This window comes from Megalobrama amblycephala, linkage group LG4 (assembly GCF_018812025.1).
Source record: "Megalobrama amblycephala isolate DHTTF-2021 linkage group LG4, ASM1881202v1, whole genome shotgun sequence".
Taxonomy (NCBI): Eukaryota; Metazoa; Chordata; class Actinopteri; order Cypriniformes; family Xenocyprididae; genus Megalobrama; species Megalobrama amblycephala.
In genome coordinates, this window is record NC_063047.1 from 12,706,066 (window position 1) to 12,836,597 (window position 130,532).

The 130,532-nt window shown below is 38.3% G+C and overlaps 1 protein-coding gene across 1 annotated transcript; it reads left to right on the forward strand.

The window, feature by feature from the left end:
- The first annotated feature begins 11,606 nt into the window (after nt 1–11,606).
- On the forward strand, nt 11,607–96,085 carry LOC125266702 (DIS3-like exonuclease 2). The gene is made up of 16 exons (XM_048187617.1): nt 11,607–13,240; nt 14,792–14,880; nt 15,329–15,558; nt 15,658–15,831; nt 15,995–16,074; nt 16,184–16,296; nt 30,891–30,998; nt 31,159–31,392; nt 45,211–45,290; nt 45,550–45,733; nt 49,823–49,909; nt 50,607–50,754; nt 77,282–77,412; nt 77,650–77,754; nt 93,335–93,439; nt 94,570–96,085. The coding sequence occupies exons 1-16, from the start codon at nt 13,213–13,215 to the stop codon at nt 94,666–94,668; spliced, it is 1,995 nt and encodes a 664-aa protein (XP_048043574.1). The 5' UTR covers nt 11,607–13,212; the 3' UTR covers nt 94,669–96,085.
- Nucleotides 96,086–130,532: the final 34,447 nt, after the last annotated feature.

Below are 130,532 nucleotides of genomic sequence, written 5' to 3' on the forward strand. Positions count from 1 at the left end.
TAAATATAGCTGCAAGCAGCAATTACGGGGCCAAGCAAAAAAGGCACAACAAGACAGCCAAGATGGCAGGGAGCATCAGACCAGCCGAAACAGTAAGCAATTAAAGACCTATTAGGATCATTTTAGGCAAAAGAGCTGAAAAATGATATATTCAGTCAATAATAAAGATTTAATGGTTTATCACTTTGACTAATAGGTGGCGCTGTGACAAAATTAACGTGGTATGGTCAGAGTGAGGTAACAATGACACTCGCTAAGGATATGACTCTGTGAAAATAAGTCAACCAGATCAAAAGTTATAAGCATATGAAAAAAACACTAGGTGGCGCTGGTTTGAAACTTCTCAGGCTCCTTCGGGACCTTGTGCTGATGACTCATACCGAGTTTCGTAACAATACGCTAATGCTTTCATAAAATACAGCATTTTTGCACAAAATTCAAAATGGCCGACAGCCAAATGGCTAATATGGGAAAATTGGATATCATTCGACTCGGCATGATGCCCCTAATCTAACAAGACCAAATTTATGATTTTTGGACAAACATATTTTAAGCTATAAGCAAAAATAATGGCTATTTTGGCTTTTCTGAATCTCCAGACCAGTAGGTGGTGTTGCGACGAAACTCAGCATGTAGCCTCTGGTCTTGCTTGGGATGATTTGTACGAAGTTTGGTGTAAATATGATAAATCATTGCAGAGATACAGCCATGAGTCCAAACTGGGTGCTCTGCGTTAAATTAATTTGCGTGTTTTTTGAGAATGGTTGAGTTTATCAAAAAGCTTTTGATAACTTTTTGCCAGAATGGTCTAAAGATGATCTGGTTCAATTTTCATGATAATCAGACCAACAGCCTAGGACGAGTTCGAAAAAGTAGGTTTTTCGCAAAATTCAAAATGGCGGACAAACCATAAGTCGAAACCTAGCGTGTTAGGTATCGTTAGACTCAGCAGGGATTCAGGAGTGTAAAGTCACGACTCTTTTGAAAATAAGTTGACCACACCCATATTGATAAGCATTTGAATATTTGATTTTACCACTAGGTGGCGCTGGTGCAAAACTTCTTAGGCTCGTTCAGGGCATCGTGCTGAAGACCCATACCGAGTTTTGTGACGATATGCTAATGCGTTCATAAAATACAGCATTTTAGCACAAAATTCAAAAATGGCCGACGGCCAAAATGGCTGATATGGTAATAATGGATATCATTCAACTCAGAATGATGCCCTGAATCTGACGTAACCACATTTATGATTTATGGACAAATCATTCAGAAGTTATTAGCATAAATATCCATTTTTCATATCTCTGGACCAGTAGGTGGCACTGTGCCGAAACACTGCATGTTGCCTCAAGTCATGCTTGTGATGACATGTACAAAGTTTGGTCAGAATACGATAAATTGTTTGAAGATATAGCCTTAAGTGTGATTTTGCGAGCTTTCGGTCGAATTCTTTTGTGCCCTATTCGAGAACGGATGGATCTATCGAAAAGCTTTTGATAACTTTTTGCAGACATGGTCTGAAGATGATCTGGTCCAATTTTTGTGAAAATCAGAATAACGCCCTAGGAGGAGTTCGAAAAAGTAGGTTTTTCGGAAAATTCAAAATGGCGGGAAAATTTTCATGAAGGAAAATGACGTCATATAGTGCAATCGATTCGTCTTGACCCAAGGAATCAGAGGAAAAAAGAATTTTGTTTCTAGCCCATATGGTTCAAAAGTTATTAGCATAAACAGAAGTGCAACTTTGGACAGCTGGTGGCGCTAGAGGGATTGAGTTAGAGACTCCAAATTGGCTATGGACACAGTTCCGACTGTCCTCTAACTGTGTGCCAAATTTCACAACTTTTTACCATACGGTTCTATGGGCTGCCATAGACTCCAAGAGCGGAAGAATAATAATAATAAGAAAACTAACAATAACAATAGGTGCCTAAGCACCTTCGGTGCTTGGCCCCTAATAATAATAAAAATCCTAACAATTACAATAGGGTTTCAGCACTACGTGCTTGAACCCCTAATAATAATAATAATAATTAAAGCTGCAAGCAGCATTTACCGGGGTTCAAGCATTTAAGGCCTTTAAGCACATACAAAGGTATTATATTTTATTTAGCAAGCATGTAAACATTTAGATTATAAACAGAAAAGACAATTTAGAGCAAATTCAGGCAATTTAGCAAGGAAAAACATGGTTTATAAAGGTTTCTTGACAGTTACAGCGCCATCTATTGCCTGATTCCCACCATTTTTGCGGGGTGTCCTCAGAATGTGTCCATACATATGTGTGTCAAATTTGGTGAAAATATCTCATTTCATTTTGAAGTTATAGACACTTATATATCAGAGAGCATAAAAAATGACCCATGAAAGACTTTGATTGGATTTTTTTGCCACTTCCTATCAAAATTTTGACATTTGGGCTTTAACATTTAGTAAACCAACTTAGGTTTCGTGTTTTCTACGCTGGTTTTGTCTCGGTCAGACTAACGGTTTCGAAGATATTCGCAAACGTTTTTTAAGCGCTAAATCACAATGTGGCACAAACCATAAGCCGAAACCTACCATATTTGGTATCGTTAGACTCGGCAAGGATTCAGGATTCTAAAGAAGTGACTCCCGTGAAAATAAGTCAGACACATCCAAAGTTATATATATTTTCACCTAAAACCATTAAAACCACATGTTTTTTAAAGTTTTTTCACAATTATAGCGCCACCTATTGTCCGATTTACACGAAAATTGACATGCTTCTTTAGAGTCATATGTAGCATGTGCTCACCTATATTGGTGAAGATCTGACTATTTGTTTAAGTTTTATAGGCTTTTGGGTATATTTAGCCACGCCCATTTTCTAAATGACCCAGTTATAGTGATCCAAAGGGTAAAGTTCAACTTTTTTTTAATAATTATTAATCTAGAGAGACCATAGAATTGTCCTACACTGGTTTCATTCCGATCGGGCAAAAAACCTAGGACTAGTTCGCAAAAGTAGGTTTTTCACATATTTGTGGATAATTAATGAACGATTTGATTGACAGCATTGGTTCTTGAGGCAAATTTGTTCATCATGAGGAGATCTATCAAATGATATGCATGTTGTGTGGTTTTGTGACAGACCACGTGATTACTGAGGCGTAAAACTCGTTAGCGCCAACTTGTGGCCGATTTCTTTCAAAATTCTTACAGACCTTTAGGACCATGAGTCGAACATGCCCATCGAGTTTCGTTCCGATCGACCTCCGTTAACCTTGTCTAATAGGTGCTCAAACTTCATTGGCTGATGGCGGCCATGTTTTTTGAGATACGCCAATGTCCTCATAGACACTCATGCCCCCTTGGACCAAGACACTGCATGCCAAATTTCAAGTCAATCGTACTAACGGTTGCATAGTTACAGCCGTTTTTATGTTTTTTTCAAGTTATAGCGCCACTTAGTGTTCAATTGTCACGATTTTTTTATAATGACCAAAAATTGTGCCCATACATATGTTTACCAAGTTTGGCGCAAATATCTCATTGCGTTCTGGAGTTATAGCCATTTAAGTAAAAGTGGCTCCACCCTAAACGTACCTTTTGGCGCCCCTTAGCAACCGTGAATCAAAATTTCAACTTTTTTTTGATAATTATTGATATTGAGACTCCTGAGAACATTCCTGCACTGGTTTGGTTCCGATCGGGCGAAAAACCTAGGACTAGTTCGCAAAAGTAGGTTTTTGACAAAATTCAAAATGGCGGAAAAATTTGCATACCGGAAATGAAATCGGAGATATACGTTTTGTTCGTCAAGGTCTCAGCTTTCCAATGATATAAGACACTTGACACGGTATAAGACACGGTTTAGGAGTTATGAGCCATTTGGCACATTTGATCGCTGTAGCGCCACCTATTGGCCGATTTGGGTCATACTTTGTCAACCTCTCCTCGATTTTTGTACTATCATTTGACAAAGTTTCAAGTCTCTAGGCCTTACGGTTTGGGCTGCACAATGCGTTTTACGGCAGAAGAAAAATAATAATAATTAAAGCTGCAAGCAGCATTTACCGGGGTTCAAGCATTTAAGGCCTTTAAGCACATACAAAGGTATTATATTTTATTTAGCAAGCATGTAAACATTTAGATTATAAACAGAAAAGACAATTTAGAGCAAATTCAGGCAATTTAGCAAGGAAAAACATGGTTTATAAAGGTTTCTTGACAGTTACAGCGCCATCTATTGCCCGATTCCCACCATTTTTGCGGGGTGTCCTCAGAATCTGTCCATACATATGTGTGCCAAATTTGGTGAAAATATCTCATTCCGTTTTGAAGTTATAGACACTTATATATAAGAGAGCGTAAAAAATGACCCATGAAAGACTTTGATTGGATTTTTTTGCCACTTCCCATCAAAATTTTGACATTTGGGCTTTGACATATAGTAAACCAACTTAGGTTTCGTGTTTCCTACGCTGGTTTCGTCTCGATCGGACTAACGGTTTCGAAGATATTCGCAAAAGTTTTTTAAGCGCTAAATCACAACGTGGCACAAACCATAAGGCGAAACCTAACATGTTCAGTATCGTTGGACTCGGCAAGGATTCAGGAGTCTAAAGACATGACTCCCGTGAAAATATGTCAAACACATCCAAAGTTATATATATTTACATCTAAAACCATTAAAAACGTATGTTTTTTAAAGTTTTTTCACAATTATAGTGCCACCTATTGTCCGATTTACACAAAAATTGGCATGCTTCTTTAGAGTCATATACTGCATGTGCTCACCTATTTTGGTGAAGTTCTGAGTTTTTGTTTAGGTTTTATAGGCTTTTGGGTATATTTAGCCACGCCCATTTTCTAAATGACCCAGTTATATCGAACCAAAGGGCAAAGTTCAACTTTTTTTTGATAATTATTGATCTAGAGAGTCCATAGAATTGTCCTATACTAGTTTCGTTCCAATCGGGCAAAAAACCTAGGACTAGTTCGCAAAAGTTGGTTTTTCACATATTTGCGAATAATTAATAAACGGTTTGATTGACAGCAATGGTTCTTGAGGCAAAGTGATTCAGCATTAGGAGATCTATCAAATGATATGCATATTGTGTGGTTTTATGAAACACCACGTGATTGCCGAGGCGTAAAATTCGTTAGCGCCAACTTGTGGCCGATTTCTTTCAAAATTCTTACAGACCTTTAGGACCATGAGTCGAACATGTCCATCGAGTTTCGTTCCGATCGACCTCCGTTAACCTTGTCTAATAGGTGCTCAAACTTCATTGGCCGATGGCGGCCATGTTTTTTGAGATACGCCAATGTCCTCATAGAATATCATGCCCCCTTGGACCAAGACACTGCATGCCAAATTTCAAGTCAATCGGACTAACGGTTGCATAGTTACAATCGTTTTTATGTTTTTTTCAAGTTATAGCGCCACCTAGTGTCCAATCGACGCAGTTTTTTTATCGTTACCAAAGATTAAGCCCCTAAACATGTGTACCAAGTTTGGTGCAAATATCTCATTTCGTTCTTGAGTTATAGCCATTTTAGTAAAAGTGGCTCCGCCCTTAGCATACGTTTTGGCGCCCCTTAGCAACCGTTAATCAAAATTTCAAAATTCTCTCGATAATTATTGATCTATAGTCTCCAGAGAACATTTCTGCACTGGTTTGGTTCCGATCGGACGAAAAACCTAGGACTAGTTCGCAAAAGTAGGTTTTGGACAAAATTCAAAATAGCGGAAAAATTTCCATACCGGAAATGAAATCGGAGATATACGTTTTGTTCGTCAAGGTCTCAGCTTTCCAATGATATAAGACACTTGATTCTGTGAGACATGGTTTAGGAGTTAGGAGCCATTTTGCGTATTTGATCGCTGTAGCGCCACCTATTGGCCGATTTGGGTCATACTTTGTCAACCTCTCCTCGATTTTTGTACTATCATTTGACAAAGTTTCAAGTCTCTAGCACTTACGGTTTAGGCTGCACGATGCGTTTTACGGCGGAAGAAAAATAATAATAATAATTAAAGCTGCAAGCAGCATTTACCGGGGTTCAAGCATTTAAGGCCTTTAAGCACATACAAAGGTATTATATTTTATTTAGCAAGCATGTAAACATTTAGATCATAAACAGAAAAGACAATTTAGAGCAAATTCAGGAAATTTAGCAAGGAAAAACATGGTTTATAAAGGTTTTTTGACAGTTACAGCGCCATCTATTGCCTGATTCCCACCATTTTTGCAGGGTGTCCTCAGAATGTGTCCATACATATGTGTGCCAAATTTGGTGAAAATGTCTCATTTCATTTTGAAGTTATAGACACTTATATATCAGAGAGCATAAAAATGACCCATAAAAGACTTTGATTGGATTTTTTTGCTACTTCCTATCAAAATTTTGACATTTGGGCTACAACATTTAGTAGAACAACTTAGGTTCCGTGTTTTCTACGCTCGTTTCGTCTCGATCGGACTAACGGTTTCGAAGATATTCGCAAAAGTTTTTTAAGCGCTAAATCACAACGTAGCACAAACCATAAGGCGAAACCTAACATGTTTGATATCGTTGGACTCGGCAAGGATTCAGGAGTAAAAAGACGTGACTCCCATGAAAATAAGTCAGACACATCCAAAGTTATATATATTTTCATCTAAAACCATTAGAAACATATGTTTTTTAAAGTTTTTTCACAATTACAGCGCCACCTATTGTCCGATTTACACGAAAATTGGCATGCTTCTTTAGAGTCATATACTTCATGTGCTCACCTATTTTCGTGAAGTTCTGAGCTTTTGTTTAGGTTTTATAGGCTTTTGGGTATATTTAGCCACGCCCATTTTCTAAATGACCCAGTTATAGCGATCCAAAGGGCAAAGTTCAACTTTTTTTTGATAATTATTGATCTAGAGAGTCCATAGAATTGTCCTACACTGGTTTCGTTCCGATCGGGCGAAAAACCTAGGACTAGTTCGCAAAAGTAGGTTTTTCACATATTTGCGAATAATTAATGAACAATTTGATTGACAGCATTTGTTCTAGAGGCAAAGTTGTTCAGCATGAGGAGATCTATCAACTGATATGCATATTATGTGGTTTTGTGAAACACCACATGATTACCGAGGCGTAAAACTCGTTAGCGCCAACTTGTGGCCGATTTCTTTCAAAATTCTTACAGACCTTTAGGACTATGAGTCGAACATGCCCATCGAATTTTGTTTCGATCGGCCTCCGTTAACCTGGTCTAATAGGTGATCAAATTTCATTGGCTGATGGCGGCCATGTTTTTTGAGATACGCCAATGTCCTCATAGACCATCATGCCCCCTTGAACCAAGACACTGCATGCCAAATTTCAAGTCAATCGGACTAACGGTTGCATAGTTACAGCCGTTTTTATGTTTTTGTCAAGTTATAGCGCCACCTAGTGTCCAATCGACGCGATTTTTTTGTCGTGACCATAAATTGAGCCGATACATATCTATACCAAGTTTGGGGCAAATAAGTTATTTTGTTCTGGAGTTATAGCCATTTTAGTAAAAGTGGCTCCGCCCTTAACGTACGTTTTGGCGCCCCTTAGCGACCGTGAATCAAAATTTCAACTTTTTTTTGATAATTATTGATATTCGGTCTCCAGAGAACATTTCTGCACTGGTTTGGTTCCGATCGGGCGAAAAACCTAGGACTAGTTCGCAAAAGTAGGTTTTTGACAAATTTCAAAATGGCCGAAAAATTTGCATACCGGAAATGAAATCGGAGATATACGTTTTGTTCGTTAAGGTCTCAGGTTTCCAATGATATAAGACACTCGAGTCTGTGACACACGGTTTAGGAGTTATGAACCATTTCGCGCATTTGATCGCTGTAGCGCCACCTATTGACCGATTTGGGTCATACTTTGTCAACCTCTCCTCGATTTTTGTACTATCATTTGACAAAGTTTCAAGTCTCTAGGCCTTACGGTTTGGGCTGCACGATGCGTTTTACGGCAGAAGAAAAATAATAATAATAATCCTAACAATTACAATAGGGTTTCAGCACTTCGTGCTTGAACCCCTAATAATAATCCTAACAATTACAATAGGGTTTCAGCACTTCGTGCTTGAACCCCTAATAATCCTAACAATTACAATAGGGTTTCAGCACTACGTGCTTGAACCCCTAATAATCCTAACAATTACAATAGGGTTTCAGCACTTCGTGCTTGAACCCCTAATCAGGACAATTACAATAGGGTTTCAGCACTACGTGCTTGAACCCCTAACAATAGGTGCCTAAGCACCTTCGTGCTTGGCCCCTAATAATAAAAAGAACGCCAACGGATACAATAGGTGCCTCCGCACCTTCGGTGCTTGGCCCCTAATAAGCGTACGGAACGCCAACAATAACAATAGGTGCCTAAGCACCTTCGGTGCTTGGCCCCTAAATATAGCTGTGAGCAGCGATGACAGGCCAAAGCCCGGTGGCACCGCCACCCCTGTGGCTTTAGGGCAACTGTGCGTGGCGGGCAAAAAGATATCACAATTCTTTTCAAAGGTCTACATCTGACATGTTTTGACATTATTTAAATGAAGTTTGAAGCAAATAGGGTAAGCATAAGATGGTGATCTCAAAGCATGCTGAAAGTAACACATTTCCTGCTGCCAGTTGGTAGCCAATTTAAAAAATTTAACTTACAGGGCTTTGGCCCTAATAATAATAATCCTAAAGAAAACAATAGGGCCTTCAGCCCCTTTGGCTTTGGCCCTAATAATCCTAAAGAAAACAATAGGGCCTTCAGCCCCTTGGGCTTTGGCCCTAATAATAATCCTAAAGAAAACAATAGGGCCTTCAGCCCCTTGGGCTTTGGCCCTAATAATCCTAAAGAAAACAATAGGGCCTTCAGCCCCTTACAGGGCTTTGGCCCTAATAATCCTAAAGAAAACAATAGGGCCTTCAGCCCCTTGGGCTTTGGCCCTAATAATCCTTAGAAGAACAAGAGGGCCCTTCGCCATTTCATTGGCTTGGGCCCTAATAATAATCCTTAGAAGAACAAGAGGGCCCTTCGCCATTTCATTGGCTTGGGCCCTAATAATAATTATAATCCTAAAGAAAACAATAGGGCCTTCAGCCGTTGTCTTTGGCCCTAATAATAAACGGAGCAATTCCAATAGGGTCCTCACACCATCGGTGCTCGGGCCCTAATAATAAACGGAGCAATTCCAATAGGGTCCTCACACCATCGGTGCTCGGGCCCTAATAATAATCCTTAAGGGGATCAAGAGGGCCCTGCGCGAATTTTCGCTTGGGCCCTAATAATAATCCTTAGAAGAACAAGAGGGCCCTTCGCCATTTCATTGGCTTGGGCCCTAATAATAATAATAATCCTTAGAAGATCAAGAGGGCCCTTCGCCATTTCATTGGCTTGGGCCCTAATAATAATAATAAAAGGAGCAATTCCAATAGGGTCCTCACACCATCGGTGCTCGAGCCCTAATAATAATAATAATAATAATAATAAACGGAGCAATTCCAATAGGGTCCTCACACCATCGGTGCTTGTGCCCTAATAAATGGAGCAATTCCAATAGGGTCCTCACACCATCGGTGCTCGGGCCCTAATAAATGGAGCAATTTTAATAGGGTCCTCACACCATCGGTGCTTGGGCCCTAAATAATGATAATAATAATAATAATAATAAACGGAGCAATTCCAATAGGGTCCTCACACCATCGGTGCTCGGGCCCTAATAATAATAATAATAAACTGAGCAATTCCAATAGGGTCCTCACACCATCGGTGCTCGGGCCCTAATAACAGTGCATATTCTTTACTGTATAAATTACATACATATTAATCCTTCTTTATTGTAACAGACTTTATTTTGATTAATCTTCTAATTTGTTTTTGTATACATTTTAATATTTTTGTAAGTTTAAATATGTATGAGATCTTCACTACCCTAGGAAGGACTCTTTTTTTGACGGGTGTTCTCGTTTACAGTCTGAGTATGCAGTTCTGCAGAGTTATTTTGCAGATTTCAAGTTTGTCCGTTTATTAAGCATCCCCCAAAAAGGCATAAGATCCGTATGTATTTGTTTACTGTTTGTTGTAATAAGTGTTTTAAATAATTCGCTGTATGTGGATGATAATGCAATGGAGAGAGAGAGAGTTTAATGCGCACTTCTTGTGCTCTGTATTGTTTAGCTTTTGTGGTGATTTGTTTGGCATGAAAACGAACGCAATAAACTTAATAAAACATTAGTAAAGTCTTGGTCATCATTCGGATAGGTCCCGCTACATGAAAGATACAAAAGTTATTTAGTCAAGAATAGTGTGCGATCTTTTGTTATTTGATCAGCATTAAAGCGCAGACAGCAGCGTTAGGATTATGTAACAGTCATAATACAGCTCAGTGCCTTCACGCAGTTAATTAATAAACCATCGGTTTGTTATATCATCCTTTCTCCTGCTACAGCCGATATGCCGATGGTTGTAAATTGAGCAAAAATCGGCCAATAAATATCGGCAGCCGATACATCAGTGCATCCCTAAGTAAAACCAAAGAATACAGTTTTGATGTGCAGCAAAAGATTGTTCACAAAATAGAAAGTGGCTGTAAGAAAATAGCTAAAGCCTTGAAAATCCCCATTTCCACTATCTAGAACTTTTTAATTATTGCCCTATCAACTAAAGATGTTACAAGTCTGCCTGGAAGAGGACGTGTGTTTAAATCGTCCTAATGCACGGTGAGGAGGAAAATTTGAGTGGCCAAAGACTCTCCAAGGATCACAGCTGGAGAATTGCAGAGATTAGTTGAGTCTTGAGTCTCAGAAAGCCTAAAAAAATATCAAACAGCACCTACATCCCCACAAGTTGTTCGTGAGGGTTTCAAGAAAAATCCTCTGCTCTCATCCAGAAACAATCTCCAGCATGTTCAGTTGTTAGACAGGACCGGGCTTCTATGGTCAGATGAAACTAAAAAAAGAGCTTTTTGGCAGCAAACCCACCAGATGGGTTTGGTGTGCACATGGATAAAAAGTACCCCATGCCCACAGTTAAATATACTGCTGGATCTTTTATGTTGTGGGTTTATTTTTCTGCTAGAGGTTCTGGACATCTTGTTCAGATACATGGTATCATGGATTCTATCAAATACCAACAGATAAAAAATCTAAACCTGACCGCTTCTGATAGAAATCCAATAATGGGCCATGGTTGGATCTTCCATCAGAACAGTGATCCAAAACCAACACAAAAATGTGTCACTGAGCACAAAATGAAGCTTCTGCCATGGCCATTCCAGTCCTCTGAGATTCTACATGAAGGAATGGTCTCTGATCTCTTGTCAGGTGTTCTCCAAACTCATCAGGCATTATAGGTGAATACTCTGTTATCTTGGCAAAAACATTTGTTTCATAATGTGATCATTTAATGATCACAAACTTTTATTTTGGATGCGATTAATCGTTTGACATCACTAACACACACACACACACACACACACACACACACACTCACACTCTCTCTGTTTGTAGCCATTGTAGCCACCCTGTTACTGTTTACTGGGGTTTTTTTTTAAGTGCTTTCACTAGTTAATCTTATAAAAGTATTTTTGAAAAGTAAAAATATTCAGTGTAGTCTAAAATAATATGAGGTTCAATAAGCTGCAGGCATGATAAATATAAAAGATATAGCAAAGGCTTTTTAAAAAGGTATTAGGTGGCATAATGCGTGTCATGCTGCATGTCAACTTCTGTCTGCTTATGTTATTTATATGTCTGCTCTATGACTTTAGTATTTTTAGTACAGCAGAGCAAGTAGGTGTTTGCTTTTTGAATTCTTCAGTTATATAAACATTCTTTATATCAGAATTGGCAACAAAGCTAAAGCTTTAATGAGGGTAGATATGTGCATGTGTGGGCAGTTGTGTGTCAGGAAATCTAAACTGCTGCCAGGCAAGTTTTGTCAAGATGAAAATAATCAGCTTTGTAAATAATCAGCAGCATAGGAAAGCAATTAAAAATGAGAAAATGTACACCCTGAAGGCAGAAATATATTTCTTTTAGATTTGCAGAGTCGTGTAAGGTTAGCCATTATCATCGAAATCCAAAGAGAAGGCATCAAAACCAAAAGTGGGCCTTACTGGCTTTTCAAAGTCTGAGGGTTTTGTAAACAAAAAGAATCTTAATGGCTGATATTTAATGTCCAATATTTGAAGGATCAAAGTTGTGTTATTAAAGCCATAAGGAGCAAGCACAGTTTGTTGAAAATGAATGGGAAACAGAAATCCTATGTCAGTTCACTGCTGCCAACAAATGAACACGGTATGATTATGATTCAGGCAGCATTACAGGTCAGAAGTCAGATTGGGATTGGAACATTCAAAATATTTAATCCAGTTCCATCTGGTTGAAGATCGGATTCATCACTCTGGTATGGAGACAGGTTTGTAGAGGATCTGTGCCACTGGCTGTCAGAGTTTATCTCCAACCTTAACTGAACGCATAACTGAACCAGCTAATCAAGCTCTTTAGGATTGCTTGATATGACAGGCAGGTTTGCAGAAGCAAGTTTGAAATAAACTTTGCAGGACAGTGGGTCCCCAGGAGCAGGGTTGAAGACCTCTGCTAGAATGTCCCTCATTTTCCTCTTCTGAAATGGCACCCATACCTGCATGAAATCTGAGCTTGCAGAAATCCTCCACAGATTTTCGCAGAGTAATTAAATTCTATAGATCCCCTGCTCCTTTTGTGTTTGTTAATTCTTTTTGTCAAATTAGCCAATGATTTCTGCTTCCAGTAGTTTAATATTCTCATCTCCATTTCACATATTTTAGCATATTTAAGTCCAATCAGCAAAATTACAGATTTCCTCTACAATTGGCACTACACAATGTGGAAAAGAGTGCACAATCGAGCCTATCGATCGCAGTGATGTTTTTATACTACAGTACTTCAATACAAGTAGTGCAAAACTTTTTGTATTAAAATTGATGTATATGAATGCATGTAGAATGTATTACTAGTAGTTTTGTATAGTATGTGATTGTGTAGAATCATAATGAAAAGTGAGAGGCAGTGATAATGACAGTCTAACATCAATACATGTCAATGCATAATATATATCATATTGTGTACACAGGCACTCAGTGGAGATATAAATGAGAGAACTCTAGCCAGTCAGAATGCGCCAAAGGCTGGTGTCGTAGTGGAGGCCCATTACAATGAAGATGATGAGGTGATCAGTAAAATGAAGAGTGCCAGTCTCCATGATAAAGGTAATGAGCTTTTCCTGCAGGCACAATGTTCTGTTCACCTCTTAGTCAAGGTTTTGCTGATAAACAAGCATTAGTTTAGTTGTATTTATTATTTTTTACACTAAGCTTAAGTCTTCACCATAATTTTATATCTATATATCTAGTTTTAATTAATATTTATAATTGAAGTAGTTTATTATTTATTTATTCAAATATTCTATTATGTTGCATTTTGAAATGGAAACTAGACAAATTTGTCACTATATAATCAAAATTTACCTTGTAAGCATTTCATTGGTTTGGTCAGTTCTGTGCCAGTTTCCTTTTAGTTGTTAAATTAAACTCACACCACCGCAGATTAGACACATTGCCCCAGGAATTGCTTCTTTATAAATGTAAAGGATTCTCTGATGTAGGGAATCTTTAACATGTATATCTCTCTAGACACATGTGCTTTCTCTTATAAGGCAGAAAAAAGTTGAGTCACTCATTGATGATTGAACAGCCAAGAGCTGTGATCATTTTTTTCTAATTATCAAGCCCAGATATCTTTGTTTGCACATGCCTCCCAAAGACGTCTACATATTAAATCATTAAGCATTCATTTCTCAAAACATGGCAACAGATTCCAGAGTGTCAAGTTTGATACAGGGCATGTGGTGACTGAAGTGAACAAGAAATGAAAGACATGATTGTGTTTGCAGAATGAATGAGCTATTTTACCTCTTTCCAAAAACCAAGATCTTCATGACTCATTGTTAAGTCCTTAAATGACCCTTGTGTTGTGGTGTTGTTTACAATTGATGTTAAAGTTGTTAAATTTTGCTTAATCATTCCAATGCCTTAAATGTAATTCACTGATTTAGCAAATGAGGAATAATGCAAACAAATTATTCCTTTAACCTAATGCATACTGGTAGCCACCTAAAATGTTGATTTGGTGTGCTAGCTGGGGTAACAATGAGCGTGGCTTTGTTTACTTTAAATTTAAATCTGTCATCCAGACCCAAAAGGCAAACTTAGATTTGTTCAGCCACTTTGTGGTTGTTAGCAGGCAGAGCTTCATGTCATTTGTGTAGCAATAGTAGGAAAGCTTTGTTCCAGAATGATTTGTCCCGGTGATGTTGTGCATATTTAGAAGAAGAGGGGACCAAATACTGAACACTGAGGCACACTGATGGTTACCTAATGTGACTTAGACAGTGAAGTGCAGTTCTTGCAAAAGCCAGTGTGGAGAGGTTAGGCAGGAGAATCTAGTTTAATCAAGATGAGAGATTCACTGTTTAATCTCCTCAAAATGTTAAATAATTAGATGTATTGTTTTTTTTTAAAAAAACTGTGCATGTCCATCACCTTAATGTTTTTGACAGAGGCTTAAACTAAATGTTTTTTTCTTTAATTACTAAAACGAAAATCTGTAGAGAACTTCTACGTTTTATAAAAAAATGCATTAAATTACATTCAGTTTAAAGAAGTGTAAGAAAATAAAAGAAAAATTTGCAATCAAATTTGATCTTGTTTTAATGGTTTTTTGTTGTTGTTGTTTGTTTTGTTTTGTTTTTTCTGATTTAGCCCCTATCACAACACATTCTGTCAAACATGCTAATGTATGCTACACTTCTGGATCAAGTTCAGAGAGAGCTATGCAAAGGACTGGAAAGGTAAGCCATTTGTTTGAAAGGATATGCAATTTGCTTACTTTTAAGACAATACAATCCTGAGTTCTTAGCATTATTCATTGTTCATGACAGTTATAAATAAAAATGCATTCAAACAAGATTCAGAAGTTTAGATAATTTCTAAGATGATCAGTATTTTCAGTTAGTAAACCTAGCTTTTGAAATAGATTAAATCAATTTTGCAAAATTTGTTCTGGTTTAACTAAATTCTTACAATGTTATGTCTTTGTCATTTTTTTTTTATCTTTTTTTGGATTAATGTGCATCACTGATGGATCATGCTCAAAAACATCAGAAACATTTATTAAGAAAGTAAATGGGCTAATTTTTTAACTTCATTGTCGATAATACAACTTTGAAGATCATCCAAAATTAACACGCCTTTCTTTATTCTTTTGTGAATAATTATACATGGACGTTGTAATTTCAGGTTGTATTCATTGTTGAAAAGAAGCACTCAAGAGCAGCATCAGGCTTCCTAAAATTTCTCCCCAACAAGAATTTTGCTATGTTCTCTCCTGTGGACCATCGGGTCCCGAGAGTTAATGTGCCTCTAGCAGACTGTCCTGCAGACTTTACCTCCAGACCTGGAGACTATGAAAACACACTCTTCATCTGCCGAATAACACAGTGGCCAGCAGACAACAACTTTGCTGAAGGGTGAGATTTTTGTAACCTGTATACCCTCCAAATGATGAGTTTTGCATTTGCAATTGTGCTTTATAACGGTGTTTCTCAATTATGTTTTTCTGTTTTAAGGCGGCTTGCAAAAACATTAGGGCAAGCTGGTGAAATAAAGGCAGAAACAGAAGGCATCCTGACTGAATATGATGTTGACTTCTCAGAGTTTTCAGAGGATGTCTTTAATTGTCTTCCCCAAAATCTGCCCTGGATCATTCCTGATCATGAGCTCTCTAAAAGAAGAGATCTCAGGTAACCTCCTACCTTGTCCCCGCTCTGCAAGGCTCCATATTTGATCTATTCATTTTTCATGTATCATCTGTTATTTGTAGGCAAGTCCATCTGAAATTTAATTTTAATTAAAATTTTAATTATTTGGTTCTGATTTTCAGTTTAATTTTAATTTATCTTTAAGAAAAGAATGCATATTTACCATCGACCCAGCTACAGCCAGAGATCTGGATGATGCACTGTCCTGCAAACAACTCTCTGATGGTATGTATGCTGCCTTTGACATTGAATCTCATTTAAAAAGTTTATTACACTTATAAAAATTAAACTATTTATGATACAAATACAAGTTTTCTTTCCTCTCCTCATGTAGGCAGTTTTGAAGTTGGTGTTCATATAGCTGATGTGAGTTACTTCGTGGAAGAAGGAAATGCCTTGGATCAAACTGCTGGCCAAAGAGCCACGAGTGTTTATCTAGTCCAAAAGGTACAGGTCTAAGTTTGATTTTTCAAACAATTTTCTTAAAATTCTTGCAGCAATGTTGCAGTGTAGAAGCAATGGTAATTTTTAGGGGTGTAACTATTCACTCGTTTTCTTGATGCATCGATTACAAATACAGACAATACATATTCATTGATCTTGAAACTTGGTTTTTTGAATCGTGAATCAATTGTGAATCAAAAATGATTTTCGATAGCGATTCAGTGCTTTAAAATATATACAGTAAGCCTTACTTTTTTTTTAATGCGGAAATTAATGGAGACGTTGTGTGATGTTGTTCACGTCCTCACAGCTTTCCCTCACAGATACAGGCTGCACTGTCAACTGCCTTTCACTGGATTGCGCTTGCCTTCTGTCTTTCTCTCGTTGACAGTTTTTTAGCAGCCCATGTTTAATCTCTCCTCAGTATGGCCATACCATTTACATTAATTGAGCAGTTGAAGTAAAACCCCACTGTAATAAGTTCAATGTTTTAGGAAGGAAGAGGACGGGGTCGGCTTAGCTGAGACTCGTGCTTTATTTGAATTCTCTTAATAAACAAAGTCATGCTACCAGCGCTCAGCATCAGTGCAACAAACACAACAAAGTTGTGGCTCTCCAGAGCAAAGGTTCCCACACACACACGCGCACAAGTCATCAGTCTGTCCCTCTCCACCAGCGTCTCACTTCCAGATGGCTTTATGTGGTCTCTCCACGCCAATTACTGAAACAAGACACAGGTGTTCGTCACTTGAACTTGACCCACTTACTCACCGCTCATCTCTCAACTCTCTCTCCCGCTGCAGACCTTGTCACAGGATGTGCATTTATTGCGACGGAGCAAAAACATAAATGTGACTAAAAAATGCATGTGCACAGTTCCATTGAATGATTAATGAAATTTAACTTGATGCCGTTTAACTGAATGTACGAAGCAAACTGTTTGCTGAAATAACCCAACATTAACAACAACACTGAAATAAGTGCATTTTCCTTTTTAGAATCATCATTGGCCAGTAAAAAGGAAAAGTCAAAAAATGTAGCATTTTATTTTAAACGAAAATAAGATAAAGAACCTCACATCATCTGGGGGAGTGTTATAAAAATGATTGGTATAAACTGGTAATTGCAAGCTCAATTATAGGTCTTGTAATTGAGCTTGCAATTACCAGTGAAGACATGAGCCAGAGAAAGAGAACATAGAGGTCTATTGTTTACTATTCAGTGAAGAAAAGTTAGTTTAGGATTAGTTTTGAAAGTGCATGATATTTTAGGGTAGTCTGTCCATGGAAGCCTTGTATGTTTAATGTATATGTAATAAAGTTGTGTAGCCTATACATTAACACTATCCTACACAATATTTAATATGAACTAACAATAATTTTAAAGCCTTTTATATAAATTTCTACTTATACTAATTTTTATAGGCTATTAAAATAAAGTTATGTAGCATCATTAAGAACTAACATGAACTAACATTTAACAGTGGAGAAAAGCTTTTCTTTTTTTTCTTTTTCTTTTTTTGCCTCCGCTCTCTGATCCCATGAAAGTCGCGGTGCAATTCTCACCCTGACTAACATTTACATTTAATCGTTTAGCAGATGCTTTTCTCCAAAAAGCCTTACAAATGAGAACAATATAAGCAATCAAATCAACATGAGTGCAACAGTATGCAAGTGTTGTGTCAAGTCCAAGTTATTCCAGCAAAGTGCACGTAGCAATGATTCTTTTTTTTAAGTAAATTTAGGGATGCACGATTAATGAAAATTAAACCAATATCTGGATTTGGCAGAGGCTGAAAATTAATATATATATATATATTTTTTTTTAATGCTAGCTAGGGCTAGGCGATGTGGCAAAATAAAAATCTTTTTTTTTCTCACAACAATTGACCGATTCATGATTTCAATTTAGATTTTTTGCTTATTTGAAGTGATAAACAGTGTAAATGTAAAACAAATAACTTATTTGTTAAATATCTTTGCAGAAAATATGCATGAAATATGAGGTCAAATGTTGTACAAAATTATCTTCAACATATTTTATATACTCAGAAATAATATAAAATAAGAAAAATGCTAAATATTTCTTAGCCAAAAAGTAATAGCAATAAATACACCGGTAATAGGCTATTATTAAAAGCAAATGCTTTGTAAAAACAGAAAATAACAGCACCTTTCAGCCTCTCACCATCATGCAAACATGTAATATCAAATATACAGTAGTAGTTCTTTACAGTTTTTGCATTCCATTGCGCTATTTTTCCTATTGTTTTTATGTTTGGCGGATGTGTTTATCTGTTGCACTCGTGTCTTGCGTCTTTTGCAGCATCTCACCCATGAAACGGGATTCTAAAAAAATCAGTGGTCAAGTTAAAAAAAAATAATTTAACTCTCGTTTAATAACTGTTTTTGTTCCCCCATTCCACTTCCCGCATCTCGTTTTTTGTAACGCATTCTGAGTAAACAGCCGCTTGAGACTAGCAATGTGTTCTACATTCATAGAGCGTCACACGAGAGCAGTTAATCAGGCGCGCCATCATGTGGTCAGATCATTTTCTTCTCTTAACTGTTATCATTGTTGTGTCGTCAACATGTCTAATTGTAAGGTTTGCTAACATTTTTATTCAAAAACGTGATTTCTCAATTTAAAAATAATAAAATCGAGGCAAAACATTATATTTAAATTAATCAGAAAAATCGCCCAGCCCTATGCTCAGGCAGGGGTGGAGTCAGACATTGTAAACATTCGGGGCTTGGCCCAAATCGATTTTGTCCAGTGACGTTTTAATTTTCTGTTAACAGCTTTACTGACTTGAAAGGAGCTTTGTTGTAGTATGCTTGAGTAAAGTTCATAAAAAGTACAGTATTTCCCACTGGAATTTGTAAAACTATGTTGGGTATTCCTCCTCTAGGGAGGTCCGGGGCGATTGTGTTTTAGGATGCCAAACAATTATTACAATAATATAATAATGATTTAGGTCTATGTAATTAGTCATATGACAGTAATATCCATATATTGTAACAAATACACTGTAAATAAATAAAAAAATTAGAATTTTTATAAGTAGTTACTTTACACAAATTCTTGAGCTTTTATTTTGATCACCAGATCACCAGCTGATCGCGTGAGCAAAGTGCTTCTATTTAAAACACGCAGCACAAACAGACTGTATATATACTTAAAGGGTTAGCTCACCCAAAAATGAAAATTATGTCATTAATTACTCATCCTCATGTCATTCCAAACCCGTAAGACCTCTGTTCATCTTCGGGAACACAGTTTAAGATATTTTAGATTTAGTCCGAGAGCTTTCTGTCCCTCCATTGAAAATGTATGTACAGTATACTGTTCATGTCCAGAAAGGTAATAAAAACATCATCAAAGTACTCCATATGACATCAGTGGGTTAGGTAGAAGTTTTTGAAGCATCTAAAATACATTTTGGTCCAAAAATAACAAAAACTACGACTTTATTCAGCATTGTCTTCTCTTCCGGGTCTGTTGTATATCCGCGTTCACAACTCCGCAGTGACGCTGCTGCTGCTTCTTCTTTCCTGTTTTACGGCAGTTGGCATCCAGCTTATTGGTGCATTACCGCCCCCTTCTGCTCCGGACAGTGACGCTGATGACGTGTTATCTAGTGAGCCCAAGCTTCGTTTACAGTCTGAGGGAGACGCACGCTGTATTCAAGCTATTCTACATTGTTTGTATTTTGGTATTGCTATATTTATTAAAATGGTGCGTAGGTGTGCATGTCGCGGATGTCCTAATTGCGTCACTGTCCGGAGCAGAAGGGGGCGGTAATGCACCAATAAGCTGGATGCCAACCGCCGTAAAACAGGAAAGAAGAAGCAGCAGCGTCACTGTGGAGTGAAAGCGGATATACAACAGACCCTGAAGAGAAGACAATGCTGAATACAGTCATAGTTTTTGTTATTTTTGGACCAAAATGTATTTTAGATGCTTCAAAAACTTCTAACTAACCCACTGATGTCACATGGACTACTTTGATGATGTTTCATGGACAGTATACCGTACATACATTTTCAATGGAGGGACAGAAAGCTCTAGAACTAAATCTAAAATATCTTAAACTGTGTTCCGAAGATGAACGGAGGTCTTATGGATTTGGAACGACATGAGGGTAAGTCATTAATGACATAATTTTCATTTTTTGGTGAACTAACCCTTTAATCGCTGTATTTTGCTGTTTTATAAAGGCACAAAGCCAAATCACAGTTTTGATTTTAGTTCCTTGGCAAAACAACATTAGAGACCATTTAGGCTATGTTTTAAATTTTCGGTTCGTTATGAAACAGTGGCGGTGGCGGCACAGGGTCGTTAATGGGAAACACTGAATGAATGTTTAGCTGACAAATGTGCTAAATTTGTCATATCAGTTGTTATATCATAACAAAAACCCTTCAACCGGAACGAACGGGAGTCTTGAGGCCTGCCGCTGCGTGAGTGAGTGACGGGAGGTGTGGCTCTGTACAACTGCGGTGTGCGTGAACTCGCTGTCGGAGAGAAGAGAGAGAAAGCGCTGCAGATAACGCTGTATAGATACTGCAGAAAAGCGATATTGAACTGTTTAACATATTTTGATACAGAGATATCTTTAGAAAAATTATATTTTGACAGCACTGTTAAACCTCAAACCTGAAAGATTCGGGGCTTTTGGAAAAACATTCGGGGCTCCAGTCCCCTTAGCCCACCCCTAGCTCTGCCCCTGTGCTCAGCTTGTCAGTGAAGCATGGCTCTGTAAACAGTAGGAAATGCTGCTCTTTCTAAAAGCCAGAGGGCGCTTTCGTGCAGAAACTCCAAATATGCCCTGCAGATGTAAGATAACGCAAGTCATTCCAGGAAATTTCTGTGGGCATCATACTATAGCTGTAGCTGAATAAACAGAAGATTGAAACTCTTTGATTGATTAAACATGACTAATAAACACACAGCTATGACAATATATGGTTTACCTTAGTTCTTCAAGCCTTCTCGGGCATTTTCATGACAAAGTATATTTATAATGGAAAGCTAATCGACACGGCCTTAGAATACTATGAAATACGTTGTGTGCCATATTCTGTGTAAGAAGCCACATCATATCACAGAAGGATGTCATTTCAAATACTTAACTGACATTATGAAGTGAGATGGAGTAAAAACATGTTATTAAATGTTGTCTTTTGTTGGACAAGAGGTTCATAAACGGTTCTCATGTTTGGAAAGATGTTTGACGTGTGTTGCTTTTTCAAATGCATGTTATAAGCAACTCAAACTTGCAGTGCTTTCAGATGGAGCAGCATTTACTACTGATCACAAAAACGTGCTTCACTGACAAGCTGCACATAAAAAATTGCAGCCTTTGCAATTTCATAATCGATTAATCGTGCAGCCCTACTATGAATACACTTAAAAAATACAAAATCAAATCGTTAATTGAATCACATCCAATATCATTGATAATCAAATCGTTCAGAATTTGCAAAAAAAAATAAAAAATGTATTGAATCGAAAAAAAACAAAAAAAAAAAAACTATGAATTGTGAATGGATTTGCTATCTACCCAAAGATTCACAGCCCTAGTCATTTTAGATATTAAACTTTCCTGTAGGCACCATCATTTAAATATTTGATGGAATTACTTTTTTTTGGAAACCTTAAATTGTAATTTGAAGTACGAGAGCTGTGATGTGTCCAGTTATCACCATGTTTGGAGGAAAACATACAACAAATATTAATACTGTTAGTGCTATAATGTATAAACACTTCACAAATTAATTAGAATTAAAAAAAATATATACATTATGGTATTTTTGGATGGGAAAATGTGCTAAATTCTTATAAATAATTTCACAGTGCAATAAAATCTTAATTGTCCTAAATATAGGACTGATTTTATTTATCCATCCATTTAAACCTTTTGTCCAACTGTATGTAGGGTCGTGACTGCCTGTCAATTTACTAATGCATAAAATAAATTCGTTCTTTTTTTTATTTGGGGTGAAACATCCACGCAGACATACTGATAGGCTTTGTGAGATTTGCTCAGATGCTTTTATTCAAAGCAACATAGTTAACAACCTGAGGCTACATCTTACTGAGGAATTCAGTGATGATCTTGCGGGGCTCAAATCCACACCCTTTTACCACTAGGCCACAGCACTTTCACATGTTTTGCTCTGTCTGCATGACACATTGTTCTCAATGTTCGATTAAATGTTTTGTCTCTGCATGTAAATTTTGGTTCATTTTTTCTGCTTCTTGATATGTAAACACATTCCACCTTGTGTTTTGCAACCTCGTTGGTCTGCTGCCTCATCTCCAGGAGTATATAAATCTTTTGTTCTAGTCTACAAATGATGGCTACACTTTGATTTATTGTTGACTATTTTAAGCTAGTGTTGTTTACAAAATAAAGGGATTCCTGAATGAGATCATGACAGCAATAATTCTTCAGACAAGTTAAATATTAGAAGTTTACAAAGGTGATTCCACACTGAAAACAAAGCTTAGGGCAAGTTGGTGTAATTGATCTCAGTTAAAATGTGCTTTTGTTTGATGTAAAATGCGGTTTAATTATGGTGTTCATGCCACTGTAACTATCACAGTTTAGGTTGGGACATTAGGTAGATTCACCCTACATGGTGAAATTTCATTTTGTGTACATGTGACATGTGACATGTATTTTGTACATGTGTGATCATTACTAAGAGGTGTAAAGCATTCATTTCAGAAGTCTGTTTCACAATATATATATATATATATATATATATATATATATATATATATATATATATATATATATATATATATATATATATATATATATACCATTATGGGTTTTCCTTAGTTTTACAAATGAACCAAATGTATAGCTGCCAACCTATAATTTCAGTCATTTTTCTAGTAGTTGCTTAAATTGTTTTCATGCCCTTTGTTTCAACTTGTTCTGCAAATTAGCAAAATATTTACAACGTTTCATCAAACTTGGTACATGTGTAAAATTTTTGGTCACGATAAAAAAAATCGTGATGATTGGCCACTAGATGGCACCATAACACGAAAAAAAAACATGAAAACGGCTATAACTATGCAACCGTTAGTATTATATATATTGTGCTATAATTCATATTTAGACTTAATAAAATCATTATTTTAACATTTACTAACACTTTTTTTCTTAAAATGATTCTACATTTCAATTAGAGTATTACTTTTAACAGTTGTGCCACATTAACTAAAAGGAAACCTGAAATGATGTGTTACGTCCCCGGATGTATTATTTTGGTTGTAATTTATTATTATTTGTTTCACAGTGGTTTACAAAGTTGTGGGCATGGTTGAATGCCCTGTGCCTGTGTTTTTTTGCATGTTCTCTGTGTGTGTGTGTGTGTGTGTGTGTGTGTGTGTGTGTGTGTGTGCGTGCGTGCGTGCGTGCGTGCGTGCGTGTGTGTCTGTCTCTCTCTTTACTCCTCCTCAGGCCAAATTACCACCACCTGTAGCTCGTTTGTGAGACCGTGCCTGAGACTGGGAGTATATTGGGGCAGTACAGAGCTTGTTGGAGGAGACAAACCTCTCCCCTGCTCCAGACTGAATGTTGTTGGGTTATGTGTTTGCTTGTGACATTGTGCAACATTAGTTGTGTGATAGCAGTGGCTAACTGTGCCTAGTGTTTTTGCATGCTCTCTCTCTCTCTCTCTCTCTCTCTCTCTGTGTGTGTCTGTTTGTCTCTCTCTTTACTCCTCCTCAGGCCAAATCACCACCACCTTTAGCTTGTTTGTGAGAGTGTACCTGAGACTGGAAGTATATTGGGGCAGTACAGAGCTTGTTGGAGGAGACAAACTTCTCCCCTGCTCCAAATTGAATGTTGTTGGGTTATGTGTTTGCTTGTGACATTGTGCAGCATTAGTTGTTTGATAGTAGTGGCTAACAGAGTTTAGCAGTGGCTAACTGTGCCTAGCATTGACCTATGCTCAAAGAAAGTGATGAAAGGTCTAACTTCACACTGAAAGTAGAGAAAGGTATTGTGTGCTTTTTCTTTATCTTGTTTGTGACTATTGTAAGTGGGTGTGTGTAAGCATGCTTTGTGTGTATCAAGTATTATTGTTTAAACCTTTTCTTTCTGTGTGTTTTAGCATATCATAGCTGTTCCTCTATGAATTAAGTGGTTACATGCTTAATAAATAAGACAAACGGCCTTAAATGCTTGAACCCCGATAAATGCTGCTAGCAGCTTTAATTAGGGCCCGAGCACCAAAGTACGAGGACCCTATTGGATTTCCTCCGTTTATTATGGCCCAAGCCAATGAAATGGCGACAGGCCCTCTTGATCCCCTAAGGATTATTAGGGCCAAAGCCCTGTAAAGGGCTGAAGGCCCTATTGTTTTCTTTAGGATTATTGGGGCCAAAGCCCTGTAAAGGGCTGAAGGCCCTATTGTTGCTCTTGGAATTGCTCTTGATCTTCTAAGGATTATTATTATTAGGGCCCGAGCACCGATGGTGTGAGGACCCTATTGGAATTGCTCCGTTTATTATTATTAGGGCCCGAGCACCGATGGTGTGAGGACCCTATTGGAATTGCTCCGTTTATTAGGGCCCGAGCACCGATGGTGTGAGGACCCTATTGGAATTGCTCCGTTTGCCACGCCTGGGTACCAACTTCTACCCGGCCCTAATGGCCGCGGATTCTGACCCGTGTGCAAAATTTGGAATTCAAGTCGATTCCTCAAACTGTTTTCGTTTTTTTTATGAACGCATTAGCGTATCGTTACGAAACTCTGTATGGGTCATCAGGACAATGCCCTGAAGGAGCCTGAGAAGTTTTGGACGAGCGCCACCTTGTGGTCAAAAGTTATAACAAAATTTACAAAAATGTTAATAACTTTTGACAATATTAACCGATTGTAATGAAACTGGTCTCAGTAGATTCCTTGCATCATGCTGAGAACATATATATCAAATTTGCCATAGTCGGCCGAACTTCCTGTCCGCCATATTGTTTTTCTTTAAAAAACGACTTTTTCGAACTCCTCCCAGACCGTTGCTCCGATTTTCACCAAATTTGAAATGTATCCTTTTCAGACCATGCCGACAAAAAGTTATGGATTTCAAGTCAATACGTCAAACCGTTTTTGTATACCGGAGCAACGAATTTGAGGCATGATGCAAAACCCACTCTTGAAGCTGTATCTCTGCAATGCTTTGACATATTGACACCAAACTTTGCAAGTGTCATTGTCACCTCACTCTGACCATATCACATTAATTTGGTCACAGCGCCATCTATTGTTTGAAAGTAATGAACCAGTAAATCCTAATTTTTGATCATTTTTCAGCTCTTTTGCCTAAAATGATCTTAATAGGTCTTTAATTGCTCACAGTTGTAGTTGGTCTGATGCTCCCAGCCGTGTTGGCTGGCTTATTGTGCTTGTCCCCGTAATTGCTGCTTGCAGCTATATTTAGGGGCCAAGCACCGAAGGTGCGAAGGCACCTATTGTATCCGTTGACGTTCTTCTTCTTCTTCTTCTTCTTCTTCTTCTTCTTCTTCTTCTTCTTCTTCTTCTTCTTCTTCTTCTTCTTCTTCTTCTTCTTCTTCTTCTTCTTCTTCTTCTTCTTCTTCTTCTTCTTCTTCTTCTTCTTCTTCTTCTTCTTCTTCTTCTTCTTCTTCTTCTTCTTCTTCTTCTTCTTCTTCTTCTTCTTCTTCACAGCCCTGGCTCACTCCACGACACTTAAGGAGGAATTCTGTGCGTTTGTTACTGATTTTAACAGCAAATTTGTTGTTTGTGTACATTGATTTGATGATGTCATATGTTTTTCCTCAGATGCCACACTGGATTAATTGAAGAAAAAGACCTTCATGCCAAATGCTTTTTTGAAGTAAACAAAGCATAAGAAAATTTATTTTTGTTTTGGTTGATTTGCTTGTCGATTAAGATATGGAGAGTGTATATATGGTCTGATGTGCGATATTTTGGTTGGAAGCCAATTTGACACTTGCTTAGTGCATTTCTGTCTCTGAGAAAATGAGCTAGTGTGCTGTTTAGGATGTTGCTGAAAAGTTTACCTAGGTTGCTGTTTACACATATACCACGGTTAGTTATTAGGGTCAAATCTGTCTCCGTTTTTATGGATTGGGGTAATTAAGCCTTTGTTCCAAATGTTGGGGATTATACCTGAATTAAGGATGATATTGAAGAGCTTGAGAATGGCCAATTTGAATTTGTGGTCTGTATATTTTATCATTTAATTTAGGATGCCATCGACACCACAGGCTTTTTGGGTTTTCAGGGTTTGTATTTTGTCTAATAGTTCAGCTGGTGTAATTGGAGAGTCTAAGGGGTTCTGGTAGTCTTTGATGGTCTTCTCTAAAACCCTTAGTTTTTCGTACATTGCATTTTGTTCCCGATTGTTGTCTATATTACTAATATTTTTAGTGGGCATTTATGTGATTCTATGTGCGCTGCCGCCGGAGTGGCAGCCTTTCCAGCAGCTCCGTGTTTTCTTTACCTTTGTAGTGTTTTAGTGTTTGTTTTTGTGTCTCATTGTGTTTTATAAGGATTTTATAAAGACTATCTCTCCTATCGATATGGATTTGCACACGATGAAACTCGTTTATTTGAGAAATCAGTTACTTGCTCTGAAAACAAAATCCCACGCCGGTATGATTCCCCACTTACGTGACGAGGTGAGGAGGCCCTATCGCGGCTGCAGAGCCGGCGCTAAGCTAAAGGCTAAGCGGCTAGTGAAGAAGTGGAGATATAAGCCGTCGGTACCTTCTGTGATCATGGGAAATGTGAACTCCCTACCGAATAAGATCGATGAACTGGCTGCACTGGTAAAAAATTTGAAGATCTATAGAGAGTGCAGTTTGTTGTGCTTCTGTGAAACGTGGCTCATGATTAACATCCCGGATGTTAACTTGGAGCTACCTGGCTTCAGAACAGTCAGGGCGGATAGAGACACTAAAGCCAGCGGGAAGCAGAAAGGAGGTGGACTCGCCTTATACATGAACACAAGATGGTGTAATCCTGTCCATGTGAGCATTAAAATCTCCAGCTGCTACAGGGACATTGAACTTCTGAACTTCAGTTTGTGTCCCTATTACTTGCCCAGGGAGTTTGGATGCGTAATCGTGGTCATTGTTTACATCCCCCGCGCGCTGACGCGGAGGTAGCGTGTAACGTCATCCATTCCGCTGTTGCTAAGTTACAGACACGGCACCCCGAAGCACTTGTGTTAATCTCTGGGGATTTTAATCATGTGACTATGGACACAATATTACCTGCTTTCACTTGCTTTCAGTATGTGGACTGTTACACAAGGGGAAAAAGGATTATTGACCTACTGTATGCAAACGTAAAGGGTGCATACAGTGCCACTCCATTGCCCGCACTGGGGAAAGCAGATCACAACCTTATTCTGCTTCAGCCTCACTACAAACCAAGAGTGAGGAGGTTACCCACAACCACACGCTCTTTTAGGAAATGGTCTCCAGAAGCAGAGCAAGCTCTGAGAGACTGCTTCGAAACCACAGACTGGAATGTACTACAGGGGTCGCACAGTGGGGACATTGAAGAGGTTGTTGACTGCACTACTGATTACATCAACTTCTGTATGGATGCTGTTGTTCCAGTTAGAACTGTACGGTGCTATGCTAACAATAAGCCTTGGATTACGAGTAACATCAAGGGTCTTCTGAACCAGAAGAGGGCCTTTAGAGACAATGATCAGCAGGGGTGCAAATGTGTGCAGAGAGATCTCAGAGTCCAGATCAGGGAAGCAAAGGAGCAGTACAGAAGGTATCTGGAGTGGAAACTGAAGAACAACAGCATGAAGGAGGTATGGGACGGTATGAAAATAATCACTGGATGCAGCTCAAAGAGGGGTGATAACATTGAAGGAGATGTGGAGAGAGCGAATCAGCTGAACAGCTTCTTCAATGGGTTTGACCATTCCAACTCATTCACACCTCATAATGCTGCACCCATGCCCCCCCTTTCTGCTCTTTCTGTCCCCCCAGACACCAACCTTAGCATAGAGGAGAATAATCACCTTCCTATAATTACAGCAGCTCAGGTGTGCAGAGAGCTGAGGCGGCTTTGTCCCAGTAAAGCAGTGGGTCCAGATGGAGTATCTCCAAGACTGCTGAAGGCCTGCGCATTGGAGCTGGGAGACCCACTACAGCATATCTTCAACATGAGCCTGGAACAGGAGAGGGTCCCTCAGCTATGGAAAACATCCTGTATCATCCCGGTCACAAAGAAATCACACCCTGGGGTACTGAATGATTTCAGGCCAGTAGCCCTGACGTCACATGTAATGAAAACTATGGAGCGTGTACTGTTACACCACTTGAGGCCACAGGTCCGCCACGCCCTCGACCCTCTGCAGTTTGCATATCAGGATAAGGTGGGAGTGGAAGACGCTATTGTCTACATGCTACACCGATCCCTCACCCGTCTGGACAGGGGCAGCGGGGCTGTGAGAATTACTTTCTTGGATTTCTCCAGTGCCTTCAACACCATTCAACCGCTGCTCCTCAGAGATAAACTGACAGAGATGGGAGTAGATTTACAGCTGGTGGCGTGGATTACGGATTACCTGACAGGCAGACCTCAGTACGTGCGACTGGGGGACTACAGGTCTGATACGGTGGTGAGCAGCACGGGAGCGCCACAAGGAACTGTGCTCTCTCCGGTCCTCTTCACCCTGTACACATCAGGCTTTCAATATAACTCTGAGTTCTGCCACGTGCAGAAGTTCACAGATGACACTGCTATCGTGGGCTGTATCAGGAGTGGACAGGAGGAGGAGTACAGGAGACTGATTCAGGATTTTGTTATGTGGTGCGACTTAAATCACCTGCACCTTAACACCACCAAGACCAGGGAGATGGTGGCGGACTTTAGAAGACCTAGGCCTCAAACGGAGCCTGTGATCATCAACGGCGGTTGTGTGGAGCTGGTAAAGACATACAAATACTTGGGGATGCAGTTAGATGAGAAACTGGACTGGACTGCTAACACGGATGCTCTGTGCAGGAAAGGACAGAGGCGCATGTACTTCCCCAGAAGGCTGGCGTCCTTCAACATCTGTAAAAAGCTGCTGCAGATGTTCTAGCAGTCTGTGGTGGCGAGTGTCCTTTTCTATTCAGTGGTGTGCTGGGGAGGCAACATCAAGAAAAAGGATGCATAACATTTGGATAAGCTGGTGAGGAAGGTGGGCTCTGTCATGTGCACAGAGCTGGATAGCCTAACAACTGTGGCAGAGCGAAGGGCACTGAGTAAATTGCTGTCAATTATGGACAATCCATTGCATCCATTGCACATTATCATCTCAAGGCAGAGCAGGTTTAGTGACAGGTTACTGTCATTACCCTGCTCCACAGACCCTGTAGGTTGTTTCTTCCTCATGCCATGCGGCTTTTTAACTCCACTCAAGGCGGACATTTGTCATTGATTTGAACTGAACTGGATTATACATTGTACATGTGGTAGCATAAAATTTGATTTGCACAGGACTTTATTTTAAATTATATTTATTATTTTTATATTCTAGTATTACTGTATGTTATATCAGTTTTGTATACTGCTGTCAACTGTGAATTTCACGCCGGGATAAATAAAGTATCTATCTAAATATATTTATATTATATTTCTCTGTGTGTGCGTGTGTGTGTGTTTTACAATCTTGATTAGTGATCTTTAACCCTTTTACTGATTACCCATTTATTGATGAACTGCAAATGATAACTTCACACTCATTTGAAATAGAACCATGACACTATATCACTATTCGGACATGACTAGTTTTCGTTTGAGTCGTTTGAGTTACAATTATTATTACCTGACACCTGTGATTTCATGTACTGATTCATACAAGACTAACATCTCTGTTTTTTTTTTACAGAGGAAAGTGTGTTTTCTAGACATGGGCGTTACAGAAGGTCATGTGTTGTGTTTGTTAACATCATGTACGACACATATGTCTTTTAAATTAATTATTTGATATAATTCAAATGTATTAAAAACCCCTATTTAAGTAAAAGTGGCTGTTTATATTCTTGCATAAGTGAGCAGAAAAATCTAAACATGTACCTTACTCTTACCTGAGACTGATATTAAAATCATCTTTGCAGGTTCTGTTGAATTTGCGCAAATAACAGTATGTAATTTGCTCTGGAATTTTTATAGTGGTTGTCTGACAAAAACACACACATGTCAGATTAGGATGATATTCTGCACTCATTTGAAATCGATCTATGACATGAAATTCATCTGAATTTAAACGATCTCATGGATCATATGGGCACCAACTGCTGCAGTATTTGTGGTGTATTCAAATGACTCTGACATAGTCCTTTTATGTTTACCCATTTTAAATGCCTATTTCCCACCGTGCACTGTTGCCCTGAAGCCTCCGGTTGGCGGTGCCACTGGGCTTGGGCCTGTTATCGCTGCTTGCAGCTACATTTATTACTATTATAATTGTTATTATTGTATCTCATTTTTCATTGTTTGATAGAATAGCAGGTGATTTGTATTATCCACATCAAATTAAAAACCCATCTGATTTTTTTTTTTTTTTAAATGCAGGTGATCCCCATGTTGCCTCGTCTTCTGTGTGAGGAGCTATGCAGCTTGAATTCTCTGACCGATAGACTGACATTCTCTGTCATTTGGAAGCTTTCTCCAGAGGGAAAGGTACTTTTTGTCATATACCTCTTATACGGTCATTGAGAACAAATCACTAAAATTCAGATCCTGTGCCTCTCTTTTCAGGCCTGAGACAGCCCTGTCTCAGAATAATCACTTTTTTTGAGTAAGGTTTTTTCGATAGTATTATTTTATCTGTACTCTCCAGATCTTGAGTGAGTGGTTTGGCCGAACTGTCATCTGTTCCTGCATTCAGTTGAGTTATGATCATGCTCAGAGTATGATTGAAGCTCCTGACAAGCACTTTAGTGCTGAAGAACTGCCATCCTGCTCCCCAGACCACAGCATCCAAGAGATACAAGAGGCTGTCCTCAACTTGCACAACATTGCCAAACAACTCCGAGCCCAGCGCTTTGAGTGTGGAGCTCTCCGGCTTGACCAGGTCAGGCAGATGCAAGTCAATTTCAAGTAGATGCATTTGTAATAACAGGCACTTACTTATAGTGTCCGTATATGGTAACTAACAGACACATTACTGTACTTACTAATGGTATGTACATGGCAACTATGTTGTACTAATGGACAAGTGTGGGTAATAACAGGCACTTGTTTATGGTAACTTTTAAGACACATTACTGTACTTACTAGTGGTTATATACATGGTAACTATGTTGTACTCACGGACAAGCGTAGACACATAACAGACACTTACTTAACTACTGTGAAACAGAAGTGCTTACCAAAATGGTACACTGCAGTAACTATACAGCACTTCATAGTGTTAATACTTATCAGGTAGTCCTTTTAAGCAAGGCTTTTGACACATGACAACTGAGTATAACTAGTACAGTTGTAATGTTACTGATCTGTATGTATGTCATCAAAATACCCCTATTGGACCAATCGGTTAAGTGAATCATTGTCCAGTAAAGATGCAAGTTGAACCGCAATAGTATATCGTCCAGTACTCAAGAAGTATCTTGTACCATGCTTATATCCCCACCAACCTAAGTAATGTATAACTTATGCATTAACTGACTGGTATATTCACTAATATGTTCATAGTAAGTACATGGAATTAGGACTATAAAATAAAGTGCATCCTTATACATAAACATTACATAGTAATTACCAGCTCTTACCAGGTGTAACTTACACATTTACTAACTGGTATATTCACTAGTACATTTACAGTAAGTACATGGAAATAGGACTGTAAAATAATGTGCATCCTTGTACATAAACATTACATAGGAATTACCAGCTTTTACCAGTGACCAGTTGCATAAACTGCTTAGACTAGTCTTAAAACTGAAGTCATCTATTTTTTTTCTTCAAGACTGGTACTAACTTTGTAAAGTCAGTTACATAAAAATGTAGATCAGTGTCATTTGAATCAGGAAAGTAAGACTGATATGCCCTAACTAACTGCTAGTTGGTCAAACTAGATCTTAAGTCACACTCTTAACATAGAGGCTAAGTTTATGCAACCAGCCAGGTCTGGGTATCCGCGGGTCCTTAAAAAGTCTTAAATATATTTTTCCTAATAAAAGGCCTTAAAAAGTCTTAAAATGTCTTAAATTCAGATTCGATAGGTTCATTGCTTTACCACAAAAATGTTTTATGTATGTTATGTTTTATGTTTTCTAATACATCACCGACGGAATGGTCAGGACAAAGCTCAGTAAAGATGTAAGAATATTTGATCAGAGCTGTACACGGATACACATTTTTAAATAAATCTGCTGTAGCAGAGCTATTGCAAGTGATTTTCGGTGCTGGAAATCCATATATCCTTTGCTGAAACAAACTTGTCATGAAAAGCGCAGCTCATGGTTGCAGACGCCACCGCAGCGCCCGAGTGCTTTGGAAAGGAGAAAGCGGCACCCATGCGTTTTTAGACGCGACATATGAATGGTCCCTAAAATAGTTCAAATGGGTCAACGCACCAAATGCGAGTAGAATCAGCGCTGAAATGTGTTCGGTAACTTTTTTTATGAATGGTGGTGGGAATTTAATATATAATTCGCAACGGCTGTGATGTAATAATAGTCTGACGCGCTGCATGCTTGCTGTAGCAGTGGTGTTTTCATTTTCGATTAACTGTAAATGCTACTTTGTTTGTGACGTTTAAATTTGCATTTGGGAACGCAATATTAGTCATTAGAATCATAGACATATAATAAACACTAGACACCCTATTGGCCGCTTTGGACTGTTGCTGCGATACGTCATTGAGTCCGCCATATTTGTGCGGGGCAAGACTGCGCTGTTAACAAACACAAGTAAACGGACAAGCTGTGGTTTTTCTGGATAAAAACAAAAATAACGTTTACATTTATCAACCAATTTCAGTGGTTTATAATGTAGGTGGTGTACAAAAAGTTCTAGTTACTTAAAATCTCTATAGTTATACAAATAAAATATTTATTTTAATTAAGAAATAGTCAAAGCTCAGGCTTGTAATTAAATTTTCACGTTAAATTAAATAAAGTTTTCTTATGTAAAAAAGGGATTTTCTGTCTTTAACGCAATTTAAGCTTTTCTTGAGCTTAGTATCGACCACCATTAATAAAATTAAACAAATCATTAAATACAAATCACACAGGCTGCTTTCTGTATTTTTACAGCACTAAAATGATACAGATAGATACTCCAAAAACATACAACAACAAAGATAACCGATGGATCCTTTATGGTAATACATATGATATGGTACAACTACAGTGCATTGCAAATAAAGAAATTGAGAATAGTAAATAGTTTGTTATACACTATAAGAAATAGTTTGTGTAGTATATAATATAATAATATAGTCAATAATAAAGTATATAATATTGTCAATAAACAAACAGTATACAGCAAATAAAATAGTAATGAATAGAACATTTATAAAATAGTATAAGTACAACAATATAATATAATAATATATTGATAATAGCATATAGTATAATAATACTATAATAATAGCAATAGAATATGTAGTATCATTTACAGAATATAGACAATAATATAACATCATAACTATGATAATAATAGTAATGGTATAATAATAATAATAATAATAATAATCGCAAATACAATGTAATATCAATTGCAGAATAATATAGACAATAATAAAAATAGTAAATTAAATAGTGACTAGTACAATAATAATATAGTATTGGTATAATAATAATAACAACAAAAGGCTATATATTTTCCATCAGTCTCTTGGAAATGATGAGAACAGTGCACTGACGGGCTCTCCTCAGCTTTCATTGAGGCTTGTGTAGCCGTGGTTGCAATGGGCTGAAAAAGAAATAAAGGTCCCACTTTATATTAAGTGGCCTTAACTACTATGTACTTACATCAAAAAATAAGTACAATGTACTTATTGGGTTCATTTTGAATTGCAAAACAAATTTGCAGCTATTGAGGTGGGGTATGGGTAAGGTTAGGGAAAGCTTTGGTGGTATGGGTAGGTTTAAGGGTAGGGGTAAGGTGTAAGGGATGGGTCAACAGTGTAATTATAAATGTAAATACAGAAATTAATTACAGATGTAATTACATGCAGATGTTTTTAAAATATAAGTACAATGTAAAAACATGTATGTACACAATAAGTGCATTGTATTAAATGAGTAATTTAAATGTAAGTACATAGTAGTTAAGGCCACTTAATATAAAGTGGGTCCTAGCTACTTGGCATGCGATTGCAGCGTGCCCCACTCGACCTCCTCGACCCATGGTGAGTGCCATCATTCCTTCTACTCCAAAGATGAAACCACTCACCACTGTCGTCAATCTTACTGCCGCTGATATCTCCCTTACAGTGGTTGTTGTGCTCCTCGACTCAGGTTCAGCCGGCAACTTCGTCTCCGGCGCCCTCTGCCGGCAGCTACGTCTCAAGACCTCTCCGTCTCCGACGATCTACCAGATCAACTCCATAACTGGCAAGCCTCTCAGCCGTAAGCATGTCCGCACTGTAGCAGGACCCCTCAAGCTTCAAGTCGGTCTACTCCATCAAGAGGAATTACATCTGCTGGTTCTGGAGGATTCCACTGCTGACGTGGTTCTAGGGCGCCCCTGGTTGGAGCAGCACAACCCGACCATCTCTTGGAAGAGGGGCGAAATCCTGAAGTGGGGCGACACCTGTTTCTCTCGCTGTCTAACTGAACTTCCTGTGCCATCTTCTCCATCTTCTGATCTCTCCCTCTGTGCTACATCCATCGAGAGTCCAGTTGAACAACGCTCCATCGACATCCCCAAGTGTTACACCCCCTTCAGCGATGTCTTCTGCCCACAGAGGGCTTCCAAGCTGCCTCCACATCGGCCATGGGACTGTGCTATCGACCTGCTTCCGGGTGAACCAGTGCCGAAGGGTAAGATCTACCCACTATCCATCCCGGAGGAGAAGGCCATGGAGGATTACATCAAGGAGGCCCTAGCCCAAGGATACATCAGGCCGTCTACTTCCCCTGCTGCTTCCAGTTTCTTCTTTGTGGCTAAAAAGGACGGAGGCTTGCGGCCATGCATTGACTATCGCTCTCTCAACAAAATCACCATCAAATTCAGGTATCCCCTTCATCTTGTCCCAGCGGCCCTGGAACATCTCCGTGGTGCCACTGTGTTCACGAAGCTGGACCTCCGCAGCGCGTACAACCTCATCCGGATACGTGAGGGGGACGAGTGGAAGACCGCCTTCATCACCCCTACTGGTCACTATGAGTACCTTGTCATGCCATATGGCCTGGTCAACGCCCCCTCCGTATTCCAGGACTTCATACACGAGGTGCTCCGGGAGTTCCTCAACCGCTTCGTCCTAGTCTACATCGATATACTCATCTACTCCCGGAGCCAGGCCGAACATCGCCGACACGTTGCGGAGGTCCTCACCCGTCTACGCCAGTTCCATCTATTCCTCAAAGCAGAAAAGTGTTCATTCCATCAACCCACCGTCTCATTCCTCGGATACATCATTGACCACAGTGGCATCCAGATGGACGAGAGGAAGGTGGAGTCCATCACCAACTGGCCAGAACCCACTACCATCAAAGAGTTACAGCGCTTCCTTGGATTCTCAAACTTCTACCGTCGATTCATCAAAGACTACAGCTCCATCACCCATCCACTTACCAGCCTTCTCCGAAACAAGCCCAAGTCTCTGTCCTGGAACCCAGCAGCCACCAACGCCTTTAACCGCCTCAAGGAAGCCTTCACCACCGCTCCCTCGTTCACCCCGATCCAGAACAACCCTTCATCGTAGAGGTGGATGCCTCTACCACCAGAGTGGGAGCGGTGTTGTCGCAGCAGCAGGGGACGCCAAGTAGACTCCATCCATGCGCCTTCTTCTCCCACAAGCTCAGCCCGGCGGAAGTCAACTACTCCATCGGTGACAGGGAACTCCTAGCTGTTAATCTTGCCTTGGAAGAGTGGAGACATTGGCTGGAGGGAGCCAAACATGCGTTCCTGGTGCTAACAGACCACAAAAACCTGGAGTATCTTCGTTCTGCCAAAAGTATCAGATAGAGGACCCCAGTTCATCTCCAGAGTGTGGAAGGCATTCCATTCCCTCCTAGGTGTGGCCGTCAGCCTAACTTCGGGATACCATCCGCAGTCGAACGGGCAGACGGAAAGGAAGGTCCAGGAGATCGTCCGCTTCCTCCGTACCTTCTGTCATGACCACCAGGACTCTTGGGACCAGTTCCTGGGTTGGGCCGAGTACGCTCAGAACTCTCTCCGGCAGTCGACTACAGGACTCACACCATTCCAGTGTGTACTCGACTACCAACCCCCACTGTTCCCCTGGACCGGGGAACCCTCTAACGTTCCGGCAGTGGATTACTGGTTCAGAGAGAGCGAGAGGGTCTGGAACTCAGTGCACCATCAGCTGCAACGAGCCCTGCGCAGACGCAGAATGACAGCTGACCTTCGATGTTCCGACACCCCTGTCTTCCAGCCCGGTCAGAAGGTTTGGCTGTCCACCCGGGACATCAGACTGCGTCTGCCCTGCAGAAAGCTGAGTCCCAGGTTCATTGGCCCATTTCCCATCATCAAGCAGGTCAACCCAGTCACTTACCAACTCCAGCTACCACAAGGGTACCGCATTCACTCCACTTTCCACGTCTCACTCCTCAAACCTTACCACCCTTCTGCTCTCTCCTGACGTGGCTCCCGCCGAACCCCCCCTTCCACTCATCCTGGAGGACGGCGCAGCATACGAGGTTCATGAGATTTTGGACTCCCGGTGTCGTGGTGGTCAGCTGGAATACTTAGTCGACTGGGAAGGATACGGCCCCGAGGAACGCTCATGGGTCCCAAGAAACGACATCCTTGATCCCAACTTACTCCAAACTTTCCACGACAACCACCCTGACAGACCGGCACCGCGGGGAAGAGGACGACCACCACGACGTCTGGGTCCTCGGCCCTCAGGAGCGGGCCGTAGAGGAGGGGGGGGTGCTGTCACAGACACGTCAGGTTCCAACATCAACCAATCCCAGCGCACACTATCCCCAGAGTACTGATCACCGCCACCTGCACCTCATCACCACACTCATCAGCAGCACCATAAAGAGCACACACACACAGCACTCCATGTCCGGTCTCGTTCGCATATACTTCTGTTAATGCTTACCTCAAGGACTCCTCATTCCATACCTACCTGTCTCCAGCGTGTCTCCTTCCCTCTGTGTGCCTCGTCTTCTGTGTGGGTGTGCTCCAGTCAGCTCCAGTCACCTCCAGCGATCTCCAAGCTCCAGCGTGTACATATCTGAAAGGAAAAGGACAGTAACTATCTCCATCATTATCATCAAATCTTCCATTGACTCTACTCTGCTTACCTGTTTCATGCTCTATGCTCTACTGGTGTCAATAAACGCAAGTTACCTGTTTACATCTGTGTCTGCCTCCTGTGTACCGTAACACCAGGATTTGGTTTTCCACTCAATTGTATTTTTAACATCAGTTACAAAATATATATCTGCAGTTTATTAGACATAACCTATGTGTTGGTAAAGAATTTCAAAATCTTGATAAACAAATTAAGAAAATATTTGTTTCTTTTAACATCACATCTATATATAATTACTAGTGATATATCATTCCTAAATTATATTTTTATATTTGTAAAGATGTGCATCAAAGGATAACAAAATATTAAATAACAACAATAAAATATTGTTAATAATTTAGGTTGTTTTATTGGTGTATAGAGTCGAATTGACACAGTGGTTTAAATTGTTTTATTAACAAAGTTTGTTTGTAACATTTAGAATGTTTATAAAGAAAACAAAATGAAGTGAAATGATCTACCCAATAATCTCGAAAGAAGGCCTATATTCAAAGCTGAATCACCTACGGTTTCTCAACAGTTTTTTGCATCTCTCCACCACCACATTTTACAGGTTTGGAAAAAACATATGATCATTTTGTGTGAATTATCCCTAGTATAAATATGTTTATACTTATATTTAACCTTAGAGCACTGATAGCTTCATCAATATTAACCATATAAACAACAAACAGCAAAGAAAAAAAATATTAGATTTTTTAAATAATCCTTTATTTATTTTTATTTTTTAAATTATTATTAGTGATGCACCTATTTTGATTTTTCGTGGCTAATAGAAGCAAATTGGCCGATTCTGATACTGGTTGCAAATTTATTTGTTGTTTATTTGTTCAAAAAATATGTGTAGCTCTTTGATATTAGAGGCAAACACTGGATTTTTATCACAGTCCCAACAAAGATGTTATGAACATGAGCATGAGCAGTTGTTTTTCATTTAAATTATTGTATAATTTCAAGATTAATAGCATGGTCTGACTTTAGCTTTGTGAAATTTTGCTACATAACAAAACACAATCAGCAGACAGACTGAATGAAATGCAAAGTCACTCTCTGACACTAGGTGGCACTTGTGGAACAGCAGTGATATAGCGTTTCCATGGTTACAGCTATACTGGAGATAAGAGGAAAAGCCATCAAAACTTTTCTGAAGACAGTTCCCTTCAGAGATACATTCATATCAACCCCAATTCAATATTTATATTATTCTTCCTATATTTGGCGAGCAGTGAGCTTGTGCATGGTGCAGTATATTCTCTGTGGGCGCGTCTGTTCTCCTCTTTATGTCCGTTTTCAGCGTGTGCCTGTGTTAACGTCCTGTTTACAGACTTAGTAAATATTTCCTGAAATTTTGGGAAATTATTACAAAGCAGTTTGTTTGCAAGCCCGGAATAAAGATAGACCAAAATAAAACTAAAACACCTTTGGATTTATGACCAGTGTGGGCTACTACATCTCTATTTTGATCATGAACTCGCGCACGCGCCATATACCTAAACATTTGGAAAGAATGATTAAGATTTAAAGTTTGTCTGTAAAGTACACCAAGAAATTGGCTTTATAAAACATTATCAGAAAGAGAAAGAAAGAGCTTTATTGCCAGGTATGTTGTTTACACATACTAGGAATTTGTTTTAGTGACAGTTTTAGTGACATGCGTTATTTAACGCATGTGGATGTTAATTCTATGAGGATTGTGTTATTTTTCAAAGACCTAATAAATTCTTAAATATTAAACGTAGGCTAATGATAACCATATAAAGCTCAACGTACGAGTAAATAGGAAAATAAGGAGTAAATAAGGAAAATAACATTTTTAAACACCAAGAACATCTTAGGCCTACCTCAAGATGCTTTTTCAGATTAGATGTTAAATCCTTTGAAGCCGATAGAAGTTTTGTTGCAGTAGCCATAGCTTGCATTGCACTATGATGTTACTGTACTTCCTTTTTCATGTTTATAAGTAAAACTGTCTTTGAATTTCCACTAGAGAAATGCGTTATGCCCTGTTTTCCCGTCCATTTTTCTGCGTGCGATTGCATGTCTGCACTCTGTAGGTTGCCAATATCTGAACAGGCTGCGCACGTTTTTTTTATGTTTGGTTTAAACAGACAGCGTCGGAGAATCATCAACATTGGCTCGTTGGTTAAAAATCCTCAAACAGCTTACGTTAATAGCCTATTAAATGAAATAAATGACATAAAAATTCAAAGTAATCACTTTGGTAATCTAAAATACTTTTTTAAAGTAACTGTAATTTGATTACCATCTATTTAAAATGTAATTGTAACGAAATACAGTTACTCAAATTTTGTATTTTAAATACGTAACGTCGTTACATGTATTTCGTTACTCCCCAACCCTGCGTTACAGTAAGGGTTAGATTAAGTTTAACAAAATATCAGTCACCTAGCCGTAATGAGCACTTGTCATAAAAGTCAGTTTTAATAAAATAGAGATGCATATTTAAACTTTAGTTTATAAAATAACATAAGCTAAAACTATATTAGAAATCATGTAAATCACGTCTCAACTTTCACAGCTAACTAGTGACATCGCTAGCTATTTTAGTCTGACTGACTCCGGTGGCCAACTACTATCAATTATATAATGACCAAATACAACCAGAAACAAATGTTCAGTCTTACCTGTGAAAGGTTATTCCCCGAGACCGGTTTTCAATTGTGCAGCAATTTGTACAGCCCCAAGCAGCACACGAAGCAGGCATTTTTCTCAATTCCAGTTATGAGAGTTATGGGAATGTTGCCCCGCAAAACATGGCGGCGCTGTTGACGTACGGTCCAGCGGCCAATGGGGCGTCTAGTGTTTATTATATGTCTATGATTAGAATCGTATATAATTCTGATTTTTATATAATATTATACTATACTATATTGTACTATTTATATTAACAATGTTAAAATGCAGTTTTTGCTGCTTTATTTTTGTGGAAATCCAATTTAAACATTTGTGGTAAGATTAAAAAAAAAAACAGAAAAATTAATACTTTAATTCATCATACTTTAAAGTGATAAAGTGAGTGAAGAGTGAAGACAATTAAAATGTTACAGAATATTTCTATTTAATAAATACTTTAATAAATAATATATTTAATAAATACATGTAATATAATTTCAAATAAATGCTGTTCATTGAACTTCCTATTTTTCAAAGAAAACTAACAAATATCACCATTTCCACAAAAATATGAAACATCACAGCTGTTTTCAACATTGATAATAATCATAAATGTTTCTTGAGCATCAAATTGTAATGATTTCTGAAGGATCATGTGGCACTAAAGACTGGAGTAATGATGCTGAAAATTATCACAGGAATAAATTACATTTTATAAAATATTTTTTATAAAATACAGAAAACTTTTTTTTATTTGTAAGAATATTTCACAATGTTGCTGTTTTTACTGTATTTTTGATCAAATAAATGCAGCCCTGGTGAGCAGAAGGGACTTATTTTAAAATCAATAATTGTTTCCAAACATTTTGCAGGTACTTTAATATTAACAATTCTATTAATACATTTAATATATTATATATTATATTATATATAATTATTATCATAATTATTAAATGCTGCTTTTTATTTTTACAGAACAATAGTATGTATTATTACAGTATATGACATGGCTTTTAATGTGATAAAATATATGTTTTTAAAAAAAAAGGTGCCGGGACGTGGCTTGGGTGCGGGGTCAGACTTTCCTGCTTTTTTTTTTATCTCTAGCTGATCACATGCCTGATATGTAAAAAAAAAAAAAAAAAAAAAAAAAATATATATATATATATATATATATATATATATATATATATATATATATATATAAATAATATACAGGTGCTGGTCATATAATTAGAATATCATCAAAAAGTTCTTTTTTTTTTATTGTAAATTATTTTTAAAAATGAAACTTTCATATATTATAGATTCCCTACATGTAAAGTAAAACATTTCACAAGTTTCTTTTTTTTTTTTAATTTTGATGATTAGCGCTTACATCTCATGAAAGTCCAAAATCCAGTATCTCAAAATATTAGAATATTTCCTAAGATCAATCAAAAAATGGATTTTCAAAACAGAAAAGTTCAAGTTCTTTAAAGTATGTTCATTTGTGCACTCAATACTTGGTCGGCAGCACATATTACAGCAAATGACTTGCTCCTAGCACAAATTACAGCATCAGTGAAGTGTGGCATGGAAGTGATCAGCCTGTGGCACTGCTGAGGCACTATTGAGCCTTCAGATCATCTGTATATTGTTGGAGCGACTGTTTCTCATCTTTCTCTTGAAAATATCCCATAGATTCAGGGGTCAGGCATGTTGGCTGGCCAATAAAACACAGTAATATCATGGTCAGCAAACCACTTGGAAGTGGTTTTTGCACTGTGGGCAGGTGCTAAAGTCCTGCTGGAAAAGAAAATCAGCATCTCCATAAAGCTTGTCAGCAGATGGAAGCATAAAGTGCTCCAAAATCTCCTGGAAAATGGCTGCATTGACTTTGCACTTGATAAAACACAATGGACCAACACCAGCAGATGTCACGCCCCCCCAAATCATTACTGACTTCAGAAACTTCACACTAGACTTCAAGCAGCTTGGATTCTGTCCTCTCCAGTCTTCCTTCAGACTCTGGGACCATGATTTCAACATGAAATGCAAAATTTACTTTTATCTGAAAAGAGGACTTTCGGCCACTGTTCACTGTCCAGTTCTTTTTCTCCTTAGCCCAGGTAAGATGCTTCTGACGTTGTTTCTGTTTCAGAAGTGGCTTGGTAGTCCTTTTCATGAAGATGTGTGGTGACTCTTGATGCGCTGACTCTGGCTTCATTCTACTCATTGTGAAGCTCTCCCAAGTGTTTGAATCGGCTTTACTTGACAGTATTCTCAAGCTTGTGGTCATCCCTGTTGCTTGTGCACCTTTGCCTACCCAGTTTCTTCTTTCTAGTCAACTTTGCATTTAATATGCTTTGATACATCACTCTATAAACTGCCACCCCATTCAGTATTGACCTTCTGTGACTTACTCTCTTTGTGGAGGGTGTCAATGATTGTCTCCTGGACCATTGCCAAGTCTGCAGTCTTCCCCATTATTGTGGTTTCAAAGAACAAGAGATACCCAGAATTTATACTGTAGGGATGGTCATTTAATGAAACTCAAATGTAAATATTCTAATATTTTGAGATACAGGATGTTGGACTATCATTAGCTGTACGCTCTAATCAACAAATCTTTTAAAAAAAAAACTTTTGAAATGTTTTACTTTACATGTAGGGAATCTAGAATATATGAAAGTTTAATTTTTTAAATAATTTACAATAAAAAAATGAACTTTTTCACAATATTCTAATTATATGACCAGCACCTGTATTTGTGTGTGTGTTTCCATCGCAGGTTTGGTCTTAAATTTCATGTAAGGTGGTATTAAAAAGGTCTTAAGTCTTAAATTTAACTTGTTCATATGTGCAGATACCCTGCTTTTACGATATGATTGGCAGTCTAATCTTATAGGTTGAGCTGCCGACGTGACCTACTCTGCAACAGCATCGCGTGTCCTTTCATCGCAGTTGCAGAAATCCGACAGAAGTCTGACGTCTGGGCTCCTCATAGTGCTGCTGTTGTTATTGACAATGCACGCAGTGGCAGTGAGAGAACCCAGGTTGTCACCCCATATTAAGGGTGTGTCTCAATCAGCTCCCCTAGTTCAGTAAGTGTTTCGCACACACATCGAATCTTGCAAGCAGGTTTAAACATTTCTCTTGTCACTCTCTTGCTTGGTTGTGTGAGTTAAGTCATGGCTTTCTTTCACCACAGTGCTACAAGCTGTGCTCACAGAAAAGCAAAAGATGCTTGCGTTCCTTTGCTTTAAGAAGTTCTGTCTTAGGGGCCTTTCACATATTGCGTCTTTTCCGTGTGCAAGTCAGTTAATGTAGCCGCGCGGCAGGCGCGCTCACAATGGAAGCAACGCGGTCGTGACGCGCATGCGGTGCGTTTTCCAGACGCATTGAGATGAAAAATTCTCAACTTTTCAGAATGCCGCAAGCGCACCGCAGATCATGTGACAAGAACCGACTGACCAGCTATGGTCTTTCCATAACAAAACATCAAAATCTCAGCCGAACAGCTGATCATAGCTGTACATGGTGGTTTTTTTATATCTTATCTCCATAAATATATATAGTAGTAAAACTAATGCAAGGGATAGAAATCAATTTATCCTTTGCTGAAACTTCCTACTCCTCGTGGAGAGCGCAGTTCATGGTTGCATAGCAACGACAGATGGCACGAGAGCGCAAACGCTTTGGAAAAAAGGAGAAGGGAGAAGCAGTGCGGCCGCGCCTTTCTACGAGTTTTTAGACGCGATATGTGAACGGTCCCTTAGGATTCTTAATTTGTAAGTTCATGTTAAATTTAACATTTTTTTCAGTGACAGACAGACTTATTCAGCTGTTAATTTGAATACAGAAGGTTTTTATTAAACCTTGAAATGTGATCTTGTGTGTACAACAAAGTTATTGAAATTTGTTAATATTTTTTAAATAAATCTGTTATTTGAATTTCAGTTTCATTTTGTTCAAAATATTGTGACACGTATCGTATCGTGAACCCAGTATCGAGATACGTACCGTATTGTGACCTGAGCATATCGTTACACCCCTAGTTATTTGTGTCCACTCTTGTCCGTGAGTACAACATTGTTGCCATGTATATACCACTAGTAAGTACAGTAATGTGTCTTACTAGTTACCATAAATAAGTGCCTGTTATTACCCACACTTGTCCATAAGTACAACATAGTTACCATGTACATACCATTAGTAAGTACAGTAATGTGTCTGTTAGTTACCATATATAGATATATAGACACTATAAGTAAGTGCCTGTTATTACCCAACACTTGTCTAGGTCAAAAGTAGTTACCATGTTTGTACCATTGGAAAGTACAGCAGTGTTTCTTATTAGTTTCCATGTACATACATGTCAGGTAAGTACCTTGTGTTAGCACTCTTTTACTTGTATGTACAACATAATTACTATATATGTACCAGGTACGTACACGTACTGTAAAATAAAGTGCTACCGATAAAGGATACAACTGATTGTTGTCAGATTAGCTCAGGTCACTTAAGTTACACACCTTTTGATGTTAGTAGTGTTATTAAACATTAACTAAGAAATTAAAATTAACTAAGATTAATAAATGCTTTATATGTATTTTTCATTGTCAGTTTGGTAATTGAACCAAAGTGTGCAATGGTGAGGGGTCCCCAGGACAGGATTGAAAAGCACTGTTCTAAATGATGGGAAAATCCTACAGGATGTAATTTGCATCTGGATGTTTTAATGATCTGTTTGAATTACAGTTACAGTTATTTTTGTCTAATTAATTTGTTGACATTTCCTGGTTACAGCTTAAGCTATCTTTCACCCTCGATAAGGAGTCCAGCATGCCTCAGGGCTGTTATATCTATCAGTATCGGGACAGCAACAAGTAAGAATGTACACAAAAGCAGTTGATATGACTCTGACTGTGGTTTATGTGATAAAATACTCACCAATAAGCAGTGTAAGTGGGCATGCATGCTTTGTCATCTAAAGCCAGCTTTGTTTCTGTTCTGTCCTTTTGCTGGTTGTAATTTCTTAGTGTTGTTAAACTGGTCACCTCCTGTTCTGGTATTGCACAACATGTGGCCCTAAACACCTTCATATTGAGCTTCTGAACAATGAATCACATGCCCTGTGTCATACAGACTGGTGGAGGAGTTCATGTTGCTGGCAAACATGGCGGTTGCCCATCAGATCTACCGCACATACCCAGAATTAGCCCTACTGCGGAGACATCCGCCACCCCAGAGCAAGATGGTGGATGACCTGCAGGAGTTTTGTGAACAGATGGGCCTTGACATTGACTTCTCCTCGTCTGGAGCACTCCATGTGGGTATCACAAACTATGTTAACAGCATACCAACATAATTGACTTCCAGATCCCAACCAGGAACAATGTGACAGATGTTCAATGTCAAGTAATTGTTTTGTCCTCACTGAAAGTGAAAGTATAATCTTTCATCATATGTCATGACTTGCACAACTTTTGAAACAACAGTGCTTTTTGCTGATGTCGCCTAGGCTGCATGGACCATTGGAAAATGTTAACCAATAGCCAAATAGCTATTTTGGTGTTATTTTAGGCTACTGTTATATGGCCTTTCTAATGCTATATAGTTATGTGGCCTTTCTGAATTCTTGCTAATAATTAAAGCAGTGATTTATTGCCAGTTAACAGGAATGTTTTAAAGGTTACCACAAATAACAAAGTGTTACCATTGGGATATGTCAAGATGCAGTTAAAGGTAACCTTGATATTCAATCTCCACTTCACGATCAAAAAGCCTACTTAAAAGTGGATGTCCAATTGTTAAATTGTTAATAGAAAAATTTTGATTTTTACTTCCAGAAACATATTGTGGCATTCTTGACCAAAAAAAACAAACTTTTAGGTTAGGATATGAGATTTATAATGTTAGAAAGTATGGCATTTTCTGGGCACTAAACTAAGGAATCCCACTGTTTTCATTGTGGAGTCACTATGTGTATATATATATATATATATATATATATATATATATATATATATATATATATATATATATATATATATATATATATATATATATATATATATATATATATATATATATATATATATATATATATATATATATATATATATATATATATATATATATATATATATGTATATATATATATATATATATATATATATATATATATATATATATATATATATATATATATATATATATATATATATATATATATATATATATATATATATATTTGTGAGTGCGTATATGTGTGGCATTCCCAATGTTGTGACCCCACAAGGATAGCAAAACCTGAATTTTTTTTACTATAACAAACTAAATTTATGGTGCCCTTGATGAAAGCAGCTTATAAATCATACTAAATAATGTTCCTTTTCATAGGTTAACTTGATGCTGCATCTGTAGCTGATGCTATGGGAAGAACTGTGGGTGGTGCTGATTGTCTGTATATAACATAGACTGTAACAAAAGATGGACAACACACCTTTGCTCTCTTTCATTGTAATAAGTGAAGCTGCCAGTGTGCCAATATGGTGCTGACATCTTGAGTCTCGAGTCTGTGCATAGTGAACTTGGAGCCCGAGTCTGCACAGTAGTGAGTGCGAAGTGGAGCCGTGATTTCAAGATCCTGCCCACACTTCTGCAGAATCGGTTAATACTGCAGAACAACTCATTATGTCGGTGTGAAATAAACAGTTCTGGAAATGTAGAAATTAAAGTTAAAGCTCCAATCTCCTCCCAATGATCTAGGAAAAAGTCATTTTGTGCTTCAGTGACTACTTTGCTCAGAGAAGCTGTCAATCTCAGCTGTCAATCATTACGTCAAAACATGCATTTTTATAGCATCAAATAACTAACTAAAAACAAACTATTTAAAGAACGAACACTTTAACTAACATCAGTGTGATGATAACTGCCTAAAATGACAGAAACCATCTTTGGAAAAAAATATTTGATGTGTAATTTGACTGTTTAGTTTGTCTCACGTCCCATTACATTACATGGAGAGGGCGGGGTTTATGAGCTATACTGCATCCAGCCACCTGGGTGCAATCGAGATTCTTTGGCTTCACTTTTCAGGACTCGTGTGGCACGCTTGGTATATAATCATGCCAGCTCAGTTGTGCATGGTGTCAGCTATTTTTTCTGCTTGTGAGTCGCAAGTACCAAAATGAGTGGCTTACTGTGCTTAAACAGTCCAATAGAAACAAAATTATGTCAAAATGCCCATCTTGGTGAGTATCCAGTTAAACACAGTCAGTTTTGGAACATAATTAGTTGAGAAAAATGTGTAACAGTATTTTGAATCCGTTCATAAACTCTTAGGCCATGTGTCCACCAAAGCGTTTTTTTCCAGCTGCTAGCGTACTTTTTCAATTGTTTTCAATGGGAACACCGCGTTTTTTTTAAACGCCAGGAGCGTAACGAGGCGCTGAGCGTCTTTTTCACGCTCAAGCGCTGAGAGCTCAGCATTTTTTACTAGTCACCTCGATTTGAAGAATGTTCAACTTTGAGTAAAACGCTGCGCTCATCACTGTCACTTTTTAGCCAGCCGTCCAATCAGAGTGGAAGAGGGGCGGGACAAATACAACACCGACCAACTGTCACAACATTATTGCTGTACAATGACATCAACAAGCAGAGAACGGAACAAAATGGATGAGAAATTAATATTGCTGGTCTCCGAACATATATAGCAAGTAATTCCACATTGTCTCGACATTTTTAGTCTGAAACAAATTACCTGCAAAATCAGTTATAAGTAACAGTGCCGTGAATATTCCGTATCATAGCAACAAAGCGTGTCAACTGAAAAAAAACCGCTGCGCAGCTGAAGCGCTCTCAAGCGCTCACAGGGGTGTTTTAAGCAGAGCGCTTAGCATTTTCAGCTGGCTAAAAACGCTTTGGTGGACACATGGCATTAAAGTGACAGCAGTCTAATATTCCTGCTGCTGTCTGTCATGCTAATAAAAGAACAAAAGACAAAGAAAATCAATCTCTGCTCTTAACTGAATAACTTTTGTAACTAATTGTGAGCATTAATCTGTATTTAATTTTTACAATGAAGACTAGCCAGTGTTATTTTACAATTTGATTACTTTAATTTCTTTAGTATATCTTGTAGTATTTAGAATATACTGTATACCCACTTTTTACTTTTTTATGAAAATAAAATTTTGCATTGAGGAAAAGTAAATTTTTTTTGTATATGCTGTCAATTATAGGTCTTTGAAAAAAATTGCTAAAAATCTGTATCAGCAGGTCACACTTACAAAAAAATCGGAATAGGCCAAGAAAATTGCAATCAGTGCATTTCTAGTTTAATGCCTCTTTCTGCTCACTTTCTGTAGTGTGGGTTTTTCGAATCGTATATCAGGGGTATACCATCCAATTTCAGTGCAGTCCTCCTCGCTTCAACGGTTAGTGAAAGAGGAGAAAGTGGTAGTTGTCTACATCCTATTTTGGACCTGAGATGCTTGAACTACTCTTAAGTCAAAAGCAAACTCAAAATGTTGAAGTATATTCTGCTGCAGATTCAACCAGGAGACTGGTTTGTCATGGTGGATCTGAAGGATGTTTGTTTCCATTTTCAGATCATCCAGAGACACAGGAAGTTCCTCAGGTTCGTGTTCAGGGGCAAAGAATACAGAAATTGGGTTCCTCCTTTCAGTCTGGCTTTAGCGCCTCATATTTGCACAATGCACAGATGCTGTTCTGGCTCCCTTGACTCAATAGCAGTTATTTGTTTGTTTTGTTGGCTACCTTGAGGGGCTAGCTGCCACAAAACAGTGGATGTCACATTAATCTATGAGGTGTGTGGAATCAATTTGCCTCTAGGTGTCAGGGTTCACTCTATTAGGAGTGTTGCATCTCTCCAGGTGCTGTTCAGAGATGTTTCTCTGGAGGACATTTATGTTGTGGCCAATTGGTCCTCTCTGCATGCTTTTGTAAAATTTTATAATTTGGACTTAGTCTTGGCTTCTGGTTCCCAGGTTGTTTTGTTTAAATCATTGCAGTTTCCTTGTTAACTATAGGCTTTGGTATGTTGTGAAAACATGGGAAAGCTAAATGGCAGCTCTCGGAGCTTGGTGTGTGTGGCATATCATTCCCTTAGCTTGCCGTGATTTTATATGGGCTTCAGACAATTGGCACAACCCAAAGGTATTCCCCTCTAAAGGAACAGGGCTTATATGTGTAACACAGATGTTTTAAAAAAAAAAAAAAAAAAAAAAATGCAGAGTGTTTTTGAAAAGGTTAGGTTTAGGTGACAGAGTGTAAAGTTTTTTTCAGTATAAAAATCGTCTATGGAGAGTCCTCATGAAACACGAAAACCGTGTTTGTGCGTGTGTTTTTGCATGTGTGTGCTCATACTAGTCTGTGTCTATTTTTATGACAGAGGAGTCTGAATGAAAACTTTGGTGATGACAAGTATTCGGCTGCCAGGAAAGAAGTTCTCACTCACATGTGCTCCAGGCCAATGCAGGTGAAGATGTGCTCCTGTTATTAACAGTTTAAATCCACTTTCTCAGCAACAAGTCACCTTTATTTGCATAATGCTTTATATGTTACAGATTGTTTCAAAGCAGTTGTGCAGTAATAATCAGGAAAATGATCAGTGATACAAAAAGAATGCTGCTGTAAATCATCTCTAAAAAGACAATAGAGTTATTGTTATTTGAGACAGTTCAATATTGATCCAATTCAGTTCAATAACAGTGTTGCAAAATTCATCAATTATGAAACCAAGTCGAATTGGCTATAATGCAGCACTACAGTGGTGTCATCCGGCTCAATTCATTTCAAGTTTTGTTTTCATCCAATAGTGTCAGGGCAGTCAAATCAATAATATTACTGAATATTATATAATGGCATTTTATTCAGGACTAATATGCATTTTATCCAGTATCAATAAAAACTATTCATAACTAAACCGTTTATGTAGTCCACCATATTGGGAGCATTTTTAATAATAGATTTTTCTTACAAAGCAGAAAAATTTTCGACCTGCTGTTTGGAACAGCCTGTGTGTATATAATATTCGTAAAAATTCCATCCAGGTTGGGCAGCTTACTCTGAATTGCAACACAGCTAATGTGTCAGATTATTAGAACTAAAGCAATGGTTCAGTTGAACTTAGATCTTATGATCTAATTAGAATTATTTTATGTTGTCCTGTTTAGATGGCGGTGTATTTCTGTACTGGAGCTCTGAAGGATGAGAAGTTCTTCTGTCATTATGCTCTGAATGTGCCTCTCTACACACACTTCACTTCACCTATACGACGCTATGCCGATGTCATAGTGCACCGTCTATTGGCCGCCTCCATCGGTGAGTTACTTTTGTTGAGTCAGGGTGCATATGACTATTGGTTGACTGAATGTAATGTAATCTGCTCCAACTCCACTAGAGGTTTTCAACGTCCTACTGCCTGTGCATTAGATGAGTCTTTGTGAGTGGTCCCTACTATGCTTCCACTATGCACTGCAACATTTATTAAATGTATGAACACTGTTAAAAAAAATCATCTCATTTATTGAATCAATTTTGATTCATAAATCCCAAGAATCATTTTTTTTGTCTATGCTGTTAATGCATAAATAAAACTATACTGAATATTATTTGTAATATTTTTCTAATCCAATAATTACAAGAAGCTTTGTGCTTTGACAGAATTTGAAAGCTGATACTTCAAAAGTAACAATGTTATTACCTAATTCATAATTTAACAATAAATACTGTTTTGGCACTCTTTATTGTTGTGTAACAGATCACTGTAACTGCCTAATTTCTCATGTGTTTAAATATTTTTATTAGGAATTTTAGCACACAGTCAATTGTAATTACACTTTTTTAAAAACGCAAACAAAACTTACATTCTAACAAATATGCATTAAATAAGGCAAGGCAAGGCAATTTAATTTGTATAGCACATTTCATACACAGTGGTAATTCAAAGTGATTTACATAAAGAATAATAATAAAAATAGAACATAAGGAATAGAAATAACAGTAAAAACAAAGAAATTTGCTATCTGGATGGAAGAGCTAGGAAGTTTCAGGGAGTTTTTTTGTTGTTGTTGTTGTTGTTGTTGTCCGTCAGAGTGGATCTAAACGGATCTATCCATAAGAACGGATCTAAATGGATCTTTCTCACACGACAGGACCGCTGTCTAGCTCTACCTGTTAAGGCACTTCAAACTGATAAACAAAGTTACAATCTCCCCTTTTGCCAAGACACCTCAAACTGCGCCACACAGCCCTAATCCCCCTTCCGGAGATATCTTATCTATGCAACGCAGTTCAAATTTCCCTTTTGGAAATTTACCCACTTTGGAAAGTGTCCTGACTGTAATCCAGAGATATCTTAACCATGCACCACAGCTCAAATTTCCCCATGGTTTGTTCCCTTATCCAAATTTTAACCTAATCACAAATGCTTTCTTCCTATTTCTCCCAGCTCTTTCAACCAGACAGAAATATTTAAAATGCATTAAAAGTCAGAAATAACAAGATAATACATAAAAGATATAAAATGCATTAAAAATGAAATAAAAACAGGAAAAGGAATTAAAAGAATAAAAAGATAATACGTATAAAATAAAATGCAAACAGTTTGGATATAGCACAGTGCTCAATCAGCAAATGCATAGATAAAAAGATATGTTTTGAGTCTGGATTTGAATGTGGCTACTGTTGGAGCACACCTGATCTCTTCTGGAAGCTGGTTCCAGCTGCGGCTGGCGTAACAGCTAAAAGCAGACTCTCCTTGCTTTGAGTGAACCCTTGGTATTTCTAAGTGACTTGATCCTGATGATCTGAGTGATCTGTTAGGTTAATATTCTATCAGCATATCTGCAATGTATTGAGGTCCTAGGCCATTGAGTGATTTATAAACAAGTAACAGTACTTTAAAATCAATTCTAAATGCAACTGGAAGCCAGTGCAAGGACCTGTGGACTGGTGTGATGTGTTCATGTTTTCTGGTTCTGCTCAGAATCCTGGCAGCAGCGTTTTGTACGAGCTGCAGCTGTCTTATGGTCTTTTTGGGAAGACCAGTGAGGAGTCCATTACAATAAATCCACCCTGCTGGTGATGAAAGCATGAACAAGTTTCTTTAAGTCTTGACTGGAGACAAAGCATCTAATTCTTGCAATATTTTTGAGATGATAATATGCTGATTTAGTTATTGTCTTTACATGGCTACTGAAACTCAGGTCTGACTCCAAAATCACACCAAGATTCCTGACTTGATTTTTAATTGTTTGACCCATAGAGTGAAGGTATGTGTTCACTTTGAGAACTTCATCTTTGTTTCCAAATGCAATGAGTTCAGTTTTGACTTTGTTTAACTGAAGGAAGTTTAGGCACATCCAATTTTTAATTTCATCAATGCATTGGCACAGGTAGTCAATGGGGCTGAAGTCATTAGGTGATAGGGCTAGGTAAATCTGGGTGTCATCTGCATAACTGTGATATGCAATTTGGTTCTTTCTCATTATTTGGCTCAGTGGCAGCATTTATAGGTTGAACAGGAGGGGTGCAAGTATTGAACCTTGAGGGACTCCGCATGTCATGGATGTCCACTCAGACTTATGGTCACCGATACTCACATAATAACCTCTCAGTTTTCCAGCCTGTCAAGAAGAATGTTGTGATCGACAGTGTCAAATGCAGCACTGATGTCGAGTAGAACCAGCACTGATAATTTACCTGTATATGTGTTTAGGCGAATATCATTTATTATCTTTATGAGTGCTGTCTCTGTGCTGTGATGCAGTCGGAAACCAGATTGAAAGTTGTCAAAATATCCATTCAAGCTTAAGAATTTGTTCAGCTGATTGAAAACAACCTTTTCAATGGTCTTGCCTATGAAATAAAGATTTGAGATTGGTCTGTAGTTGTTTAATATGGTGTTATCCAGATTGCTCTTTTTCAGGAGGGGCTTAACAACTGCATTTTTCAGGGATTTTGGAGAAGTCCCAGAGAGAAGTGAGGCATTTACCACTTCTAGGAGATCTGCTTCTAAACAGTTAAACACGCTTTTGAAAAAAGATGTGGGAAGTGTGTCAAGGGCGCAGGTTGATGTTTTAAGGTGCTGTACTGTTTCTTCCAAAATTTTACCATCAATTGCTTCGAAAACAGACATAATAAATGGATGTAATAGTTGAACAAAAAATATAAATAAATTTTCCCCCACTCTAAAACTCAACCCACAAGTGCTATCCAGTGGTAAATGTAGGTAATGTAAGCATAATAAACATATCACATGTTTGCAGAAAGGAAATGAAAGGGAACCATTTTTTTCAAATAACAAAGTCTTGTCTATTAGGGTATACCTAATTCTCTCCAGATGTAGGGCCCTATTTTAACGATCTAAACGCAAAGTGTAAAGCGCATGGCGCAGGTGCACTCAGGGCGTGTCCAAATCCACTTTTGCTATTTTAACGACGGAAAAACGGTCCGTGCGCCGGGGCGCATTTTTGAAATGGGTTGTCCCTATTCTCTTAATGAGTAATGGGCGTAACCTTCAATAAACCAATCAGAGTGTCATCTCCCATTCCCTTTAAGTGCGAGATGCACTCGCGCCATGGTGGATTGCTATTTACATGGTGGAATTTGTTAAGTGGCCAGTCAATCTTTCAGTCGTCTGCGTTGGATGCAGGCTTTCAAATAGCTCCGCGCAATGAGTCAGTTAATATATATGTGTGTGTATTGGCACGATTGTTCAATTAGCTAATTTCGTTCATCATTATAAGTAGTAATAGGCTGAATTGAAAATAGGTAGCCTAATTCTAATACACGCAATGACTATTCATCATTACATTTTTATATTTATGTAGCATACACAATAATATTCTTTTACACTGTAATCCTTTTGTTTTTAATATTTGGCATGTTTGTGTGATGCGCATCCCTGTGTGTAATAAGCAAAGTCAACGTGCACTGTGGACGCGCCCAGAGGTGCAGTTCCTACCAACGCGCTCTAACAAAAAATATTGCGGCATTGACTTTAGACTTTAGACCAGGTTTGAGTTGGTCTATGGCGCAGTCTATTTTCAGCTCCTTAAAATAGCAATGCGCCGGCAATGCGCCTGAACACACCTCTTTTTTAGACCAGCTCGCCCATGGGCGCACTAACTGGCGCAAATGCATTTACTAATTTAAGGACGTGGCGCTGAACGGGAAAACGCGAACGGCGCCTGATGCAAACTAGCAAACACACTTGCGCTGCGCCTTGCGTCGCATTGCGCCGGGTGTATTATAGGGCCCGTAGTGTACCTGACAGTTCTGTCGGCCATAATTTAAGAGTTGGAACTTCCTTTCTTGGCAGATATTAAAGGATTAGTTCACTTCAGAATTAAAATTTCCTGATAATTTACTCACCCCCATGTCATTCAAGATGTTAATGTCTTTCTTTCTTCAGTCAAAAAGAAATTAAGGAAAACATTTTTTCCATTCCAGGATTTTTCTCAATATAGTGGATTTTAGTGGGGTACAACGGGTGGAAGGTCCAAATTGCAGTTTTAATGCAGCTTCAAAGGGCTCCACACGATCCCAGATGATGAATAAGGGTCTTATCTAGCAAAACGATTGGTCATTTTCTAAAAAAAAAATAAAAATGTATGTACTTTTTTAACAAATGCTCATCTTGCACTGCTCTGCGATCCGCCACCATCTCATTTTCTCCTCCAACTTCGAAATCGTCCGACATAGTTGTTTTACCTTTTTTTTTTTTTTTTTTTTTTTTGTGGATGGATGTTTGGCTTAGTCTTTGCATGGTCGCTTTGTAGACACTGGATTGGTACTTTCACCCACGTCATGTGTGACCTTTCTAACGTGATTACGTCATGCGTGGTGGGTTGCAGAGCAGTGCAAGATGAGCATTTGTGGTTAAATGAAAAAAGGACATGAACGTCTTGGATGACATGGGGTGAGTAAATTATCAGGAAATTTTAATTCAGAAGTGAACTAATCCTTTAACCCATACGAAACAAACTGTTGCTGTACCCGTGCAAGTTTTAACTATTTTTCAGAAACTCCAAATATAAATACAGCTGCGAGCAGCGATGACGGGCCCAAGCCCCGGCACCACCGCCACCCCGGTGGCTTCAGGGCAACAGTGCACGGTGGGCAATATGCATTTATAGTGGGTACATGTAAAATAACTATATCAAAGTTGTTTGAATATGCCACACTTACTGCAGCCACCTGGTGCCACTATGACTGTGACCCACAACAGCCACATCCATGAGATAATTTAAATTTAGATTAATTTCAAATCGTAGGATGTTATATGTCACTTTGAAATGTGCAAATTTATCAATTGCAGCTCAAAAATTTAAGTCAAGTATTTATCTTAAGGTCTTTTTATATTTTTAGTAACCTAATTATTAAAGGGGTGGTTCAGTGTTTTTTTTTTCTAGGCATGACTGTGTTTTTGGGGGCAGTTTAACATGTCTTAATGCTTCGTTTTTAAAAAAAGCCGTATTTTACATTTTTCCTTTATTCTACACCTCTGTTTCCATTGTCATTTGAACGGCTCATTTGACTTCCTGGTTCTATGAAGCCACTCCCTTCAAATTACGCAATGTGCTCAGATTGGTTAGCTGACCCAGTGTAGTATTGTGATTTGCTGAAGCGTCCGGAAATGCCACACTTCATAAAAAAAAAGTATTCAGTAACGTAATCCAAGTACCACAATATGAAAGTAATGTAATCTGATTACTTTTGGATTACTTCAAGTACAGTTACTTCTGTATATGTTTGTTCTGCTTTAATTTGAATGTTTAGCATTTTGGTTACTTTTAAAACCCATTAAAACTAAGCAATCATGTCTCATTTCCACAATTTGGGAATACACAGCCCTGAATATATATATATATATATATATATATATATATATACAACCACTGTACAACCATGTTGTTTGAATTTCCTTCTTTGAAAACAAAATAGCAGCGAAATTTTCATGAATTGAAAGCGTTTTTCCCCGCAGGGAAAACTAGCAGCAGTGATTCAGTCTGCATCTGAGGAGATTGTAGACAGGTGTTATTTGTGCATGTACCAGCGGGTGGCTCACGTGAGTCATCACTGGCAACAGAACCAGGAAATACTGTATAATCAAGCAGTGCTTAAAATGTGTTATTATGGCAAAATAATGATTTATTTAGTTTTAAATTAAACGATTGTAATCCTGATTAGAAAACATGTCAAGTGAATAAGCCTCAACTCTTTTTACCATGTCCACAATCAAATTTGATGAAAAAGATTGCTTGGAATCTGTTTTTTTGCTCTCTTGCTTACAAATATATGTAAGAATAATTGCACATATGTGTTTTGAAGAAAATGTGAAAATATGCTTATAAATATGTAGATGTATTTTTTAATGTGCTGCTACTGCTAATATGTATAGGTATAGTTTTGTGATGCGATTAGTTTAATAATTAGGGGCCAAGGACCGAAGGTGCTTAGGCACCTATTGTTATTGTTGGCGTTCCGTACTCTTATTATTAGGGGCCAAGCACCGAAGGTGCGAAGGCACCTATTGTATCCGTTGGCGTTCTTTTTTTTTTTCCTTCTTCTTCTTCTTCTTCTTCTTCTTCTTCTTCTTCTTCTTCTTCTTCTTCTTCTTCTTCTTCTTCTTCTTCTTCTTCTTCTTCTTCTTCTTCTTCTTCTTCTTCTTCTTCTTCTTCTTCTTCTTCTTCTTCCACTCTTGAGTCTATAGCAGCCCAAGAACCGTATGGTAAAAAGTTGTGAAATTTGGCACACAGTTAGAGGACAGTCTGAACTATGTCCATAGCAAATTTGGAGTCTCTGACTTAATCCCTCTAGCACCACCAGCTGTCCGAAGTTGCGCTCATGTTTATGCTAATAACTTTTGAACCGTAAGGGCTAGAATCAAAATCAAAATTTTTTCCTCTGATTCCTTGGGTCAAGATGAATCGATTGCACCCTATGACGCCACTTTCCGTCATGAAAATTTTTCCGCCATTTTGAATTTTGTGAAAAACCTACTTTTTCGAACTCCTCCTAGGCCGTTACTCCGATTTTCACGAAAATTGAATCAGATCATCTTCAGACAATGCTGACAAAAAGTTATGGAATCCAAGTCAATTGCTCAAACCATTTTCGAAAAACACAGGAACGAATTGTACGTAGTTCTTGCGAAAATAGAAGTAAGGCTGTATCTCTGCAACACTTTATCATATTCAGACCAAACTTGGTACATGTCATCACAAGCATGACCTGAGGCACCATGCAGTGTTTCGGCGCAGCACCACCTAGTGGTGTGGAGATATGAAAAATGGGTATTTTTGCTTATAACTTCTGATGGGTTTGTCCAAAAATCATAAATTTGGTCTCGTTGAATTTGGGGAATCATGCCGAGTCGAATGATATCCAATTTTCCCATATCAGACATTTTGGCTGTCGGCCATTTTGAATTTTGTGCTAAAATGCTGTACTTTACGAATGCATTGGCGTATCTTTACAAAACTTGACCAATGCAAAAATGACTCTTGAAGCTGTATCTCTGCAATGCTTTATCATATTCAGACCAAACTTGGTACGTGTCATCACAAGCATGACCTGAGGCATCATACAGTGTTTCGGCGCAGCGCCACCTAGTGGTGCGGAGATATGAAAAATGGTCATTTTTGCTTATAACTTCTGATCGGTTTGTCCAAAAATCATAAATTTGGTCTCTTTGGATTCGGGGAATCATCGAATGATATCCAATTTTCCCACTTCGGCCATTTTGGCCGTCGGCCATTTTGAATTTTGTGCTAAAATGCTGTATTTTACGAACGCATTAGCGTATCATTACGAAACTCGGTATGGGTCATCAACACAATGCCCTGAAGGAGCCTGATAAGTTTCGGACCAGCGCCACCTTGTGGCCAAAAGTTACAACAAAAATTACAAAAATGCTAATAACTTTTGACTATATTAACCGATTGTAATGAAACTGGTCTAAGTAGATTCCTTGGGTCATGCTGAAAACATAGATATCAAATTTGCCATAGTGAGCTGAATGTCCTGTCCGCCATATTGTTTTTCTTTAAAAACCTACTTTTTCGAACTCCTCCTAGACCGTTGCTCCGATTTTCACCAAAATAGAACCGTATCATCTTCAGACCATGCCGACAAAAAGTTATGGATTTCAAGTCGATAAGTCAAACCGTTTTCGTATACCGGAGCAAAGAATTTGAGATGTGATGCAAAAACTACCCTTGAAGCTGTATCTCTACAATGCTTTGACATATTCAGACCAAACTTGGTACGTGTCATCACAAGCATGACCTGAGGCATTATACAGTGTTTCGGCGCAGCGCCACCTACTGGAGTGGAGATATGAAAAATTGTTATTTTTGCTTATAACTTCTGATGAGTTTGACCAAAATTCATAAATTTGGTATGGGTCATCAGGACAATGCCCTGAAGGAGCCTGAGAAGTTTCGGACCAGCGCCACCTTGTGGTCAAAAGTTATAACAAAATGTACAAAAATGCTAATAACTTTTGTCTATATTAACCAATTGTAATAAAACTGGTCTCTGTAGATTCCTTGGGTCATGCTGAGAACATAGATATCAAATTTGCCATAGTCAGCTAAACGTCCTGTCCGCCATATTGTTTTTCTTTAAAAACCTACTTTTTCGAACTCCTCCTAGACCGTTGCTCTGATTTTCACCAAAATTGAACCGTGTCGTCTTCAGACCATGCCGACAAAAAAGTTATGGATTTCAAGTCAATATGTCAAACCGTTTTCGTATACCAGAGCAAAGAATTTGAGGCATGATTCAAAAATGACTCTTGAAGCTGTATCTCTTCAGTGCTTTGACATATTGACACCAAACTTTGGAAGTGTCATTGTCACCTCACTCTGACCATACCACAACAATTTGGACACAGCGCGACCTATTGGTCGAAAGTGATGAGCCAGTAAATCCTAATTTTTGATCATTTTTCAGCTCTTTTAGCTAAAATGATCTTAATAGGTCTTTAATTGCTCACTGCTGCAGTTGGTATGATGCTCCCAGCCGTGTTGGCTGGTTTCTTGTGCCTTTTTTGTGCTTGGCCCCGTAATTGCTGCTTGCAGCTATATTTAGGGGCCAAGCACCGAAGGTGCGGAGGCACCTATTGTTATTGTTGGCGTTCTTTTTTTTTTTTTTTTTTTTTTTATTATTAGGGGCCAAGCACCGAAGGTGCTTAGGCACCTATTGTTATTGTTAGCGTTCCGTACTCTTATTATTAGGGGCCAAGCACCGAAGGTGCGGAGGCACCTATTGTTATTGTTGGCGTTCTTTTTTTTTTTTTTTTATTCTTCTTCTTCTTCTTCTTCTTCTTCTTCTTCCGCTCTTGAAGTCTATGACAGCCCATAGAACCGCTTGCGGGAAAGTTGTGAAATTTGGCACACAGTTAGAGGACAGTCTGATCTATGTCCATACCAAATTTGGAGTATCTAACTCAATCCCTCTAGCGCCACCAGCTGTCCAAAGTTGCACTTATGTTTATGTTAGTAACTTTTGAACCATAAGGGCTAGAAACAAAATTCTTTTTTCCTCTGATTCCTTGGGTCAAGCCGAATCGAATGCACCCTATGACGTCATTTTCCGTCATGAAAATTTTTCCGCCATTTTGAATTTTCTGAAAAACGTACTTTTTCGAACTCCTCCTAGGCCGTTACTCCAATTTTCACGAAAATTGAACCAGATCATCGTCAGACCATGCCGACAAAAAGTTATGGAATTCAAGTTGATTCCTGTAACCGTTTTCGAAAAACAGGCGAACGAATCGTACGTAGTGCTTGCGAAAGTAGACATAAGGCTGTATCTCCGCAATGCTTTATCGTTTTCAGACCAAACTTGGTACCTGTCATCACAAGCATGACCTGAGGCACCATGCAGTGTTTCGGCGCAGCGCCACCTGCTGGTGCGGAGATATGAAAAATGGGTATTTTTGCTTATAACTTCTGATGGGTTTGGCCAAAAATCATAAATTTGGTCTCGTTGGATTCGGGGAATCATGCCGAGTCGAATGATATCCAATTTTCCCACTTCGGCCATTTTGGCCGTCGGCCATTTTGAATTTTGTGCTAAAATGCTGTATTTTACGAACGCATTAGCGTATCATTATGAAACTCGGTATGGGTCATCAGCACAATGCCCTGAAGGAGCCTGAGAAGTTTCGGACCGGCGCCACCTTGTGGTCAAAAGTTATAACAAAATTTACGAAAATGCTAATAACTTTTGATTATATCAACCGATTGTAATGAAACTGGTCTCAGTGGATTCCTTGGGTCATGCTGAGAACATAGATATCAAATTTGCCATAGTCAGCTGAACTTCCTGTCCGCCATATTGTTTTTCTTTAAAAACCTACTTTTTCGAACTCCTCCTAGACCGTTGCTCCGATTTTCACCAAAATTGAACCGTATCATCTTCAGACCATGCCGACAAAAAAGTTATGGATTTCAAGTCGATAAGTCAAACCGTTTTCGTATGCCGGAGCAAAGAATTTGAGATATGATGCAAAAATTACTCTTGAAGCTGTATCTCTACAATGCTTTGAGATATTCAGACCAAACTTGGTATGTGTCTTCACAAGCATGACCTGAGGCATCATACAGTGTTTCGGCGCAGCGCCACCTACTGGAGTGGAGATATGAAAAATGGCTATTTTTGCTTATAACTTCTGATGGGTTTGACCAATATTCATAAATTTGGTATGGGTCATCAGGACAATGCCCTGAAGGAGCCTGAGAAGTTTCGGACCAGCGCCACCTTGTGGTCAAAAGTTATTACAAAATTGACAAAAATGCGAATAACTTTTTTTTTCTTATTGCTCACTGCTGCTGTTGGTCTGATGCTCCCAGCCATGTTGGCTGGCTTCTTGTGCCGTTTTTGTGCTTGGCCCCGTAATTGCTGCTTGCAGCTATATTTAGGGGCCAAGCACCGAAGGTGCTTAGGCACCTATTGTTATTGTTAGTTTTCTTATTATTATTATTCTTCCGCTCTTGGAGTCTATGGCAGCCCATAGAACCGTATGCTAAAAAGTTGTGAAATTTGGCACACAGTTAGAGGACAGTCGGAACTGTGTCCATAGCCAATTTGGAGTCTCTAACTCAATCCCTCTAGCGCCACCAGCTGTCCAAAGTTGCACTTCTGTTTATGCTAATAACTTTTGAACCATATGGGCTAGAAACAAAATTCTTTTTTCCTCTGATTCCTTGGGTCAAGACGAATCGATTGCACTATATGACGTCATTTTCCGTCATGAAAATTTTCCCGCCATTTTGAATTTTCCGAAAAACCTACTTTTTCGAACTCCTCCTAGGGCGTTATTCTGATTTTCACAAAAATTGGACCAGATCATCTTCAGACCATGTCTGCAAAAGTTATCAAAAGCTTTTCGATAGATCCATCCGTTCTCGAATAGGGCACAAAAGAATTCGACCGAAAGCTCGCAAAATCACACTTAAGGCTATATCTTCAAAACAATTTATCGTATTCTGACCAAACTTTGTACATGTCATCACAAGCATGACTTGAGGCAACATGCAGTGTTTCGGCACAGTGCCACCTACTGGTCCAGAGATATGAAAAATGGATATTTATGCTAATAACTTCTGAATGATTTGTCCATAAATCATAAATGTGGTTACGTCAGATTCAGGGCATCATTCTGAGTTGAATGATATCCATTATTACCATATCAGCCATTTTGGCCGTCGGCCATTTTGAATTTTGTGCTAAAATGCTGTATTTTATGAACGCATTAGCATATCGTCACAAAACTCGGTATGGGTCTTCAGCACGATGCCCTGAACGAGCCTAAGAAGTTTTGCACCAGCGCCACCTAGTGGTAAAATCAAATATTCAAATGCTTATCAATATGGGTGTGGTCAACTTATTTTCAAAAGAGTCATGACTTTACACTCCTGAATCCCTGCTGAGTCTAACGATACCTAACACGCTAGGTTTCGACTTATGGTTTGTCCGCCATTTTGAATTTTGCGAAAAACCTACTTTTTCGAACTCGTCCTAGGCTGTTGGTCTGATTATCATGAAAATTGAACCAGATCATCTTTAGACCATTCTGGCAAAAAGTTATCAAAAGCTTTTTGATAAACTCAACCATTCTCAAAAAACACGCAAATTAATTTAACGCAGAGCACCCAGTTTGGACTCATGGCTGTATCTCTGCAATGATTTATCATATTTACACCAAACTTCGTACAAATCATCCCAAGCAAGACCAGAGGCTACATGCTGAGTTTCGTCGCAACACCACCTACTGGTCTGGAGATTCAGAAAAGCCAAAATAGCCATTATTTTTGCTTATAGCTTAAAATATGTTTGTCCAAAAATCATAAATTTGGTCTTGTTAGATTAGGGGCATCATGCCGAGTCGAATGATATCCAATTTTCCCATATTAGCCATTTTGGCTGTCGGCCATTTTGAATTTTGTGCAAAAATGCTGTATTTTATGAAAGCATTAGCGTATTGTTACGAAACTCGGTATGAGTCATCAGCACAAGGTCCCGAAGGAGCCTGAGAAGTTTCAAACCAGCGCCACCTAGTGTTTTTTTCATATGCTTATAACTTTTGATCTGGTTGACTTATTTTCACAAGAGTCATATCCTTAGCGAGTGTCATTGTTACCTCACTCTGACCATACCACGTTAATTTTGTCACAGCGCCACCTATTAGTCAAAGTGATAAACCATTAAATCTTTATTATTGACTGAATATATCATTTTTCAGCTCTTTTGCCTAAAATGATCCTAATAGGTCTTTAATTGCTTACTGTTTCGGCTGGTCTGATGCTCCCTGCCATCTTGGCTGTCTTGTTGTGCCTTTTTTGCTTGGCCCCGTAATTGCTGCTTGCAGCTATATTTAGGGGCCAAGCACCGAAGGTGCTTAGGCACCTATTGTTATTGTTGGCGTTCCGTACGCTTATTATTATTCTTCTTCTTCTTCCGCTCTTGAAGTCTATGGCAGCCCATAGAACCGCTTGCGGGAAAGTTGTGAAATTTGGCACACAGTTAGAGGACAGAATGACCTTTGTCCATAGCAAATTTGGAGTCTCTAACTCAATCCCTCTAGCGCCACCAGCTGTCCAAAGTTGCACTTATGTTTATGCTAATAACTTTTGAACCATAAGGGCTAGAAACAAAATTCTTTTTTCCTATGATTCCTTGGGTCAAGACGAATCGATTGCATCATATGACGTCATTTTCCGTCATGAAAATTTTTCCGCCATTTTGAATTTTCTGAAAAACCTACTTTTTCGAACTCCTCCTAGGCCGTTAGTCCGATTTTCATGAAAATTGAACCAGATCATCTTCAGACCATGCTGAAAAAAAGTTATGGAATTCAAGTCGATTGCTCAAACCGTTTTCGAAAAACACACGAACGAATTGTACGTAGCGCTTGCGAAAATAGAAGTAAGGCTGTATCTCTGCAACACTTTATCATATTCAGACCAAACTTGGTACATGTCTTCACAAGCATGACCTTAGGCACCATGCAGTGTTTCGGCTCAGCGCCACCTACTGGTGCGGAGATATGAAAAATGGATATTTTTGCTTATAACTTCTGATGGGTTTGTCCAAAAATCATAAATTTGGTCTTGTTGGATTCGGGGTATCATGCCGAGTCAAATGATATCCAATTTTCCCATATCGGACATTTTGGCCGTCGGCTATTTTGAATTTCGTGCTATAAATGCTGTATTTTACGAACGCATTAGCGTATCGTTACAAAACTCGGTATGGGTCCCCAGCACAATACCCTGAAGGAGCCTGAGAAGTTTCAGCACTGCGCCACCTTGTGGTCAAAAGTTATAACAAAATTTACAGAAATGCTAATAACTTTTGACTATATTGACCGATTGTAATGGAACTTGTCTCAGTAGATTCCTTGGTTCATGCTGAGAACATAGATATCAAATTTGCCATAGTCAACTGAACTTCCTGTCTGCCATATTGTTTTTCTTTAAAAACCTACTTTTTCGAACTCCTCCTAGACCTCTGCTCCGATTTTCACCAAAATTGAACCGTCTCATCTTCAGACCATGCCGACAAAAAGTTATGGATTTCAAGTCGATAAGTCAAACTGTTTTCGTATACCGGAGCAAAGAATTTGAGATATGCTGCAAAAATTACTCTTGAAGCTGTATCTCTACAATGCTTTAACATATTCAGACCAAACTTGGTACGTGTCATCACAAGCATGACCTGAGGCAAGATACAGTGTTTCGGCGCAGCGCCACCTACTGGAGTGGAGATATGAAAAATGGTTATTTTTGCTTATAACTTCTGATGGGTTTGACCAAAATTCACAAATTTGGTATGGGTCATCAGGACAATGCCCTGAAGGAGCCTGAGAAGTTTCGGACCAGCGCCACCTTGTGGTCAAAAGTTATAACAAAATTGACAAAAATGCTAATAACTTTTTTTTCTAATTGCTCACTGCTGCTGTTGGTCTGATGCTCCCAGCCATGTTGGCTGGCTTCTTGTGCTGTTTTTGTGCTTGGCCCCGTAATTGCTGCTTGCAGCTATATTTATTATTATTCTGCTTCTTCCGCTCTTGAAGTCTATGGCAGCCCATAGAACCGCTTGCGGGAAAGTTGTGAAATTTGGCACACAGTTAGAGGACAGTCTGATCTTTGTCCATAGCAAATTTGGAGTTTCTAACTCAATCCCTCTAGCGCCACCATCTGTCCAAACTTGCACTTATGTTTATGCTAATAACTTTTGAATCATAAGGGCTAGAAACAAAATTCATTTTTCCTCTGATTCCTTGGGTCAAACCGATCGAATTCACCATATGATGTCATTTTCCGTCATGAAAATTTTTCTGACATTTTGAATTTTCTGAAAAACCTACTTTTTCGAACTCCTCCTAGGCCGTTACTCTGATTTTCACGAAAATTGAATCAGATCATCTTCAGATCATGCTGACAAAAAGTTATGGAATTCAAGTCGATTCCTGAAACAGTTTTTGAAAAACACGGGAACGAATTGTACGTAGTTCTTGCTAAAATAGACGTAAGGCTGTATCTCCGCAACGCTTTATTGTATTCAGACCAAACTTGGCACATGTCATCACAAGCATGACTTGAGGCATCATGCAGAGTTTCGGCGCAGCGCCACCTACTGGTGCGTAAATATGAAAAATTGATATTTTTGCTTATAACTTCTGATGGGTTTGTCCAAAAATCATCTATTTGGTCTCATTAGATTCAGGGCATCATGTCGAGTCGAGTGATAACCAATTTTTCCATATTGGACATTTTGGCCGTCGGCCATTTTGAATTTTGTGCTAAAATGCTGTATTTTACGAACGCATTAGCGTATCTTTACGAAACTCGGTATAGGTCATCAGCACAATGTCCTGAAGGAGCCTGAGAAGTTTCAGACCAGCGCCACCTTGTGGTCAAAAGTTATAACAAAATTTACGAAAATGCTAATAACTTTTGATTATATCAACTGATTGTAATGAAACTGGTCTCAGTAGATTCCTTGGGTCATGCTGAGAACACAGATATCAAATTTGCCATAGTCAGCTGAACTTCCTGTCCGCCATATTGTTTTTCTTTAAAAACCTACTTTTTCGAACTCCTCTTAGACCGTTGCTCCGATTTTCACCAAAATTGAACCGTATCATCTTCAGACCACGCCGACAAAAAGTTATGGATTTCAAGTCGATAAGTCAAACCGTTTTCGTATGCCGGAGCAAAGAATTTGAGATATGATGCAAAAATTACTCTTGAAGCTGTATCTCTACAATGCTTTGACATATTCAGACCAAACTTGGTATGTGTCTTCACAAGCATGACCTGAGGCATCATACAGTGTTTCGGCGCAGCGCCACCTACTGGAGTGGAGATATGAAAAATTTTTATTTTTGCTTATAACTTCTGATGGGTTTGACCAAAATTCATAAATTTGGTATGGGTCATCAGGACAATGCCCTGAAAGAGCCAGATAAGTTTTGGACCAGCACCACCTTGTGGTCAAAAGTTATAACAAACTTGACAAAAATTCTAATAACTTTTTTTTCCTAATTGCTCACTGCTGCTGTTGGTCTGATGCTCCCAGCCATGTTGGCTGGCTTCTTGTGCCGTTTTTGTGCTTGGCCCCGTAATTGCTGCTTGCAGCTATATTTAGGGGCCAAGCACCGAAGGTGCGGAGGCACCTATTGTTATTGTTGGCGTTCTTTTTTTTTTTTTTTTTTCTTCTTCTTCTTCTTCTTCTTCTTCTTCTTCTTCTTCTTCTTCTTCTTCCGCTCTTGAAGTCTATGACAGCCCATAGAACCGCTTGCAGGAAAGTTGTGAAATTTGGCACACAGTTAGAGGACAGTCTGATCTATGTCCATAGCAAATTTGGAGTATCTAACTCAATCCCTCTAGCGCCACCAGCTGTCCAAAGTTGCACTTATGTTTATGTTAGTAACTTTTGAACCATAAGGGCTAGAAACAAAATTCTTTTTTCCTCTGATTCCTTGGGTCAAGCCGAATCGAATGCACCCTATGACGTCATTTTCCGTCATGAAAATTTTTCCGCCATTTTGAATTTTCTGAAAAACCTACTTTTTCAAACTCCTCCTAGGCCGTTACTCCAATTTTCACGAAAATTGAACCAGATCATCGTCAGACCATGCCGACAAAAAGTTATGGAATTCAAGTTGATTCCTGTAACCGTTTTCGAAAAACAGGCGAACGAATCGTACGTAGTGCTTGCGAAAATAGACATAAGGCTGTATCTCCGCAACGCTTTATCGTTTTCAGACCAAACTTGGTACCTGTCATCACAAGCATGACCTGAGGCACCATGCAGTGTTTCGGCGCAGCGCCACCTGCTGGTGCGGAGATATGAAAAATGGGTATTTATGCTTATAACTTCTGATGGGTTTGGCCAAAAATCATAAATTTGGTCTCGTTGGATTCGGGGAATCATGCCGAGTCGAATGATATCCAATTTTCCCACTTCGGCCATTTTGGCCGTCGGCCATTTTGAATTTTGTGCTAAAATGCTTTATTTTGTTGTAAAATGCTGTATTTTACGAACACATTTGCGTATCATTATGAAACTTGGTATGGCTCATCAGCACAATGCCCTGATGGAGCCTGAGACGTTTCAGACCAGCGCCACCTAGTGGTAAAATCAAATATTCAAATACTTATCATTATGGGTGTGGTCAACTTATTTTCAAAAGAGTCATGTCCTTAGACTCCTGAATCCCTACTGAGTCCAACGATACCAAACATGCTATTTTCACAAAAATTGATACAGATCATCCTCAGACCATGCTTGCAAAATTTTATTAAAAGCTTTTCTATAGATTCATCCGTTCTCGAAAACGGCACAAATGAATTCGACGAAAAGCTTGAAATCAGACTTGAGGTTAAATCTCCACAACACTTTATCGTATTCTTACCAAACTTGGTATATGTCATCACAAGCATGACCTGAGGCAACATGCAGTGTTTCTGAACAGCGCCACCTACTGGTCTGGAGATATGAAAAATGGCTAATTATGCTTATAACTTCTGATGGGTTTGTCCAAAAATCATAACTTTGGTCTCCTAGGATTCAGGGCATTATGCCGAGTCAAATGATAACCAATTTTACAATATCGTTCATTTTGGCCATCTGCCATTTTGAATTTTGTGGTAAAATGCTGTATTTTATGAACACATTTGCGTATCGTTATGAAACTTGGTATGGGTCATCAGCACAATGACGTGAAGGAGCCTGAGAAGTTTCGGACCAGCGCCACCTAGTGGAGAATTTTTTTTAATATGCTTATAACTTTTGAGTATGATGCTCATGTCTGATGCTCATGGCTGTGTTGGCTGGCTTGTTGTGCTGCTTTTGTGCTTGGCCCCATAAATGCTGCTTGCAGCTTTAATTATTATTATTAGGGGCCAAGCACCAAAGGTGCTTAGGCACCTATTGTATCTGTTGGCGTTCCGTACTTTTATTATTATTAGGGGCCAAGCACCGAAGGTGCGGAGGCAGCCCATAGAACCATATGGTAAAAAGTTGTGAAATTTGGCACACAGTTAGAGGACAGTCTGAGCTATGTCCATAGCAAATTTGGAGTCTCTAACTCAATCCCTATAGCACCACCAGCTGTCCAAAGTTGCACTTATGTTTATGTTAATAACTTTTGAACCGTAAGGGCTAGAAACAAAATTCGAATCGAATGCACCCTATGACGTCATTTTCCGTCATGAAAATGTTTCCGCCATTTTGAATTTTGTGAAAAACGTACTTTTTCGAACTCCTCCTAGGCCGTTACTCCGATTTTCATGAAAATTGAACCAGATCATCTTCAGACCATGCCGACAAAAAGTTATGGAATTCAAGTTGATTCCTCAAACCGTTTTCGAATAACACGCAAACAAATTGTACGTAGTGCTTGCGAAAATAGACATAAGGCTGTATCTCTGCAACACTTTATCATATTCAGACCAAACTTGGTACATGTCATCACAAGCATGACTTGAGGCAACATGCAGCGTTTCGGCGCAGTGCCACCTAGTGGTGCGGAGATATGAAAAATTGATATTTTTGCTTATAACTTCTGATGGGTTTGTCCAAAAATCATAAATTTGGTCTCGTTGGATTCGGGGAATCATGCCGAGTCGAATGATATCCAATTTTCCCACTTCGGCCATTTTGAATTTTGTGATAAAATGCTGTATTTTACGAACGCATTAACGTATCTTTACAAAACTTGGTATGGGTCATCAGCACAATGCCCTGAAGGAGCCTGAGAAGTTTCGGCACAGCACCACCTTGTGGTCAAAAGTTATAACAAAATTTACAAAAATGCTAATAACTTTTGACTGTATTCACAGTAGATTCCTTGGGTCATGCTGAGAACATAGATATCAAATTTGCCATAGTCAGCTAAACTTCCTGTCCGCCATATTGTTTTTCTTTAAAAACCTACTTTTTCGAACTCCTCCTAGACCGTTGCTCCGATTTTCACCAAAATTGAACCATGTCATCTTCAGACCATGCCGACAAAAAGTTATGGATTTCAAGTTGATACATCAAACCGTTTTCGTATACCGGAGCAACGAATTTAAGGCATGATGCAAAACAAACTCTTGAACCTGTATCTCCGCAATGCTTTATCGTATTCAGACCAAACTTGGTACATGGCATCACAAGCATGACCTGAGGTACCATGCAGTGTTTCGGAGCAGTGCCACCTACTGGTGCGGAGATATGAAAAATGGCTATTTTTGCTTATAACTTCTGATGGGTTTGACCAAAATTCATAAATTTGGTATGGGTCATCAGGACAATGCCCTGAAGGAGCCTGAGAAGTTTCGGACCAGCGCCACCTTGTGGTCAAAAGTTATAACAAAATTTACAAAAATGCGAATAACTTTTGACTGTATTCACCAATTGTAATGACACTCATCACAGTGGATTCCTTGGGTCATGCTGAGAACATAGATATCAAATTTTCCATAGTCGGCTGAACGTCCTGTCCGCCATATTGTTTTTCTTTAAAAACCTACTTTTTCGAACTCCTCCTATACCGTTGCTCCGATTTTCACCAAAATTGAACCGTATCAACTTCAGACCATGCCGACAAAATGTTATGGATTTCAAGTCGATATGTCAAACTGTTTTCGTATACCGGAGCAACGAATTTGAGGCATGATGCAAAACCCAGTCTTGAAACTGTATCTCTGCAATCGTTACTCCGATTTTCACGAAAATTGAACCAGATCATCGTCAGACCATGCCGACAAAAAGTTATGGAATTCAAGTCGATTCCTCAAACCGTTTTCGAAAAACACGTGAACGAATTGTACGTAGTGCTTGCGAAAATAGACATAAGGCTGTATCTCCGCAACGCTTTATCGTATTCAGACCAAACTTGGTACCTGTCATCACAAACATGACCTGAGGCAACATGCAGAGTTTCGGCGCAGCGCCACCAAGTGGTGCGGAGATATGAAAAATGGATATTTTTGCTTATAACTTCTGATGGGTTTTGCCAAAAATCATGAATTTGGTCTCGTTGGATTTGGGCCATCATGCCGAGTCGAATGATATCCAATTTTCCCACTTCGGCCATTTTAGCCGTCGGCCATTTTGAATTTTGTGCTAAAATACTGTATTTTACGAACGCATTAACGTATCTTTACGAAACTCGGTATGGCTCATCAGCTCAATGCCCTGAAGGAGCCTGAAAAGTTTCGGAACAGCGCCACCTTGTGGTCAAAAGTTATAACAAAATTTTCAAAAATGCTAATAACTTTTTACTTTTTTAACTCATTGTAATGAAACTGGTCTCATTTGATTCGTTGGTTCATGCCAAGAACATAGATATCAAATTTGCCATAGTTGGCTGAACTTCCTGTCCGCCATATTGTTTTTCTTTAAAAACCTACTTTTTCGAACTCCTCCTAGACCGTTGCTCCGATTTTCACCAAAATCGAATCGTATCATCTTCAGACCATGCCGACAAAAAATGTATGGATTTCAAGTCGATATGTAAAACCGTTTTTGTATACTGGAGCAATGAATTTGAGGCATGATGTAAAACACACTCTTGAAGCTGTATCTCCGCAACGCTTTATCGTATTCAGACCAAACTTGGTACATGTCATCACAAGCAAGACCTGAGGCATCATGCAGTGTTTCAGCGTAGCGCCACCTACTGGAGTGGAGATATGAAAAATGGATATTTTCGCTTATAACTTCTGATGGGTTTGACCAAAAATCATAAATTTCGTCTCGTTAGTTTCGGGGCATCATATCGAGTCGAATGATATACAATTTTCCCATATCAGCCATTTTTGCCGTCAGCCATTTTGAATTTTGTGCTAAAACGCTGTATTTTACAATCGCATTAGCATATCGATACGAAACTCGGTATGGGTCATCAGTACAATGCCCTGAAGGAGCTTGAGAGGTTTCGGACTAGCACCACCTTGTGGTCAAAAGTTATAACAAAATTTACAGAAATGCAAATAACTTTTGACTATATTAACTGATTGTAATGAAACTTGTCTCATTTGATTCCTTGGGCCATGCTGAGAACAAAAATATCAAATTTGCCATAGTCGGCTGAACTTCCTGTCCGCCATATTGTTTTTCTTTAAAAACCTACTTTTTTGAACTCCTCCTAGACCGTTGCTCCGTTTTTCACCAAAATCGAACTGTATCATCTTCAGACCATGCCGACAAAATGTTATGGATTTCAAGTCGATGCGTCAAATCGTTTTCATATACCGGAGCAACGAATTTGAGGCATGATGCAAAACCCACTCTTGAAGCTGTATCTCCGCAATGCTTTGACATGTTGACACCAAACTTTGCGGTTGTCATTGTCAACTCACTCTGACCATACCGCATGAATTTGGTCACAGCGCCACCTATTGGTGGAAAGTGATAAACCAGTAATTCATTATTATTGGCTGTATATGTCATTTTTCATTTTAAGCTCTTTTGCTTAAAATGGTCTTAATAGGTCTTTAATTGCTCACTGTTGCAGTTGGTCTGATGCTCCCAGCAATGTTGGCTGGCTTCTTGTGCCATTTTTGTGCTTGGCCCCGTAATTGCTGCTTGCAGCTATACTTGTATTTTTGTTTTTATTTCATTTATTTGAACAATTTCTCTGTATTGTACAGACTTGTGGACCCCAGGAAAATTAGCAACCACTTTGTGGAAGGTAATGGGGATCCAAATAAACAATAAACAATAAACCTATACCGCATTATAAGAACAGTTATAGTTATATGTTATTTTTATAATTACTTATAAGCTATGCATTTGCTTTTTCAATGCACATGCTCATAATCCATTATACACTGATTTATAAATGATCATATATAAAATAGTTCCAGAGACATTTGTTTGCTGTACCAATTAGTTATTAATTATGTCTTTAATGGCTAATGTTTGCATTAGAGGTTATGAATGGTAATTTTGATTTGTTAAAATCTATATCTCCTCTGCTATATGCATGGTATTGGTTATAGAAGTTTGGAATTATACTTTAAAAAATATTGTTGCAGTTTTTTGCAAGTATGTAACATTAAAAAAGATAAATTTTTTCCAACTGTATTAATGATTTGTTTTTGGGTTTGTTTGTTTTTTCCATTATTTTATTACAGGAATTATTGTTCATTAGTTACATTTATAAGTAAGCAACTTAAAATGTATAATGAGCACATCTTCATGATTTCCTAACATTTGATTTAGCAAAATTGTATCCTGTGTTTTCACTTTACTTAAAGCCATCAATAATGCATTTATAGAGATTAGTAACTGTATTATTACTCACAATAAGTATTTATAAGAACACAACACAGCTATTAACAATATATTCACTAATTTGACAGAAATAAATGTGAATAAAAAGTCATTGAAACTAAAATATAATAACATTATAGCAATGCAGGTTGCATCTTTATATATACATTCATGGAACCATACAACTGACTACTTATAAATCAGTGTATAATGGATTATGAGCATGAGCATTGAAAAAGCAAATGCATGACTTACATTTATATTATTTATATAATGAATTATATCTATAACTGTTCATATAATGCGGTATAGGTCTTAAAGGGTTAGTTCACCCAAAAATGAAAATAATGTCATTTAATACTCACCCTCATGTCGTTCTACCTGTAAGACCTTCATTCATCTTCGGAACACAAATTAAGATATTTTGATGAAATCCGATGGCTCAGTGAGGCCTGCATTCACAGCAATAGTACTTCCTCTCTCAAGATCCATAAAGGCACTAAAAACATTTAAATCAGTTCATGTGAGCTCCGAAGCTTCATGAAGCAGTGTTTTGAAATGGATATTGTTATTTTATTTTTTATTTTTTTGGTGCAAAAAAAATATTCTCGTCGCTCTATAATATTATAGTTGACCCACTGTACTCACATGAACTGATTTAACAGCCGACTCGAGGGTAACAACTCTGACTGCTCACGGGCACCAATACTCAGTTTGTGTTCTATTTCTAAGTCCATTTTCAAACTAGAAATTTCAGACAAGGCTGATTTTAACTCAATCTTTGGCCTGTTTCTCATTAGAAATTTCTCATTAGAAATTAGAAATTTAATTTGTCTGCCTGTGCTGACAAATCATTTTGAGCCTGAGTCAGCCCTGTTTGCAGAGTGACTGTGTTATCCTGGCTCCTGGGTACAGTGACTGAGCTTAAGCGCTCATCCTTGAGCTGTTCAAGCTCAGTTTCTAGGTCTAGATTTTGTTCTTTTAACCTTTTAATATTTGCTCCTTGGCTGTATGTAATATACTGCAAGTCTTCTTTCTCTGCAGACAACCTATTGGCTTCAACCTTCAAATGGTCATTTACATGACGCAGATCAGCCGTTGGATCATCATATCCCTATCTTTTATCTGTTCATTAGCAAGGGATACTCTGTCTATTGCTTGAGTTAACCGAGCAGCCCAATTTAGTGCTAAGCTAGAGAGGAGTTTTATTAGCGATGCACCTTTTAAGGCCTGGCCTGCTGCTTTAGCTGTTAGCGGTGTTGTTTTGAGGCTGATTTCATCATAAGCCCTTTAAGCCCTTAATTGTCTCTATATAACCTGGATTCACAGCACTGGTCAGGTCTACAACCAGCTGTTCAGGTAGGGTTAACTCTGCCATTTTTGACAGGTACTTAACTGCAACTAGCTAATCTCAGTACCTAACACAAAAGTGTTGATATTTTGATGTCATTGGGGCACTGCATGTCTCTCACTGACTAGTTATGAGGATTTTAGCCCTTGGCTATGAGTGGTCAGAAGGGAACTGCCCTTATGTGACACTTATTTAAGTTTACACAGACCTTTTTGATAAACTTAAAAGGTATATGAGCCCTTTGCTATACTTAGTAGTAGCAATTAGTTATAATTAATGATTACAACCTCTGCTAACATTATAGTTTCCTGAATGAGGAAATGCTTTACCAGAACTATGCCACTGTAAAATGGCCCAAAGTTCAAACAACAATTCTATTTACTGCAAAACAATTCTATTTAGGTCAGAATCAGAAACAGGTCAGAAACTCAGAACGTGGAGTTAATGTCTCCTTCACCGTCAAGCTGGAAATGCATATTTATCCCTTTCTGATGAAGAGGAATCTGGCACCTTTCTGCTCCTGGAGTGTGATTTGGCCACTGGTATCTGAAGTAGCCATGTTGTTGCCCACCCTAGTGTGGAACATATTTGCATAGCGTAAAGTACAGTGTATTAACATTTTACTGAGAAATGCATCATTTCTTTACCAAACCTCTTTCAAATTATTAAAGGCATCATATGGAACAGATAAAGACCAAACATTATCAGAAACAGTTAAGTCATTGTCTATACAGTCGTTCATCTGTTAAAGCTGCAGTAGGGAGTGTTTAGAAAACGTTGACTTAGCCTGAAAATTTGAACAAGCACAACTCACAGGTCACTCCCCCTTGCTCTATGCTGCGCTACAGCCCTCCCTCCACAGCTCCTCCCCCATCACAACGGAGTCTGCCGTGAACGCGCAGGCTAGTAAGCAAGCAGGGCCACCGATGACGGCAGATAAACAGTTATGGCACATTCACTGGTACGGACGAAACATCAACAATATGATTTACATTGACTATGGCCTGCCCATACTTTGACTACAAATTTGGTCCTCAAAACATTACGTATTTTGCAATACATGTAATGTAACTATATGACATTGCACTATTTCTATATGTAATAAATAGCTAGTAAGATAATATAACGGTAACTAATGTTACAGTATGCAAGTAATTATTTTATCGATATGTAATGCTAAATAAGGTTTGCTAGTACATTATTTCAGCAACATGACAAGCCAGTGAATTAGTAGGTTTCAATAGTTTCTTTGCACAGTGCGTGACATTTTATCTGTATGTTATGCGGCTAGAGTTTTGACACTGAGTCAATGGGCTCCGACGAGGAATTCACACCCACAGCGACTTCGAGGAGTCAACGGGCGCGGAGAAGAAGAAGCCGTGGTGTGCGTGGAGCATCAGGCAGGGGACGGGCAGGCCTGTTTTGAAATTATCTTAGTTGTGTAGTTCTTAAAAAATGAAACAAATCAAGCAGGGATACTTACTTGTCAAGCAGAAATGTGGCTAACTCTGCATCGGTTTTTAATCCTTTCAGGACACGTAGCTCCCTCCATCTTGGAAAAGCTGCTCCGATATTTACCCTTGTTTTATTTCGGGCTCTATCTAATTCTTTCTTTTTGGCTTTTTTATCATCGTCATCTGTCTTTTTCCGTTTAGCCGTCTTTATTTTATGAGCAGGTGCCACTCGAGGAATTGGCAGTTTGGATTGTTTGTCCACCATAAGCAAAACTGCGGCACACCGGTAATCTTGAATTTGAATGCGCTGTGCATGAGAGGGGTGTGATCAGCGCGCACGCGAGCTTGATTGACACTGCTAAGACACTCCTCCTGGCTCTGATTGGTTGTTTCTTACCGGGAGCGTTGTATTTCTGCAAATGGCAATAGGACCACTGGGAGGAGCCAGAGGAGCTTGATTTTTTTTTTCACAGATTATCTGTCTCATATTCTACTGTCAGGACATAATGACAGGTTTAACAAATATGTAAAAAATACATTTTTACAAAAGTTACCTACTGCAGCTTTAAGAGGTCTGTCCCATGACCTGTTGTGTTAACAGTCTGTACCCATATATTCTGGGCTTTGCATGAAATGGAGTGGATGTGTTGCAGTTTAAATCAAATTAAGACCTCCAAACATGGGTATGAATGGATTTAGATAGATCTCTGTGGCCTCTCTTTATTTCAGTCACCGCTGCTGCATTCAGGATGTCCTTTAGGAATTTGTATGGCAGTTCTTCAATTCTTCTAGGAATGAGTTTGGTGGTTAGAGTCAATGTGTTGTCCAATGAGAAGTCCTCTCCTTGGTTGTGGTGGGTGCAAAAGGACCCCTTCCTGCCCTGGAAGAGGTGTCTGGCAGTTGTCTTGGCATCTTATCTGATTATGTTGAACAATTGTTTGTTCATTCACCAAGGATCCAATCAGAGTGTGGCACATCTTCTTCTACACCGCACTTGGAGTTAGTAAGAGTTTGAATGTGATTGGTTAATTTCAAACAGATTACCATGTCCATCATAAAAGGGTTTGCACATTTATGCAACCAGGTAATTTTATTACTTTTTCCCCTCTATTCTGTTTTTTCTTTTCTATTTTTATTCTTTCTCTGTTCTTTTTTTTTTTTTTTTTTTTTTACATTTTTTTTATACATTAATTTTTTTTTACTTTCAATGTTACATTAAAAGTGGACAAAGATCTGACATGATGTCAGAAAGCTGCAATTTTAATAGGGGTGTGTAGACTTTTTATGCCCATTGTAATTGAGAGACAAAATAGGTTACATGAGTTACATAAACATGCCAAGTTCTAGTTACTAAAATACATTTGAAAGTGGAAAATTATCATTCATTTGTCATATATTTTGACCTGGATGCTTCAGTTGTTGCTGTAGTGTTTTATTAAAGTCCCAGTAAAAATAAATTGACCTTATTTACTTAGTGACCTTTACTAGTTTTACAATTAATCTGTGCAAGTTAATCCACAGAAATAAATCTTTGTAATCTTTAATCAAAATGTCAAAATTTGCTTTCCATTGGAATAGCGTTCCTCTCTGATGGCATCAGTATGACTGCTTGAGCAGAACATCCTTAACCACTCTCCAATTGTCAGTCTGCTCTAAGCTAGAGATGGCAAGGATGTGCAATAAAATCAGACTTTAAGTTCAGTGCTGTTTTATCTGAAGCCTCATATTTATTCTATCTGTGTCGTTACAGACTGTGGGCCATGTTTGAGTCTCTCAGGAGAGGAAGTACACAAACAGGCATCCCACTGCAATGACAGGAAGACTGCTTCAAAGAGAGTTCAAGAGTTGAGCTCTGAACTTTTCTTTGCTGTCTTTGTGAAGGTACGTATCATAGGAAAGATGCTCAAGAGGTCAGGTTTTATTTATCATTTGCAAAGCTTGCACATAAAAAAAGTAAAAATCTTCTGTATATAAATCATAAACAAGCAAACATTGAACAAATTTGAGCAAATACATTTTGCCCTTGACATAATGTAAGCTTAGTTGCTATTGATCTGCAAAGGCAGAAATGATGTTGGTAAACAAACCATTTATTTATGAGCGTGATGTTTTTGGTAGGATTGTGGTCCTCTGGATTCAGAGGCTATGGTCATGGGGGTTCTGGACCAGTCCTTTGATGTGCTTGTGCTTCGCTTCGGAGTGCAGAAACGAATCTACTGTAATGTATGTATGACTTATTTAACTATTTGTTTTCACAGCTTTTCCTTGGAATAGTAAAAATATGTAAAATATGTTTTACATAATAATACATTGGTGTCATTTGCCCCATTATTTGACCATAAGAGTCATGAAAAGGCATGTAAAAGCAATGGCCAGAGGTTTTTTAAGGGTTCATGAGCTGCTTTTTTCCCATAATATAGCAAATCAGCTCAAAGGGGAAATATTAATAATTAATCATAACTTGTCATAATTATGAAAATTTGGCTCAGTTAATCCGATTAACTTGATGTAGTTGAACTAATATTACAATCAATTTATCAGTTCGTCCAGCAAACACTCAGTATTGATTGTTGATTATTTATTAATTTCAAGAAATGTTAATTTCCAGGGTAATGGAAATAACTTTCTTACTGTACAGTACTACTACGAGCATGTAGCAAGATTAGGACCATTAGCTATGTCTACCAAATTGGCATCAGAGGATGACATCGAAGTAGGGGGATTTAATTCATTGGAATTAATGAAAAATGCCAGCTCTGCTCCACACCACTGGACACGCACCGTTAATGTGACACGCATCTGGAGAAAGAGAGAAAGCACGAAAGTGCACAGAGCTGGAAGGGCTTGAATGTAGTGTGTTTGGCTTTAGATAAAACAACTAAAGGATATCGCGCTGAAATATCATTACCACAAACGATCCTGAGTGCTTGTGCTGTGATCCGCACCACTTCAACTAGAAACAGTAAAATGGTGTCTCGTGGGGTCTGGATGTAAACATACCAGGGTCTGGATGCAGACCACAGTCTGCCATATGAATATCAGGGGTTTAGTTTGTGTAAAACATCTAGTAGCCTATAATTTTTTTTTGCGCAATAAAAATTTTACTGTTTAAATTGTGTTTTTTAAATATTATTTTTATTGTGATTGGGAACAACTTCATTATGTTATTATTACTTAATCAGAAAAAAAAATTGAAGTAACTGTGTGGAAATTGAAAGGATGCATTGCACTGGGAAATATAGTATGATTACTTAAGATGTTTTTTTTTTTTTTTTTTTTTGCGTGGGGGTGGGGGGGGTCACAATGCAGGCTGTCTGTCAGCATCAGTGATGGACGATGGCATTGTCTATCAGCCCAACCCTGTCATGAACACAGCTAATCCAAACAAACACACACAATCATGCATACATGGGTAAAATGGAAAATGAAAGTGAAATAAACTGGAAACAGGAACAGGAACAGGAAATGAAGCTATGGAAAAGAATAATTTAACCACTGAAAAGAACCACCAGCTTCTTATTTCAAAACACCTCATTAAATGAACAAAATCTGCATTTGCTTTTTCAGTTGAAGCTGTCTGGTTTTGATGCTTCCTTGAGTCGATGGTGTTGAAGTTGCAATCAATTTCTTCTGTGTTAACTGAGGAAATGATGACGAACTTTCGTGGTTGGTTTGACTCCATTATGGTCGGGGAAGTTCCACATGGCTAGAGGTTTTGGGGCCTGCCGGCCCGTGACCTCACGGTTGGACCAGGTTTATAGACCCACACGCGGCAACCAGGAGAAGAAGGAAGAGGAAAGGGGGGGTCACTGTGAAGTTGCCCTTTAACTCTGTGTGGAGGTCCCACCTCACAAACACTTGTTTGTATTTATTCTTGTGTACTGTGCGTTCATTGTTTTGTTCTTCCTTGATAGTGAGAGTTTTGCACTACTGCACACTGACGACGGCTAGAGAACACAGTGTTTAGCGTCATTGATAGTGCCTTCTCCTAGCATGGCAGCAGTGATCGCTACAAAAAGGTGTTTATCTCGTTACATAGTTGAAACATCTGCCAAATGTGAAACATTTATGCTTATAAAATGGTTAGTTCCTGTCCTTGATTCTGATTGATAGCTGTGTTCTGTTATGATCAATAGCTGTAGGTGCGCCCCAATTCGCGTACTTGTGCACTATTCTATGACGTTTTTAAGTATAAATAGTGCAAGTAGTGCGTTCACACAGAAAATTCCAAAAAGAAAAAGTGCACTTTAAATACCCGGATGATGCACTAAATTAACGGAAAAAATGAAGTGTGGAATGTTGGACACTTCGTGCACTCGACTGTCGCAGCTTTAATTACGTAGTGGAGGGGAAGGGAGGATCGGACTCCGTTGTTAATTGACAAAATAACCTTATACAAGTCACGCACTACATGGATGAGTGCATAGTGCACAAGTACATAGTGTATAAGTGCATAGTATATAGTGCGTCATTTGGGATGCAACTTGTGTTTTATTCACGATAAAACACCCAACAGTTCTGTGTATCACTAGACATCACCCATAACAACCACCCTTAGCAACGTAAACTCTGTTTTCCGTTGATATTGTTCATTGATGCTTACTGTATTATGTAGAAGAGTATTGTGAGAAAGAGATCAAGTAAGCGAGTGTATTACCGGCATTCAGATTTAGCATTTTCCTTCAGGTCAGTCCTATGTTCATAATAAAACATCTGTTTAAATGTCCGATGAATTATCTTGTACTTTTAACAGTTAAGGGGTTTTCCCGTGACAGACAGCGCTAGTTAAAGCATTTGTCAGTTGTGTCTTGTTTCGTGTTGACAACAATTCAGTCTTTTCAATATAAAAGTCTTTGCTACTGACTGACACACTCATAAAGACAGTTTTTTGCTGCCATCTAATGGTGTAATAATGTAACTTCTGTTGCTATTCACTTTAAGGGACTATTTTTTTCTGGTGGAAGGAAGGCTTTTAGAAAAAAGTTTACTTTGTGAAAGTTGCTTTTATAAATATTTCTAGCTTTAAAGGTGCTATACAGAGGATCTTTTCGCCAACTGAGAAACCAAAGACTTGTTACTGAGTTTTTGAAATGAGCGCATGCGTAAGAACAACCCCTCCTCCTTCACAGCTCATTTCGAGAGAACGCCTCCCAAAACTCGTGCACGAGTATTGAAACATGAGTGTTTACCACCGGCATTCGCTGTGTCGTGTTAGTGGATTCATTATGTCAGACTCACCACAGGTAACTCATAATCTGCAGTTGTTACTCCTGTCTCCTGACAAAAACATTGCATTGCGGCACCTGTGGAGTGTGGAAAGTTACTGGAGCGCGCAGCCGCGCATGTCTCTCACAAGGAACGTAATGGCAGTGATTGACAAGCCAGAGGGCCAATTGGCTGATGTTTTTAAGGCCCTACCTTGTGCACAGATGATGTATATTAATATTATTCCTTTCAGTGCACCTAATAAATAGTCTTTTATCAGTTAGTAAAGACAGTTTCAAGTAATATTGCAAAAATGTATAAAACAAAACATCCTCTGTATCACCTTTAATATTTGTTTTATAAAAGCAATAAGGTACTTGAGGCTAGTGCTGTATTGTGAATAAGTCATGGCTGAAAAGGTCGCCCTTCAGCCGTGACTTATTTACGATACAGCACAGCCTCGAATACCTTATTGCTTATGTATTACATATGCTTTATTACGGAAGCCCTGAACCGCATGGTGAAAAAAAAAAAAAAAAAAAACTTGGTGGGGAGGGAAAAAAAATTCTTTGTTAATTATGTTATTTCAAGATATTAAGTCGTTATAACGACATATCTCGTTATTTCAACATAAGTCGTTATAACGACATAATATCTTATTTCAAGATATTAAGTCGTTATAACGACATAATATCTCGTTATTTCAACATAATAAGTTGTTATAACGACATAATATCTCGTTATAACCACATAATATCTCGTTATTTCAACATAATAAGTCGTTATAACGACATAATAAGTCGTTATTTCAACATAATAACTCTTCCTTATCTATCAAGTATGATAAAGGACGTGCACTTATCAACGTCCCTGGTGGCGCAATGCTAAAGAATTGGACTGCCAGTCTAGCTTTTACTGCGATCGCCGCGGTTTCAAATCCGCCTTTTGCCGAGTTTGTTCTTCTCTAGTTTCACATCACATATCAAAAAAGGCATTTATTTTCAATAAAAATTAAAACAATGTTATAAAAGTGCAAATAACCTGCCTAACGAGTGTTTAATAACATTAAAAGTATTTATTGGGCAGGGTTAGCAGCATGTTCGATATTACCCACTAGAGGGCAGAATAAGACAGGGAATCAATTAAAGAATGCAATAGTTATGTTGACCTACTGTTACAATTTGGTGCTCCAAAATCCCACAGGTTTATCATGGGAATTTGCGTTCATCCCAGGCTAACCTTTATTGAGGTTAAATTTATTAGACCATAGTAAATAAAACAATTTACAGTGCAAATAGCTGTATGTCAGGGGTGTCAAACTTACAGCCCGGTGTCCAATCTGATTTGAACTATAATAAAACATAGAGATGCACTAGTCCAGGGGCCAAAAACATTTTTAAGCAGGTTTTTTTTTTAATTATTATTCTGAGCTTGCAAACAAACTGCTTTGTAATATTTTCTAAAAATATAAAAATCTAAATAGGTGCTAATATATTGAAATAATAGGACACGGAGTGTCTATTTACAGTAAGTGCAAATAGCGTCCCTTGTTGACAAACACTCTTTACAGTATAGCTCCAATGTCTGGTTGGGCCACTCAAGTTTAAAAAGGGACAGTTGTAATTCGATGTATTCAGTGGCGTAACAATAGTATGTAGGGTTTCAGATTTTAGCTTTTGCAGCGATCGCTCCAGGGTCGAATCAGCATTTTGCAGAGCTCACCCAATAATAGAGCTCACTCCTATTTTCTCATCATATACATTTTCAATAAAATGAAAATAATGTTCAAAAAGTGGAAATAAAATGTGAACAAGTGTTTAATAACATTAAAAGTGTTCATTGAGTAGTGTTGGTGGAAAGTGGAGGGGTTTTATTCTCCCAATAATGGAGCATCCATTTAATAATTTTAATAAATATAATCACTCTATATGATATTATTGCATCCTGTACAAAAATACTGAGGTACAAATAGTATCTGCCAATAGCCTACAGCATCTAAATACTATTTACACTTCTTGCAAAGAACTGATAGGCTACTTTTACATGGTGTCAATAGAATATATCGCTATTTTCACCTAGTATAAATAGCATATTGTGAAAATGCTGCTATTGTCATTTAGTAGGCTATAAATAGGATGTATGGGTATTTTCACTTAGTGTAAATAGCATCTACAGTAGGGGTGTCAAACTCATTTTAGTTTGAGGGACGGACTGGAAAGAAATGAACCATATGCGGGCCGAATTACCTTCTTCTTATAATAACCTTAGTGTGCTGATAGTTGTATTATTTAAACATATGAACAACAAATTAATTTGCAAGAAAACTGCATTGTTTTTTTTTTTGTTTTTTTACAGTGAAAAGACTCTTCGATTTTTTTAATTATTTTTTATTTAATATTTTTTATTAGCATCTATTTAGATTTTTCATGGCCAATTTCAATTTTTATAAGAAGCAAAACGTCTGATTCTGATACTGGTTGCAGATATTTTTTAAAGCAAATTTATTTGTTTATTTTTTCACAGGCCAAACTGGCCTTAAACAAATATCTCTTTGATATTAGAGGCAAACACTGGCATTTGGATATTAGAGGCATTTTTATCATAGTCAAAGATGTTATGCACATGAGCATGAGCAGTTGTTTTTAATTTAAATTACTGAATAATTTCAAGATTAATAGCAAAACCTAGGTCTGGTCTGACTTTAGCTTTGTGAAATTATGCTACATAACAAAACAAAATCAGCAGACGGACTGAATGAAAATTACTACTTTATATGGAGATAAGAGGAAAAGCCATCAAAACTTTTCTTAAAACAGTTGCCTTCGGAGATATATTCATATCAATCCCACTGTAATTAGGGCCCAAGCGAAAATTCGCGCAGGGCCCTCTTGTTCTTCTAAGGATTATTATTATTTTTTATTTATTTTTTTTTTTTTTTTTTTTTTCCGTCTTCCGGGGCTTTTTGGGGGCCTTAACATGCTCAAAAACTCTTGAAAATTGGCACACACATTGGAATCCGCGGCCATTAGGACGCCGGAGAGGCTGGTACCCGGGCGTGGCAGGGGGGCTCGACAGCGCCCCTTGAAAAAGTCTGAAAATTTGGTCCATATATTAAACACGCTTGCACGTATTAGTATGAAACTCAGTACACATATAGACCTCATCGGGCCGAACAACTTTCGTGCTCTAAGTTAAACACCACGCCAACAGGAAGTCAGCTATTAAGGGTTGTTTGAAAAACGCATGCTCTGGAATTTGATATACTCCTCCTAGACGATTAATCCGATCGCCACCAAACTCGGTCAGCATGAAGTCAAGACACTGATGATTAAAAATTGCCAGGGGATTTTTGATATCTCGAACGGTTTGGCCGTGGCGAGGCAACGAATTTATGGCGAGAAAAAGGAAACAGGAAATGTGTTATAACGTCTGCATACATATATTGATCTTTATGAAACTTCACGAGTGTGTTCGTTATAGGAGTTTGATCACATGGATGTGACTATTGTGAGTCAAAGTTATAGCGCCACCAACTGGCAGCAGGAAGTGTATCACTTTTTGAAATGTTTTGAGATCACCCTCTTATTTTTACCTGATTTGCTTCAAACTTCATCAGTGTAATGTCAATACACAGCAGATGTAGACCTATGACAGGATTTTTGATATTTGAAATATTGTTGCCATGGCAACAGGTCAAACTGTAATAATATTCTTGAGTGTTTTTGAGGCTCTTAACATGCTTCAAATTGCATGAAACTCGACACACACATCAATATTGTCAACCAGTAGACATGGACAAAGCCATAGAAATGGGCGTGGTGGAGGGGCTCAGTAGCGCCACCTTTTGACAAAAGTGGGGGGGTTAGTTTTTCCTACAGTCACCAAACTCGGTACACATATTGTTCTCATCAAGCCGGGCAATTTTCTAATTTACATTCATTAGCTCCGACCAACAGGAAGTCAGCTATTTTGGTTTGAATGTTAATTTTTTGAAAAAACAGGCTATGAATTTTATACTACTGCTCCTACAGGGTTTATCCAATTTACACCAAACTTTTTTTAACTTGTTGCTAACACATTGAAGTTGTTTAATTGCAAACGGATTTTGGATATCTCAAACGGTTTGGCCGTGGCGAGGCAACGAATTTATGGCAAGAAAAGGGAAACAAAGTGTTATAACTTCTGCATACATTAATTGATTTTGATGAAACTTCGGCTTAGTCTTCGTTGTACAAGGCTGATCACATGGATGTGACTATTGTGATTCAAAGTAATAGCGCCACCAACTGGAAGCAGAAAATGTGTCACTTTTAGCATACATTGAGATCACCCTCTTATTTTTACCTGATTTGCTTCAAAATTCATCAGAATAATGTTAAAACTTGGCACATGTAATCCTTTGAAAATGGGCAGGGAGGAGGGGCTCTATAGCAGCACCTTGTAGTGCAGTAAATGTGGAGCGAATTTGACATAGTCCTTTGATGTTTAACCGTTTTAAATGCCTATTGCCCGCTGTGCACAGTTGCCCTGAAGCCACCGGGGTGGCGGTGCCACCGGGCTTGGGCCCGCCATCGCTGCTCGCAGCTATATTATTTATATTATTCTCACTATTTTTCGCGAACAGTGAGCTTGTGCATGGTACAGTAGTTCCTCTGCTGGCGGGTCTGTTCTCTTTGTGTCCGTATTCAGCGTGTTAAAGTCCTACATACTTCGTAAATACACAGATGAAATTTTGGGAAAATATTACAACTCAGTTTGTTTGCAAGCCCAGAATAAAAAAAAAAAAAAACCCCCGCTTAAAAATGTTTTTGGCCCCTGTACTAGTGCATCTCTATGTTTTATTATAGTTCAAATCAGATTGGACACCAGGCTGTAAGTTTGACACCCCTGACATATAGCTATTTGCACTGTAAATTGTTTTATTTACTATGGTCTAATAAATTTAACCTCAATAAAGGTTAGCCTGGGATGAACGCAAATTCCCATGATAAACCTCTGGGATTTTGGAGCACCAAATTGTAACAGTAGGTCAACATAACTATTGCATTCTTTAATTGATTCCCTGTCTTATTCTGCCCTCTAGTGGGTAATATCGAACATGCTGCTAACCCTGCCCAATAAATACTTTTAATGTTAGTAAACACTCATTAGGCAGGTTATTTGCACTTTTATAACATTGTTTTAATTTTTATTGAAAATAAATACCTTTTTTGATATGTGATGTGAAACTAGAGAAGAACGAACTCGGCAAAAGGCGGATTCGAAACCGCGGTGATCGCAGTAAAAGCTAGACTGGCAGTCCAATACTTTAGCGTTCCGCCACTAGGGATGTTGATAAGTGGACGTCCTTTATCATACTTGATAGATAATGAAGAGTTATAATGTTGAAATAATGACTTATGTCGTTATAAGGACTTATTATGTTGAAATAACGAGATATGTCGTTATAACGAGATATTATGTCGTTATAACGACTTATTATGTTGAAATAATGAGATATTATGTCATTATAACTACTTAATATCTTGAAATAACGAGATATTATGTCGTTATAACGACTTATGTTGAAATAACGAGATATTATGTCGTTATAACGACTTATTATGTTGAAATAACGAGATAAGTTTTCGTTGTTTTTTTTTTCCCTCCCCACCAAGTTTTTTTTTTTTTTTTTTTTTCACCATGCGGTTCAGGGCTTCCGTACTTTATAAGTCTTGGTTGTGGTAAATAAAGTTTAAGTAACTTACTTGGAGTTACCACAGTCATAGTTAACAATGGATAACTTACAATGTTTGTGTAAACAAATTATGAATGAATGTACCATCGTTTGTCATTCTTATATTCATCGTTCATTATTTTCAGTAAAGTAAAGTGAGTACATGTACACTTGTGCACTATTGTACACTTGTGAACTTGCAACATTATTGTCAGTTTCAATATAGTCGGCACTGCATCATCTTTTATTTTCAGTCTCTCTGAAAAGCCTGCATCAAGCTGTGTCATGTTTAAAAACAAATTAGCAGTAAAATGAATCTTACTGACACAATCTGTAACTTCGTTTAAAATAAAGTTCTTCCACACTTCCTGATCACAAGGAAGGCAATGCAAAGACTGTTTTTTCCAGTTTGGGACTGCAAAAGATCTTGTAATCCTCATAGGCATCTCTATTGTTTTGTTGCTCAGTAAAACAAAAAAATATACAGATACAAAGCTCTGCTTGTCTCAGCTTGAACAGATGCAGCAAAAATGCAATGACCTAGAAGACCAGTCACAACGCAACAATGTCTGCGTGGTTAATCTACCAACAGGAATGGAAGGGGATGATTGTGTCGGCTTTCTACAGAAAATGCTACCTAAAATGATTCCTCACCTTATGGCACGCCCAAGCCTGATCGAGATCAATAGAGCTCACTGAATATACTCGAACTTCAACTCATCTAAACCACAATCATTGATATTCCAGCTCCTTCGCTATCCTGACAGGCAAGCCATCCTTCAAGGAGCCCGGAAAGCAAAACCCACTCTGCCCAGAGGAATGCGCTTGGAATTCTATGCAGATTACAGTCATGAGAAAACGTTCCTGATCTTCACAGCATCACTGCGAGTCACCCATAAGGGTCAGAAATACTCATTTGAATCTCCGGAGGACGCTGAAAAATATCTTGAGGGTCTTGATGCTGCAACGGTACCTACTGCTTGAAGATCTTTAAACTTCCTGCTTCAGGAGAAAATGGATGAGGCCGACTAAAGAGTTGTGTAATGTCTTTGCTGATAACCCTACGCAATACATGGTCCAGTCACACTGCACTTTTCGTTCCATTGACTTCCATTCAAACGCATGCGAATGCGCCAGACCATAAACGCAAGCTCGTGTGAAAAATTTCACATTTCGCTGCGTTCCAAAGTTCAAGTTTGTTGAACTCTGACCTGCGAATTTGCATCACATGAAGACGTGCGACCAGTAGAAGATCGATTCGTCACGGCATGACCTCTTGGCTGAATTAAAAGAATGATAGTTTTGCAGTAAAGTCGAGTAAGTTCTATAATTTTGTATGTTCAAAGTCTAGTGTGACTGCGGCTTAACACTTTACAATAAGGTTCATTAGTTGAACATTAGTTAATGTGCAAACCCGATTCCAAAAAAGTTGGGACACTGTACAAATTGTGAATAAAAACAGAATGCAATGATGTGGAAGTTTCAAATTTCAATATTTTATTCAGAGTACAACATAGATAACATATCAAATGTTTAAACTGAGAAAATGTATCATTTTAAGAGAAAAATAAGTTGATTTTAAATTTCATGGCATCAACACATCTCAAAAAATGGACAAGGCCATGTTTACCACTGTGTGGCATCCCCTCTTCTTTTTATAACAGTCTGCAAACGTCTGGGGACTGAGGAGACAAGTTGCTCAAGTTTAGGAATAGGAATGTTGTCCCAGTCTTGTCTAATATAGGCTTCTAGTTGCTCAACTGTCTTAGGTCTTCTTTGTTGCATCTTCCTCTTTATGATGCGCCAAATGTTTTCTATGGGTGAAAGATCTAGACTGCAGGCTGGCCATTTCAGTACCCGGATCCTCCTCCTACGCAGCCATGATGTTGTAATTGATGCAGTATGTGGTCTGGCATTGTCATGTTGGAAAATGCAAGGTCTTCCCTGAAAGAGACGACGTCTGGATGGGAGCGCATGTTGTTCTAGAACTTGGATATACCTTTCAGCATTGATGGTGCCTTTCCAGATGTGCAAGCTGCCATGCCACACGCACTCATGCAACCCCATACCATCAGAGATGCAGGCTTCTGAACTGAACGCTGATAACAACTTGGGTTGTCATTGTCCTCTTTAGTCCGGATGACATGGCGTCTCAGTTTTCCAAAAAGAACTTCAAATTTTGATTCGTCTGTCCACAGAATAGTTTTCCACTTTGCCACAGTCCATTTTAAATGAGCCTTGGCCCAGAGAAAATGCCGGCGCTTCTGGATCATGTTTAGATGTGGCTTCTTTTTTGACATATAGAGTTTTAGCCGGCAACGGCGAATGGCACAGTGGATTGTGTTCACCGACAATGTTTTCTGGAAGTATTCCTGAGCCCATGTAGCATTCCTGTATGTGATGCAGTGCCGTCTAAGGGCCCGAAGATCACGGGCATCCAGTATGGTTTTGGGCCTTGACCCTTACGCACAGAGATTCCAGATTCTCTGAATCTTTGGATAATATTATGCACTGTAGATGATGATAACTTCAAACTCTTTGCAATTTTTCTCTGAGAAACTCCTTTCTGATATTGCTCCACTATTTTTCGCCACAGCATTGGGGGAATTGGTGATCCTCTGCCCATCTTGACTTCTGAGAGACACTGCCACCCTGAGAGGCAGTGTCTCCCTTATTGCTTATTGCTACCTGTCCCAACTTTTTTGGAATGTGTAGCTCTCATGAAATCCAAAATGAGCCAATATTTGGCATGACATTTCAAAATGTCTCACTTTCAACATTTGATATGTTATCTATATTCTATTGTGAATAAAATATAAGTTTATGAGATTTGTAAATTATTGCATTCCTTTTTTATTCACAATTTGTACAGTGTCCCAAGTTTTTTGGAATCGGGTTTGTATTAACTAACACGAACTAACCACGAGCAAAACATTTGTTACTGTATTTACTAATCTTCATTAATGTTAATGAAAATACAGTTGTTCATTGTTTGTTCATGCTAGTTCACAGTGCATTAACTAATGTTAACAAGATTTTAATAATGTATTAGTAAATGTTGAAATTAACAAAATTAATTATTATTAATAAATGCTTTATTTAGTGCAGTTCATTATTAGTACATGTTAACTAATGTTAACTAATGAACCTTATTGTAAAGTGTTACCAAGACTTTTTCAGCGTAAACTTGTTTTAGTTCACCAAAGTGAAATGGTAACTACACTTTTATTTCTATATAACTGCATTTTGTTTCAAAATCTCCTTTAAACAATTTCCATGTGCAGGTTGTTAGACTGTTATATGTAAAGATCCTGTTTAATTATTGTATGTTTGCTTCAGACAGGCTACAGTTCTTAGTTTAAATCTGGTTGCCGTAAAAAAAAAATACAGTTCTGAAAATCGTTGCATTTTATACTGTTCTGACTTTTGAAATATTCATTCTATAATTTTAATTTCCTCAACTGTTAAATTCATAGGGGGCTAATAAGGTGAATAGTGTTTAGACATTGCCTTGCGACCGCCACAGACTTTTGCTAAAGGAAGGATATGGGAAAGGGAGGGGGCGCTTAGGCGCATAAAGCATTCAGGACTATCTTTGTTTTTGTTTTTGCATATACCGATGGAAACTTTAATGGTATGCTTAATAACCTACTCTAAACATTACATGTTATTCTATGTGAGCCCTGTAACTTCATACTATGGTTAGAATAAAAAAGTTGTCGTTTAACGTTAGGGGGTTAAACTCTCCTATCAAACATACATGGGTTTTAGGTCTTTTACACAGAAAAAAGATTGATGTAGCGTTCCTTCAAGAAACCCACCTTAACGCCAGGGACTCCCAAAGAATGCAAAACAGGCGCTACATTCCCATAGTATCATAAAGTTGTAAATCTTAAAAAAAGGGGGTGACAATTCTTTTCAAACACAACTCTACCATCATCATCAGAACCTGTGTGTTCAATAATAAAGTTAGAGTTGCATATTACTGTACATTAATAGAAGGAAATAGGTTTGCATTTGTCAATATATATATGCTCCAAACTCATATGATGCCTCTTTTTTTTTCAAATGTTTCAAAAACCCTACTTGTCACATGTCTGCTGTGTTGTGTTTCTTAGTTTGTCCTAGTTTCTGTCTGTCATTCTGTTAATTATGTAATTAGTTTCCACCTGTGTTCATTTACTCCCTCATTAGTTCCTTTTTTAGTCAGTGTATTTATATCCTCAGTTCTGGCTTAGTCTTGGTCTGTCCTCATCAATGTATGTGTCTGAGTTATGGTGTTTGTAAAGGGTTTCCTGAGTTTAGTTATTAAACGATCCTGTTTCCTATTCATCTTCGTCCTTTATGAGCTTCCACTAACACTTATGTGACACTACTATCTTTCTAAATTTAATCAATTATCATTGAATCTGACATGAATGCTGTGTTTGACACAATTTTGGACTGTTCCAATCCTTCAGTTTCAGTAGCGCAACCTCAGTCTTCTACAGTGCTGAAATCGTTCCCTAAAGATTTAGATGTGTGTGATGCTTGGCGACTACATAATCCAACAGCTAAGGAATACACCTTTTTTTCCCCAAATCAAAAATCATTCTCAAGAATTGATTATATTTAAATTTCATCATCACTACTTTCAGGTGTAATCAATATTGAATTTATACCACAAAGTGTTCCGATTCATAATGCTGTATTAGCACATTTTCAGAGAAATACACCACCAGTTAATTATTGGAAAAAGCTGGATTTTCCAATAATGTCCCAGCATCAAGTGGTATACACTTCAAAGAACTGAAATAAAAGGTGGATTGGGCTGCCCTAAGTTTAAATGGTATCAATGGTCCTTTTATGGTCCTAAAAAACAAAAACATTGTGACTAAAAGTTTGCCAAGTATTTCCTACTCAAGCAAGGCAGTATTTGACTCTGGTCAATTCTATTCAGTAGGAGCAGACTGGGAGTGGCCTTGGGTGGCAACATCCCCAGTGCATCATGGGTATGGAGGTTTTCCAACCTATTTGGAAAAAGGGAGACAACAGCACATTTTTATCTGTTTTTTTTGTGTCAGGTAGCACTGATTTTCACTTTTTTTTTTTTTTCAAGTTTAATTAAAATCCTATTTCACCAGTTGTGAATTACCCCTTTAAATCCATTGAATGTAATATGGTATTAACCCTCTGGAGTCTGAGGCTGATTTGGGGCTTGGAGAAGTTTTGACATGCCCTGACATTTGTGCTTTTTTCAGTTGTTCATAAACATATAAATGACAAAAGTGTCATTACACTGTATTCAGCACAAACTAGGCTACAATAATATGTGAGGAACATGTATGTACATGTTTGTATTTTTGAAGGAATAATGTTTATGCGTGGTTATTGAAAAAACAAAAAACTTAAGTCACTGAAATAAGGCCAAAAAAGTATATTAAATCTGTGTTCACAAGACTTTTGGGTATTGGAGGTTGTAGACTAGAGTTTTTGCGTCAGAATTATGTAAAATTATGCTGCCTGCTTGTTCATATAAAACAATATATTGATTTAGTTTTTGTAAGACACTTTTTGTCAAGAAACACAGTATGCGTAGAGGCGTGAATCTGCATGAATAATGGGCCATTTACACCTGAGAAGACAAAAGAATCACATAATAATGACCTGAAATGACTTGCATATTAATGAGGCCTTTCAGTCAGGTAGGCTGTGAAAAAAACCCTCTGTAATAATGTCTCAGCTCATCATAAACAGCAATACTGTGAAATATTATTACAATTTAAAATAATGGTATTCTATTATATTCTTTAAAATATAATGTATTTCTGTGATGCAAAGTGTCTGAACAATTATGTTACCTCTATGGCATTTCATATAGGCTTTTAGCTTAAAAGCATGCACATTTGGAGAAATATTGATGGATTCTTATATATTTATGTCAATTTTCTATACTGAGAAGTAATATTTATTGTCATCACTATGAGTGCTGGATACGGTGTTTTCAATTCATACTTGCAGCCGGAGGGCATTCTCTGTACACCTTTAGTCCACAAATTATTATAAAGAAGAAGAGGACATTTCAGGAATGGTGTTTTCAATTCATACTTGCAGCAGGAGGGCGCTCTCTGTACACCTTTAGGCCACAAATTCATATAAAGAAGAAAAGGAACTAGGAACTAGGAAAAAACTAGGAACTAACGGCATGTCTTCTAGAGATCGCTAACCATTTCTTTAACATCCAAATAAACACTTTTCAAGACAATAAATACACTATTGAGACGATGAATGCATGTATTGCCTCTGAATTTGCGTCTGAATAGCGCTGGCTTCGTGGGCGTGGCCGCATTAGCGGATAATGAGCTGAATCACGGACTTCTGACATGGCTCTGTTTTCATACAGATTACATAAACACAGAATGTTTGTTTTCGATTTGACTTGCACGATTTAAAACCTGACATTTCAACGTTTCTTTAGACGTAAGTGTCATTTTTTTTGTCATTAGTATTCATAAGTTATAGTTCATTTTCTGAGAACTATCAGATTGGACTTCGTTCAGAGGGAGAGGAGAGATCACGCATCATGTTAGTTTTCTTTATTTTACAAAAAGCACAACATTGTGTTTTTACTCTGAGTGTACACAAATAAAAGAAGACATTCTATAGTTTCAATTGATATATTACTTATGTCTCTATGACAAGAAATGACGGAGTATTTTAAGTCTGTTTTGCTGCAATGTGAAAAAAATCCTGCAAAACGCGCCGGCGCGTTTTCGGACCTCAGGGAGTTAAGCTGAGCTGTAAATCAGCACACTATAAATTGCCACAACAGAAAAAAACATTCACTGCTTTTTAATAATGTATGAAATAATCAATAAATAACATGCTTTCTTTCTTTTGAAGTCATTAGAGGGACTAAAGGCGGTCCACTTCCGTAAAGTGGGAAAGAAACCAAAGATGACACTTTTTTGGGAAACAGATGACCCAAGCAACGAGTCCGTACAACAGGTGATTTTAGAGTGTTTCTGTAGGAATTTTTGCCCGTTCATCCAGTAGAATGTCATGGAGTGGAAGTTTGTAACTGTTCGGCTATGGAACAGGTAGAGCGTTGGCAACTTTTAAGTACCATGCTCCTCAGCACTCACTGACCCTGCTCTGTGACTTTAAATGGTCTTGCGCTTCGTGGCTGTGTTACTGTCTTTCCTAAATGCTCCTACTTTCCAATAATACCACTTACCATGGAATGGAATGGTCCGTGGAATATCTAGCAGGAATGAAATTTCACAAACTGACTTATAGCAAAGGTGGCATCCTATCACTAGTATCACAGTACCACACTTGAATTCACTGAGCTCTTCATAATGACCCATTTTTTTCACAAATGTTTGTAAATGTAGGCTGCATGGCTAGGTGCTTGATTTTGTACACCTTCAGCATTGGGTCTGATTCAAACACCTGAATTTGATAATTCAGGTTTGTGTCCAAATTATTTGGTCCATATCAATATTCTTAAAACCATTCAGAACCTAGCAACACCCTGGAAGCTGCTTAGAACACCCTAGTAACCAAATAGCAGTGTTCTCAGAAAACACAGCAAGCAGTTAACAGTGAGCTACTTTGGGGCCGAACCGTGGCATAGGCAACATAGGCAGCCTATAGGGTGCAAAAAGATGGGGCAGAGCATGAGAGGATTTATATATATTTTATCTGTTGTGCCACAAATCTTCCTAATTACTGACAGTGCTTATATGTTAAATGCATTTCACAGTGCTGGGAATGTTATTCACAAGGCAACTGTGACAGAACAGAGTACCATCAGTTTATGAGGGCTGCCAGTACTCTGATCTGTCCCAGATCAAAAAGACTTTTGACTGAAGAAAGAATCAACAAAGTATTTGGAACAGGTTGTTTGTCAAATTTGTTTATTTGTTACAAATTATTTAATGATCATTTTTACAATATAAATGAAAAAGATCAGCATTTCAGTGTTCTAAAATCTCTCCTAGGGTGCCAACAAAGTCTAGGTTGGCCCATAGAAACTGCGTATCAACACTTTAGCTACATCTTAGTACATCCTAGCAATCACATACCATGGTTGTTTTTTGCAGTGGATAATGGTGCATTGTTTTCTTTTGCAGGAGATCTCCATCTTTACCCTGTTGAATGTTCAGCTGAAGGCAGATAGAGCTCCAATGAAATACAGTGCTGTGCTCAAGAGACCCTCAGCACTTGTATGAATTATCCCAACGCATTTTTTTTTTTTTTTTTTTTTTTTTTTTTGCATGTTTATTCTTAACCAAACAGAAGTATCGATATTGGTGAAGGCTTCTCCTCTGCACCAGTAAACCATGAACTCAGTTTTATGTGATTTTATTTGTTTTTTAGAATTTTGTTCTGAAATCTTTCAAATGTACATTTTCTTTTAATTTGATAATGTTAAAGTTGAAATATTTGAAATATTTTTGCTTTTGCCTCAGGAAGTGTTAAGTGAAGGTTTTGTGTTCAGGGATTGTGCCATGAGTTTAAGTATCTCTATTCTGAAAGAAAATGAAATCCACCCTGATTCAAAGAATAGTTCCAAAGTTAATTTTAGTTACTTTTTGGTGTCAGTATTTTAACACTTCCACCATTGTGTGCTTTGTAACATTTAGGCATTATTTTTGTTCTACCAAACCTTTAAGTATGTGCAGCCTTTGTTTGAGAGATAATCAATTCAGAAATGGCGTTTGTCAGCTTCAGAAGTTGCAGATATGTTAAGCATTGAGACCTTAACCAAAATAACATTTTAATAAGTGATTTTTGGTCTATATATTAGCTTGGCTAAGAGATTGCTTTGTTTTGTTGCAAATACTGGATCTGTTTCTAAGACATTTGGGTGAATCATTTGTTAACGATTGATAGATGCTTTTTTAATTATTTTCAAGAATTAATTGTAAAGCATCAAAATTTTTGGGACCGCTCCATTAGAAGAAAACATCTGGCAGAATTTTTTACTTAATCACTCCATTGCTGGCGTCTGATATATGTAAAGGTATTGCCCCAAATACCCCACACACTTGAATGTTGTTTTACATACACTGAACGTCTGTTTGACGTCTTTAGGAAATGTTTTTATGTGTAATTTGTCTCTTTTAATGCATTTCATTTAATGTTTTCTTGTTTGTTTTTGCACATGGAATTTCAGTGATTGTTTCAGATATATCAACTATTTACTTATAAACTATTGATCTTGCAAACAATGTCTTTTCTACTGTGTAGTATGATATGCCATCCTTGGGACCAGTATAAAATGTTAAAAGAGACAATGACTATACAACATGTCAGAAAGACTAGAAAAAGGAAGTTGGGCTTAACTTAATTTAAACAATTAAGTTCAGTTGAAGAAGCTTTACAGTTAGCAAGAAAGCAGCCATGTGATATAACAAAAAAATTGCTTTTTGTTTATTTTACAAGAACTGCTGTGTAAATGAAGTGGGGAAAAGAGTTGTCCAGTTGTTGTAAGGTTGGAACCAAGCGTGCCATATGAGTCCTGAAAAGTGAAGCCAAAGTGTCTTGATCGCCTCCAGGTGGCTGGATACAGTATAGGCCATAAACCCCACCCTCTCCTTGTAATGTTATGTAACGTGAAAATAAACAGTCAAATTACTCATCAAATATTTTTTTTCCAAAGTTTTTGGAAAAAGGTTTCTGTCATTTTAGGCAGTTTTTATCACGCTGATATTAGTTAAAGTGTTCTTTGTTTAAATGTAAGTTTGTTTTTAGTTAGTAATTTAATGCTCTAAAAACACAGGTTTTGACGTCATGATTGACAGCTTCACTTACTACAATGGAAGAGAGTGAAGGTGTGTCGGCCATCATTTTTTACAGTCTGTGGTTGGAACATGCCAATATCCATATATAAAATGTCAAAGTTTTAAATCTGCATATGGTGTTTAATTAGAGACTTGTGTTGTAAGTACTCTGTTATGGAGGACCACAAGTGTCACGGAAATAGTAATAAAGCATATCATTAATTAATAACTAATTGTACAATACGATACAATACAATAATGTGCATTAGTAAATGTGTTTACAAATTAATTAATCTAAAAATAAATGGATTAAATTGCAAAGTAATTCATTATTTTATTTTTTTAATTTGCAATAAAAGCAGTAATTATAAAAATAATTTATAAATGAAATATTAATCCATCAATAAATGGTTCAAATTAAAAATGGATTTACTAAAACAACAAAACACTCAATTAATCATCATCACATCATTTAAAAATACATTTATGAATTCATAAATAGTGGAATTTCAAATTGTTTTTGAAAATGCAATTTAAAAAGAGAAATAATTAATTGGATTCAGAAACTGAATTGCCCTTTTTAATGGATGATTAGAACCTATATTTGTAAATATAGGTTCTAATCATCCATTAAAAAGGGCAATTCAATTAACCATTTGCATTTGCATTTCCCTGCTGTTTTTCCTTTTTCTATTAGCTATTCGATTTGCTTAACCATTTAGCTTCTCTTTTTAGCCTCTCTGTTTAGCATTTCAGTGACACTTTGGGCCTTGCGCGCTGGGGAAACAAGCCCTGTGTCTCAGTCAGCTCCCTAGGTCGTGAATCAGTATATCATGTAAATTAATGTGACTGATTCCCTGATCAGTGCCCTGACTACTGAACTAGGGAGCTGATTGAGACGCACCTGAGGTAAATGTGAGATGAGTAACAAGATCTCTGATTGGCTATTACCTGGCAAGTCATGTGCAGACGTATGTCATTGATGTGGAAAGGAGAATGTGATTGATAGAGAACCTAAAATGGAAGAAACAATTTCCCACACGGGATAACACAATAAATGCCATAATTTCTTTGGCTGACTGTATCGACAGTAATATGCCAGTTGACTATGACTATGCTCTGACAACGTTGCTTCATCTTAAGGAGAACTTGGAAGCATCCTGTCGGCATTTGGAGGACACTGTTTGATGAGGTGGAGCATATAATTCACCAAATGGGAAACATCTCAGAGTTTCAGCCTTCTTGACATACAAAGAGACAAGATTCAGCAACAAATCTCACTTGGAATCTGGTGCAGGGAGATAGCAAAACGCTTTGGTGTGTCTTGTCTTGTCTATTGCTTTAGCTGTGGCTTACGACATGTAGCGTCGTCGTCCAATGCAGGCTGTCTTTAAAGTCCCCGACTCCCCGTGAACCGAAAGTTGCAAACGCCTTTTCTCTAGTGTTGTATACACTACATGTCGTTAGCCATAGCTAAAGCATTATAGCAATGTTTCTTACCTTATTCCCCAAACGTGCAATCCTGCGATGGAGAGTTTTCAAAGACACACCAAGTCGTTTTGCTATCTTCCTGCGCCAGATTCCAAGAGAGATTTGTTGCTGAACCTTGTCTCTTTGTATGTCATGAGGGCCGAAACTCTGAGATGTTTTCCATTTGGTGAATTATATGCTCTACCTCAATGGTGTCCTCCAAATGCCGACAGGATGCTTCCAAGTTTTCCAAGATGAAGCAACGTTGTCAGAGCATAGTCATAGTCAACTGGCACATTACTGTTGATATAGTCAGCCAAATAAATTATGTCATTTATTGTGTTATCCCTTGTGTGGGAAATTGTTTCTTCCATTTTAGGTTTTCTATCAATCACCTTCCCCTTTCCACATTAATGACATACGTCTGCACATGACTTGCCAGGTAATAGCAAAAGTGTCACTGAAATGCTAAACAGAGAGGCTAAAAAGAGAAGCTAAATGATTAAGCAAATCGAATAGCTAATAGAAAAAGGGAAAACAGTGGGCAAATGCAAATGGTTAATTGAATTGCCTTTTTTAATGGATGATTAGAACCTATATTTGTAATTCAATTTCTGAATCCAATTAATTATTTATCTTTTTAAATTGCATTTTCAAATACAATTTGAAATTCCACTATTTATTTATGAATTCATAAATGTATTTTTAAATGATGTATTTGAGTGTTTTATTTTGTTTTAGTAAATCCATTTTTAATTTGAACCATTTATTGATAGATTAATATTTCATTTATAAATTATTTTTATAATTACTGCTTTTATTGCTCATTAAAAAATAAAATAATTAATTACTTTGCAATTTAATCTATTTATTTTTAGATTAATTAATATTTAATTAATAATTAATAATTATTGTACAATTATTAATTAATGATATGCTGTATTACTATTTCTGTGACACTTCTGGTCCTCCATACTCTGTTAGGGGTTAAATTTGATGTAAGTGCACATTTGTTGTAACACTGGTCTAAAAATGTAGTCCTAAAATAAACTATGTGAGTAGTAGTGGGGAAAAACCTGTGGTGTTTGGCAAATGAATGTGGTGAAGTGTGATACTGACTACCAAACTAATAAAAACCGCTTCCAAGTCTCTACCACCTCCATCAAGTCACTTTTATATAGCGCTTAATACAATACAGATTGTTTCAAAGCAGATTTACAGTGATAAACAGAAAAATAATGATCAGTGTTGCAAATGGAATTCAATTCTGCTGTAAAGCAGCTCTAACAATACAATAGTGTTATTGGTCAGCTCTCATCAAATGGTGAACGTGATTTCACCAAGTACAACATGTTCCTGGATCAACATCTTTGTTGATCCTGGAGCAACATTCCAATCAACCAATCATATTTAAGGGACAGGTTTACCATTTATGTCAAGTTTAGGCTTACAACCTGGGTTTAGGTGCTTCCACAAGTGTTATTGAACTATCATTTCCCTCTGATTTTAGGGATAAGTTATGGATAGGGTTAGGTTTAGGGGTTGGAAAAAGGTTAGGACTAAATTTTCGGAATGGAATGTTGTTCGAGGATCAACAAAATATGTCGATCCAGGAACATGTCTTACTTGGAAAAATCACAGTGACCCTGTTATTGCTAAAAATTAAGTGCCCCCAACTAAGCAAGCCAGAGGTGACAGTGGCAAGGAACCCAAACTCCGTCAGGTGGAAAAAAAAAAAAACTTGGGAGAAACCAGACTCAGTCAGGGGACCAGTCCTCCTCTGGCCAAACAAACATGATGTGATTATGATCACCAGGCTGCATCCCAAGTTTGATTGTGGGTTGATATCATTCAGAATATTTCATCCAACTGCTGCTTCTTGAAGATTTGGATACATCATGCCGGCATGTGGGGAGGAGGTGAAGCTGGATCTGTGCAGAAGACTTGTCTGGGCCTTGGAGTCGTGTCTGAGGGCCTGTGCAGAGGGCTGTATCGTCGAGGTATTCGCTTCTCTAGGGCTCATTTCCTTAAATTAATGGTCTCCTGTTATTAATGAAGAGGAGGTAAAAAATGAAAAACTGGTCACAATGGTAAATAAACCTATAGAAAGAGGTTAGTTGTCAGAATCAGCACATATGTGGTAAGCAGTGATAGATAAACACAATTTCTCTCCCCACAGATGTTTGATATGGAATAATAAGGATATTAAATATAAGAATAAAACACTTTATTTTTGAATATTGGTTTAGAAACAACATTTTATTGGTGACACAGTTGTTTCGCCATGATGGTCACTTACTTTCATATGGAGAATGTCTAGATAAATTCAAACTTCCTATATCTGCAAAGGATTATGCAGTTGTTTTTGATGCTATACCTTCTGGTCTCCTTCAGTTGTTCAGCGAGGTGCTAATGTTGTTGATTTGGATGCAACTATTGATTTTAATTTAAGGCTAGATGGTATAAGTATTGTTGATAAAAAATGCAACAATAATTTCCTTAGATTTGTCATTCATTTACGATACCCCCAGCTAAAAGCTTTTGGAATTCACGATTCCGGGACATTCAGTGGGAGAAGGTTTTTTTTTGTTTCTAGGAGATACTGTGTCACCAATAAGATCCATGAGGTTTCATTTAAAATTATTCATTGTATTTACCCAGTTAATCAGGTTATAAAAAGATTTAAGAAAGATATTGATTTGAAATGTCTGTTTTGTAATTTGTATGATGAGACTATTTATCATCTTTTTTTGATTTATCATCTTCTTTTTTAGTGTATTTGCACAAATTTGCACGCAGCAGCACGTCTCGTCTTCAACGAGCCCAAAAGAGCCCACGTCACGCCTCTCTTCATCTCTCTTCAATGGCTACCACTTGCTGCTCGCATCAAATTCAAGGCGTTGATGCTTGCTTACAGATCCACCACAGGCTCAGCACCCTCCTACTTCCACTCACTCTTACGAGTCTACACTCCTACCAGAAACCTGCGCTCATTAAAGGAGCGAAGGCTTGTGGTACCATCACAGAGAGGCACGAAATCACTTTCCAGAACATTCTCATTCACTGTCCCTTGCTGGTGGAATGATCTTCCTGCCTTCATCCGGAATGCGGAATCCCTGGCAATATTCAAAAGACAGCTGAAAACCCATCTCTTTCGTGAGCACTTAACCTCATCTTAAAAAAAAAAAAAAAAATTCTTATTCCTTTCCTTTCACTTCCTCTAATCCCTCTCTATTGTAGCTTAGGATAATCTGAGCACTGCCTATAACTTGTATTATGAGCACTTCTTGTCTATTTGCCTCGTCATGACGACTCGCTTGTTGTATTCCTCACTTGTAAGTCGCTTTGGATAAAAGCGTCTGCCAAATGAATAAATGTAAATGTAAATGTAAATTGTTCTGGTGTGATTTTGAGGACTTTTTTAAGGAAATCTTTGGAACTGACATTAATCTGGAGAACAAAAATATTTTATTTTTTTATGACAAGCCTTTAGAAAAGAAAATTTGTTTTATTCTTAATTTGTTCATTATTTTAGGGAAATATCATATTCATAAATGTCGATGGGCAAAAAAATAGGCCTAGTTTAATACAGTTTAAATCATTGGAGGGTGTAAGGAACACCAAAGCAAAAAAGACTATAGACTGTTGTAAGGCCTTGAAATTTTATCCTTTTGTATTTATTTTGTTATTAGAGATATGCATTTGATTTCAATACCCCTGTGTATTATAGTTTTAGTGATGGGGGTAAAAAAAACTAATTTGAACTGGTGTTTGTGTTGATTCTGGGACGGGAGGTTGGATTGCCCTGGTTCTCTCTCCAAGACATTTTTTTTTTTCTTTTTTTTTTTTTTCTTATTTTGTTACTGGCTCCCCACCCCTAGATGGGTAGTTATGTAACAATTGGGGGCTCGCCTGTTTTTTTTTTTTTTTTTCTTGCTAATTTGTTTGTGACAATTGTGTTTATTGATTTAATAACTTGGAGATGTGTCTCTTGTTAGGGAATCCGGTATGAAACTTGCTGCTAAACACCATTTCAATTTGCTGGTAAGTACTCCTTTTTCTAAAAGTTTGTTTGGAAGTCTTTGAAACTTTGTGGGAGGGGCAGAGGCGTTAAATGTAAGAGTATGGATTTTGAATTGGTAGAATTCTCTCTTAATCCTACGATAGAAGTTTATGATCGCTGTAGGAAGAAAGATTTAATTCTTATAGCTGATTTCTTTCATATTAACGTTCCAAAAGAGGCTACTAAACAAGTTATTAAAGAGCAGCTCTTTGATGAATTGGTTTCTGCTGGTATTATGCCTGATCCATCAGAAGCACCTGTTGAGGGGGAGGAGTCGTCCGAAGCCGGTGTGGGGACTTCGGAGGTTTTTCTCACTGCAGATGCTTCTGAATCGTGTAATGAAACTAAACTGGCTGTTAAATTGAAAGAGTTGGATCTATTGATTAAGAAACAAGAGTGCGAGGTAGAGTTAATTAAACTACGCGTTGTTCAAGCTGAGACAGAGCGCGCTGTTAAACTGCGTCAGCTGGATTTACAAGCGAACGAGAAAATGAGTAAACCAACTCCAGTTCCTCGTACTAAACTTCCTTCGGATACGACGACGCCAGTAAGTCAACCATTTCCTGCCGAACATTCTGATTTTGATGTGAGTAGGTATGTTAAGCTGGTACCTCCTTTTAGAGAGGCAGAGGTAGATTCCTACTTCATCGCATTTGAGCGTGTTGCGGTGAAGTTAAGGTGGCCTAAGGATATGTGGGCTTTATTGTTGCAATGCAACCTTACGGGAAAAGCCCAGGAAGTATGTGCTTCATTGCCTGTAGATCAATCGCTTGATTATGAGATCGTTAAAGCGGCAGTGTTACGGGCGTATGAATTAGTCCCAGAAGCCTATCGTCAAAAATGTAGGTCTCATTCAAAGTCTTTCAAACAAACTTGTGTAGAATTTGCTCGGGAAAAGAGGGTACTTTTTGAAAAGTGGTGTTTAGCCAGTCGAGTTGTTAACTTTGAGCAACTCCAGGAGTTGTTGTTACTGGAGGAGTTCAAAAATTGTATGCCGGAGGCTGTTGTAATATATTTGAATGAACAAAAAGTTAATTCTCTTTCTGATGCCGCTGTGTTAGCGGACGAATTTATTCTAACACATCGCCCTACACGAGTCTGAGCGAACTAGCTCTCCCATAGTTAATGTAGCGAGGGAAGAGACTTGGGTGTTTCCTCAAACTTCGAGGCCGGGGAAGAATGTAAGGCCAGCCCGTCAGTTTACTTCGGGGCGGACAGTGGAGAACAGGGTCTGTTTCTTTTGTTTAGATCCTGGCCATTTAATTGCTGATTGCAATGTCATGATCACTAGTGGGAGTGCCCTAATCAACCACTAGAGGGCACTCCAACCTGGACTCTTGGTTTCACTGTTGGACTTCATTACCCATAACTCACCTCCCGGACTCATTATCCTGTCTCATTGCACACAGCTGTTTTATGTTTGTTCATTAGTGTCTGTCTATTTATACCTGGTTTGTCTCTGCCTTGTTATGGTTTCTTCATGAATGTTCCTGGTTTCTCTGTTTTGGTTTTCTGTGTGTTTTTCTTGTTTTGTGTACGGACTGTTACTGTGGATTTTGACCCTTGCCTGCTTCTGGATTTACGCTTTGGATTACCCCATTAAATTGCTGCAAATGGATCTTGCCTGTTCGTCTCTGTGATTTCCTGTGACATGCAAGGCCTGGAAGCAGAAAGCGGCTGCTAAAACTAAACATTTGGCTTTTGCTCAGTCTGTATCTGAATCTGACACGACCTATGGGCCGTTTATTCTGCATGGCACCGTATCACTTGCAAGTGGTTCTGACATAAAACCAGTTTTGATTTTGCGAGATACCGGGTCTGCTCAATCCTTTGTGTGTAAAGATGTCTTGCCCTTTTCTGATCAGTCCTATACAGGTAGAAATGTCTTGGTGCGAGGTATCGAGATGGGATGTGTTCAGGTTCCACTCCATAATGTTCACTTAAAATCTGATCTCGTTACAGGAGTTGTTGAGTTGGGTGTGCACCCAAAACTACCTGTGGACGGGGTTGGTATAATTCTTGGGAATGATCTCGCTGGGGCTAACGTTTTCCCTTGCCCAGTGGTGGCTAATAGACCTGATGCCTGCCTCTTTCAGTCTGATTTGTCTGCTCAGTTTTCTACAGTCTTCCCAACTTGTGCAGTAACGAGGTCGCAATTGAAGAAGTTCAACGATGTAATTGACATCTCTGACTCTTTCCTTGGTGTTGATTCTGAGTCTGGAAAAAATCCCTTGGTTGTAGAGGCTGAAGTAAAGTCTGGTTCAGAAATTCCAATAACTGAGGGAGTTCATTTACAGGTGGGTTGAGATCAGTTATCTCTATCCCAGAAGGCTGATCCTAAGCTGCAAAATTGTTCTGAGGTGGCAGTTAATGTAATTGAGATCTCTGAATTGAATACAGCTTATTATTGGGAGGAGGGAGTTCTCATGCGCAAATGGAAACCTCTGTGTTCTGATGCGGCAGATTGGCAGGTGAGATATCAGATTGTATTACCGACTGGGTATCGTTTGCAAGTTTTGAAACTGGCTCATGAACATCCTCTGTCAGGACATTTGGGAGTCACGAAAACGTTTCAGCGCGTTTCTAAGTATTATTTCTGGCCCGGATTAAAATCTGCGGTATCAGATTTCTGCTGTTCGTGTGACACATGCCAGCGTGCGGGGAAGCCGAATCAAAGATTCCTTTGGCACCTTTGTATCCCATTCCTGTGCTAAGTGAACCTTTTGAGAGGTTGATTATTGATTGTGTGGGCCCGTTGCCCAAATCGAAAACCGGGCACCAGTTCAGATCAGGGCATCTTCTGACAGTTATGTGTTGCGCGACGCGTTATGCAGAAGCTATCCCGCTGCGCTTGATTAAAGCTCCTCTAGTCGTGAAAGAGTTGGTAAAATTTTGTACCACTTTTGGTCTGCCTCGGGTGATCCAGACTGATCAGGGGTCAAATTTTACCTCAAAAATATTTGCACAAACGCTTGCCGAGTTGGGAGTTACTCATAAAATGTCCAGCGTGTACCACCCAGAAACGCAGGGAGCTCTTGAAAGGTTCCATCAGACGTTAACACTGAGGTCTGAAAACGCGCCGGCGCGTTTTGCAGGTTTTTTTTCACATTGCAGCAAAACAGACTTAAAATACTCCGTCATTTTTTGTCATAGAGACATAAGTAATATATCAATTGAAACTATAGAATATCTTCTTTTATTTGTATACACTCAGAGTAAAAACACAATGTTGTGCTTTTTTGTAAAATAAAGAAAACTAACATAATGCGTGATTTCTCCTCTCCCTCTGAACGAAGTCCAATCTGATAGTTCTCAGAAAATGAACTGTAACTTAGTGAATACTAATCACAGAAAAATTAAACTTATGTCTAAAAAAACGTTAAGATGTCAGGTTTTAAATCATGTAAGTCAAATCGAAAACAAACCTTCTGTGTTTATGTAATCTGTATGAAAAGAGAGCCATGTCAGAAGTCCGTGATTCAGCTCATTATCCGCTCATTAATATGCAAGTCATTTCAGCTCATTACTATCCAATTCTTTTGTCTTCTCAGGTGAGAATGGCCCATTATTCAGTGGTGATTCACGCCTCCACGCATACTGTGTTTCTTGGCAAAAAGTGTCTTACAAAAACTAAATCAATATATTGTTTTATATGAAGGAGTAGGCAGCATAATTTTTACATAATTTTTAAGCAAAAACTCTAGTTTACAACCTCCAATACCCTAAAGTATTGTAAACACAGATTTACTATAATTTTTTTGGCCTTATTTCAGTGACTTAAGTTTTTTGTTTTTTCAGTAACCACGCATAAACATTATTCCTTCAAAAACACAAACATGTACATACATGTTCCTCATATATTATTGTAGCCTAGTTTGTGCTGAATACAGTGTAATGACACTTTTGTCATTTATATGTTTATGAACAACTGAAAAAAGCACAAATGTCAGGGCATGTCAAAACTTCTCCAGGCCCCAAATCAGCCTCAGACTCCAGAGGGTTAAAGTCTATGCTCCGTGCCTTCTGTGTGGAGACAGGTAAGGATTGGATAGACGGGTTGCCGTTGTTAATGTTTGCCATCCGTGAGTCGGTTCAGGAATCTTTGGGCTTTAGTCCCGTTGAGCTCGTGTTTGGGCACATGGTTCGCGGGCCACTGAAACTCTTGAGTGAGCAGTTGTTAAAGAAGTCTAGTTCACCTGTGTCGGTTCTTGAGTACGTAAGCTCTTTTCGTGAGCGTTTACATCAGGCGTGTGCGTTTGCTAAAGCTCATTTGTCTGGCATTCAATCTAAAATGAAGAAGCGCTTTGACCAAAAGAGTGTGTCGCGTAATTTTCAGGTGGGTGATTTAGTTCTTGTTCTACTTCCCATCCCTGATTCTACATTTCAAGCGAAATTCTTTGGTTCATATGTGATAGAAAAAAAGCATAGTGAAACGGATTATGTGGTGGGCACACCGGATCGTAAACGTAAGAGCCGGGTCTGTCACATTAATATGCTTAAAACCTATCATGTGCGAAAGATGACACAGACTCCCTCATCCTCAATGCTTGCTACCTCTATTCATGTCAATTCTGAGCAGGTACAAGAGGATGGTGTGATGGGGGACTGTCAAGGTTGCGGGGTACGTTTGGAGAATTCCGATGTTTTGAACAATTTAGATTCTCACCTAGAGCATTTGTCAGCGTGCCAACGAGAGGATGTGGTGAGAGTGATACGAAAATACCCCTCTCTGTTCTCCGATGTTCCGGGGAGAACTACAGTCCTGTGTCATGATATTGATGTGGGTACTTCTTTACCTATAAAGCAACATCCGTACCGACTCAATCCAATGAAACGAACAGCAATGAAAAACGAGGTGGAGTATTTGCTGAAAAATGAGTTGGCTGTCCATAGCCAGAGTCCGTGGAGTTCTCCATGTCTGTTGGTTCAGAAACCAGACTCTTCCTTCCGTTTTTGCACGGATTACCGAAAGGTTAATAGTGTGACCAAAGCAGACTCTTTTCCTTTACCTCGCTTTGAAGATTATGTTGATCGAATTGGTTCTGCCACTTATGTAACTAAACTAGATCTCCTTAAAGGGTACTGGCAGGTCCCTTTAACGGCCCGTGCTAGTGAAATATCTGTGTTCGTCACTCCTGATAGCTTTCTGCAATATAATGTAATGGCGTTCGGGATGCGGAACGCTCCGGCGACTTTCCAGCGGCTGATGCAGAGGGTTTTATCAGGAGTGACGAACTGTGAAGCATATCTGGATGATCTAGTTATTTATTCGAACAGTTGGGAGGATCATGTGACTCGTTTAGATCAAGTGTTCAGTCGGTTGGCTGAGGCTTCCCTAACTTTGAATCTTTCAAAATGCGAGTTTGCAAAAGCAGTGATCACGTATCTGGGTAAGATGGTAGGTCAGGGGCATGTGAAGCCTGTGATGGCCAAAGTGAGTGCAATCCTTGATTTTCCCATACCTGTGAATAAACGCGAACTTCGGAGGTTTCTGGTGTAGTGATTTTTACTCCACTCACCTGTGACGTAGTGATTTTTGATCATGTGTCACTTAAGGCGTGGTTATGAGTGAATAAGATGACCCCTCCCTCCTTTTGTAATACGGGGCACCAGTTAAGAATACTATCTTAACAATTTAAGAACACTCCAAAAGAGCTGTTCAGTAATTCAGAATTAATATAAAATGGAGGGAGTCGGTCAACTGATTTATCTGAAGGATTTGTGAGAGTCCGGTCAACTAGTAGAGTCTTTGATCATCAACACAAGGAAGACACAGTTATAATAAAATCAATGAAATTTATTAACAATAGACATGCAAGAGTAAATACCACAACACTTAATAATGAAATAATGAATATGCACTTCTAAAAGATAGTAAAATAATAATCAAAGGAGAATACTGAATTAAATCAGAGAAACAAATAAATGAAGTGAACACAGAGTGGATAAATGCAATGCTGTTGAACTGAATGTAGAATGGAAGAGAATCGTATGGGAATGCTTATGGGAGCCACCTAATGGCTCTGGTAAAATGGTGATAAATAACTGCTTATTTATCATTCAACAAATAATATCCCTATTATTTGTAACAAACTGACCTCAAGTAACTGTTATCTAAACAGGTTAGAAAAACATATGCTGCATGTATAAACTAATGCCAAGGTCTCTAGAAAAGAGGTTTGGTAAGTTTATATTTACTTTCCACACAGTCGGGTGATCAATCCGGTAGCAGAGACGTCTTCCACTGATGATGCAGGCTGCCGTGCAGTGGGAGGGCGCGAAGTTGCGATCCAGTAGTCGTGCCACACTGGGCTGGAGGATGCTGAACTTCGGTTGCGCCAAGAGGGTCCTTTAGGATGGACTGGGCAGCTGGGTCAGATGAATCTTCACAGGTTCCTTTGCAGGCTGGCTGCGTCGCTGAGGAGCCGTGTGGTACAGGCAATGTCTGCCGATGCAGAGGTCCTTTGTGGACTGGGCTGCACTGCTGTAGGGGCTATAAGGGTCAGATAAAGTCCCTCAATGCTGGGCCCTTTTTGCAGTTAGAGTGCAGCTGAAAGCAATGTAAAAGGTTTTGCTCGCGAAAGCTTCACCTTAACCGTCTTGTAGTCTCTTTCCTCGTCAGGTCAGAAACTCAGGACGTGGATTGTCTGTTAATGTCTCCTTCCCCGTCGAGCTGGAAACGCAGAACAAGGGTGTGTCTACCCGGGGGACATATTTATCCCTTTCTGTTGAGGAGGAGATTGAAATGTGGCGCTTTGCCGATCCTGGAGTGTGATTGGCTACTGTTATCTGAAGCAGGCCCGGTGTTGCCCACCCTGGTGTGGAACTCATTTGCATAGCGTAAAGTACAGTGTTAAAATAGTGTCTTTAACATTTTACCCATGCATTATTTCTTTACCAAACCTCTTTCAAATTATTAAAGGCATCGTAGGGAACAGATAGACACCAAACATGATATGAAATGGTTAAATCATTGTCCATGCATTTGTTTATCTGTTACCAGGTCTGTCCCATGACCTGTTGGTTTAGCAGTCAGTAACCATTAACATAAACTGTGCTTTTGCATGAAGATGGAGTGGATGTGATGCAGTTTAGATCAAATTAAGGCCTCCAAACATAGGTATGAATGGATTTAGATAGATATCTGTGGCCTTTCTTTATTTCAGTCACCGCTGCTCCAACCAGGAGGTCCTGGAGGAATTTTTATGGCAGTCCTTGCCTAAACCTTAAGAATGAGTTTGGTGGTTAGAGTCAATGTGTTGTCCAATGAGAAGTCTTCTCCTTGGTTTTGGTGGGTGCAGGAGGTCCCCCTTCCTGTTCTGGAAGGGGTGTCTGGTAGTTGTCCCAACATCTTATCTGATGTTGCTGAACATTTATTAATGTTCATTCACCAAAGATCCAATCACGGTGTGGCACATCTTCCTACACACAAGCAGTTAGAGAGGGGCCCTGTCGTAAACTGGTCCCTGGAATGCCATCTTGACTGGTGTTCACAACACTGGAAATGGCAGGGTACTACCGCAGATTTTGTTATAATTTCGCAACGGTAGTGTCCCCACTGACTGACCTTCTTAGCACTTCAAGAAAATTTGACTGGAATGAAAGGTGTGATCACGCTTTCTCTGCAGTGAAAGATTTATTGTGTAACGCGCCAGTTCTCTCAGCTCCTGATTTCGCACGGTCTTTTCAGTTGAGTGTTGATGCGAGTGCTGTTGGAGCTGGCAGAGTGCTGACGCAAGAGGATGACTCAGGGCTTGAGCATCCCGTGTGTTATTTTTCTAAAAAATTTGCTAAGTCTCAGCGCAACTACAGCGCTATTGAGAAGGAGGCGCTGGCCTTGGTACTGGCGTTGCGACACTTTGAAGTGTATTTGGGGGGTCATTGTAACCCGATTAAAGTGTACACCGATCACAACCCATTAGTGTTTTTGTCACAAATGTCTAATTCCAACCAGCGTTTGATGCGGTGGTCACTTGTTTTGCAGGAGTACAACCTTGAAATTAAACATTGCAAGGGCTCAGACAATGTGGTCGCTGATGCGCTGTCCCGAGTGTGCGGAGCTGACGAGTGATGCGTTTTTTTTTTTTTTGCATGGCGAAAAAAAAAAAACTTTAGTGATGGGGGTGTTACAATGGGTGTGTGTGTTGGATTTGGTTGTTTGCTTTTTCTCTTTCTCCTGTTCTTTTTCCCTCTCGTTATGAGACAGGTGTTCCAATCAGATGGGTTCAATCCGGTTGTGGGTGATTGGATGTTGACAAGAAGGAGTGAGGATATAAGACGTGGTGGAATACTGGAGAAGAGAGAGAGACTTCTTTTCACCGGGGCAAACACTTCCTCCTGTGGCCCAGACTCATTTGTTGTTGTATTTCTTATATACTGTGTATTAGTGAGTGAACTCAGTATTATAACTTAGGTGTGCTCTTTAACAGAGAGAGGATTGACGTTGTTTAATATTCTTTGATTTTGTTTGTTTTACGTTGCCTACGTTTGCTAATGTCTTATGTTCTTTTTTTTTAAAGGGAATGTAGGGGGAGGGTGCCATTTTTGTTGTCATCTTTTTCTCTTGGTTATGGCCAGGGAGGGAGAGAGGGAAGATTTATGTATTTTATTTGTGCGTTATCTTTGTCCAGGTAAGTTAGAAAATTATTGGGTTAGTTAGTTTGGGTTTTGTTTATGTTGGCCTAGCCCTCCCCTGAAGTTTTGTTCCCAATTCCTTTGTTAACATTTTGAGATTCTTTCAATTAAAAAAAACTAATTTGAACTGGTGTTTGTGTTGATTCTGGGACGGGAGGTTGGATTGCCCTGGTTCTCTCTCCAAGACCTTTTTTTTTTTTTTTTTTTTTTTCTTATTTTGTTACTGGCTCCCCACCCCTAGATAGTTATGTAACACTTGTATTATCTGTCTTTATTTTTTATTTATTTGTTTTTTAAATTTAATATATTTTTTGTATTATTGTTATTTTTGTTTTGTAATGTATATTGTTATTGTTTTTTTTTTTTTTGTTACTGAATTATTACTGAGTTATTTCAACATAAATCGTTATTTCGACATAATATCTCATTATTTCAAGATATTAAGTCGTTATTTCAATATAATAACTCTTTATTGTCTATCAAGTATGATAAAGGACACGTATTCATCAATGTTTTCAGTGGCCCAATATTAACGTGTTGGGTTGCGATACTAGCTTTTACTGCAATCGCCGCGGTTTCGAATCCGCCTTTTGCCGAGTTCGCTCTTCTCTATTTTCAAATCACATATCAAAAAAGGCATTTATTTTCAATAAAAATGAAAACAATGTTCTAAAAGTGCAAATAACCTGCCTAACGAGTGTTTAATGACATTAAATAACATTAAAAGTATTGGGCAGTGTTCTCTTTCGATATTAGCCACTAGAGGGCAGAATAAGAATCAATTAAAGAACGCAGTAGTTATGTTGACCTACTGTTACAAGCTGGTGCTCCAAAATCCCAGAGGTTTATCATGGGAATTTGCATTTATTCCAGTCTAACCTTTATTGAGGTTAAATTTGTGTAACCCAAAAATTCTCATGAATAACCTATAGGTGTTTATTCTATGTAGTTTTCATAACACTGGACATTCTACTAATTCATACTTTTCTACTAATCCATACTTCTAATACGTGGCCTATTAATTAATTTATTTAGCAATTACATAGCTATAGAGTTTTGTGCTACTTGTCAGTATTGCTCTTTCAGCCAGCTTCATAGTTTATCTGTTAACTTTTCAGAAGCCTATATGGAGTGTCTATACAACAAGTGCATATAGCGTCCCTTGTTGACAAACACTCTTTACAGTAGCTCCAATGTCTGATTGGGCCACTCAAGTTTAAAAAGGGACATATGTAATTCAGTGTATTCAGTGGTGCAACAATAGCATGTAGGGTTTGCGATTTTGGCTCATACCGCGATCGCTGTGGGGTCGAATCCGCATTATGAAAAGTGGAAATAAATGTGAACAAGTGTTTAATAATATTAAAAGTGTTTATTGGGTAGGGTTGGTGGAAGGTGGAGGGGTTTTATTCTCCCAATAAGGCAGCATCCATTTAATAATTGTAAGAAATATAATCACACTCTATGATATTATTGCATCCTGTACAAAAATATTGAGATACAAATAGTATCTGCCAATACAATGTAGCCTACAGCATCTGAATACTATTTACACTTCTTGCAAAGAACTGATACTTTTACATGGTGTAAATAGAATACATCGCTAATTTTCACCTAAATAGCCTAGCATATTGTGAAAATGCTGCTATTGTCACTTAGTATAAATAGGATGTAAAAGACTTTGATTTTTTAAATAATTCTTGTTAATATTAATGTTAATATTTTTTATTAGCACCCGTTTTGATTTTTCATGGCCAATTTCAATTTCGATACTGGTTGCAGATTTTTTTTTAAAGCAAATTTATTTGTAGTTTATTTTTTCACAGGCCAAACAACAAAAAATATGTGTAGCTCTTTGACATTAGAGACAAACACTGCATTTTTATCATAATCCCAACAAGGATATTATGCACATGAGTATGAGCAGTTGTTTTTAATTTAAATTATTGAATAATTTCAAGATTAACAGCAAAAACTAGGTCTGGTCTGACTTTAGCTTTGTGCTACATAACAAAACAAAATCAGCAGACGGACTGAATGAAAATGGAACAGCAGTGATACAGCATTTCCATGGTTACCACTATAAGTTACACAAAGCAGCGCTTTTCAATAAATATAGGTTAATATACTACTACTTTATACGGAGATAAGAGGAAAAGCCATCAAAACTTTTCTGAAGACAGTTCCCTTCAGAGATACATTCATATCAATCACACTGTAATATTTATATTATTCTTCCTATTTTTCGCGAACAGTGAGCTTGTGCATGGTACAGTATTTCCTCTGCTGGCGCGTCTGTTCTCCTCTTTGTGTCCGTATTCAGCGTGTGCCTGTGTTAACGTCCTGTTTACAGACTTCGTAAATACACAGATGAAATTTTGGGAAATTAATACAAAGCAGTTTGTTTGCAAGCCCGGAATAAAAAACTTTTATAAAACGTTTTGGCCCCTGGACTAGAGCATTTCTATGTTTTATTATAGTTCAAATCAGATTGGACACCAGGCCGTAAGTTTGACACCCCTAATCTACAGCTATTTGCACAGTAAATTGTTTTATTTACTATGGGCTATGGGCTAGTAAATTTAACCTCAATGTTAGCCTGGGATGAATGCAAATTCCCATGATAAACCTCTGGGATTTTGGAGTACCAACTTGTAACAGTAGGTCAACATAACTATTGCATTCTTTAATTGATTCCCTGTCTTATTCTGCCCTCTAGTGGCTAATATCGATGTATGTAATTGCTGTTTACCGCTGATTTAGCAAGTAGCAGTGTATTACAGTGAAGTTATTGAATTTAATTTCCACAATAATCAAGTTATGGAATTATTTTCATATAAAAAAAATCACAAAGAATATACAAAAAGACATTTCCCCCAAATAAGTGTTGTAGTATTACTATCAAGCCATCAGTGATGTGTGCGGTGAATTTGGTGACAGTACAGTGTATTACAGTGAAGTTATTGAATATAATTTCCATAATAATCAAGTTATGGAATTATTTACATATTAAAAAAATCATAAAAATGATACAAAAAAACATTTCCCCCAAATAAGTGTTGTAGTATAACTATCAGGACATCAGTGATGTGTGAGCTGAATTTGGTTATAGTACAGTGTATTACAGTGAAGTTATTGACTGTTTTTGTAGTATTCGCTTTTCGGGTAATCTGAAATTCGAATATTCGAATATGCGGCCAACTTTACTTAAGTGTTCAACTTGTCATATATGGAGAATTGTATGGATTCACTGAGCCACGGAATTGTTGTGTACATTGTAATGAAAAAGCGCATGTCTTCTCTTGTATGTTATACTTCACTGCAAGGGTATAATTTAAATTTTGAATGCAATTTCACAGAATATGTTATGTGTTATAGAATTTGAGTTATTGAATAGATAACGCATACCATTTGTGCTGTTTGCATTTCAAGAAATAACTCATTTCATGTGTGCATTGAAGAGTCAATGCACACATGAAATGAGTTATTTCTTGAAATGCAAACAGCACAAATGGTATGCGTTATCTATTCAATGCACAATGTAATAAGTTATTGTATACAATGTAGTGAAACAGCGCATTGCTTCTATGTACTCTTTTTATGCATTACATTGCAACGTCATATATATCATAAAAGAATAAAAGAATATCATAAAAGAATAAGTTACTGCAATGCAATGCACATGTTATGTGCTATATCGCAGTGCATAACGGGTGAGTTAATTCATCGTAACACGACGTATTATGTGTTATCTCTTCAATGCATGAGGAATAAGTTAGCTTTTGTACATAACTTACATGTTGCAATGCATGTTATGTTATATTAATTTCTTCACTGCAAACCCTAACGCTCAAAATACTTAATTAGTTTGAGTAGGACAAACTTAAATTAAACAAATTAGTTCAGTTAAATTAACTGTTATGAGTATTTAAAACTTTGTTTTACTTTTGAGTTCACAGCACTGACATATTTCAAGTAAACTAAACAATATGTCCTGCTGCGAAGAGATATCATGTTTCGTTGGTTTGCCACAAGAATTGGCGCATGCCTTTGTATTCAATATCGAAATCATTCTGTTTTATATTAAAGGGGTATATGTTCTTTTGCATTGCAGTGCACATAAAATCTACCTTAATCCGTTGTGCATTGAAGAGAAAACACATAACATACGTGCTGTTGCATTGCTATAAATACAATGGCTAAATCATTTCGTCTGTGCATTAAAGAGAGAACATAGTGCTATTGCATTTCATGTAAGATCCAACTTATTCCGATGTGCAATATAGAGGTAACATATCTGTGCCGTTGCAATGCAAAGCATAAAGAGTTTCATTACATTGTGTACAATGTATTACGCATTGTGCATAGAAGAATAATTTACTGCAATGCAATACACATGTTATGTTATTGTAACGTAGGGAGTCCACTGGAGGCGAGCATAGTTAAGAACCCAAGTGCAGTTTTATTAACGTGAAGAATCCATAACAAAAGCATGACTTGAACAAAAAACAAAGACTTGACTTGACATAGCATAGCATGACTTGACTTGACTTGACTTGACTTGAAAATAAACACTAACACACACCGAACAGCGGGTTACAATAAACAAAGCTAGACAAGATAACAATGGAACATGAGGGCTATAAATACAAGAACTGAATTAACACATGACTGAGACAACCAATGGAGAAGTGACACAAGGAACATGAGAACCAATGACCAAACAGAACTGAAAACCACATGACTAAGAACAACCAATGAGACTATGACACATGGATAAAGGGAGAACATGAGGAGCAAGGGAAACATGACACAAACAAGCAACAAGAATCAACTACAAAATAAAAGACATGGAAACCAAAACATGAACACGAAACCAAAACACCCGTGACATATCCCCCCCTCTAAAGGCGGCTCCTGACGCCCAACATGAAACAAAACAAAACTATAGTCCAGGAGGGTGGTCTTGGGGGAGGGACGGTGGGCCAGGCCCGTGCAGGGGAATAGGAGGGCCTGGGCATGGCAGAGGTGGGCCTGGACCGTGGAGCATGGGAAAACCTGGGCGTGGCAGAGGCAGGCCTGGGCCGTGGAGCGTGGGAGGACCTGGGCCGTGGAGCGTGGGGTCCCGGTGTACTGGGGGACCAGGGCCGTGGAGCGTGGGGTGCCGGTGTACTGGGGGACCAGGGCCGTGGAGCATGGGAGGCTCAGGCATGGCGGCCGAGGCATGGCGAGGCTCAGGCGTGGCGTGGCGGCCGAGGCATGGCGAGGCTCAGGCGTGGCAGCCGAGGCATGGCGAGGCTCAGGCGTGGCAGCCGAGGCATGGCGAGGCTCAGGCGTGGCAGCCGAGGCATGGCGAGGCTCAGGCGTGGCAGCCGAGGCATGGCGAGACTCAGGCATGGCGGCCGAGGCATGGCGAGACTCAGGCGTGGCGTGGCGGCCGTGGCATGGCGAGGCTCAGGCGTGGCGGGCGAGGCATGGCGGGCGAGGCATGGCGAGGCATGGCGAGGCATGGCGAGGCATGGCGAGGCATGGCGAGGCATGGCGAGGCATGGCGAGGCTCAGGCGTGGCGGCCGAGGCATGGCGAGGCTCAGGCGTGGCGTGGCGGCCGAGGCATGGCGAGGCTCAGGCGTGGCGTGGCGGCCGAGGCATGGCGAGGCTCAGGCGTGGCGTGGCGGCCGAGGCATGGCGAGGCTCAGGCGTGGCGTGGCGGCCGAGGCATGGCGAGGCTCAGGCGTGGCGGCCATCTTGGGGCGAGACACTGGCGCGGTGGCCTTGAGTGCGAAGCGGCTGGCAGGCTTGAGTGCGAAGCGGCTGGCAGGCTTGAGTGCAAGGTGGCCGGCAGGCTTGAATGCGAAGCGGCCAGCTTGAGACGTGACACTGGTGTGGCAGGCATGGCAGGCATGGCAGGAGCAGGCACTGGCGTGGCATAAATAATCCCAGACATGAATGTGGGGGCACGGAGACTGTCAGGTGTGGAGGACACTGTAGGGTTGCGAGGCTCCTCATCCGAAACTCCTACAGTAAATGATGAGCCAGCAAGCAAAAGTGCATAATCTATGTATTGTTTAAGTGAAAAATGGATTTTTCCCCCAGGCAAGCGTGGACGTAATGGTTCATTGAGTCCGAAACGAAAAATGTCTTTAAGCGCCACGTCATTAAAATCCACTCTATGGCATACATCACAAAAGTCCTGGACATAGTCCTCAATACAACAATTACCTTGATGAAGGTTCAGGAGATAAACTGCTGGGTTCATGATGGGGGTAAGGGAAACATGACACAAACAAGCAACAAGAATCAACTACAAAATAAAAGACATGGAAACCAAAACATGAACACGAAACCAAAACACCCATGACAGTTATATCTCAATGCATAACGGATGACACCACATATGTTGTGGTGAACACAGTCCATACAGTAGGAAGAGGTGAGGCACAATCAGGGGCGGATCTAGAAAATTATTTATAGGGTGGCAAAGGGGTTGGCATGAGGTCTACTAGGGGTGGCAACACCTAAGCAAGCGCCCATACATAGTTTTTGGAGATGTATGGCCTAACATACACAGTTGTTCACAAACATTGCATTACCACAAAGTAGCCATCTATATACTGTTTAAAATTAAAAAAATAAATAACAAGATTTCAATATCCATCATGGCACCAATTAAAGACACTACATGAAAAACATCAACAGATTCTAAATGAGTCTGAGCTTGTATCAGTAAAGGAGATGAGCAGTTTTATTATATTACACAGGCTACTTCGATGGTATAAATCACATGTTTTAGTGCAAGTTAAAGAGCAACAAAACAATTTTTGAGTTTCTGTTATTAACAGAGGTAGGAATGTCTGTGTTTTCACTCAGAACACCCTATCAACTACATACTCTAGCAACACCCCAGCAACTGCATAGCAAGAGCCTAGCAACCACCCAGAATCTCCTAGCAACCACCTAGCAACACTTTAGCAATCACCCAGAACATCTATATTCTGGCCTAACTGACCAGCTTTTACGTTTTTTAAACAAGTCTTTAAGTTGGCTTTATGACAAGCCAACACAAATTTGTCTTTCAAACTTTTCAGTCTTATTATTTTTCTTGATTGCTAACACACAATTCATGAAACAATTCAACATTTTCTCACAACATTAAACACAATCTCAAAACTATACACCAACAAACCTCAAACTTCCAGGACAAAATAAAATGTTCTGGTCAAAAACTTATTCTTGTCTGACAAAATCAAACTTTGGCATCAGATGACACACAAATACACAGACTATGCACTGCCCAGTGAACATTAGATCATATAACAAAAATACCCTTTTACTGGGATTCAGGAATTATTTTGCAGCTCAATATCTACTACACTATACAAAAATAAATTTACAGATGCAGATACAGCAGTAAAATACAGTACAGTTACAGTAAAATACAGCAATGAACTTTTGGAGGGATTTTTTTTTTCTTTTTTCATTTTGCTATTATAAATTGATCTTGCAGATGAAAAGCATGAGAAAAATAAGAATGAACTTGGTACGCCACACAATACAGTAAAAATACAGTCAATTGCAGTAAAAGTAAATTCAGCGTCCTCTGCACATTTGGCTAAATTTCATTACAGTATACAGTATAGTATACAGCAGTGTATTGGTCTTCTGACACGAATGGTTTTGGAAACTGGGCCAGCTGAATCACTTATAATGTGTTAGCAATCGAGAAAAGCTAAAATACGTTTAGATTCTTACCTAATTCCGCTATTATTTTCTGTGATCGGGATCTCCTTATTGATTTCATATTATTGTTTCGTCAGATGGCAAAAAGACCTTTATTCATGATGAAAGTGGAGCGGGTGGTCGGTGAAACAATAACGAAAATGAATCTCAGATTCAGATGGGATTACATTTCTCACAGGACTTCTGAGTTAGCCGGGAAGCAGTAATTTTCCAATTCACAAACAAATAGGGGGAAAATCATACATGAACTTGGCTGCGCTGTGTGTTTTTGACTCACAAAGAACTGGTTCATAAGAGTCATTTGTTAATGAAGCTGACTACACCGGGCGCCCTGCATGCTCGTGCAATCATCATGCACAGTTTATTGAAAGACGTGTTTTCTTGCCATTATTTTGCGTTACACTGACTTTTTTTAGGTCATCACATTGAAGCGCCGCAGCTGAAAAGCAGTACTTGAAACGCTGCTTACATTTATATTTTTTTTCTGTGATCATTTTGGGGTGGCAGAGATGGGGTGGCAAAGCTTTTTGTTAGGGTGGCAGTTGCCACCCCGTGCCACCCCGTTAGATCCGCCCCTGGACACAATGATAAGCAAGCTGTTGGAATGGCCACTGAGATCAGCCCAGGTTGTAAACAGGCTGGTGAGCTTTGACAGGTGTCCAGTATGAGGCCCAAAGATGCCGCGAGAGCCAGACAGGATTGTAAGACTTAATTTTCCTGCTCAGACAAAAACTAAGATCAAGTGCCCCGCAATAAAATAATAAAACTCATCTGGAAAGAAGATCTCGAAGTAGCAAAGGAACAACGCCTTGCCCTAACCCCAAAAGGACAATGCCTCCCCCACCACACACACACACACACACACACACACAAAAACACACTTTCCTTTCTCCCTGACTCAAGTCACTGAAAGTTCTTCAAGACATATAATGTAACTTTTGTATCTATTGTTTTTCCCTTTTTATGTTTGGTATCATTTTAAATGTCTCAGTGCGATTGGTAAATTGGTCTCAATTTCACAGCAGTCACTGGTATTATGAAGTAGATTGAAAACTAAGGAAAATTCTGTCCTCTCTTTGGGTGGTGCCTTTTGTGAAAACCCCCAAAACTCTTCCCCTAAAACAGGTGTTGGTGTAGTAAATATTTATAACCCTTTTGTTCTGGTCTGTATATAAGGTAAATTGCAAAGCAGTCATGGGGGATCTTCTGTAGCCAGAGGCCCCCATACAGAGATGGGCGAATGTCTGAAGACATTCACACATCACTGTGTGTATATGCATTTCCTTTGAGTAATTGATGTTATGCATTTATTATTTCTGAATTGACTTCTAATTGTCCAACTGTAATGTAATTGGTATGATACATTTTTACTTGATAAATAAAATGACATTTACATTTAATTTGATTTACTCTGGATTCTCCTGATATCATTATTACCAGTAAATTATGGGAGGCTAATGCTACCATAAATCTGTGTCCAGTGTAAAACAAACTGAAGGCGCATGAATGAAGGAGCAGTAGGCATTTCATCTGAAGACCTTTTGATTTCTGTTTACCGCTGATTTAGCAAGTTGTATGGAAGTGGCTAAATTAAAATACACTTTTGTTCAAGTGAGCAGTAGGCAACCGACTAAAGGTATTTAGCCAACACTCTGACAAAGATCAGACTGGCGAGTTTATGACCGTGAGTTACCGCAATCCGGGGCGAGTATCTCTGTGCGGCATCGGGTCCCTAATGACTGAACAATTGAAATATGGGATATCCAGAATCATCAAATATCTAAATTAATGCATAACTAATGATTAATTTCTAATTGGAAACACAACCTAAGAGTCATAATCATTTGAAATTGGAGTCAGATTAAACGAGTGAAATTAAGTGAACATTCAGAGGCGCTGAAAGGGCATACACGTGTTAACCTTCGGCCAGGCCATCGGATTCCATTTTTGGGCCGATGGGGGGTTCCTTACAGGATCAAACAGCACACGTAGTTAGATTCACAAGGCACGATCAGGCACTGAACCGGTCTTGCTGCTTGGCAGGGAGAGAAAGTGGCCACAGGGATGCTCAGCTTGCTGGACAGGACGGTGCACATCAACAGGACAGGAACAGGCAGAACGAGGCACGAAGGCACTGCACAGGTCTAGCTGCTTGGTAGGATGGAAGAGCGGCCAGGGAAGCTCAGCCTGCTGGACAGGACAGGGGGAGACCAGAGACACAGTACCAGGGTTTGACAGAGCGGGCGTTGGGACTGCTCTCTCAGGAGCAGACTCTGGAATTCTTCCAGGAATTTCATCCTTTGTGGACACAACAGGAATCTTTACTGTGGATAAGACAGGACTGGCAGGAATCTTTACTGTGGACAAGAGTCTTGTAAGACATTCAGAAAAGGTCTATGCAGCAATGACAACAGGCAGTTTGGGAATGGACTCCTAGGTCATAAATAGCAGGCATTGACTGACAAGAAGAGGCCTCTGTAAACATGACTGCACTGGTAGAAACGGTCTCTGAGGGCACGAAATGACTGGCAGGTGGCTTAGAAAAAGTCACTGGACTTGATACTTCAGGAACCACTGGATTAGAGACTATCGGAATAGGGTCCTCCAGGACCTCACGGTTCTGGGCACTCAGACTTGGGTATTCTCAGACCACTGGAGTTGAGGCTTGAGATTGGAGGATAATAGACTGCCTTGCATGGGTCTTTCTCTTCCATTTGCGACGGTTCAATGGTGTGTGCCTGACCGCCTCTGTAGTATCTGTAGCTAACTTGGCCACCTCAGGCGTAACAGCAGTGACCTCGGTTGACTAAGCAGTGAACGAAGCTGACTCAGCAATCTCTGTAGTAACAAGAACAGGCATAATTGACTGAGGGACAACACTCGATTTGACAGGCTCAGGAATAACAGAAAAACTCTTGGCAGATACTGGGAAATCAGTGATTAATTCAACAGACTCAGGAGTGGCTGATTTGGTAACCTGAGAAAAGACAGCAGATGACTTGACTGGCTCTGGAGTCACACAAGAGGTGTCCATGGACAGGGCATGGCTGGCTAGAACACCCACTTCTGGTGTGACAAGGATGCCAAGTGGTCTTGAAATTGATTCCACTGGACTAGATGCTTCAGAAACTGCTGTGCTTAGGGCTTTAGAAGGAAAGGTATTAGACCTTAAAATTGATTCAACTGGACCAGATGCTTCAGAAACTGCTGTGCTTGGGGCTTTAGAAGAAAGGCCCTTCCCTTCCTCTGCTCTTGATGGGTCGGTGTTATGTGCTTGACCGCCTCTGTAGTATCTGTAACTGACTCGGCCAACACAGACGGCATAGCAGTTAACCCCATCGACTCAGCAGTGACAAAAACGGATACAGCAGGCTCAGAAATGTCAGAAAAACTTAGACTGAGAGATGACAGTGGTAGACTTCTCTGGCTCTTGGACAGCAGAAGTAGACGTGACCGTTTCTTGAACAACACTTAGACTAATGAGGACTCAACAAGAAAGGTATCAGGGAACATAGGGAACAGGTGAGAACACTCATGAGAACTTGTGTGAGAACACAAACGAGGACTGAACAACGACTAAACAAGAGGGCGTGGTGACAGCAAACAAGGAGGTGGAAACAGATGAGCACATGGAAAACACAAACACAGACAAAGCCATGTGCTCAGACACAACACAAACAAAAGACACATTAAACAAAGACAACACTAACAAGGCTGTCAGGGCAGAACCCTGACATGCAATGCAATGAAATATTTAGTTCTTGTATTTATTGCAATGCAACACCATATGTGATTTGCTTTCTCTTCAATGCACAAAGGAAAGTTCGATTACAAGCTACAAGCACCTGCCATGTGGTATCTCTTCACTCCATAACGGATTAAATTGCTGCAATACAATGCACACATATTATGTTATCTCGTCAGTGCACAACGGATGAGTTAGTTCATTCATTGCAATACCACGTGTAATGTGTTGTTTCTACAATGCATAAGGAATAAGTTTTTGTATACAATGCAAGGAAACAGTAAGTTAGTTTAAGTTACGGCAATGCCCTGCACATGTTATGTGTTATCTCTGCACTGCACAACGGATTAAGTTAATGCAAAGCACCGCACATATTATGTTTTATCTCTTTAAAGCATAAACGGATGAGTTAGTTCATTCATCGCAACACCAATTGTTATGTGTTATCACTTCAATGCATAAGGAATAAGTCAGTTCTTGTACATAATAAGTGCATAACTTACATGTTGCAATGCAACAGCACATATTGTCAAAGCATAACGGATGAGTTAGTTCATTCATCGCAACACCACGTATTTTATGTAGTCTCTCTTCAATGCATAAGGAATAAGTTAGTTTTTGTATACAAAGAAAGGAAACAGTGTATAACTTACATGTTGCAATGCAATGCAACAAAACATTATGTTATATTAATTTCTTCTATGCACAGACTAATAAGATAACTATCGTATGCAATGCACTGAAACAATTTTGAAACAGCATTACAGTGCAACAGCACATGTTATAGGCCTATTATTTCTTCTATGCACAACGTCAAAAGTTATTTATTGAATTCAATGCAATGAAACAGTTAGTTCTTGTGTTTATTGCAATGAACCAGCATATGTGATTTGTTTTCTCGTCAATACACAAAGGAAAGAGTTAATTCTTGTGTGCAACACAGTGCAACAGGCACCTGTCCTGTTATCTCTTCATTACAAAACGGAAGAAGTTTCTGCAATGCAATGCAGATGTTATGTGTTACTTCAGTCCTCGATCATTTAAACATACTGATTGACTCCTGATTGTACGTCAGCCAAAGAGCTGGTCAAAATGTACTTCATCTCGAACTTTCTATACATTATATGATTGCCTCCTTCTGATTCACCCATACAGAAGTCCTTATTATAACTACTGAACATATTTCTGGCAAATTAGACCTCGATCATGAAGTTCTATAGATACTCGATGCCTCACTCTGATGTTACTTAAGCCATACATGAGCCCATGTTTGACCTTCTGATCATATTTTTGAGAAATTAGTCCTCGATCATTAACTTTTTATACATTTACAGTGACTCCTTCTGATAATACATCAGCCATGGGTGGGTGAAGTAACGTCATAAGGAGTGAATAGAACTGTATAAAAAGTTGAGATTCGAATAATCTATGCCCAGAAATATATCCATTAGGTCAACTATCCAGTACTCTATAGTTGACGTATCATGGCTGATGTGACATCAGAAGGAGTCAATGAGTATAAAAAAAAAGTTCAATATCATATACTGTTTGGTTAGAAATATGTTCTTGTCAGTCAAATATGTATGACTGTCTGGCTGATCTAACATCAGATAGAGTCAAAGACTACGTATAGAAAGTTCATGACTGAGGACTAATTTGCAAGAAATATGTCCATTAGGTAAAATATGCAATACTTTATGGCTGATGTATCATCAAAAGGAGACAATAGTAATGTATAAAAAGTTCAAATTCGAGTACTCTTTGGTCAAGAATATGTACAATTAGGTCAAATATGCAATACTCTGTGGCTGATTTTATCATTAGAAGGAGTCAATGAGTTTGTCTAAAAAGTTCATGAATGAGGACTAATTTCTCAGAAATATGTTCGCCATTTTGTATACAAAATTCATGATCGAGGAGTCTTGGGACCAAAAACAATTAAATAGGTCTAATATGGACTTCTGTATCGCTGAAAAACAAAAATCAGAAAGAGTCAATGAATATGTATAGAAAGTTCAAGATCAAGAGCTTTTGGGCCATAAATAAGTTCTTTAGGTCAAATATAGACTACTGTCTGTCTTATGTAACATCAGATAAAGTCAATGAGTATGTACAGAAAATTCATGATCGGAGACTAATTTGCCAGAAATATGTTCAGTTGGTCTAATATGGACTTCTGTATGGGTGAAATAACATTAGATGGAGTTAATGAGTATGTATAGAAAGTTCATGATCAAGGGCCTATTGGCCAGAAATATACCCATTGGGTCCAATATGCAATACTCTATGGCTGATGTATCATCAGAAAGGACTCTATGAGTTTATATAAAAAGTTCATCATCGAGTAATTTGGCAGATTTTTTTTCAGTTGGTCAAAATGGGTTCATATATGGCTGAAGTAACATCAGAGTGAATTAATGTATATGTATAGAAAGTTCAAGATTGAGTACGGACTATATGGACTACTGTCTGATTAAAAAATATGGAATCAAATAAAAAGTATATTATGTATACAAAATTCATGATCGAGGATGGCTTTTTATGTGTGGAATTTTCAACATCAAGGACTAATTTGCCAGAAATTTGTTCAGTAGGTCAAAAGTAGGTTAATACTTGGCTGAAGTAAACTCAGACTGAGTCAATGAGTATATATTTGAAAGTTCAAGATTGAGTACCAATTTGACAGAAATGTGTGAATTAAGTCAAATATGCAATTCTCAGTCTCTGATGTATCATCAGAAAGAGTCAATGACTTTATATAAAAAGTTCATCATCGAGGACTAATTTGAAAGAAATTTGTTCAGTATGTCTAATATGGACTTCTTCATGGGTGAGGTAACATCAGAAGGAGTCAATAGTCATGTATGAAAGTTCAAGTTTGAGAACTCTTTGGCCAGCAATATGACCTTTAGGTCAAATTTGCAGTATTCTATGGCTGATGTATCATCAGATGGAGTCAATGAGTATGTACAGAAAGTTTATGATTGAGGACTTGTTATTTGCCAGAAATATGTCCATTAGTTGAATCAAGGTGTGTTTATTGAAAGTGCAAGATCGAGTACTTTTCGGTCAGAAATATGTTCATTAGCTCAAATATGGACTCCAGTAAGGCTAATGTGACATCGGAAGGCCTCAGTAAGTGCATATAAAAAGTTAAAGATCGAGAATTCTTTTGCCAGAAATATGTTCATTAGCTCAAATATGGACTCCAGTAAGGCTGATGTGACATCAGAAGGCATCAGTAAGTGTATGTAAAAAAGTTAAAGGTCGAGTACTCTTTGGCCAGAAATATGTCCATTAGGTCACATGCAATACTCTATGGCTGAAGTAAGATTAAAATGAGGCATTTATATAAAGTTCATGATCGAGGACTCTTAGGACTGAAAAACTTTAATCAAGTCAAAAATGGACTCCTTGTAAAGCTGAAGGAAAAAAACCCAGAAGGATTCAATGACTATGTCCGAAAAGTTCAAGATTGTGGACTAATTTGCCAGAAATATGTTCAGTATGTCTAATATGGACTTCTTTATGGGTGAAGTAACATCAGAAGGAGTCAATAGTCATGTATGAAAAGTTCAAGTATGAGAACTCTTTGGCCAGCAATATGACCTTTAGGTCAAATTTGCTGTATTCTATGGTGGACGTATCATCAGATAGAGTCAATGAGTATGTATAGAAAATTTATGATCGAGGACTTGTTATTTGCCAGAAATATGTCCAATAGTTGAAATCATAGGTTGAAATATGCAATGCTCTATGGCTGAAGTAACATCAAAATGAGGCATGTATATAAAGTTCAGGATCGAAGACTCTTGGGACCGAAAAACTTTAATCAAGTCTAAAATGGACTCCCGTATGGCTGAAAAATTTCAGATGGAGTCAATGACTATGTATAGTAAGTTCAAGACTGGGCCAGAAATATGTTCAGAAGGTCAAATATAGACCTCTATATATGGCTGATGTGAAATCAGAAGGCGTCAATGAGTGTATATAAAATCTTCAATGTCGAATACTTTTTGGCCAGAAATATGTTTCGTCGGTCAAATATGGAGTACTGTCTGGCTTATCTAACATCAGATGGAGTCAATAATTATGTATACAAAATTCATGATCGAAGACAAAAAAATTTTCAAGTAGGTCTAAAATGGACTTCTGTACTGCTGAAGTAAAATCAGGAGTCAATGACTGTCCATAGAAAGTTCAAGATAAAGTGCTCTTAGGCCAGAAATATGCTTCTAAGGTCAAATATGGACTACTGTCTGTCTGATGAAACACTAGGAGGAGTCAATAAGTCTGTATAGAAATTTCATCATCAAGGACAAATTTGCCAGAAATTTGTTCAGTAGGTCCAAATGGCTTCATATATGACTCAAGTAACATCAGAAAGAATCAATGAGTGTTTATAGAAAATGCAAGATCGAGTACTTTTCGGCCAGAAATATGTTCATTAGCTCAAATATGGACTCCAGTAAGGCTGATGTGACATCAGAAGGCATCAGTAAGTGTATATAAAAAGTTAAAGATCGAGTATTCTTTGGCCAGAAATATGTCCTTTAGGTCACATGCAATACTCTATGACTGAAGTAAGATCAAAATGAGGCATCTATATAAAGTTCATGATCCCTCGATCATGAACTTATGCTCGATCATGAACATAATGCTCTATGTTACTTCAGCCATAGAGCATTGCATATTTCAGACTCTTAGGACTGAAAAACTTTAATCAAGTCTAAAATGGACTCCTTGTAAAGCTGAAGGAAAAAAACCCAAAAGGAGTCAATGACTATGTATGGAAAGTTGAAGATTGAGGACTAATTTGCCAGAAATATGTTCAATATGCCTAATATGGACTTCTTTATGGGTGAGGTAACATCAGACGGAGTCAATAGTCATGTATGAAAAGTTCAAGTTTGAGAACTCTTTGGCCAGCAATATGACCTTTAGGTTCAAATTTGCAGTATTCTGTGGCGGATGTATCATCAGATGGAGTCAATGAGTATGTATAGAAAGTTTGTGATTGAGGACTTGATATTTGCCAGAAATATGTCCATTAGGTGAAATACTCAATGCTCTTATGGCTGAAGTAACATCAAAATGAGGCACGTATAGAAAGATCATGATCGAAGACTCTTGGGACCGAAAAACTTTAATCAAGTCTAAAATGGACTCCTTCATGGCTGAAAAATTTCAGATGGAGTCAATGACTATGTATAGAAAGTTCAAGACTAGGCCAGAAATATGTTCAGAAGGTCAAATATAGACCTCTATGTATGGCTGATGTGAAATCAGAAGGCGTCAATGAGTGTATATAAAATCTTCAATGTCGAATAATTTTTGGACAGAAATATGTTCCAGTGGTCAAATATGGAGTACTGTCTGGCTTATCTAACATCAGATGGAGTCAATAATTATGTGTACAAAATTCATGATCGAGGACAAAAAAATGTTCAATTAGGTCTAAAATGGACTTTCTGTATGGCTGAAGTCAAAAGCAGAAGGAGTCAAAGAGTATATATATAGAAAGTTCAAGATCAAGCGCACTTAGGCCAGAAATATGTTCAGTAGGTCAAAATGGCTTAATATATGGCTCAAGTAACATCAGAGTGAATCAATGAGTGTGTATTGAAAGTTCAAGATTGAGTACTTTTCGGCCAGAAATATGTTCATTAGCTCAAATATGGACTCCAGTAAGGCTGATGTGACATCAGAAGGCCTCAGTAAGTGTATGTAAAAAGTTAAAGGTCGAGTACTCTTTGGCCAGAAATATGTCCATCAGGTCACATGCAATAGTCTATGGCTGAAGTAAGATCAAAATGAGGCATTTATATAAAGTTCATGATCGAGGACTCTTAGGACTGAAAAACTTTAATCAAGTCTAAAATGGACTCCTGTAAAGCTGAAGGAAAAAAACCCAGGAATCAATGACTATGTATGGAAAGTTGAAGATTGAGGACTAATTTGCCAGAAATATGTTCAGTATGCCTAATATGGACTTCTTTATGGGTGAGGTAACATCAGAAGCAGTCAATAGTCATGTATGAAAAGTTCAAGTTTGAGAACTCTTTGGCCAGCAATCTGACCTTTAGGTCAAATTTGCAGTATTCTGTGGCTGATGTATCATCAGATGGAGTCAATGAGTATGTATAGAAAGTTTATGATTGAGGACTTTTTATTTGCCAGAAATATGTCCATTAGTTGAAATACGCAATGCTCTTATGGCTGAAGTAACATCAAAATGAGGCACGTATAGAAAGTTCATGATCGAAGACTCTTGGGACCGAAAAACTTTAATCAAGTCTAAAATGGACTTCTTTATGGCTGAAAAATTTCAGATGGAGTCAATGACTATGTATAGAAAGTTCAAGACTGGGCCAGAAATATGTTCAGAACGTCAAATATAGACCTCTATATATGGCTGATGTGAAATCAGAAGGCGTCAATGAGTGTATATAAAATCTTCAATGTCGAATAATTTTTGGACAGAAATATGTTCCGGTGGTCAAATATGAACTACTCTCTGGCTTATCTAACATCAGATGGAGTCAATAATTATGTATACAAAATACATGATCGAGGACAAAAAAATGTTCAAGTAGGTCTAAAATGGACTTCTGTATGGCTGAAGTAAAATCAGGAGTCAATGACTGTCCATAGAAAGTTCAAGATAAAGCGCTCTTAGGCCAGAAATATGTTCCTTAGGTCAAATATGGACTACTATCTAACATCAGATGGAGTCAGTACGTCAAAATGGGTTTGTATATGACTCAAGAAAGATCAGAGTGAATCAATGAATATCTATTGAAAGTTCAAGATGGAGTATTATGTATACAAAATTCATGATCGAGGACAAAAAAATGTTATGCTAGAAATATATTTCTAAGGCCAACAATTGACTGCTGTCTGTCTGAGAAAACGCCAGAAGGAGTCAATAAGTCTTTATGGAAGTTTCAACTAATTTGCCAGAAATTTGTTCATTAGGTTTAAAACAGGTTTATACATGGCTGAAGTTAAATCAGACAATGAGTCAGTGAGTATGTATTGAAAGTTCAAGATTGAATACCAATTTGACAGATATATGTTCATTAAGTCTAAAATGCAATACTCTGTGGCTGACTATCATCAGGAGTCATTTACTTTATATAAAAAGTTCATCATCGAGGACTAATTTGCCAGAAAATTTGTTCAGTAGGTCAAATATAGACTTCTGTATGGCTGATGTGACATCAGAAGGTGTTAATCAGTGTATATAAAAACTTCAATGTTGCATATTTTTGGACCGGAAGTAAAATATCAAATATGGACTACTGTCAGGCCTATCTAATGTCAGAAGGAGTCAATAAGTATGTATATGAAGTTCATGCTCAAGGACTAAAAAATGTTTAAGTAGGTCTAAGAGTCAATGAGTATCTAATGAAAGTTCAAGATTGAGTATGAGTACCAGTTTGACAGAAATATGTTGTCAAATGTGCAATACTCTGTTTGACATATAATCAGGAGTTACTGACTTTATATTAAAAGTTCATCATCTAGGACTAATTTGCCAGATATTTGTTTAGTAGGTCAAAATGGGTTCTTATATGACTCAAGTAAGATCAGAGTTAATCAATGAATACGTATTAACGTTCAAGATCGAGTACTAATTTGTCAGAAATATGTCCTTTAGGTCAAATATGCTATACTGTGTGGCTGACATCATCAGCAGGAGTCAATGAGTATCGATAAAAAGTTTATGAGTGAGGACTAATTTGCCAGAGATATGTTCTGTAGGTCCAACATGGGCCCATGTATGGCTGTAATAACATCAGAGCGAAGCAAAGAATATGTATGCAAAATCGGTGATCAAGGACTTTCCGAACAAAACAAAAAACAAAAAAAGTTTAAGTAGGTCTGATATGGACTACTGTTTGGCTGATAAGAAGGCTTCATCGAGTATATGAATAAGTTTAATATCGAATACTCTTTGGTCAGAAATATGTTCAGTATTTGTGGAGTACTGTCTGGCTAATGTAACATCAAAAGGAGTCAATGAGTCTGTAGAGTTATACCTTATATGTATTCTTTTATGCATTGCAATGTAACAGCACATATGTGTTACCTCTGTAAAGCATAACGAAATAAGTTAGTTATAAATTAGTTAGGATTTTGAATGAAACGCAATACATAATTTATGTTATGTGTTATCGCTTCACCGCATAACGGGATTAAGGTTAGATCGTGTATGAAATGCATTGCATTTCATACACGATCATGTTATCTCTTCAATGCATGAGGAATACGTTAGTTCTTGTATAGGATGCAAGGAAACAGTGCATATCTTACATGTTGCAATGCAAAAGAGTAATAAGTTAACTATTGCAATGGAAAATGGAATAACTTACTGAAACGCAATGCACGTTATGTGTTATATCAGTGCGTAACGACTGAGTTAACTCATTCATCGCAAAACAACTAGTTATGTATCTCTTCAATGCATGAGCAATACGTTAGTTCTTATATATGATGCAAGGAAACAGTACATATGTTTTTTTTATTATTATTCTATGCACAGCGTAATGCAATGGACAGGGTAATGCAATGCACTGAAACAGTTCTGGATGCATTGGAATGCACCAGCATATCTGATTTGTTTTCTCTTCAATGCACAAAGGAAAGAGTTAGTT

What these genes read in the sequence shown, in the direction of transcription:
- LOC125266702 (XM_048187617.1), top strand. Translation starts at nt 13,213, where the DNA reads ATGAAGAGTGCCAGTCTCCATGATAAAG. An exon ending in TCTTTGCTGTCTTTGTGAAG is followed by an intron (nt 77,413 to 77,649) that starts GTACGTATCATA and finishes TGTTTTTGGTAG; the next exon opens with GATTGTGGTCCTCTGGATTC. An exon ending in AGAAACGAATCTACTGTAAT is followed by an intron (nt 77,755 to 93,334) that starts GTATGTATGACT and finishes TTTCTTTTGAAG; the next exon opens with TCATTAGAGGGACTAAAGGC.